At 39.8% G+C, this 144,179-nt stretch overlaps 2 protein-coding genes across 2 annotated transcripts in view; both read left to right on the forward strand.

Annotated features, from left to right (window-relative positions):
- Window positions 1-25,163: 25,163 nt before the first annotated feature.
- SLC27A6 (solute carrier family 27 member 6) lies at window positions 25,164-93,415 on the forward strand. Its single transcript, XM_021701931.1, has 10 exons — window positions 25,164-25,843; window positions 37,180-37,383; window positions 50,761-50,919; window positions 52,218-52,342; window positions 70,465-70,659; window positions 80,805-80,895; window positions 84,926-85,124; window positions 86,383-86,480; window positions 87,773-87,903; window positions 92,839-93,415. The coding sequence occupies exons 1-10, from the start codon at window positions 25,363-25,365 to the stop codon at window positions 93,013-93,015; spliced, it is 1,860 nt and encodes a 619-aa protein (XP_021557606.1). The 5' UTR covers window positions 25,164-25,362; the 3' UTR covers window positions 93,016-93,415.
- A 35,004-nt stretch (window positions 93,416-128,419) lies between these two features.
- ISOC1 (isochorismatase domain containing 1) overlaps window positions 128,420-144,179 on the forward strand; it is a 16,622-nt gene continuing 862 nt past the window's right edge. The window contains exons 1-4 of the mRNA XM_021701925.1: window positions 128,420-128,761; window positions 138,334-138,453; window positions 138,559-138,762; window positions 140,389-140,505. Of these exons, the coding sequence (XP_021557600.1) occupies window positions 128,459-128,761; window positions 138,334-138,453; window positions 138,559-138,762; window positions 140,389-140,505 (744 nt within the window). The 5' untranslated portion in view covers window positions 128,420-128,458. The remainder of the gene's footprint in view (window positions 128,762-138,333; window positions 138,454-138,558; window positions 138,763-140,388; window positions 140,506-144,179) is intronic.

Raw genomic sequence — 144,179 nt, forward strand, 5'->3', positions numbered from 1 at the left:
ATTCCATGCATCCATTTTGTAAAAGCTTGTATTCAGAATAATTGTGCAAACACCTAGTTGATTGGTAAAAATGGGAATACAGTACAATTCTAACTTTATGATCTGCCATTCTAACAGCACACTAGTTGTATAGATGTAAGACTGCTGTGTTCCTGGGGAAGGAGCCCTTCATTCTCAATGCCTCAGAACATTTCCATTTCCATTTCTTTCTCCAGGTTGGTTTTCACACTGAAGCTCTCCTTTTAACAAACAGCTAGAAATGTTCTCATATTTTGCTTGTCCTTCTCTTGCTTTTACCTTTTGCCCTGCTTGTGATGGTTATTTGTTTCCCCATAGTTGACTAGATTTTGGTTCATGGTATAAAGGAAAGTATGAGTTTTTTAAAACAAAAATGTCAATTTTAGAGTTTTCATATACAAAAATTTCTTGTGAGAAATGGCACTGAATGGATGATACAAAATAGGTGATTTTTGTGTATTTGCTTGTAGGTATAATTAGAAATGTTTGGAGTATGTAGAAATAAGCACTTAGCAGAAAGAAAGGCAATTGGCAGCTAGGAGAAATATCTATATCCAACCTAGACCAGAAAGCACTAAATGTCATTCATAAGATAAATTTGAAATATCTTTGCTCACAGGAATAGGTTCATATTTTTTAATTTAAAAACTATATAAATGCCTAGCCAGTAATTAAATAAAAATAGGAGGTGTCTCCTAAATCTTGGGCTAAATTTCTATTTGCCTTATAGCACATAGTTTGATGGAGTAAATTGAAAGGTGCTCTTGACATAGTGATAGTGGGGAGGGCTTGAAAACATAATTAATGACAAAGATGTCTGATTGTTTTCATGACAACTGTTTTATTCTACATTACTCAATTCCCTAGGCTATTTTGATAAGCTTTTTCTGTTACTCCTATTAATTTTGCATATTCTTACAGAAGAAGACAATCATTAGAATGATGTCTTCTGAAATATCTATAGATCAGTTGAAAGTCCCCAATGACGAGCTTCCCTCTAATGTTGGTAGGTTGAAGAGAAGGAATTACTTGAAATGCAGTTTAGTTGAAAATGTACAAGTGGAGTGTGAAAAGAATGGTGTATTTTTTCTTACCCTAACATTTTAAGATAAAAACTTACCTTTAGTATTTAGGTGGTGTTCCATAAAAACAGGGACTAGGGCGGCTTGGTTTTATTTGAACCATGTTTCAATCATCATGCATATCTGAGTTCTTAATGAATGGGAATCATAGGTTAACAGTATATTCTGGTCACCATACTACCTTGCATAGAAAATGTAAGAGCGAGCTAAGGTAATATATATAGGGTCAGAAGAGAAACTGACACAGCGTCGAAGCCCTAGCATGCTGCCTGGAATTCAGTTGATAATGACCGATATCAGTAAGAAGCAGAATATGTGGATAGAGCCATATCTTTTCTGTCGGCTTCAAAGTGTCTCAACTGGGGCCCTATTGACATTTGGGGCCAGATAATTGTTTGTTATAGGAGACTGTCCTGCGCATTGCAGCATGCTCAGCAACGTGCCTGAACTTAACCCATTAGATGCTAGTAGTCCATCTGCCCCTCAACCGGCCCCCACATCAGGGCAAAAATCTCCCTAGTTGAGAACCACTGTCTGTGAAGAGCAGAGTCCTATTGCCCGGTACCCTGTCCCCAGCTCTGGGGCCCTGTCCTTCAAGTTCACGTTTGGTTTGTTTACACCATTAATGGCAGAACTCCCCCAATATGTAGGGGCACAGTCACTGTATTTTCGGTAGTCATCCCAGAATTTACTGGAGGAAATTTCTTAATCACACATGTTGTTCCTAAATTAGAATAAAGTGTCAGAAACAGAGGGATGCCGTGAGATATGGTATTTAATTATATAGTGCTCAGTAAATTCCATGTGAATTTGAAAAGAAATGACCACTTCCAGCAAACAGTTCATACTTAACAATTACCCATGTTTAACGCAGAATGTCTCAAGATACTTGTTCAACTTCTAAAAATCGAGGATTATCAAAATAAAGTAAAATATGTACTTGAGGTAGAAAAATAGTCTCCTTTTGCATTAATAATTCTATTTCCTTAATTGATCTTTAATATACACTATGTGAAAGGATTAAAAACACCTGTTGTTCGGTAATATACTTGTTTTCACAGACAAGTGACTATTTTTATTTTATTATCTTTATTTTTGAAGTAATAAAACTTTTAAGAATTGTTCTAACCAAATGGCTAACAGAGTTAAGCTATAAAAGCTATTAACCTATTGCTGTGAGCCATAAAATAAAAATAAGTTTTTAAAACGTGCCCCTTAGTAGTTTAGTATATGTTGGATGCATGCGTTGGAGCAGATTATGTTTACAATTACTCTGTCTTCATGTAAATGTTAAAGTGACTTAAATGTGGGGAGGGAAACAGAATTTGTGATGTGATGGAAACCACTTAAAAGCATGAAGTTGAACAAAAATGAGAAAGGCTGCTTTCACACTTTAGTGAGGCTCGATTTTAACCTAAGTAACCTTTTCCCTCTCTTCCACATAGCCTTAGCTTTTTGTTTCAGGAACTCGGTTCCACCCAGAAAACATGAGGAAGGAGGCTGGCGGCATGAGCCCAATTCCTGTAGAATCCAGCTAGATCCTCTATTTCCCTAGAAGACCCATCAGGCCCTTCCTCTGGCAGTTTTGAAGGCCTTGGCCTGTTGCAGCCTCCTTTCCCCAGCAAAGCAATAGAGATTTTGTTCCTCTTTATGCCCAAACTCTGTCTTCGCATTACATATTTGGTCTCTGGAGCACAGAGGTCAGTTTTTGATGTGATCACAAGATACTCTCAGCTCTTTGTAAACAGCTTGTAAACTAGGCCAATGCAGTACCTGGATTAATTATTTATTTGTGCTCAGCCTTGACTCCAATTACATTAAGCTATTGTACATAAAATGCAGCAAGTACTCAAATGCTCAAAGTAAACAGAAAGAAAAAAACTAAAACAGAATCCTAAGAACATAAAAATAAGTCAGTAAAAACCTAGTTAAAAGGAGTTATAAAATTAAGTTGGTTGTAGTAATCATTTCACTACATATACATATTTCAAATCATCACTTTGTGTACCTCAAATATATACAGTTTTATCAATTATACCCTATTAAAACTGGAAAAATAAATTTTAAAAGCTGAAATAAATTTTTTGTATATACAAAAACAAAGTGCAAAAGATCCAAGTAGACAATTCTTCAAAGAAGATACACACATGCTCAACATACTTACTCATCATGAACATGCAAATCAAAACTCCAGTGAGACCCCACTTCACACCCACAAGGATGGCTATAATCAGAGAAAAGTAACAATTGTTAGTGAGGATGTGGAGAAATTGGAACCCTTACATTCCCACCAATGGGAATGTAAATTTGGAAAATATTTTGAAAAAAGTCTGGCATTTCCTCAGAATGTTAAACAGAGTTCATGTAGGATGCAGCAGTTCTGAGAAGAGGTTTGGTGAGGGAGGTGAATATTATGATTCATTTGCTCTTTTTTGCAGAAATGATTGGGCCAGGCCGCCACAAAGTATTTGTTTTTACTTCTCTTCCCACAGCCTAAGAATCTTCCCTGATTCCTAGAAATATTTTAGATAGCTCTATAGGATCTATTCAATAATTCCGTTACAGTTTTATTTTTTCTCTCTCAAGATTCAGAAACATAAGTACACTTAATATAAAGTAGTAAAACTTTACAGATTTTCTTAAAAGGTACGTCACATAAACCACCGTTTGGCTCCCATTGCTATTGAAAATGAATTGCTAAGTGCAGAGAAAAAAGTTTAGGCTAAGTAAGGGACTGTTAATATACTTTCTACTTTGTTTTAAGAGACAAAATTCTGAGCATGTTTACAGACATAAGAGAATAAGAATAACTGCCTCAGAATTCAAGCCAAGAGAGAAAAATAAAAAGAAAATCCAATGATTTACCATCTCTTTAAGAGCTGAACTGAATTCTCTTGCTGAGTTTGGGACTTGCAGCATTTTGGGCATTTTATGTTAATTTTTCATTTACGATATGGTCTTTATATAAGTCAGTCTATGGATGGCTTGTTTTCATTATTAAAGAAAGATACTGTCGATGACCTCTGTTTCCGCCTATTAAGGTAAGCTCTGCCAATTTTGAAGAGGGATACTTGAGTACTCGGTCTGACAGAATGACATACTGATATCGTTCATGTATGTGTAGGATATTCCTAAATATCCAGGCCCAAGATAAACCATTTGGGGTCTCGGACTTCCTTCTCCAGCAAACCAATTGACAAGCTTTATATACATGTTTTATCAGTTCCGTCTCCCCTGCTATCCAATGTTGGCATAAATATTGGCATAAAAACAGACACATAGGGGTGCCTGGCTGGCTCAGTTGGAGGAGCATGTGACTCTTGATCCCAGGATTGGGAGTTCCAGCCCCACGTTGGGTATAGAGATTGCTTAAATAAATAAATAAACTAAAAAACAAAAAACAAAAAACAGATGCATAAATCAGTGGAACAGAAAAGACAGTCCAGAAATAAACCCATACATATACAGGCATTATGCTAAGTGAAATAAGTCAGACAGAGAAAAAGAAATCCTGTGTAATCGCCCTTAAATGTGGAATCAAAAACAAAAACAAAAACTGAGCTCACAGATCCAGAGAACATATTGGTGGTTGTCAAAGGTGGGGTGTAGGTGGTAGGTAAAATGGGTGAATTTGGTTAAAAGGTATAAACTTCCAGTTATAAAATAAATATGTCCTGGTGATGTAATGTATGGCATGATGACTATAGGTAATAATACTGTATTGTACATGTGAAAGTTGCTAAGAGGATATCTTAAAAGTTCTCATCACGGTGGCGCCTGGGTAGCTCAGTCGTTAAGCGTCTGCCTTCGGCTCAGGTCATGATCCCAGGGTCCTGGGATTGAGCCCCGCATCGGGCTCCCTGCTCCGCGGGAAGCCTGCTTCTCCCTCTCCCACTCCCCCTGCTTGTGTTCTCTCTCTCTCGCTGTGTATCTCTCTCTGTCAAATAAATAAACAAAATCTTTAAAAAAAGAAAAAGTTCTCATCACAAGAAAAAATTTTGTAACTACATGTGATGGTGAATGTTAACTAGACTTACTGCGGTGATCACTTTGTTACATATACATGCATTGAATCATTATGTAGTACACATGAAACTAATGTAATGTTTTACCACAATTATATCTCAAAAAAATTTTTTTTTAAAGAGAACTCCTGGGGCGCCTGGGTGGCTCAGTCAGTTGGGTGACTAACTCTTGATTTGGGCTCAGGTCTTGATCTCGGGATCATGGGATAGAGCCCTGCATGGACTCCAATGCACTCAGCAAGGAGTTTATTTGTCCCTCTTCCTCCTCCTCTGCGCCTCCCCCCACTCGTGGTGGGTGCTCTCTCTTTCTAAAATAAATAAAATCTTTGAGAGAGAGAGAGAGAGAGAAATCCCCTATTTTCAGCTTTTTAAAAATCACTTTCTGAGGAAAGCTTCTCCTTCATTTTTATGGTATTTTCTCTTTTTAAAGCGTTTTCTATTTCAGATAATACTGGGGATTTGTTCACATGGCATCGATATACTAGTTAACCTTCTTGTTTGTATAGAATCTCCCTGAAGGTAATGATAATTAGATGATAATATGAAGGAATAATGACAATGATTATAAGCTTATGATTTGCATTCACACATGTCTGCATAATGCAGTAAAATTACCTCTATTATTTAGCCCTGTACTTAGGTCAAAATAGATCCTCGAATAATTCTATTTGCTGGAAAACGTACAGTCTTACTGATTTATTGCAAATCATCTGCATGTTGTGCATTAACATTAGCATCATGCATGACTATTCTTTTGTTTCCCAGCAACACAAAGAAGATTCCATTTGCTCTTGCACCGAACATCCACTCAATGCAAGACTGTATTCTTGCTGCTGCATGGAATGCATGAAGGGCCAAGGCAGTGTCTGACTTCAAGAATCTGACTATCAAATTGTAAGGATAAAGCAAGAACACAGTATAGATCAGATAAAAAAAAAAAAACTAATTAGAAGCATGCACAATATGCTCTGGAATTTGAAGTGAGGACTGATCACATCGGAATAGAAGTTAAAGGAAAGATTTCTTGGAATAGGTGACCTGTCAGTTACAGACTATGGCAGAAACTATTAGTTGTCTACCTAGATATCCGTGGTCCCCCTTCCTTCTTAGTCCACAATCCTGACTTTTAGCTGAGTCCACTGATGTATGGAAAGAAAGACCTCTCTTTCCCAGCCACTCTTAAAGCTGTCATGTGACTAAGCCCTGGCCTGTGAGATTTTAGCAGAAGTGTTATGTGTGATTTCTGTGAATGTTGCTTAAAGGTAGCTGACTTGCCGGAAGGTGTTTCTTTCTTTTTTTTTTAAATTCGATTAACATGTAGTGTATTATTACTTTCAGAGGTAGAGTTTGGTGATTCATCAGTTGCATATAACACCCAGTGCTCATTACATCACGTGCCCTCCTTAATGTCCATCACCCAGTTACCCCATCCCCCCACCCACCTCCCTTCCAGCAACCCTCAGTTTGTTTCCTAGAGTTCAGAGTCTCTTACGGCTTGTCTCTTTTCTGATTTTGTCTTATTTTATTTCTCCCTCCCTTCCCCTGTGATCCTGTTTTGTTTCTTAAATTCCACATGAGTGAGATCATATGATAATTGTTGCTCTCTGACTGACTTATTTCGCTTAGCATAATACCCTCTAGTTCCATCCACGTCATTGCAAATGGCAAGATTTCATTTTTTGATGGCTGAGTAATATTCCATTGTATATGTATACCACATCTTCTTTATCCATTCATCTGTCAATGGGTTCTTCATCTGGGTTCTTCAGGAAGGAGTTTCTTTTTATCCTTCTGCCTTTTGTCATCTGGCCCACAGCTCAGATATAATGGCTAAAGTTCCACAGACTGTTTTGGGTCACAAGGTATCCTGAGGATGGCAACCTTGTGCTAACCTGGTAGCAGAGAACAACAGGAGTTGAGGTTTCTGATGAAAACATAAGATGGACTTCCTCCCTCCAGATTTATTTTACATGAGAATAAAATAAACTTTATATAATCCCTACCATTAAGGTATATTCTGGTCTATACAGATCCTAACACTCAGCTGTAGAGAGTTTCACCAAAGGGAGGCAGAGAGGAAAGTTGTTTTAGCAAAGAAAATAGCACTCTATTGGGGGTTTGTATAATTTTACCTTTATTCTCATTTTGATAATTTTACCTTTATTCTCTGGTTGTATTTCTTGTGGTCCTCTTTCCTTCCAACAATACTTCAACATCAAGAGAGGCAGTTTCACTCATTGATTGAAGTTTGGATTCTTGAATCAAAACTGCCTGGTTAAAATCCCCGCTTGGCCTCCCATGAGCTGTGTGACTTGGAGTAATTATTTAACCTTCCCCAGTGTTCTCATTTGTATAATGTAAAAGGTGCTAAAACCTAGTCTGTAGTGTTTTTGTAAAGATTAATTAGTAAAGCGAGTATTAGGAAATGTCAGAGTGAAATGTGGCCATCATGTTCCAGAATGACATGTTGAGTTTTAGTTGGATTTCAAGCTCTAGACCCAACCTGGGAACACAGAGTTAAAGAAATCACATTCCTTACTCTGTGGAAGTTTACAGTCTAGTCATCTGAGAGAGAAAATGTGTTTGCATCTCAGGGATGCTTCTCTTTGTAGTTCCGTATCCTGTGAACTGTACCACACCACACAATTCTGAGTTACAGAGCAGTGTTTATTCAGCAGATAAACTATGAAGTTCACTGCACGCTCCAGCGCCAAGAAGAGATATTCTGGCCTGGTACATGTGAAGATCAACATGATAATTGACGAGATTATCTCCCTACAAAAAGGAGGGATAGACTGTCAGTGTGTTCCAGTTAATAATTCAGTTCGGGGGAGACCTAAAAGTGAGTAATGTCAGAGTATGACAACATTAAAGATGTCTAATATTACTACAATTCCTGCAAATGCCAAACTACAAAGCAATATTTACATGGCTTTTGCCGCCTGTTCATATGTTTATAGCAAGAGACACTTCCTCTTTCGTGGACATGACTTTTCATCAACCCCCACTTCTACTTGGAAGTATTGGAGGAAGTTACCAAATCAGTACAAAGTGTGTCAGTTCTTTGGAAATTGGACATATTTCCTATAAAAATAATAATGTACATGTAGCCTACAGAACTCATGATGGTCCTCATGATAGCAGTAATAGTCCTGTAGACACCAGCCTTATGCTCTCAGCTCTCCCAGGGGAAATTCATCACGTATTCTAACTTGGGATGATGGGACCCATGCCCTACTGCCATCACCCTTTCCTACACTGTCTCCCCAATCACTGGGGATGATTATTGAGACCTGGATGAAGAAGTCCAGCCCTTTGGGGCTGGGTCAAGGACAATTGGAAGAGAGCAAGGAGATCTCAGAGGTCCTTCGTTCTGCATCAGCTCCCAATTACATTACTTACAGGCCTTGACAGTGGCCCACGTGTTTCCAGTTCTGCTGCCCTGACCTGTCCCTTATGCCCACAGTTTGTCTCCCCTCCCAGGTCATTGTCATGAAAAAATTGATGTTATTCTCTGGTCTCCAAGTGCCTGAATCCAAGTATACAGTCCTTTGCAGGAGTGCTTTTCAGACTTTTATTTACTAGGACCCACTCTCATAAAGGCATTTTACATCATAATTAAGTAAATATGTACCTATATATTTACATAATTGAAACAGGAGTTTCAGGGGGAAAAAAAAAAACTCATCCTACTATGCGATAGGCACATTGATAATTTGTATTCCCTTCTAGTGTGTTGAAAAAAATTAGCTCACCAAATTGATTTAATGACACATTTAGAGGTCACATCTCACTGTTTGAAGAACCTTTCTTTGAGGTTTTAAAAGCATTTCATTCAGGGGCGCCTGGGTGGCTCAGATGGTTAAGCGTCTGCCTTCGGCTCAGGTCATGATCCCAGCATCCTGGGATTGAGTCCCGCATCGGGCTCCCTGCTCCTTGGGAGCCTGCTTCTCCCTCTGCCTCTCTCTCTCTCTCTCTGTCTCTCATGAATAAATAAATAAAATCTTTAAAAAAAAAAAAGCATTTCATTCAATAATAAAACTAAAAAAAAATTAGCTTAAAACTAACATATGGGGAAATTCACAAAATTCAAGTCATCTAAAAAATGTCACTCTAGTGAGCCTTTTGGTTCACTTCGGCTGTTTAGGTGTTGAAGCTCTTCTCTATGTTTGGGAAATCCTCTTCTCTATTCTTCTCTATTTGGGAAATTCTCTACCTCATGATGCTTGGGGAGGCAGGGCCTATCTCCTAGTACAAAATCTCCACTGTCCAAACACCTTCTTTCTCCAGGTGCTAGAAGCGAGGGATGAGAACAACCTTACAGGCCCTCAGTGTAGAGCAAGAATTCATCCACAGCATGAATTACTTTTGGCCTCAGTCACCGTGGTGCCACAGTGTATATACCGTCTGGTGCCAGATGGAACTGTGTGCCAGATGGCGCACGTCCATCATGGACAGCTGGAGAGATAGCAGCATCTGCCTCCACATGGTGCTCGGAGGTGTGGTTTCAGCTGCACCCACTGGGTCTAGCCTCCTCTGGTTTTTGCCCTGGCTTTGTCCAGTTCTCCAGCCTTTCTGGCAATGCCTTTTCTGTTTAAATCTGCTTAGTGTTAGTTGGTTCCTCTTGTTTGCAATCAGTTGCAATCAGTTTCTCTAAGGTTTAATTAAACATTAGGGAATTTAGCTCTGCTCTATGCAAAAAGATGACTATCTTGGCAGTTCCTTGCAAAATCAGCATTAGAAGTCCAGCGAAGAGAATGAGGGGGAGCTCCAAGAGGTGAAAGCCTGATTGGGAGATTGACAATGTGGCTTACTGGTGAGAAAGGAAGTAGGGAGAGAACCCACCTTGGAGATTTTCTACCTTCCTTTCTCAACCAGCCTCTTTGTCATTTCTCTTCTTACCATCAAAAACTTGGAGGAGGGGGTAAGTGGGGGTACCACCAGAAGACCAACATTCTGTGTAAAGAAAAGGGAAGGCAGTCATAGGCAGTGAAAGGGAAGGGAAGCTGCAGCCTTGGGGAATAAAAGCAAACTATTACGGTCCTTCTCTGGGATAGCTTTTCATATGTCAGAGGCCATTTCTGGGTGTACATGAGTATACCTCCCTGCTGTCTAGAAAACTAAAATACATCTACCATCCATGAGCAGTCCTTGCAATTTAAATATCTGAACTTGCTTGTTTCCTTCCTTCCTTCCTTCCTTCCTTCCTTCCTCTCTGTCTTTCTCTCTTTCTTTCTTCCTGTCACCAAACTGTGAGATCCAACTTAATTCTTTCCAGTCAAGGAAGTCACTGGCTATACTTCCTAGATGGCCAGTATAAATTCTCTAGGTTGATTCATCAAGATGTCCCTCAATTTCTGTACAGTTTTTAGTCAATAGGATCGTAATAAGGAGTACCAAGTACAGAGATACCTGCTTGTTGGGGCAAACACTCATTAAATTCCATTGCTGCTTTCCTTTTCAGAACATTATGTTTTGACATTTCAACCATCTTCATTGCACAGGGGATTTCAGACAAAATATTTTGTGTATAAATCCAGTCAGTGCAGATGTGTTGAAAATTTTAATTTACAACCCAAATGTCACCAGCCTACAGAGTCTATACTGGACTAACTCAGTGTATAAATGTGATGATTCCTTGTGCCTGCTTCTAAGCCAAGTGAACAAAAATGTGTTCTTTTAGCAAATAAGCACTTGTGAAATAGCTAATGAAACAAACATGAAATACCAATAAATTAACAGAAAAAAAAACAAAAAAAGATGTAGCAAATCATTTCATTTGAACTTTGACTAATTTAGGCAGTGGATATGTAGGTACAGTTAATATAAATGTTGTTTTAGTATCAAAATATCCATTCTAACGTTCAAAACATTTGGAAAGCTGATATTTACTGGTATTAATCTCATGAATTTTCATTACAAAATAAAAAAGAGTTCTTAGAAATTTTTCTTTTCTTAGAACTCTTCTTCATCTGCATAATGATAATGAGATATAGATGTAGGGCACAGATATTGTTCAAATGAATTATTGTGCAGTAGGATATTGAACAGTAGGAATACAGGATTAAAAAGGTATCACCTGTGGTTTCAGGCTTGAGTGTGATTAAGGCTGAGTTGCCTGTATCTGCTGTAGTTCTGAGGTGTGAAGGCAGGGGATCTTTGGGGGCATCATCTAGTTTATTCAATAAAGTATTAAAATGTTGGAAAGACTGACTCTTCCTCAGAAACCAAATATTAACGTCAGCTTCTAGAATCTGACATCTAGAATCTAGAATCTAAACTATCTTCACAAATAGCCACATAATCAAGAATGTGAAGGAAAATACTTCAAGTTTTAGACAGCAAATACTTTGAAGTTTTGATCCAATTGATAAAAAAAAAACGTAATTGAAGTCTTGACAATGTGAAGATTTTAAAATCTCATTCATTTTATCATAAATTTCTGAATGCTACTTTATTTAGGAATGGTAAGCTCAGAATCCAAGTATATTTCGAGTCAAAAGAATAAAAATGAAGCAAGTTCTACTTCCAGAGGGGTCACAGGTTAATTTTACAAATTATTTCAGAAGATCAGTGACCTGGGTGGCTGGGGCCAACCAGCATCTCTGGATCTGCTTTTCCTTATCTGTGAGACCCGAACCAGATGCTCTCATCCTAATGCTCTATGAGACTACACATTTGGTCATGGAAAGAAAGCAGGAATGGGTCATATTTACTAGAAATTTACTGCACAATGTTGTTCTTTATGCGTGTTACCTCACCGTGTGTCTGCAGTAGTGCTTGGTGGTGGGTGGGGGAAGTAATATGCAGACACCAAGTAACTTCACATATCACAGGAAGCCCAGGTGAAACCCAAGTAGTCTGATTCCTGGGCCTGGGCCTGGGGCATCTCTATTCTTTGATATGATACATTTCAGAAAAGTGCATTTCAAATTACCTCCTTTAGAAAGATGTATCTGATTCTCCCAAGTTACCTGAGGATTCTTTCATTTTGTCCCTTCAATACACTCTGTTCATTCATCCATTATACAAACCATCCTACTGGTTGCCGCCATGCCCACCTCCCTTTCCTGAGAGAGGGGACTGTGATATTTCATGTTGTATCCCCAGCATCTATCAATATCTGCTTCCTAATAGATACTGAATACATATCCATTAAATAGATGGTTTAACACTTCACATGTTTCTGTAGAAATAAAAGCCAGTAGGTTGACTATCAATATAAATAATATAAGACTTACCATCACTCGGGACGCCTGGGTGGCTCAGTTGGTTAAGCGATTGCCTTCAGCTCAGGTCATGACCCTGGAGTCCCAGGATCGAGTCCCGCATCGGGCTCCTTGCTCGGCAGGGAGTCTGCTTCTCCCTCTGCCCCTCCCCTCTCTCATGTGCGCTCGCTCTCACTCATTCTCTCTCTCTCAAATAAATAAATAAATAAAATCTTAAAAAAAAAAAAAAAGACTTACCATCACTCAGTACCAATAACATGGCTCTGCTTTGGTGAGGACAGTGCAGACAGGAATTGGATTGAGCCTTGGTATGAGGAGTATTGCTATATGGTCCAACTTGACCACCATAAACCATACATGAATGAAGTCTGGCATATTGCTTAGTAGCAGAGCAATGGGTCTCTCTTCTTTTTTTTTTTTTTTTAAGATTTTTTATTTATTTAAGAGAGAGAGAATGAGAGAGAGAGAGAGAGCATGACAGGAGGAAGGGTCAGAGGGAGAAGCAGACTCCCTGCCGAGCAGGGAGCCCGATGCGGGACTCGATCCTGGGACTCCAGGATCATGACCTGAGCCGAAGGCAGTCGCTTAACAAACTGAGCCATGCAGGCGCCCTGTGTCTCTCTTCTTAAGAGCTGCCTGGTCCATCAAGACATGGCTAACCTGATTGCTCCTGTGTCCTCATCCTGATAGGTATGGACTTCTTTCTAACACAGGATAAAAGATTTATTTCAAAATGTCTCCACTTGCTGAACAAAATGGTACATGAATGTCAAGGGGGCCTTATTAATTACCTTAGAGTTAATCCTGTCTTGTACATGTATCTTAATCAAGAATAGATCTTACCTCAATAATAGTTATGTGCATATGAGTGAAGCATGCAGTTTTGCTGCTCCAGCTGGAGTTGCTGGTGCTCCCAGAATTACCATTAGAGTGGATAAAATAATAATGTTTAATTAAATTATTTCATAATAATATGTTCACAAATGTAAATACTAAGAACAATCATATTCAGGAGAGAAGTTAAACAATACATAACAAACAATTATTTAATAACGTGGTAATTTATGTTGCTTATTAATACCTTTGAAACTGTATAGGAAAGTAAAAAAAAAAAGGCAACATAATGACAAACCAAAGGCCTTCACTGATTTAAGATTCTTATATGTAAAAAATGCATTTAAAAAATATGAAAAAGCTAATGAACTTTTAGGTTCATTAAGAATATTTCTTTTTGCTTTTTTAAGCCATAGTTATATTAGGGTTTTTTTTTTAAGGTATAATTGACATATGAGATTATAATAGTTTCAGGTGTACAACATAATGACTCACTATTTGTATACATTTTGGAGTAAGTCTAGTTAACATCGTCACCATGTCACCATACATAGTTACAGAATTGTTTTCTCTTATGATGAGACCTTTTAAGATCTAATCTCTTAAATGGGAAGAAGACATGAACGGACATTTCTCCAAAGAAGACATACAAATGGACAACAGACACATGAAAAAAATGCTCCACATCACTTGGCATCAGGGAAATACAAATCAAAAACCACAATGAGATACTATCTCACACCAGTCAGAATGGCTAAAATTAATAAGTCAGGAAACAACAGATGTTGGTGGGGATGTGGAGAAAGGGGAACCCTCCTACACTGTTGGTGGGAATGCAAGCTGGCGCAGCCACTCTGGAAGACAGTATGGAGGTTCCTCGGAAAGTTAAAAATAGAGCTACCCTGTGACTCAGCAATTGCACTGCTAGGTATTTACCCCAAACTTACAAATGTAGTGATCTGAAGGGGCACCTGCCCCCTAGTGTTCATAGCAGCAATGTCCACAATAGCCACACTGTGGAAAGAGTCCAGATGTCCATCGATAGACGAATGAATAAAGAAGATGTGGTCCATATATACAATGGAATATTACTCAGCCATCAGAAAGGATAATACTTACCATTTACATTGATATGGATGGAAATGGAGGGCATTATGCTGAGCAAAGTAAGTCAATCAGAGAAAGACAGTTATATGGCTTCACTCATATGTGGAATGTAAGAAACAGCACAGAGGATCATAGTGAAAAGGAGGGAAAACTGAATGGGAAGTCCTCAGAAGGGAGAAAAACCATGAGAGACTCTTAACTCTGGAAAACAAATTGAGGAATGTGGAAGGGGAGGTTGGGGGGGGGTAACTGGGTGATGGGCATTAAGGAGGGCACATGATATGATTAGCACTGGGTGTTATACACAACTGATAAAGTATTGAACACTACATCTGAAACTAATGATGTACCATATGTTGGCTAATTGAATTTAAATTAAAAAATATTCAAGGATTAAAAAAAGATCTAGTCTCTTAGCAACTTTCAAATATGTAATACAACATATTAACTATGGTCACCATGCTGTACATTACATCCCCATGACTGATTTACTTTATAACTGGTATTTTGTACCCTTTGACCTCTTACACCCATTTCCCCCACCTCCCACTCCCTACCTCTGGTAACCACCAGTCTGTTCTCTAAATCTATGAGCTTGTTTTCATTTTTGGTTTTTGTAGATTCTACATATAAGTGAGATCATATGGTACTTGTCTTTGCCTGAATTATTTCATTTAGCATAATGCCCTCAAAGTCTATCCATGTTGTTGCAAATGGTAGGATTTCATTCTTTTCTATGGCTTAATAATATTCTATGGGTGTGTGTGTGTGTGTGTGTGTGTGTGTGTGTGTGACTACTTTATTCATTCATCTGCCAGTGGACACTTCAGTTGTTTCCATATCTTGACTATTGTAAATAATGCTGCCGTGAACATTTTTGTTTTCATTTTCTTTGGATAAATACCATGAAGTGGAATTGCTGGATATGGTATTTCTATTTTTAATTACTTGAGGAACCACCATACTGGTTTCCATAATGGCTGCACTAATTCACATTCCCACCCTCAGGGCACAAGTGTTCCCTTTTCTCCACATCCTCCCCAACATTTGTTATCTCTTGTTTTTTTGTCAATTGCTATTTTAACAGGGGTGAGGTGATACCTTACTGTGGTTTTGATTTGTATTTCCCTAATGATTCCTGATGTTGAGCATCTTTTCCTGTACCTACTTGTTAGCTCTCTGTAAGTTTTATTTGGAAAAATGGCTAGTCAGATCCTCTGAACCACCCGTATGATTCATTTGCATGGAATTCTAGAAAATGCAAACTAATCTATAGAAAGCACCGTCAGTATTTGCTTGGAGATGGGGTGGGGCAGGTGTGGTGGGGAGTGACTGAAAAGAGGGATTTCAAAGTGAGGACACTTTGGATATTGATGGGTATGTGTTCATTATCTTGATTGTGGTGGTGATTTCATGCACATATACATATATATCAAGACTTACTAAATTACACACTTTATGTACAGTTTTAAAATTATTCTATATATTATATTATACCTCAGTAAGGTATTGTTTTAAAAAAAAGACATTCTCAAGAAACTCAGTTACCCAAAGAACACTTACATTTGATTAATAATAATATTTCTTCTTCTTAGATATTACACAGGAAAGAATATACATATATGCATACATCCATATATGTGTAAACTAATTCTGAGTTATTTGCTTTGCCATGAAGTTAAAACAAAAGAACCCACACAATGCTGTGAACGCCTCAGTAGTAGATGCTTCTGTGTATGTGTGCTGGTGAGTCTCTATTTTTAGTCCAGTGAACAAGTCTGCTTTTTTTTTTTTTTTTTTCCCAAAAGCTGCTCAGAAGCCAAACAGTTCCTCAGAGCACATCAGCAAACAATGTACAGGCCTTACTAAAGACAGAAGAGGAGCTGCTGTAGTAAGTGGGAGGGTAAATGGGTGGGTTAGCTTTAGCCTCGTGCTTTGAGTACATCATAATTCCTAAGCCGTAAAACATAAGGAAGTAATTTGTGTGTTCACATCCTTTTATTCTATCTTCTAAAACTTGCCAAACCAGCCTTTCCGCCCTCAAATACATTTTCAAATTAATTAAGTAAGAGGCTTTAAGAAAAAATCCTCATAAGATGTGTCAACCTCTTCCTCATTCTAACTCCATAATGAATGGATGAATGAATCCAGTAGTCTGTAGGTTTACTCCACCTACAGACTTACTGGATTACTTCCTAATCCAGTATGAGGAACTATACCAAGCATTGTGGCTGGAAAGAAAAAATGTCACACTATTCGGAAAGCTTCAGTTTTGCTACATGAGGTGGCTGCCTCCCCCTGCAACTTCTCCTTCACCATCTACACTTGACCTTCTGCTGACCCTCCTTTTTTATATTCAAAAGATAGATTGACACTTAAACTCTCTGTTTGCAGCTCAGTGTCACCCTGCTCCTACAGTTGGGTCTGCCCCCTTCCTGCCTCTGGTGGCAACAAGGCTGGACTAATTGCCTTACACACATTCCAGGATTGGTCTGACAACCTCTGGAAGGTACAAGGTCAAGACTAAGGCATTGGTAGCAATAGAGGGTAATGGTAAAGTAAACAAACAAACAAAAAAATGAATACTAAAACATTAAAGAAGTGATCAATAGTTGAGCAAATTATCTTTCACTGAATTAAATTTTGGTGAATTTGCCACTCATCAAATTGATCTTTGGCACGTTGATAATTTAAGGATCAACCATTCATGAGAGCCAGTGGGGAATGGCCGGCTGCCTAAGTTGAAAGACCAACTGGCCAACCTGCCGACGCTAGGGGCTGCAGCACATCTAGTGAAGAAGCCATGGCTCGTCTAGTGGAGAAGGGATATTTCTCTCACATGTAGTCTGAATGTCCTTCAGACTACATGTGAGGCAACAGTATTTACAAGTCTTCCAGTAGGTGCTCTCTGCCAAAGGAAGGCAAGCTGGTGGGCTAGTGATAGTCTTGGGAGAAGGGAATGTTCACATCTTGGGAGAAGGGAAAAGAAGCATCAGGCAGAAACTTCTGGGCTATTGGCTTGGTGCCTGAGCATCAGACAAGTAACCTCTTCTTTATTTAATGCTTAGGGAGCAATGAGAACTACAGACCTCACCTATCTGGGCTCCCTACTACGTATAGACCTGGAGAACGTAGACTTTGTTGGGTATGGTTTTCTATCTCTGATTTACCTACTTCGAGCCCTTTTATTTGTCCTGCAGCTTCTCTAAATCCTGGCCTGCTATCGGAATAGCCACAATGACAGTGAAAGTTGTTCTAATGAAGAATATGTGCTGATTAAATGCCTGGAGAGAATTAGAGTATGTCTATTTTGCCCTGCAGAAATGAGAGATACACTAGGTGATACTGCTTTCGAGGTACCCCTCAGCTTACAGTTCTCTCTGCATCTGTTATTGGCATGGGAGTGGGTACTAAATAGAACTCTTAAGAGAGGAATATGAATTAGAATTCTTTAGTCTTATATCATGTGACCTTGGAAGCCAGGGGACATAAAGACTTAAGTGGAGAGCTCTGAGGATGACTCATATCAGGGGTTGAATTGGGCAACCTAAGCTAATATGGATGTGAAGACCAATATGCGGGTCCACTGACCAGACCCCAGGGTTCTTGGGGGTCAAGGGTAGGTACAGAAAATGCCTCAGGCCATCTGGTCTACCAGATTATTATATTCTGTCCAATGTGGGTCATTATCTCAGCCGGGCATCACTACATGACCCTGAAGCCCAGATGCTGCATGCTTAACATTGCTGGTGATCCACCAGTATTATGCTAGGGCTCAGACAGAGTGCCAGAGACATAAGCCTCCCTGGTGAGATGGCCTAATTAATTAACATTTCCTCTAGAGCCTTGTCAAAGATGGTCCTGAGCTGCATGAAGGCACTGGCCTGAGTTTTGATAAATTATGTGGCCAGATGACAGCAGCCAGGTCTAACTGTGCTTCCTACCCTCTCCTTGGTAAATCATTGAGCACCAGGTAAATCATTTATCTGCAGGTTCTATCAGCATGTTACTGCTGGAAGTTATATCCCAGGTACTCTGATCTTTAAAGAAGGGCATCAGTTACCGAGTTTGTACTGTTCTCAGGTTGTTGGAACAGGGCCACAGAACCTGATATTGACTTTGTTGAAAACCCTTCTCTTTGAGAGAGTACCAGGCTTTCTCCATTAGTTTTGGGGTGTCTTTCCCTGGCAAAAGAATGCATTATCAAACTTGTAGTTTTATTCTTGAAATTTCAACACAGAGAAAAATGGATACGAGGGCTTTTGGAACCTTCTCTGGGTTCAAAATCCAATTTTAAAGAGTGGACAAGTTTTCCTGTTGGCATGCATCAGAAATTCTTTGTAACCTTTAAGTTTTCATCTGATACTATATTATGCTGCCTATGACTATAATTAATTAAATGAGCCAAAACTTGTATGTGCCTTCTGTAACAAATCAGAACACATATTCTTGTAATGATTTGGAAAAGTCTATCTCTTTGAAGTGTGTGGTCTGGATGTTGAGGCCACATTTCTGTTTTCTTTCTCATCTTTGAAAAGGTCTGCTACTTTAGTTTAGCTTTTGTTTTAAATATGTTTTTGTAATTTACTGTCTAAAAAGGCTGGAAATTTAGTGTTGCCCAAATCATACCACAGATGTGGATTTTGAATTACATAGTTTCATGTAAAATAAAGTTTAAAAAGTATATTCAATACAAATGAAACACTTTGGGGCACCTGGGTGGCTCAGTAGGGTAAGCGTCTGCCTTTGGCTCAGGTCATGATCCCGGGGTCCTGGGATCGAGCCCCACATCGGGCTCCCTGCTTCTCCCTCTCCCTCTGCTGCTCCCCCTGCTTGTGTGTGTGCGCGCTCTCTCTCTCTCTCTCTGTCAAATAAATAAATAAAATCTTAAAAAGGAAAATGAAACACTTCAATAACGGTGTCAGAACACAGAACCAAATGCTTTACAATACTGAACATGAATTAACTTGTACATATTTGTGGGAACATTGTATGTAGTCCCCGGTATTGCCAGTTTAATCAAAGTAGTCATTAGAGACTTCATTGCTCTTCCCAAATACTCTCATACATTGATGGTGGGCACTTGATATGGAGGGGAAAATGGCAATATTCAGAAAAATTACACATGTTTTCTCTTTGTCTCAGCAATCCCATTTCTAGAAAGCTATCCCAAAGTTACACTGAAAATAAATTTACACCATGTGCATAGACTCATTAACTTTAACACTATTTGTAATGGCAAAAGACTGAAAACAAGCCCACCAGTGGAGAGCAAGTTGAGTAAGTTATGTTATTCACCACGTGATGGAGTATATACAACCATGAAAGAAAATGAGGAGGATCACTGCGTAATGATAGATTGTGGTCACCAGAGTGCATTAGGGACACAAAACAAGATAGATATCAGCGTATACAGTAAGGTACGTTTCTTTATCAGTGATGGACTGATTCACAACTAGATAGCATGTTTATCTCGATGTGATACAACATAAAGTACATAGATTGTCCTGTGAAGTATTCTTGCCCAAAAATGTTTAACCTGAGTCTCACCAAGTCTTTAGGTCTAATTACTGGTTTGCCTGGGTGGACAGAGGAACATTTTAAAGGAGACATGGGGAAGCAATGAGATCAAAGCAGAAGGTGGGACACTCTATAACACTACTGGGCTGTTGTCTTTAGGAAATGCCTGGGGAAAAGATAAAGAGGTTGTGATAAGGACTCTTCTAGATTAAAAGAGAACTTAGACTTTAGAGCTTGAACTGATTCTGGTTTTAGATCAACCAATTCCCCAAGACATTTTGGAAGCAAATACGGACTAAGTATTAGATGGTCTTAAAGAATTAGCATTGATCTCATCGCATGTGATCGTGGTATGGTGATTAGGGAGTGAAATCTCCTTTTTTTTTTTTCAGAAAAGCACCTAGAGATATTCAGGGTGGGAATGCTATGTTGTCTGAAATTAAGATACTTCAGAAAAAAAAGAGTTGAAACAAATTGGGCAGAAGGTTAACAATCACAAACTCCAGGTGATGACAATATGGTAGGGGGGGGTCATTATTGTATTGTTTCTGTCTTTATGTGTGTTTGTAAATTTTATTTAATAAAAAGCTGAAAAATAAAACTGAAGCAACGACTCATCAGTTAAGGTGACTCCTTCAGTCCCCCCCACCTATCCCCCTCTTGACGACTGGGAGTGGCTGCCTTGACCCCCTGAGTCGTAAGGCACGAGTCAAAGTTGGCAGAGTGCTGCCAGGTCTGGAGCACCTGCTTACCCAGGGAGAAATAATTACTATAATTAAGCCGTTGGAAAAAATTTAATTTTATGTGTTGTAAATTTGCTTGATGTGTCAGGATTGATATCCACACTCTGAACCTCAGAATTCGCACTCTCCCCTCCCACACCTTTGAGACTAAATCTTAGACCCTATGAGACTTACAAAACTAAGGGCCCAGGGAACAACTCACTGTGATATTTGGAAGATTGTTAATTCCTAATAAAAGTTGCCAAAGAGTTTCTTTGATTTTATCTCACTGATGATCATATGACCTGCCTCCATGTAGGTGGCTTATAAAATAGAAATGAAGCTACCCTGAGGACTCAGAATCAGTATGTAAAACTTCATATAAATATCCCTTCCAAATAGTACACCAACATCGAGGAAGGGGAAGTTATCACAGACAGAAGTACCTGGATATCAGAAAGCTATTTCTAAAATTCATGGATAAAATACGTATCTTCTTGGCAGGATCCTGATGGGCAAAAGTTTCTAGGCATGGTTTCTGGTCTGTGGCAAAAATAATAGTTAAAGATTTAATTTGTTTGAGAATTGTTTCCCAGACTATTATTATAGGATCACTTACATGGTGCTATAAAAATTTTATATTTCAAGAAGTGTTTGATGTGTCAGAGACATGTAGTAATGTTAATACTGTCCAACCCTCTAACCCACTTCTCATCTTTAATGTTGAGTTGGCTTCATGAGTCCTTGTGGGGAATAAACTTGTAGGCAATGATGGTTCATTAATACAACCAAACCAGTTGTAGGAAGAGTTAGGCTTCCCATCAAAAACCAAGCTATGATCAGAGACTAAAACAGTGATTAAAACCTGAGCAAGACCCCATTCCTAGACAGAAGTGTTAAGTGGATAAGTCTCACATTCACCCCTTCCCAGCCTCAACTCACCATGCATCTCCCTCACACGGTCCACCCCACTCTTACCACCTTCCCCAAACACTGCTACAGTCTAGGAACTCAGCTTCCTGGCCCATGGCACATACCTGTTGTGGTATTTTGGTACCAACATAGCATCATTTGGGATTTTCTAAACCTGTGCCTTCTCCCCCAAAACTTCCTATAATCCAAAATATAACTGCTGTTGAATTTCCTCAGAATACTCAGAATACTTAATGGACGCAAGTAATTTGTCTACACGAAGTCAAAATTCTTAAGTTACGGTGGTAAAATCTTATGGGCATAAGATGACTCGGGGTCTACCATATGATGCTTTTTGTTCAGTTTTACTTCTATCTACTCACAGAACGGGGGGTGTAGAGGGGATTGGGAGCAGGTTAGAGGGGAAAGTCGAGTCAGAAATGGGGAAGGGGGAGAGGAGAGCAGATTTACATTGAAAATAAAGGAAGAGTTGTTTTTCTTTTTTGCATTGATTTGAATTTAGTCACAATATTTATTTTCAAATAACATTAAAGAAAAAAATTAAATTTCTGTATTTCATAAAAGGAAACCTGAGAAATACTGCATTGTCCCTGATCAAAAGTAATGTTAACAGAAATGTCTAGACTATTTGCATGTCTTTGTTTCTATTTTATTTTATTTTTATTTATTTATTTATTTTAAAGATTTTATTTATTTGACAGAGAGAGAGCGAGAGAGGGAACACAAGCAGGGGGAGAGGGAGAGGGAGAGGGAGAAGCAGGCCTCCTGCCGAGCAGAGAGCTCGACGCGGGGCTCGATCCCAGGACCCTGAGATCATGACCTGAGCCGAAGGCAGTCACTTAACTGACTGACCCATCCAGGCGCTCCTCTATTTTAATTAAATGATAAATTTACTCACTTTCAATTATTCTTACTGTCTGACCCCCATTTTACAATAATTAACAACTGTAACAAATAATTATATCTATTTTACTTAGCTGTCTTTGGTTCTTTTTGAAAGTGAATATCAAATTTATAGAAAAAAAGCAGGGATATATGAGCCAATGTAATAGTACATATAATACTGTTAGCTGTCCCAAGATTTTCATTGATTCCTTCTTTTGTGGTGAGAGTTCAGGCAAGGAATTGGTCTTGGCTAATATAGATTTTGGCAACATAGGCTTGTAGCTCTCCTAATGAATCAAAGTATGTCACATGGTGCCAAATATTTTCTCAACCCACTTGTAGCTGTAGTTGCTAAAAATTTAGCTCCATGCCCTGGGATGATGTTACGAGGCCCATGATGAGAAAAATAAGTGTAACACAATGAATTTTTCATGAAGCTAATTTTATTTTAAAAGACTGTGTTTTATTATAATAGTATTCCTTGTTTTTAATGTTGAAATAAATCCTTCCCTTTATAAAACAATGGTGACAGTAGATGGTAATTGTTTTAATGTGTGCTTATGTTTTTAATTTAACAAATTAAAAGATGGCAACCTATGTTTCTTTAGTCGTTTTTTTTCTGCTAGAGGAGGACAGATTTTACTGGTGCTGGAAATCCAAAAGCCTAAGACCCATTGCTCCATAGTCTTTGTCTGCTTCAAATGTTGTTTTCCAGGAGGTAACTAAAGCAGACTACAGCTAGGAGAGAAAAGAATCGAATTTCAAAGATGCTTTTCAAGTTGAAAACTACTTGATACTAATGCTTTTTTTTAACTGAGAAGATGTTTTTGGATTGAAAAGACCAGAGCTTCTGAGTAAATTTAGGAAACATTTTCTTCATCTGCAAGTAAAGAGCCTTTCTTCTGGGCTCTTCACTGTAATTTCAAAATAATCATTTTCAGATTAATAAACCAGAGGATGCCTTGGAGTTATCAGGTTTTCTTAATTAGGAAATCTGAAATTAGCTAGAACCCAGCTGCAGAACATAAGACAAAAGGAGGGAAATGTGAGGCAATGCTTAATCATTTCATTATGTGCAATTAACCATGTATTCACACTTCTTAAAAGCAGAGGCCTGGGATGCTGGTGTCTGCAAGAAAAAAAAATGTGCAATTAAATGCCCCTCAGTTTCTTACCTTCAGTAAAATTTCATCAGTGCGTAAAATTTTATTGTTATTCTTTACAATTACTTGTTTCCTCTCCATTTCCCCTCCCACCTTGGGAATCTTTAGTTTGAAGTCCTGGTAAATGGTTTAAAAGATCACATGAAAATTTAAAAAGTTATTTTTAAGGACAGAAAATAGTATCTGTTTCTCTCTCTTTTTTTCTTTTCTTTTCTTTTTTTAAGACAGAGTGAGAGAGTGAGAGCCGGGGTGGGCAGAAAGAGAGAGGGAGAGAGAGAATCCCAAGCAGACTCCATGCCCAGCACCGGTCCCACCCCGGGCTCATCCCAAGAACCTGAGATCATGACTTGAGCCAAAATCAAGAGTAGGACCCTTAACCGACTGAGCCACCCAGGCGCCCAAGAATAGTATCTTATACTTTAAAAAAAAAAAGGGGAGGTGTGTGTGGATATGGACTTAAGCTCCCACATCAATCAATATTTTTGTAAAATTCTGTAAAAAGCGCTTCTAGGCATTTTAAGGATAAAATTTCAATATAAATGTCAATTCCGACCTTTAAGTTTTTAAAAGTACTTTTTGTAGAACAACCCAATTTTGTGTTTTATGAATCAAAGAGTTCAAATATTCCTTGACCTGACCAATTCATAGGTATCTTTTTTGTTGTTTTCTCTCTCTTTCCATCGGGATATATATACATACGTACATATACATATAAATACATATATTTTAACTCTTCCAGTCGCCTCTCCAGCGTCTAGTTTAGTTTAGTTCCCTTTATTGTTTAGTGAATGAACTCTCTCGCCCCAATTCCAGCAGCCTGGTTGCCCTCGACTCTTGCCACGACTTCCGGGATCCCCAGCTTTCCCTCCGGGACCGTCCTTTCGCGGCCAGAGGCCCCAGTCACGGCACCCTCGCCGGACCCAGCTGGGGAGGCGGCCAGGGGGCCCGAGCTGTCCCGGCGGCGGCGCTTCGGGCGGGGGTTGGCCGGGAGCCTGGAGGCGGGCGGTAGGCGGACGACACCTCCGCGGTGGCTCGGAGGAGAGATCCACCAGCCCAAGAACAGTCGGAGGGTATCTGCGGCCCGGGCCGGAGGCAGCCACTCCGGGCGGGCGCGGGGGTCACCGGGGTGCAGTCCGCCGGGACGCGGTGCGTGGTGCGTCCGAGGGGAGCTGCGGGGCGCCGGGCCGTGGCGCGGGGCGGAGCCGGGGCGGGGCTCGGACCCGGATCTCACTAGACGTGGGGCATCCCCGACCCAGACGTGGCCCAGACACCCCGCGCGGTTTCTGGTGGGTTAAGAGGGGAAGTCGCTGCCTTTCTCAGCCGTCGCCACCCCAGCGTCTCCAGGCTCGAGTTCAGCCTCCAAGTTGCAGCCGCCGGAAAGCCTGTCCCCAGAAGAAAAGCATCTGCCCCTGGACGTAGTTCTCCGGAGGGTGGTGGGATTTGTTGCGGGCCGCAGAGGCTCCGGGGACTGACCCAGCCTGCGGGGAGAGGGCTGGAGAGGGCCGGAGGACCCATCAGGGCGCGGGCCGCAGTTGGGGCTTTTGCCAGGCAGGGGCGCTGAGCCGGGCTCCTAGATTCCGAGGACCCTGCGAGTGCCCGCGTTGATATCGCGCGCTCTCCCCTCATCCGCCTGGTGACCCAAGCCTTATCCCCAGCATCCGTTGGAGCGACTTCTTCTGTGCACTCTTCTGATTCTGTTTCTCAAGATTACCCTCTCCCTCCCGGAAACGGTGGCGCGAACTGCAGGTGCCAGCCTGAAGCCCCGAGGACCTGCGGTCTCTGCGGATAGCTGCACCTGGGGAGAAGGGCTGGGATCCCAGCTGCCTTCTGTGCCGGTGGCCCCCATGCTCCTGTCATGGTTAGCAGGACTAGCGGCTGGACTAGTCTTCCTGCATTTCTTGCAGAAACTCGCGTTCCCTTACTTCTGGGACGATTTCTGGTACCTGCTGAAGGTGGTACGTTATGGAATTCGGTTGGAGATGTACGTACTGAAAGGGGAGCTGTTCACTGTCCTGGATAAATTCCTGAGTCTTGCCAAGAAGCAGCCCCAGAAACCTTTCATCATCTATGAGGGAGACATCCACACCTATCAGGATGTGGACAAAAGGAGTAGCAGAGTGGCCCACGTCTTCCTAAACCATTCCACGCTGAAAAGGGGGGACACCGTGGCTCTGCTGATGAGCAACGAGCCTGACTTCGTCCACGTGTGGTTCGGCTTGGCCAAGCTGGGCTGCGTGGTGGCCTTCCTCAATTCCAACATTCGCTCCAACTCCCTTCTGCACTGTATCCGCAGCTGTGAGCCCAGGGCCCTCGTGGTAGGCGCAGGTAAAGTACCGGGTGAGGGTCACCCGACCCCCCCCCCCCGCCGCCGCCCTTTTTTGTTAGAACAGTTCACAATTAATACTTTGGGTATGTGATGAAGTGTGCATAGTAAGGATACAAAACAGTTTTACAGTTCTGTGACTCGTGGTTTAATTCTCCCTCTCCCATTTCCACCACTTTCTCTGTTGTAGATGAGTGAATACCAAGACAAGTTTAAAAACTTTTCTGAATCCTCTGCTTCTTACTGTTTTGGGGAGAGGGGGCAGTTTTATGGTTATTGATGTCTTCAGTGAATGTAAGAACACAGAGAGATAGAACTTGGTATGTTTTAAAATTTTGTCCCATCTGACAAAATTATGTGATGAGTAGGAAAGGTATCTTGATTTCATGGCAGAATACCTACCTACCCCTTATAGTAACACTGTCAAGGTTGACTACATTTGAAGAACAAATATGTTTAATCTGAATTGCATGAATTCTTATCTTCATGTCTGCTTTTATTTTGCACTGCTTGCAAGCTAGGATTTGCCTAGCAAGTTTGGGTTCCCATCTCCCAGCCAGTGGGCGGGCTCTTGGCAGACTTGGCAGACTCTCTCTCTTACCCCAGCCCTGTCTGTCATCTTTTTTTTTTTTTCCCCCTGTCAGTAGGTTCTAGTCTTCTCCCTCCTCCCTTGAAGTTAGGCTTTGGATGCACATGTTGACACAGAACTACAAGGGAAAGGTTTTGGTTGATACTAATTAACAAAGAACCTAGGAAGGTGGGTGGCACAACCAAGTGGAATTGAAGTATGACCAGTGATACTTATTTGGTGTAATCTAATGGATTTGTGCATATCTTTTTTTGCACGAGGAGAGGCAGGTGGAGGATGAGGAGGATCCACAGCAAGGGCCTTAGTGAAAGTACTTAAGTAGTTTAGACTAAGAGATACACACTGACACCTCATATAGAGTTTTTAGATTTATAGAGCAATTATGAAAAATTATCTACGTTTATACATTAGTGATCTCAGAAGTGTAGAACTTTACAAGTAACCTTTATCCTATAACACTTGCATATCACACAATAATGGGTTAGGGATATATAGTACAAAAGTTAGTTTTTCAAGACTTTCATTTCTGCTCATTCCCCTTGTCCTTCCAGCCCAACTTGTGACCTGAGAAAGTAGCAAAATGTTTACTCTCAAGCACTGATTTTATCTTGTTTAATCTAAAGGAGTGGAGAAGCTGAATAGTCTCTCTTGTCTATTTTTTGTTCCTTTTTTTTTTCATTCAGTAGTCATATCCTCCAAGACTGAAATTCAGTCCCTTATCTTGGAACGAGGTTAACTAGTGTGATGAACTTCCTCTGAACTGTAACAATAAGTAGGATAAGTGAGTCATAGAGAATTTTGACATGATGGTGAACAGGGGCAAGTGATAAATGTGAATGCAGCAGAAAAAAATACCATTCATCTCTGGATATATTCCAACATTTTATTGCTCAATCTAATTCAGATAGCCGTTTCTAGAGCAAATCGAAATTTGGTTGTGCTAAAAATTGATAAAGCCATAAATTCCTTTTACAAGAGCAAACTAAGAGGGCCAGGGTATCCCTAAAAAGATTTCAGTGGCCATGTTATTGAAGCCAACCTGAGAAACATCCTATAGCCAGTCTCTGGAGGGATTCCTCTGAGAGTGTATAGGGCTGGTTACCTCTCAGCAAAGAACAGTCAAACTTGGCTCTTGACTGAGTGGTTGCCTAATTAGGAACAATTAATTTTGCAGTTCTACTTGTGCCAAAGTCTTGCTTTGCTTGCCAATCACTAAATTGCATTGTTTCCTTGTTTTTGACTTTTACACCAACAGTGAATTTTTATATATAAAAGCCGATTTGGGATGCTGGAGTTTTAAGCCAAAACCATTTAGTCAATATGCTTGGTAATAGATAGGTGGAGAAACCAACCTTAAATCTTATTAACAGTTCTTTTTAGCATATCTTTAGAATATATAAATTACATATGTTTTTCAAAGATGGGACAATTGTATTTTATGTAATTACTGGGTTGTGTATTTTTTGTTTGTTTTGTTTGTTTTGTTATTGTTTGTTTTTTGGTAGGATGTGGCTTATCACAGGGACTTTTCTGTATTTGAAGCTCTTAGCCTGAAATACTGTATTCTTGGCATCTTGAGTCAAATTAGTGAACAATATATACATGCAGTTTTTAGAGCTTTAAATTTTAGAGGTCTTAGAGTCTCATGGGGTGTTTCTAATGGAGATGTAACATCATTAAACCATTATATCCCCGGGGAAAGTGTACTGAGAAAGAAATGAGTCAGAGGGTTTAGATGGAGATAACCCAGACAGATTTGGATTTCAATTATGGTCTACCACTTCTTAGCTCTGTCATTGAGGAAAAGGTCATCAGTTGCCCTGGGTCTCATTTTACTTAGTTGTAAAATGGTGACAAAACCAATCTACTTCACAATGTAATTCTGAGATTAAATGAGGTAGCTTTTGTAAAGTGACTAGCTGAGTGCCTGGTATGTACTAACTGGAGCTGTAGTGAATTGAAATAATTGCTATTATTATTATTATAAAGTCATCTGAGGCTTTTAATAAGGAAACTTGCTTGGATTTTGCTGCTACAATCTAATTTGGTGTTAGCTATAAGAAAGGCTGGTAAGTAGTTTGGTATAGGACCTCCAGCACCTTACTTTGGTATGTTTTAACAACATTTTATTTTCCAGAAGTTATATAGAACCAATTTCAAACAGGTTTTATAGGCAGGCCAGATAATGCCTTTTTTTTTTTTTTAAGATTTTATTTATTTATTTATTTATTTATTTATTTATTTATTTATTTAGAGGGAAAGAGTGAGCAGGGGGAGGGGGCAGAGAGAGAATCTCAAGCAGACTCCCTGCTGAGCCTGGGACCCAAAGCTGGTCTCCATGTCAGGACCCTGAGATCATGAGCTGGGCTGAAATCAAGTGGATTTCAAGCTAAGCCACCCAGGAGGCCCCAGATAATGTCTTATAATTCTGTCTTCAGGAATAAGTCAAAGGAAAAGATGTCAACTAATCTCCTGGGCAAATTGTTACTCTCATTAACAAAAATATTAACAGTTGCCCTTTACTCAAGGCTGATTATGTAAAAGATACTCTCAGTGATTCCAAGAGGCAGGTACAGAGCTATATATTGGCAGCAGAGGGAAAGACATTCACTGAGAACAACTTAGTTTGCAGAGCAAAGGTTCAAAAGCTCATCTCTGATACAAGACTGTGTTGTACTATATAGCCCAGTTGTTTCTGAGGCTGGTCAGTCCCCTTTTGATATAACTAGGAAAAGATATGCATTCCAGTTTTATAAAAATACTAAAATAAAGGTTGCTAATATTAGGATACCAGGTTTTTCATATACAGATAACTAGAAAAAAATTAAATGTTTTAAAAACTCTTACTCCTTTCTCTCACAGTCTGAAGATTCAAAAATACTTGCCAGGAAGTTTCCTATCTGTATAATGTGGTTTTGAAGATGTATTAAATGGCATTTCAGATTTCCCTGGAAATTTCAATGCTTATTGAAAATTAAATAGTCTTAGGTTAAACCTAGTCCTTTCCTCCCAATATTTCAACTTCGATTATTACTAATGGTGCCTGTGACCAAGATTATCATCTACCTCTATATGCTATTCTCTTTACTTAGAATAAACAGGAAAATGTTGGGGTGCTTGGATATCACTTTAAAAAGTCTATGTAACTGGGGCGCCTGGGTGGCTCAGATGGTTAAGCGTCTGCCTTCAGCTCAGGTCATAATCCCAGGGTCCTGGGATCGAGGCCCACATTGGGCTCCTGGCTCAGCGAGGAGCCTGCTTCTCCCTCTCCCTCTGCCTCTCTCCCTGCTCATGCTCTCTCTCTCTGTATCTCTGTGTCTCAAATGAATAAATAAAATCTTTAAAAAAAAAAGTCTATGTAATTATATTCTTTGACCCATTTAGCAATAATAATAATAATGTTAACAATAAATAATAATAACCTCTTCCATTTCTAAAGTACTTTATGAATTACAAATTATTTGTATGTATATTATCTTATGTGACTCTCATTACAGCCATAGCCTTGTTTTAAAGGGAGGGAAAGCATGGTTTAGAGCGGGCAAACCATCTCCTCAAGCTTACACATGTAGAAGAAGCAATGTACAGTTTGGAGCTGGGATTTTCTTTTCTTTTCTTTTTTTTTTTTAAAGATTTATTTATTTATTTATTTGAGACAGAGAGAATGAGAGACAGAGAGCATGAGAGGGAGGAGGGTCAGAGGGAGAAGCAGACTCCCCTGCTGAGCAGGGAGCCCGATGTGGGACTCGATCCCAGGACCCCAGGATCATGACCTGAGCCGAAGGCAGTCGCTTAACCGACTGAGCCACCCAGGCTCCCTGGAGCTGGGATTTTCTGATGTGAAAGCCTGCTGGGTACACCTTTGTCTTTGTCCTTTGTTCCTGTTCTTTCCCCCATCGCCATCTTTTCCTTTCCTTTCCCCATCCCTTCCTGCTCCCCACCCCCTTTCCTTCCCTGTCTCTCACCTTCCATCTATCCACCTACTTCCTTTCAGTACCTTTTCCACTAACCGCTCCTGCCTCAGATGTGGTATGACTATTCACAGCGACCCAGTAGAATGGTCAAGTTCTAGTCATTATTTGTGCGGACTCAGGACCAGGCCCAGAACAAGGATGTAAGCTCTTTGAGTGGAGGAAGTTTGTTTTGTTCACTGCTAAATTCTCAGAACTTAGCACAAAGGAGATGCTCAACAAATATTTATTGCCAGTATGAATGAATGACCTCATGAAAAAGTACGAGGTACATATGGACACTCCGTAACTTCTTATTTACTTGCATATTTTTGCTAATAAATTGTCCCTCTGCTGTCCATTTGGTAACTGATTTTGATAGTAGATGTATCAGTGGAATTTCTTTGTTGTGTTATTTTATATTAATGTTGCTAATTGTTAGAATCATGACTCCCCAAAAGTACGAAGCGCTTTAGATACAGTAAGCATCTCCAGAGTTTCGGATTTATTTGCATGTATGTATTTTGTACTTTCTCCTTTCTTAATATACAAAAATTACTCTCAGTGTATAACTAAAAAATATATATTAATATTACCCTGAACTCTTACTTTGGATTCAATGGTATCAACATGTTTGGAAGGGTTTTGTGTTCCTGTTCATAAGAAACGGCTCTAATAATTTATAGTAAGGCATGCAGATTTGCCCTGTTAGTTTTCCTGAACTGTTGCATTCAGACTGTGCAGGGCAAATGTGCCATTATAATTCTCCAAATGACTTTCAGCCATAAAGGCATCTGCTTTTTAAAGACCAAGAGGAAGGGTTAGAGGAAAAATAAAGAACCTTTAAGTTTTATAGAAAGGAATATGTATTCAGATAGATAAGAAACATGGCTCATGTAAACTTTTATTATTTAACCCAGGTATTGTGATAACCTCACATCTATTTTCATTCTTAGGACATTTTTGTATTTTTACTTATATTTAGTAGAATGAATGGCTGTTTTGCATTTTTATTTTCCATTTTAGACTCAGCTCAGTCAAAGATGACCTCCATCCCAAAAGAAAATTGCTCATTTCAATAGGAAAGTTAAGTGGCTTCATGATTCCCTAGCTGGAAAAGACAGTGTTCTAAGCACTGATACACTTGTGGTTTTTTTCTTTTCTGATCATGGGGACACTGACTGGCGTTCTTATTTACATTATCTGCTGAACATGTGTTCACTGTAAGGGAATGATGTTTGAATGCTGGCAGGAGCAAAAACTATTTAAAAGGAGATTGTGCCTACTCAGAGATGTGGCAGGGCTAAGTGGGAGAAATACACGTCTTGGAGTCAGGCAAACATGGGCTTAAACCCTAACTCTGACGTTAACTGACTGCTAACACATAGCAGATGATCGATGAGTATCAGTGGGTCTTGTGCAAATTAAATGTAAAGAACACGACAGGGTGCCTGGACCATAGTATATATTCAATAAATGGTTGCCATAATTATTTTTAATTGCATAGAGGCAGAGACATATATGCAAAGTAAAAGTGTCTGCCTTTGCTATGGGCAGATGGCCATCAGGAGGCAGATCCAGGCACATGGCCCGGGACCCAAGCGAACTGGTTTTAAGCAGCTGTTCTGTCCTCCCCCGTAGCATTGTGGCCATATCTACTTCCCAACCCTCAGGAGCTAGAGCTGGAATGGTGTCAGAGAAGTTAGGAGCCAGATGGTTAGCTCTTCTCTGGCCGAGAAAAGGAGGATTCTTCCACTTATAACCAGAAAGGAATGTGGAAAATAACTCTGATGGCGTATGAATCTTGTAGATATACTACCTTGGAATTGCCTTTTTGCCAATTTATAGTTTACTTACTGATTAGTCTGTGTCTAGAGAGCTCTTCCGTGCATTTACTAGTTTTTACTACTTTGTCATTGAAAAATAGCAAGCCAAATACATCATGGCGTTGTGGTCCCATTTGGGTAATAATTATTCATTGGCAATGGGAGATGTGCTGGAAATAAAATCAAATGAAGTGTTCTACTTTTTACTTTCTTGAACAATTTTACCCATAATAAATATGCTCTCTGTCCCTCAAAACGTGGGGACAGCTGAGCGTGAAAACACGTAAGCCCACTTACAAACTTGTTTGCATATATTCAGGGCAGCTAATAAAATCATTTCAGGGAAGAATATGTTATCACAATCGAAAAGACTTGTGCTTCTGTGCACTTCCTAGGATTATTATGATTATTAATAAACTAATATTTGTTAGACTAGCTGGCACATTATTCATGGTGAGATGAGTTTCTGGCCTGATATGAATTGCCTTAGGATATTGCTTACTTAAGCATCAATTTTGTTAGAGCCTGCCCATGCTTTCTATGGAAAACCTGTTGAGTGGCTCTAAGTAGTAGGAGGGTATTTATAAGCATGAAGTGAGACCTATAATTTCACTTTGGATTCTGTGTGAATATTGCTTTGGAATGTGGAAAGCTCAAGGTAACCATTTGTCCCGGAATTCCATATAAGTTGTCTTGATGCCTAAAAGTTTCAGTGTTTGCCAGTGTTTTAAGAACTATAAGCTATTCCTTTGAAGCGTTAGCTTGTTTTATGTAAAATAAGATAACTTTAAGAGCTTTTAATGCAGGATGAATAACATAATTCATACTAATGGCATAGTAGAGGGATATGTTAAATTTTACTCCTTGCACTTATAGTGTCAGTAATGTGAATAAGAGACAAGATGATGTAGAAACAAATTAATTGGTACAAAAAGAGCTGAAGGATCATGAGCAGAGATCATAATTTACCTGTTTTTCTAAAGATTTCATTTATCTATTTGAGAGAGAGAAAGCGGGGGAGGGGCAGAGGGAATGGGGGAGGGAGAAGCACACTCCCTGCACAGCAGGGAGCCCAACTCCCAACTTGAGGCTTGATTCCAGGGCTCCATCCCAGGACCCCGAGATGATGACCTGAGCTGAAGTCAGATGCTTAACTGACTGAGCCACCCAGGCAGCCCTCTAATGTACCCATTTTAATGCTTGCAGCACTACTTAATGAAGTGCCTTGCATATTTGAGAAATAGTATGAGTTTCTTAAAAGGACCCTATTGCTATGAAAGCCTTCTACATCATACAGCCTTGTCCTGTGAGGTAGACTTTGCTCAAGGTCATAAAATATTCGGGTGTCACATTTTCTTTTTTTTTTTTTTAAGATTTTATTTATTTATTTTTTAGAGAGCGAGCGAGAGAGAAACAGCATGAGAGGGGAGAGGGTCAGAGGGAGAAGCAGGCTCCCCGCAGATCAGGGAGCCCGATGCGGGACTCGATCCCAGGACCCTGGGATCATGACCTGAGCCGAAGGCAGACGCTTAACCATCTGAGCCACCCAGGCGCCCTCAGGTGTTGCATTTTCTTACAGCAGTTTTCTGTCAAGACCTGCATCTCCAGGGGATCCCATGGGCAGAGCTCAATTCCATACCCAGATCTCCCTCCAGCACCCACAGTGTGTGTGCGCCAGGGGCAGTGAGCGGAGGTATGGATTAGGACACACGTCATTCATTTGAGGTCTTATAGTTCAACAGGTTTCGATGGTAGTACCCTTCACTGAAGAGTAAATCTTCATGAAACATAGCCAGGTGTCCTCGAGGTATATAAAAACGTGCTATTTTGCGTCAGGACTTACTATTCAGAGTTTACTTGCAAAATGACACTGAACCTTTTCATTTTGTTAAGGAATACTGACAGTGATAAATAAATCGTCATTTTTTTATCCTCTACAAGACTTTTCAGATTTTTATTTCAATTTTCGTTATCCTCAACCACATTACCTACGACTGTTGAAGAAATAATTTAATAAAATTCTGTAGAATTCTGAATGTCTCAGCTAAGTCAATTTAATTTTAACCTTTGAAGGGAACTAAATTTTATTTCCTCTAATTCTTAGGAACCTGCTCACTTCCTTTTTCTTCTAAAACTCATCCCACTCTTTGTAAACGTTGAGTGTTTCTTTAGACTCTACAATTCCAAAAAAGATATGGAGCCACAATTACTCATATGGTAACTTCCTTTGCACTTATTTTGCCTACTTAGACTTACAGATCATTACAAACATTTTATAAGTTTATGCTGTTAATTTACAATTCCAGACGAGAGATTTGAAATTAAGATAATGAAATGAGTCAACGCAGAGACTTGTACTTATACATTCAAATTGCCAGAAAGAGTCATTAAAACAAGATTGGGGCACCTGGGCGGCTCAGTGGGTTAAGCATCTGACTTTTGATTTCAGCTCAGGTCCTGATCTCAGAGTTGTGAGGTTGGGTCCTGCCTCGGGCTCTGAGCTGGGCATGGAGCCTGCTTAAGATTCTTTCTCCCTCTCCCTCTGCCCCTCCCCCCGCACCATTCCCCACCCCACCCCCACTCTCTCTCTCTCTCAAAAACAACAACAACACGAAATTAAAAGAAAATAGAAAGTCTCGATCATTTGTTTGTCCTGGTTTTTTTCATATATTTGTGGCTTATTCTTCCCCCAGCATTCCCTGTGATTTTTCACTTCTTCCCGAAGCAATCTGTAGCTAGCAGCATGCTGTGTATGCTCAGTGAAACTCTGGACTCTTACAGTTTATTTTATGTGGATTTGTGACAGAAATAAAAATTAATTCAAAAAAGTTCAAGTCCCAGTCGGCCTCCCTACCCCCTGCATATGAACTCCTTATCATTTTGTGGGTTTCCTTAGTTGTATTACAGGTTTCATTTGTGAACTACTTGGTCTAATTTGACATGTTTCTCTTGCTGTTTCTTTGTGATCAGTCTGGATTATAGATTTTGAGGAACTAAATCATGAGTTTTTCTCAAATGTATTATATTATAGTAGAACTAAATAGTGGCTGACAGATGGCTTTTTGAGGTTACCAGATACTGATTTCCATTTCCAAAAAAAATGTTTAATGCAGAACACCGAGTTCAGCTTCAAAGCAGAATATATCTTGTAATTATTTTTGAAGTTGTGTTAAAAAATTTAGAAAAAAATATAATTGTTTGGATGGAAAGGTTCATATTTACATGTACTTGAGCTTTTTACCAGGGTATATTTTACATTTAATAACATTATTTTTTATAATTGATTTCTTTTATGAGGTAATGTATAGATTTTAGGGATAATTAGCCACAGGTTAGAATAACAGTTCTGTCCACCAACTTGTGACTTGGTGTATTCTTTTTCCAGGGCTGCTATAATAAACTCTCGCAAACTGGGTTGCTTAAAACAAAAGAAATTTATTCCCTCGCCGTTCTGGGAGCTAGAAGTCCAAAATAAAAGTGTCTGCTGGGCCATGCTCCCGCTAAAAGATTTAGGAAAAAGTCTTCCTTTGCCTCTTCCTAGCTTCTGGCAGTTGCTGGTACTCTTTGACATGCCTCACATTAACTCCAAAGGCCAGTGGGATATTACTGCTTAATATCTCTAAGGACATTAAGGTAGAGTTTAAGATAAATAACGTAGCACTCAGAAATCCCTATATCTTAAACAAGTATGACGTTTTATAGGAATACCAAACTAAAATTGGAGCACCTTTGTGGAATATAAGTGTCAAACTTCCGTGTTAGAGATCCATATTAAAGTAGGGAAGTGTTAAATTTTAAAGGTATTTAAAGACTATAAATAACTGTGTCTTTACTCTAGAAAAAAATATGAGGCCTCACTGGCTTATACAAAAGACTCTCTGGGAATGTTGATGCTCTGCTTCCTTTATGTCCTACGGAGTGCTGGGTACCTTAATAAATATTTCCTCCTCAGGGACTCACGCCCACCTTCTGCCTCTCTTCTCTACCCCAGCTCCTCCTGAGCAAATGACGTTTTCTTCTACATTAATGACCAAATTAAGAAGGTTGGGTGTAGTCTCCTAAATTAATGCAACATAGCCTCTCCTCTCTAGGTGTTCTTTTGTTTTCTGTACAGTAGAGGCTTCCTGGGAGTTGTATCCTTTTTTCCTTTCTGAAACCTGAATTGCAGCCCAGACCCTTGGTCTTGTGAGACTCTCAAGTTCTTCAGGCCTGAAGACACCAGTGTTTCAGGCTTTTCTACTTCTTGCTTTCTTGTTGCTTGGCATTGGTTCTAGGTGGGCCTTGGGTCCCACTGCTGCCGATGGAGATTGTGCTGTCTTCAGCCTGCTCCCACCTGCCGTTGTTGAACCTTGCTGGGCACTGGGACCTTCCTGCCTGTTGAGGAAGGCATTCATTCCTCCTTTTGCTTTCAAAGACTTTCACCTTTGGTTATCCTGATCCAGAGAAAAGGGCATCTCTAAATTTCCTCACTTAACTTTTGGCTCTGAAACGGTCCCTAAACCATAATGATCTCATGACTCTGGAGGGGTCAGTAGAGTTTACCGAACATATTGCATTATAGTAGAATTAAACAGTGACACACAGATGGCTTTGTGGAATAATGAGCTACCGAGGTATATTTCAATGAAAATGTTTACTGTGGTATCCTGAGCGCAGATTTAAAGTAGAATATAAAAATAGAATTTCATTAAAACATTGGGGAGAAAAAAGCCATAATCTGAATCATGGTGTCTCCAGAATTCAATTTGAATCAGCCTATTTGCATTTATTAAATCAGGTGGTAACCAGATTTCCCTTCCAGTTGGTCACGTTGAATCGGAATGGTAAAATGGCTATGATATTAATCATCCCAATGAAGAGGAAGTCAGCATCGTAGTGACATTTTATCCCTGTTCCAACAGAGAAAAGAAAACACAAGTTAATGGTTTGAGATTCCTGTTTTATTTATCTCTTCCTAAACCTCTGGTTTTTAGATCTGCTTGGAACTGTAGAAGAAATCCTTCCGAGCCTCCCAGAAGGTATCACTGTTTGGGGGATGAACGATTCTGTTCCACAAGGCGTAACCTCACTCAAAGAAAAACTGGGCACAGCGTCTGACAAGCCCATGCCTCACAGCCTCCATGGGGCTTCAAGCCTCAAGTCTCCTCATCTTTATATTTTTACCTCTGGAACAACAGGTAGGATCCATTTCTTGTCGAGAATTGAAAAGAATGCAGCATATTTCCAAGCAACAACAGTCACCATGGGTCTCACCAAACATCTGAGCAAGCACGCATCCAAGAAGTCCCAAGGTTCTTAGATCTTAGAACTCTCAAACTTGGATGACTTTGCTCTCACCGCAACTTGGCAAGTTCCCATGTTCACTTGGCCATTGTCTCATTTAGAAAGATTTTCTTCAAGTGTCGTTGAAGACCTTGGACTGAGTGCAGACCTTGATTCGGCCCAGTTGCTCAGAGTGTGAAATTTGGCCAACTTCTTTGGCAAGATAGCTGCTGACTTCTCTGTTCCTTAAGATTCCTGATATATAAAATGAAGAGATTAGTTTAAGTAGCTTCTAATTATCTTCCTGGATCAAAAAATCCATTGGTCTACTTTAAGACAGTCTTCTGTGTTCTTGTGTACCCTCTTAAATCCTAAACACAATCCAGCTATAGCTGTAGTTTAAGCACAGGTAGTAGGCTCTTGGGCTTTTCCTTAGGGAGATTGGAATGTGTGACAAACAGGAAGTCTTGAAAGCAGTGGGGGGGTTGGGAGAAGATGCAAAATAGAATCAAGTAACTAAACATCCCCCCTCCCTTTTTGTAGGTAAAAAAAATCGTAACACCCCAAAATAAAAAGAATAATTAAACTGCCTAAGAATTCAAAAGAAATGTTAAACCTGACTGACTCTTAGGAAAAGGTGAATGGTATTTATGGTAGGCTAAATAAGCTTTTGTCACTAATGTGAAGATGACTGGGGGTTTGAATTAGAGAAATGAAAAATACTCTGTTAACTAATTTCCTATGCACAGGTGGTATTGTAAGCAAACTACTATTGCATCAGTAAAGTTTTCTTACTTTTCTCGTGTTCTCTTATCTTTCTGTGTGTGTGTCTCTTTTTTATTTACTATTTAGAGTCTAACAATGATCTCTTTTAGATTGGAGAGTAGACTATACTTTTGACGTTGTCTAGAACAGCTTTGTTAAATGAACTGGAAAGTGCTAATGTGTCTCAAGTTGTCAGCATACATTCAGTCTGACTTTGGACTTTGAAAGAGACAATGAAATTTCAGAAATGATATGCTTTGAAAACTTTCAACAGAAGGTATTTAACCAATTTATCCGTATGGCTGTTTTCTTGTGAAAAATAGAAAGTGATTGGTCTTCCAAACATTCTTCACCACTCCCCACCCTCGGCCCAAAGAGAACAGGCAGCGGGGGGGCCTGGATGGCTGTTAGTGGAGTGTCCAACTCTTGATTTTGGCTCAGGCCATGATCTCAGGGTCATGACGTTGAGCCCCTCGTCAGGCTCTGCACTGAACATGGAACCTGCTTAAGATTTTCTCTCCCTCTCCTTCTGCCCCTCCTGCTCGCTTGCACATACTCTCTCTCTCAAAAAATAAAAAAATAAAAAATAAAAAATAACAAGCCAGAGCTACTAGCTTTTTTTTTTTTTTTTTTAAGATTTTATTTATTTATTTGACAGAGAGAGACACAGTGAGAGAAGGAACACAAGCAGGGGGAGTGGGAGAGGGAGAAACAGGCTTCCCGCTGAGCAGGGAGCCCCATGCGGGGCTTGATCCCAGGACCCTGGGATCATGACCTGAGCTGAAGGCAGCTGCTTAACCAAGTGAGCCACCCAGGCATCCCGAAACTCAAACTTTATTTAAAGATTGGCCCTCCTGGACTGAGTTATTAATTTTCCAATCTTTTCTATCCCATTTTCCTTCTCTTATTTTTCATCCACTTTTTGAGAGATTTATCTTCTAAACCTCTGTTCTCTGAAGATGCCCCCTTTTTTTTATAGCACGCTATTTTTGTATTATTGATTATTTATTATCTTGTATCTCTCAGAGTAGTAGTGATAATTTTTTGAAAATTTCTCCTCTCCACCTTGTCTCTCTTTTTGCCAGCACCCTCTTATCTTTTGGTTTATTTTGGTCTCTATCTTTTATCCTAGAGGATTTCCTTAAATAGCTGGTGACCTTTGGCTGTCAGTTCATATTTAAAGTGCAGATACCGAAACATACACAGAAACCCCCAAAACAGATCCTAGCTCGAAGCTGTGTGTGCTGAGTGGAATTTGTGGACTGATTGATCTCATCATGCAGGACATTTTGTTGAGGGATTCGTGACTGTCAGCATCTTCCAGTTTTGACTGGTAGATTCAGATTCCTCAGATAAGCACCTCGAAGGGTAAAACAAGTAAAATGTAGAAGGGAGCTAGAGGAATAAGCAAACTTTCTCTCATTCCCCTTGTTTGCTCAACATTTCTTCTTCCTCATGTTTCTGGAGGCTCATCATTTCCAGAGAATAAATCTCATAACTTCTACCAGTATGGTGGAAGCCATCTGGCTATAATTTGTTTTATTTTCTGAATTTTAGAACAAATACCAAAAGCATTTATTGACATTCTTCCAAAATTAGTTTGTGAATGATCTTACACAGGGAAAGTGAGCATAATAATTTAAAAAAAGGAAAAAAAGAAAAAAAAGTACAGGCCATCCAAAAAAAAAAAAGGAACGTGATACAAATGTCATCTTCTTTTAGCTTAAATCCTAAGCAACCTGGGGTCCTCTTATGGAGATGAGAGAAGAGCCATGTACAGAATTGGTCATACAGTAGATGTCATGATTTATGAAGATAACACTATCAAAGAGTGTAGCAAACCATGATGCATGCAGCCTCATTAAAGATTTAATTGACATTTTTTATGAAAAGCATCTCTCTCTAATACGAACTGGTGTTTTACAACTGAAAACCTTGAGCTGAATTGATTGTAATGGTAATAAATATGATCATTTCTATTGGTATGCCATTTAATGTTAGAAAAGTCACTTGATTCTCATACAGCAAAGCCTTCTGATGTTGATAATGAGGAAGGTGTTGGTGCATGTTAGGACGTGATGTAGAAAGTGAGGCTTTGAAAAAGTGAGCGATGGATAGAGAGTCTGCTCGTGAGCCCTTTTGGCGGGCTGTAATGAAGCCCTCGGGCTGATATTGAACATTTCCAAGCTATTCTTACTACTGCCAAGCCCTGTTTGCCCAAGGTCACCAAAATGGTATATTCCCACATCTGAAAAAATGCAGTGTCTCTGTGTAAAAAAAAAGAGTGAGATCAGTTTTGATGACATTCTTGTCTCTTTGACCTAGGAGGTTATGTGATATTTTGATGAACAAGGGGTGAGCGTTATATAGATTCCCTTTTCTATGACCTTGACCTCATTGTTTCTTAAATAGAACTTCCATAAAGCTCCTTGTTTATAGTTCCATATTTATCTTCCATTCTGTAGGGCACCTGCTCATCAAATTTCTAAGCCTTTCGGGGATTCTGTGGGGGCAAATCATCTTTCTTCAAGGCTCGTCTCAGGTGTCAGCTTCTTGGGTCCATGGTGTCAGTTACCACAGCCATCCATCTGCTTTTCTAGAATCTTGTTGATTTCATCTATAAATCCATTCTTGTTGCCTTGAGGGTCTGTGTATGTGTCTATCTGCCAACTTCTAATTCTGTTATTACTCACTGGGCTTGGCTAAGTAGCCTCAAGAATCTCTAGGAATGCTGTTTAAGCCTGGACAGAGCAGCCATGGGTTCCACTATTCCTAGAAGGAGAGGGAAGAGGAAAATCAGGTCACTGCCCACTGAGATTTGCCTGGAAGCCAGGTACTGTCATCATCTCAATATCTCTCTTTCCTTCATCTCTCCTTTTTCTTAACCTTATGGAATTTTTCATTTTTCCAAAACTATCTCAGAATTCCCCAAATTATTTATTCCTGCCTCTGGATTGGATTTCTCTTACATCATCTCTCCCTCCTTCGCCCTTCTAATCCCCAACTCACGGGGCACAGCCTCCCTCCCACCTTTATGCCTGGACCTCCTCCTGGACCTGTGAGGAGCTCCAATGCCAGGGATTCATAGAAGGTTAGAAGAGCAGAAGACTTCGGAGCATTTCTCAAAGTGTGTTTCTATGACGTGTCCCTTCTCATCTTTAAAGAGATGAAATAAAAATTAAAAAGGGGTGGGATGCCTGGGTCGCTTAGTCGGTGGAGCATCTGACTCTTGATATCCCATCTTGATCTCAGTGTTGTGAGTTAAAGCCCCGCATTGGGTGTGGAGTCTACCTAAATATGTGTGTGTGTGTGTGTGTGTGTGTGTGTGTGTGTGTGTGTGTAGAAAAGAGGCTTTATGACCACGGACGTTTGAGAAACACCATTAACAAAAATACCAAAGCTTCCATACTGCTGGGCTCCACAAGAGCTCTAAAATGTTAATGTGCTTTCTAACTCTTTAAAGGGGGATGCTAAAATGTACTTTTAACAAACTTTATTCCCCTTTTTCTTCATTCCTTCTTTCAAACTTTAACCTCCATCAACCTTTGATCCCTTTCATTTCTTGGACAATCTCATATCTGTTGTCTCTTTTATCAAAAAAATCTAGGGGATGGGGCACCTGAGTGGCTCAGTTGGTCAAGCAACCAACTCTTGATTTCGACTCAGGCAGATCACGATCTCAGGGTCATGAGCTCAAGCCCTGGGTCGGGCTCTATGCTGGCGTGAAGCCTGCTTAAGATTCTCTCTCTCCCTCTCCCTCTGCACCCCCCCCCCCAAAATCTGAGTACTTTGGATGATTTATAATAAATTAATGAGTTCATTATCACTTAAAGCTAACCAAATTAGGAAAGGAAACATGGCTAATTAGTTTACTAAAGTGCTTTGAAGGAGTGAAATAAGCATACAGATGGAAAACAACTAGATAAAGCATCCTTTTCTTTGGTCACACCCCATTTGAAAAATTATTTTAAAGCTGGGTTTCCATGGGATCAGGAACAGTGTGGGAAGTAGGGAATATAGTGACTGAAGAACCATGGGTGGGAAGCAGAAAGTTCTGCTTCCAACTTTCTTGGAAGCAGAAAACACATAAATGCTTGATCCTCTGGATGAAGACAAGAAAGACATTGAATTATCAAGACCAAGGATGGAGCTAGTCTCACCCAAAATCTTTATATGTGGCTTTGATGAGAAAATTTGGACAGATTCCCTGTGCATGTGGATGATGAGAAACTTCCATGTTGTGAGATGCCAAGCTGTCAGGAAGAGCCAGAGAGACTTCTTTTGAAAAAAATTAATAAATTTTAGCTAGGATAAAGGCAAGATAATGCCAACTTTGCATATGAGATCAGTTGTCTTCCAGTTTAATAGAAATGCAGCACAAAGCTTATCAGAAAATGTCACAGCAGGTACAGCAACAAGGTGGATTTGAGGTTCACCTGGATTAAAGTGTCTAGGAAGCACTAAAGCCTATGGTTCATAGCTCTGGGTGCTGCTGTGACCAAAAACCCCATAAAAATTTTGGCTTTTATCAGTGAATATGTTGAATCAGAGAAGGAATGATGTCCTACTATTAGTAAGAGGGAGCCCCGGTTGACTGAGTGATGTGTAAGTTGGTTACTAAAAACTGCTGAATAGAGGATGAAACCAGAGCAAAATTGGAGTTTAGTTTGTATGGAGCTCGTTGTCTGAGTGAGATATATGTTGGGAGATAAAAAGACCAGTGTGAGTCAAATGTCAGTTGGAAAATCAAGCATCATTTCTTTTTCTTTTCTTTTTTTTAAGATTTTTATTTATTTATTTGACAGAGAGAGACACAGCGAGAGAGGGAACACAAGTGGGGGAATGGGAGAGGGAGAAGCAGGCTTCCCGCCAAGAGGGAACCCAATGCGGGACTCGATCCCAGGACCCCGGGATCATGACCTGAGCTGAAGGCAGACGCTTAATGACTGAGCCACCCAGGTGCCCCTCAAGCATCATTCACAGTCCATCCATGTTGTCACAAATGGAAGGATATCTAAAAAACAAAAACAAATGACAAGATAGCTTCCTTTTGAATGGCTGAATAATATTCCACTGTGTATATGTACCACATCTTTTTTATCCATTGATGGGCATTTGGGTTGTTTCCATATCTTGGCTATTGTGAATAATGCTGTGATAAACATGGAAGTGCAGATGTCTTGTTGAAATCTCATTTTCATTTCCTTTAGGTATATATCCAGATGTAAAATTGGATCATAGGGTAAATGTATTTTTAATTTTTTGAAGAACCTCCATACTGTTTTCCACAGTGGTTAAACCAATTTACATTCCCCCCAGCAATGTATAAAAATTCTCTTTTGACTGCATCCTTGCCAGCACCTTTTGTCTCTGATCTTCTTGATGGTAACCATTCTAATAGGTGTGAGGTGTTATCTCACTGTGGTTTCAATTTGCATTTCCCTGGTGGTTAGTGATGTTGAACATCTTTTCGTGGGTCTGTTGGCCATTTTGATGTACAGTTTGGAGAAATGTCTATTTAATTCTTCTGCCCCATTTTTAATTGGATTTTTTTTCTGTTATTGAGTTACTTACTTATTTATAGGTTTTGAATGTTAACCTCTTATCTGATATATGGTTTGCAGAAATTTTCTCCCATTCTATAGGTTGTCTTTTTATTTGGCCATTTCTTTTGCTGTGCAGAAGCTTTTGAGTTTGATGTAATCCCATTTGTTAAATTTTCTTTTATCATTTATGCTTTTCATATCATGTTCAAAAATCATTGCCAAGACCGATATCAATGACCTTCTTCCATACATTTTCTTTTAGGAGTTTAATTGGATTAGGTCTTATGTTTAAGTCTTTGATCTCTGTCAAGTTAATTTTTTTGTGGTGTGAGATAGAGGTCCAGTTTCATTGTTCTGTGTATGTTTCTCTAACATTCCCAGCACCATTTGTTGAAGAGATTATCTTTCCTGCAGTGAGTATTCTTGGCTCCCTCGTCAAATATTAGTTGACCATATATGCCAGGGTTTAATTCTGGGCTCTCCATTCTGTTCTATTAGTAGATGTGTCTATTTTTATTGTGCCAGTATCATACTGATTTTATTACTATGGCTTTGTTTGAAATTCAGAAACCTGATACCTCTGGCTTTGTTCTTTTTTCCTCAGGATTACTTTGGCTCTTTGGGGTCTTTTGTGGTTCCACACAAATTTTTTGGATTGTTTCTTATATTTCTGTGAAGAATGCCTTTGGTATTTTGATGGTGATTGCATTGAATCTGTAGATAGCTTTGGGTGCTATGGTCACTCTAATAATACTAATTCTTCCAGTACATGAACATGGGATGTCTTTCTGTTTGTGTCTTCTTCAGTTTCTTTTTTTTTTTTTTTTTTTTAAAGATTTTATTTATTTATTTGAGAGAGAGAGAAAGCATGAGGTGGGGAGGGTCAGAGGGAGAAGCAGACTCCCCGCCGAGCAGGGAGCCCGATGCGGGACTCGATCCCGGGACTCCAGGATCATGACCTGAGCCAAAGGCAGTCGCTTAACCGACTGAGCCACCCAGGCGCCCTTCTTCAGTTTCTTTTAGCAAAGTTTTGTAGTTTTCATTGTATATTCTTTAATTTCCTTGAATAAATTTATTCCTAAGTATTTTATTGTTTTTGATGCTATTGTTAATTCCCATAGTCTTTTGATTAATTATTTGGGATTTTCTATATATATCGAATCGTATCATCAGCAAATAATGACAATTTTACTTCTTTCTTTCCTATTTGAATAACTTTCATTTCTTTGTCTTGCCCAAGTGCTCTAGCCAGGACTTCCAGTAATGTATTGAATAGGAGTGGTGAGAGTGAACATCCTGGCCTTGTTCCTAATCTTAGAAGAAATGTTTTCAATTTCTCTCTGTTGAATATAATGTTAACTGTGGGTCTGTCATATATGATCTTTATTATGTTGAGGTATATTCCTTTAGTACACAGTCTGTTAAAGGTTTTTATCATAAGACAATGTTGTATAGTCAGATGCTTCTTTTCTATGTCTATTGAAATGATCATGTGAGTTTTATCTTTCCTTTTATTGATGTGATATATTACATTTATTGATTTGCATATGTTGAACCATCCTTGCATCCGAGGGATAAATCCCACTTGGTCATGGTGTATCATGCTTTTAATATGTTCTAGAATTTGGTTTGCTAATATGTCATTGAGAATTTTTGCATCTATTTTCATTAAGGATATATTGGTTTATATTTTCTTCTTGTATTTTTATCTGGTTTTAGTATCAAAGTAATGCTGACATTGTAGAATGAGTTTGGAAGTGTTTCTTCCTCGTCAGTTTTTTGGAAGAGCTTGAGGAAGACTGGTGTTAATTCTTCAATTGTTTGAAGAATTCTCCAGTGAACTATCTGGTCCTGGAGATTTCAGTTTTGGGAGTTGGTGCTTTTTTGTTTTGTTTTGGTTTTTGGTTTTTTTTTTTCATTCAGTCTTTTTACTCATTACTGGTCTGTTCAGATCTTCTATTTCTTCCTGAGTCTTGGTACATTGTGTGCTTCTAGCAACGTGTCCATTTCTTCTAGGTTGTGTAATTTGTTGCCACATAATTCTTCCCCTTAGTCTCTCATGATCCTTTTTATTTTTATAGTGTCAGTTATAATGTCTTCTCTTTCATTTCTGATTTTGAGTCTTCTCTCTTCAGTTAGTTTAGCTAAAGGTCTGCCAATTTTGTTTATCTTTTTAGAGAACCAATTTTTAGTTTTGTTGATCCTTTCTATTGTTTTTCTGGTCTGTATTTCATTTATTTCTGCTCTGATCCTTATTATTTCCTTCCTTCTGCTAACTTTGAGCTTATTTTTTTCTTCTTTTCTATTTCCTTGAGGTGTAAAGTTAGGTTTTTTGTTTGAGATCTTTCTAATTTCTTAATGTAGGCATTTGTAGCTATAAACTTTCCTCTCAGAACTGCTATTGCTCTATTCCACAATATTTGGTATGTTGTGTTTTCAGTTTCTTTTGTTTTGAGATAATTTTTTATTTCCCCTTTGATTTCTTCTTTGACCAAATTGCTGTTTAGAAGTGTGTTATTTAGCTTCCACAATTTGTAGATCTCACTTTCCTCTTGTTGCTGATTTCCAGTTTCATACCGTTGTGTTCAGAGAAGATAGTTGGTATGATTTCAGTCTTCCTAAATTTGCTAAGATCTGTTTTGTGACTTATGGCATGATCTACCCTGGAGATTTTTCCATGCGCATTTGAGAAGAACGCGTATCCTGCTGCTGTTGGATGAAATGTCCTGTACATGTCTGTTAGGTCCATTTTTTCTAAATGTTGTTCAATTCCAGTGTTTCCTTGTTGATTTTCTGACTGAATGCTCTACCCATTGTTGATGGTGGGGTACTGAGGTTTCCTACAATCGCTTGTCAACTTTTTGGCTAAGATCAAGTGTGAGGTACCCTATAATTCTTGTACTGTCATGTATTTCTTCCTTAAGATCTGTTATTAATTGCTTAATACATTTTGGTGCTCAGGTGTTAAGAGCATTATATATTTACGATCATTGTATTTTCTTGATGTATTGACCCCTTACCATTTTATAATGACCTTTCCCTTATTACCCATTTGGCTTAAAGTCTGTTTTGTGAAATAAATATAGCTCTGCCTGCCTTCTTTTCATTTCCATTTGCTTGGAATATCAACTTCTGTCCTTTCATTATGAACCTATGTGTGTCTTCAGAGCTGAAATGATTCTCCTGTAAGCAGCATATAGTTGGGTCTTTTTTTTTTTTTTTAAATCCATGCAGCCACTCTGTGCTTTTTGACTGGTGAGTACAAACCATTTACATTTAGGGTGATTATTGATATTCACGGATTTACTAGTGTCATTTATCTTTTGCCTTCTGGTTATTTTGTGTCTCTATTGTTTCTTTTTCCTTCCGTTTATGTTTATGTCTACCTTTGTAAGTTGGTGGTTTTCCATGCTGATTTGCTCAGTCTTGCCCTCTGTTACGTATAACGTCTCTGCTCTAGATTTTTGCTTTGTGGTTACCAAGCATTTACATAAAACATCTCATAGATAAAATAATTCTTTTTTCTGCTGAAAGCAGTTTATCTTCATTCACCTATAAAGGTTCCATCTTTTTACTCAAACTCTTATGTTTTTGATGTCATGAATTATCTCTTTATATGTTGTGATTTCATTACCAAGTTGTAGTAGATATAGTTATTTTTAATGCAATTTTCCTTTATCCTTTATGTTATAGTTAAGAGTTTATTATACTATTCTAAAAAGAGTTACAGTATTCTAATTCTGTTTATCAACTTAATCAGAATTCTGTGTACTTTTGCCTTTTTGTTTCAGCAGAGCTCTTGTCAACATTTTATGTAAGCCAGATCTCGTGATGGTGAACTCCCTCAACTTTGGTTTGCTTGGGAAAGCCTTTATTTCTGCTTCATATCTGAAGGATAACTTTGCCAGGTGGATTATTCATGGCTGGCAGTTTTTATCTTCCAATATTTTGAATATGTCATTCCATTCTCTCCTGGCCTGTAGAGTTTCTGCTAGAAATTTGCTGATAGCATAATGGGGGTACCATTGCTGGCTACTGTCTTTTTCTCCTTGGCTGACTTTAAAATTCTTTCATTATCATTGACTTTTGTCAGTTTTAATATAATGTGTCTTGGAAAAGATCTTTGTGCATTGAAATAGTAAGGTGTTCTGTTAGCTTCATGGACTTCTATACCCAGTTCCTTCCCGAGGTATGGGAAGTTCTCAGCTATTATTTCTTTAAATATTCCCTCTGCCCCCTTCTCCCTCTCATCTCCTTCTGGGCTACCCATTATTCTTGTGTTGGCTTTTCTAATGGAATCAGATGGTTCTCATAGGTTTTCTTCACTTTTTAAAAATCTTAGTTTTTTCTCCCCTTACACCTGAATCATTTCTATACTTCTATCTTCCATCATACTCATTCTCTCTTCCATATGATCCAGGTCTATTTCCACTGCATTCCTAAAGCATTTTTCATCTCATTTCTTGAGTTCTTCAGTTCCAGAATTTGCTTGGTTCTTTTTCACAATTTCAGTCTCTTTGGTTAAAGTACTCCTGTTCATGAATAGTATCTCTGAGATCATCATATTGTCTTGCTGAGTTTTCTTGTAGCTCATTGAATATCTTCATAATAACTATTTTAAATTCTGTATCAGTTAGATTGCAGTATCCATACCTTTGGGTTTGGTTCATGGAAAATTGTCGTTTTCTGTTATACTCTATTACCATGATTTTTCGTGATGTTTGATGAAAAGTGCCTCTGCCACCATATTTGAGGCAGCAAATACCTTTCTTATTTAGGCAATGTTTTTTGTTTTTGTTTTTAAGATTTTATTTATTTATTTGTCAGAGAGAGAGAGAGAGCACAAGCAGGGGGAACAGCAGGCAGAGGGAGAAGCAGGCTTCCCACCAAGGAAGGAGCCCGATGCGGGACTAGATCTCAGACCCTGGGATCATGACTAGAGCCCCAGGCAGATGCTTAACCAACTGAACCAACCAGACATCATGGGGTTTTTTTGTTTGTTTTTTAAGATTTTTTTTTAAGTAATCTCTACACCCAACCTGGGGCTCTCGGTCACAACCTGTAGACTGAGTCACATGCCCCACCAACTAAGCCAGCCAGGTGCCCCTAGGCAAGGTTTTGTTTACTTTGGTACTAACAGTTGAACACATTGGTAGTTAGGAGCCTTCCTTCTGTTTTCCAGAAGGTGGCGCTATAGCACCAATTCTTGGTTTCTCTACTGAAGCTGGGAACACAAAAAAAGGCAGAGTGGTGGTTGAGGTGGGAGGGGGTAGGTGTGTACTTAGCCCCCGGGGCTTTGGGCGTGCCTCTGCCCTGGTAGGGGAATCATCAAGTGCAAGGGGAGAAGGGGGGTCCTAGAGGTCTATGGGTGGTCCTCTTGAGTCCTGGGGTAGATAGTAGGAGTCACTTTCCCTCACCTCTCTTTGTCTGCCTATTTCACTTCCCTTTCCCTCCCCTCTGTCACTGTGGGCTCTCAGAGAGAACAACTTGGTCCTTCCAGCTGCAGCCTATGGGGCCAGGCAGATTCACCACTCACTGCCGTCACCCTTGACCTCTTCTGCCGGAAAGGTCATGCCTCCAGCACCACGTCCCTCACTCTGCCACCTCCTCTGGGCTCCAGTTCGCTCACATTCACGTCCGCAGATGGGTGGATCTTTGGGATGTGCTTGCATGTTGTGCAGAGGCACTTCTGGAGGGGAGGTAGTTTACCTGTCCCATTAGTTGTGTATCAGAGGGGAGAGAAAAGAAGAAATGACGCACACAGCCTTGCAGCCGACATCACTGTGGGAGTATATTTTGCTGTAGGACTCTAAGGCAAGCTGAAAATGACAAGGAAGTACTTCAATTTGGGAAACACATTGTGAAATTTAGGTCTCGATTTCTAGAATTGAGAAATAAAGTCCAATCAGGTGCAGCAACAGGTTTGTAGAGCCACTGATGTTAGTAACCCACCCTTGGCAAATGGTAAGTGGGACCGTATCAGTATGTGGGGTAGAGAGAAAGGCCACACTTTATGGCCGCTGGTCTTTGCTTTTGATCCTGCCATATGCTTATTCCTGTGGCTTCTCTGACGTTGGTCTCTGCTTGCCTCTCTGGAACAATGGATGATACTCCTTGTCACCGTTGCGTGTTGTGAAGCAAAGTAACTTTACTGGTGAGGTAGATTTGGGATGGGGCCTTCTGCATGAGGACGTTCCAGAAATACTAGAACTCTTTGAACTGACAGAATAGGGCTAAAATACCATTTAATCTAACAAATGAATTCAAGAGAGGATACTTATCATTATGAAAACAAGTTATGTGTTGTGTGTACAAGGAGATGTATGTTGAAACACGAAATTGCTGATATTCAATCACAGATAAGGCAACTTCATAATATAGCATGTATTAACTGGATGAATTTATTATGCTGACATTATACCGCAAAAGACTATAACAACATGGAAAATTAAAAACAGTGCGCAAAATGTTTTATACATTATTTATAACTACAAATTTTTACAAGAAACCCTTGAGACACAGAAGAAGACTAGAAAGAAAAAAACAAATGATTTATGTTTGAATCATGAATGTATAGAACTATTTCAGCATCATGTAGTATGGCATCCTATTCTATAATGATCTTATACCAGGATGTAGGAAACATGACAAAATTACTGGTTCTTGAGATAGAATCTTACTTGGAATTTTTCACTAGAAAATTTCTACTTTAAGGAAAATTTAGATTAATGTTGTGATTTAACCTCATTTTGGGTGTACATTTCCAGATTTGGGGCATTTTTGTCATTCTTGTAGTAGATATGGCTCTTGGAAGCTAATGGTATCTCAAACTCTATATAATCTTAGTTTTGATCCTTTTGGGTAGATCCAAGATTCTAGAAATTAATTAGAGCAGTAGCTCACATTGGCATGGTCCCTACAAAGCACATGTAATACATAAACTTGCTTTCTATTACATATATCTCTTTTCTTTTCTTCCAGGTCTACCAAAAGCAGCTGTAATCAGTCAGCTGCAGGCTTTAAAGGGTTCTGCTGGCTTGTGGGCTTTCGGTTGTACTGCTAATGACATCATTTATATAACTCTTCCTCTGTATCATAGTTCAGGAGCTCTTCTGGGAATTGGTGGATGTATTGAGTTGGGTAAGTTTTCATTTTTTGTTTGATGAGTTTTCAGAATGCTTACTAACCATAACTTGTGTTCATTAAAGTTTGAAGCTCTATCAGTAGAATTCAGAGTGATTGTGGGCTTATTATATAATTAGAACATAATTTTTATTAAAAGGACACAATTTCGTGACATACTCAGTCTATTCCTGAAGTGAAAAGAGCAGTGCCTTGGACATTAGGTCATGTGGTTGGAGCCGGCTGTTAACTGGGCTTCCTTCTTCATGTGGTCACTCATCCTTTGATGGTCTACTCCTGCCTCCTTAAATGGTGATAGGAGCCTTCCAAGAGTGTGAATGTAGAAACTGCGTAGCTCTTAAGGCTTGACCTCAGAAATCGCATTGATCACCTGCATTTTGTTGATCAAAGCAAGTCACAAATCAGTATAGATTCAAGATTTGAGGGGTGAGGAAACAGACCCTACCCCTTGAAAGGGAGAGGTGGCAAATTCACATTGTAAAGGTAAGTGCATAGAAGGAGTTGTTGAGGTTATCTTTGCAAACAAGGTACCCCAGGCACCCAGTTAAGTTTGTTGGTAGCTTGTGACTGAGTGGATTCCATTCATAAACATGCTGAGATTATTTATCTGGCCCCTAAATAATATATAACAGAGACCATTCACTACTATCTGTATCTGTCTGAAAAATAAAAAAGTGATTTTATGGAATAGCATATTTAGAATATGATCAGTGTCCAAAATAAACAAAGGCAAGGGTCAAGACATTAGCATTTTCCTTGGAACATATTCATATGACTTACATTGTTGTGAAAATTAGGTTGTTACATTTGGGGTCTGTAGTCATCAATGAACTTGGCTGGTGCTATCTTACCAATTCTGCCTTACCAACTCTCAGCATCAAGAAATATTGAGGCAGCTTTAAGGTTTTGAAAATAAATAAAATGTACATATTCAAGAACAAAAGTAAGTGAATATTCTTGGTCTCTGTGAAAAGGCTGACCCTTATCTATAGTCATGCTCTAATACTTGCAACTCCCCTACTTATTTTGACCTCTTCTTTCATCCCCTGTATTTCAAAAAGAAAAGAAATATATTTGCAGTCAAAATATAGAATTACAACATAAATTTTTTTTAAACTTTATTGAATTGTAAGATAATGGTTTCAAATGAGCTTGAAATAAATGTCCACTGATGGATTAGAAAAGCCTTGAAATGGAGTGAAAGTGTTCTAGACAGGGCAACATCATTTGTGTTTTATGTCATTTCTGCCCTTGAATATTTTTCCCCAGTGCCTGTTCTTTGCCTTTTCTCATAGGAGCTACTTGTGTGTTAAAGAAGAAATTCTCAGCAAGTCAATTTTGGAATGACTGCAGGAAGTATAATGTGACTGTGTTTCAGTATATTGGAGAACTTTGTCGCTATCTTTGCAAACAACCGAAGGTAAGAGGAATCATTTTCAGAAAGGAAAAGTAATTTCAGAAAGAAAAAAGTATGGAGAGAAAAATAATTTTTGTCTGTGTGTCCTCTACCTTCTTTCAGAACATAGTTTGACTGATATACGGAGATGTAGGCAGTACCCCTAGAAAAAAATGAGTATAAAACAAGTCAGAGGAAATAAAAGGAGAGCTATGCAGGATTGTACTAAAGTGCTTTACATTGTGGCAGGATAGAAGAGACTTGCGATCCCGTCCACCTTATGTTTAGACTGATTAAAATTTCACAAATGTAGCACACATCCAATTATGAAATTAGACGCGTGCTCTGTACACAGAAAGTGGTTACTGCAAGGTTGAATTAGATAGTCTTTCAAAATGCTGTTCTTTAAAAAACAAAACAAAACTAATGATGTTGATTATACTTCTTTGTTATTTCTTTCCTTTTGATTAAGTGATTACATTAGTCTGTCTGTTTGGTTTTGACTTAAAGTTAAAAAGAAATTTTGCTTTCATGTGTTCCTGTCTCCCCACCTAAAACCATCATTCCCACAAACAACTGACAAATTGTCCCTTTCTGAAAATAGACAAGCAGAGAGAATTGCAAGAGCCTGAAGTCTGTCTTTATTCATTTGTTTGCGTTTTTGCTGTCAGACATTCTTTTCCTGGTCTCATTTGTATTTTGAGATGCTTATTTTTTAACTGATTTTTTTAAACATTCTTGAGGCTATGAAGAAGTGACCTTCTGTCATCAAATCCACACCACCCCATGAATAATGGTGATTGGGAATGCCTCCCTGTGCGGGGCAGGCAGCAGAAGCTGATGGCCTGCCCTTGGACTTCGATAAACCCCTTTCCTCATTCCTCGCTCATCACCTTTGCCATCATCATGCCAGCTTGAGGCATGGGTGGTGGGCTGGGATATCTTCTCTGGCTGGCTAAAATATGGACACGATATCCTTCCTTTGCCCACAGCACAGCTGAGACTAGGCTGGAAGCATTTAAATTAGACTTTGTTGAAGATAATGGGATTACACAGGGAAGAAAAACACAAGAACAGTGTGAAACTGGATGATCTTATTTACAGAATGCTTTTATTCACTTTAAGCTTGACGTTTACCCTGTAGAGACCTCCTGCCTAGCTCCTGACCCACCCCTTTTGTGGCCAGAAGCCATCCTTGTTCTTTTCTTGGTCAGGGTTGATATAGATCTAGCTATAGATTCCCTAGATCCATCGCTAAGACAGGGAGTCCCAGAGTAATGTTTTAGACTTTTTACCTTTATTTTCTTCAGGGAGACTTTGTCAATGTTAAAGTTGTGACTCTTCTTGTCTGAAGAGTCCTAGTAGAACGATTAATGATAATGCCACAACTTGCCATATTTTCTAGTTTTCATTGTGTTCTTTGGTAATGTGATATCTGGACGAGGATAATTTGGGGAATTAATGTCCTCCAGGAAGATAGAAACCTCCTTCAGTAAAGGACAGATTACGCACTACATAATGAACCTCTTCACAGACTTTCTAAACTGCACCTCTAGCCATTCCTTCTTCTCCTCGTCCTTCAGTAGCAACATTAGCTTTTGCGAGGCCATTTGCTCAGTCAGTATGTACTGAACAGCTGAACACATGCATTTTTTTCCCTAATGTTTTACTATGTTAAATGATGCGGCAATTAATATCTTTATGCAATGTAGCCAGTAGGGGGGCTCAGAAGTGAAGGCAGTCAAAGGACGTGAATATCTTGGTGATTTTTATGGCATATTTCCAAATTGCTGTTAAAAATGGTTGATGTGATTTAGAATCTCATTGATGTTGTGAGAGTATACCTATTGTGTGTATGGTCTCTTATCAGACTGCATTATATTAAAAAGAGTGGTTTTCTAGTTATGCTTCATGAAGAAGTAGAACCTCCTTCAAAGTTCCTCGAAAGTCCCTGAAGCGTAGTGAACAGGGAAAATAGGACAGTCTTCATGGTCCACCCTTTCAAATATGATGGATGAAACCCAATTTGCTAGGGCTTTTTAATAATATTTTGTTCGAACAGGGATGTCTTGGGGGTTTTTTTCTTTTTTTTTTTAATGGGGAAACATTTAATTTTATTTATAATTTTATAGACTAGAAACAAACATATTTTTAAATTATTTGTTCAGATTATTAGCAAGGTCGGATAATTAGAAAATTATCTATATTTCTCTTTAAAATGTCTTTTCTGAGTCTTTTACTCATTTATGTCGTTAGCACATAATGTTTTATCTGTTTGAGCGACCATTTCCTCTAATAAAGGTATTTATTAAGAGTTTATGATGTTCACTACAAATCTTTTTTCAGTGTTTTCGTCTGAATTTTTTTATAAAAAGAAATATCCTTTTCACCTCTCTGAATTTGGAATGCACTAATTTGGGAAAAATGCTATAGCCACAGAGAATTTGAGAGAACTGAGAATTGAAAGTAGAATACCTGATTTTTCTTTTAGTTAATTAAATATTTTAATTCTTAACTAAAGTTGTTTGAAGAAAAGATAGTGTTTGTGAAATAATCTCTAGGCATTTACCTGAAGGCAAGTGGAGGAGGAGAGAGGGGAAATAGCTCTGCTCAAAGGAAAAAGTGGTCTTTTTTTTTTTTTTTTTTTGCAGAGATGCATTGTATTACTTAATCCCTTTTGTTGATTTCACACAGAACAAGAACAAGCAGTTCTTGGCATTAAAGATTACGGAAAGAAGAAAGTCATTCTGTTAAGACATCTGACCCCTTCAAGGAGGTCTTGCTTTTTTTTCGGTCCAATATTTATTGCTTTTAGTGAACTGCTCCTGCAGGCAGGGGGCTACCTCTGTTCTGTGGCACGTCAGTGGCTTCAGGCTCAGCCGAGAGTGAACAGGTAACCGGGTCCACGCCCTCAGAGTTAAAAGTGGATGTGTCCCACACCGTGGTTTGAAGCCCCATAGACATTTGTTTAATATAAACCCTTAACTAAAAAAAAAAAAAGAGCAAAACCACTTATTCTCTAAATACATCCAGATTTGTTCTGCATCCAAGGGTAAGTAATATATTCCAAAGGAGATTTACCTGCTGGCAGAATTCAAAGTCTGCGTTGAGTGCTTAAAAACAGAATTCCTGTTTGCTTTTAGTTAGTGACATCATATTTTAATTCTTAACTGAAGTTCTTGGAAGAAGAGATAATGTTTGTGAAATAATCTTTAAGCAATGACCTGAAGGCAAATTGAGGAGGAGAAGAGAGGGAAATAAATAGAGCTTTGCCCCCAAGCTGTATGTGGTTGTTCGTAGTTGCATAAAAACACCCTAGGGTTGGCCTTCCCTGGCTGCAAGCATTTATCCATCCCCCGCCCAACCCTGTCTTGTTTCTCTTTTTCAAAAGTCCAGTTACCAAAGTTCCTTTGGCATAAACATCGGATGTGCCTCAAACTTCTGGCAGTAGCATTACCCTTTAAAAATAAGCCAGGGTCCTGGCTCTTCTTCGTCACGGAGCGATGGAGTAATGATTCTCTTCCCTGGAGATTAGGAAAGCAGCTCTGCCCACGTTCCAATCATCCACGTTTTCTGCATTATTGAAGCATCAGCATCATACACTCTCTGATTGGATCGAGTTCTTTGTTTTCTTAGCATTAGTGCTGCATTTCCTATCGGTTGGTGAGGAATATGTTGGCGTGCTATACATCAGTGATCCTCTGGGGGATTCCTGCACAGTTCATCGTACTTAAATAAACTCTGCCCAAAATTGCCAACAGCAATATTTAGGGATAGGATCTTATCTGTCACTCATTCAAATAGTTTCGCAGGATTTGGTATATGGGGGCACATAAGACAAACAAGCCCCCTTTTCTCATGGAACTCACCCTCGAGTTTGGGGAGGGAGAACATAACACCAGCCAACAAATGCAGGAAAGTGGTTATGAAGAAACAAAGAGAGTGAGGAAGAGGAAGAGGAGGGTGGTGGGTGGTGAGGGTGGGGCATTGCTAATTAGGTTGAGGGGTCAGGGAAGGCTTCTCTGAAATGGTGACCTATGAGCTGAGGAATTGGTATGGCAAGTGGGATCCAGCCATGCGGGGGGGGCTTTGCACCGATGGGGGATTGCAGTCACAACAGAACAAAGTGACAAATGAAGAAGCCCACCGGGGACACGCATGAATATTTAGAGAAGGAAAGGGTGGATGGGCCTCTCGCGGACCAGATCTTGTGGGGCTCAATATACCATGGCGGAGAAATTTGGATTTCATTCCCATCAGAGCATTTGGGAAAAGATGAAGGCAAACTGAAAAAAAAAAAAAACTATACTGATGTGGAATCTATTTGAAGGAAAGATAACAAGACTTGTTAATTCAGGGTTAGGCAGTGAAGTAATAGAATCAATGATGAGTCTCAGGCTTTTGGTTGAAACAGGTAAACTGTGAGCCATTGGCAGAGGTGAAGAAAACTGAGATTTAAAGAATGAAAATTAAATTTCTTTTGGACCTGTTAATTTTGGTGTGTTCATTAGGCATCCAGGTAAAGAAGTGGAATTGGTAGTTGGATATAGGAATATGGAGCCCAAAGCCTACAGAGGGCAGGATATAATTAACCAAGCAAAGATCTATGTGTGTAATGCTTGTTTTTCAAGTTAATATTATAGTTTATCATTTAGGCAGTATAGTTTGTCTCAATGTAAAAACACCCATGTTTTGACATTCTGAAGGCATAGCCTATATTTTCTAGTATATGTATTTTGGTATGTGTATTTTGGTGACTATATCTTCTGTAAGTTACATCCCTTTTCTCTCTTCTGTTTTCTTAAAAGCCAGGACATTCACTGGCAGCTAGAAAGTATCCTTAGGATTCTGGATACTTTCATTAAAGTGTATTAAAACTTGGACAAAATGGATTACACTCAATTCCCATTATGAAAAGAGAGACATTTTGCAGGACCCGGATAGCTGATAAATATTTATTAAATATTGTTCATTAAAAGCCATACTAATTTTTTCACCAGCAATGTTTAGGCAGTTGTGCAGGGCACCCTTAAGTGTTTGCTGGGCTTTCTTTAGGGTAGCAAGATGAAGTTGTTAAATGACAAGAATCAAGTATCAGCACTGCAAGATTTTTAAGACTTCAATTTGAAAAGACCACCTACTCTATTTTCTCCAAAGAAAGCCCATCATTTCTTCCAAACTTTAAGAGTTTTCCTTGTCATAATTAGGGAGGTGGGGATGAGGAAGATGGAGATGTGGCAAAGAATAAAATTCCAATAGAAGGGACTAAATTATACTGAGTTGACGTAGATGAATACATGCACCTTAATGGATATATTAAAAACATTCATTCTTTTATAGTGTTTTCATTTTCTTAGTTTCTACCTAACTTCAAATGTTTTATCATCACATTTTCCTCATTCCACATCTTGTAAAAGATGTAGTTTATCAAAGCATTGAGTTCTGGAAACTTTTCTCATCACACTTAATAACCTCTAAAGAATGACATTTTTAAATTAATATGAGCATTAGCTCTTATTAAGATGTTCTGCGTTAGTTTCATTATCATTTTCTACTCTGGAACACTCAAAACAATTGATTTTACCTCCAAGACCTAGTTGTTTTAAGATACTTATACGTTTTTTGTTATTTCTTTCCCCCAAATATTTGAAGCATTTTGTTATATGGTTGAGTAAATCATCTCTCTTTTAAAACTCAGTTTTCCTTAAGTAAATCAAAGATGTATTTAATATTCTCATACTAGATATGAAAGCATTTAGAAAAGTTGGCAAGTTTCCAGAACCTTCTTTTCTGCTTAGGAACTACAAATATAGAAATATAGTCCTTAGAAGGACTCAGATAAGAAATAACTATGAGCAACCTGAATGCTAGTAGAATTAGCAGGGAATTAATGAATATTCTGAGATGTTTTAGACTGTGTATATTATTAAACAGTTTTAATAAGTGCTGATTTTAATATTTAATGATTCATATTTCATGGGTAGTGATGCATATAAAATATACATATCTTTTTCTATCTGCTTGTACCATTCATGCTATGGTTTCCATTAAGAATACACATATCTCTTATTTATTAAATTTCCCAACAAATAGGGGCCCTTGGGTGACTCAGTTAAGCACTGGACTCTTGATTTTGGCTCAGGTCATGATTTCAGGGTCCTGGGATCAAGCCCTACGTTTGGCTCCAGTATCAGCGGGGAGTCTGCTTGAGGCTTCTCTCCCTCTCCTCCTCTCTGTCCCCTCGTGCATGTATGTGCACATTCTCTCTCTCTCTCTCTCAAATAAATAAATGAATCTTCAAAAAAAATTTCCCAACAAATTTACTTTATGCAGAAAGTCATCAGGTAGTGCATTGACTATGAATCAAAAGACCCAGGTTCAATTTCAGACTCTTGTTGTATGACTTCCTGCTGCTCACTTCTCTTTGAGCCATGGTTCCCATCGTTACATAAAACAGGTGACAACACCCACTTGTCCTCATTTGCCCCTTGCTTCTCATAATCTGGCTATGAGAGATACATGAAAAAATCTAAACTGGGAAGCCCAATACAAATGGAAGGAATTTATTTTTAAACAGAATGTGGTATTGTTTTCTGCAAATGTTATTGTAAAATTAGAGTGATTTTTGTGTGTTGAAAATAATTGGTCTTTGACTAATAAAAATCATACTTGAGTTATAATAGCCAGTTTAGGGGCACCTGGGTGGCTCAGTTGGGTAAAGCGTCTGACTCTTGATTTGGGCTCAGGTCATGATCTCAGGGTCGTGAGATGGAGCCCCGCCACCAGCTCCGCACTGAGCTTGGAGCCTGCTTAGGATTCTCTCTCTCCCTCCCCCTCTGCCCCACCTCACCACCCCCACCCCCACCTCCTGCGCAGGTACTTTCTCTCTCTCAAATAAACAAATAAATAAATAAAATAATTATAAAAGCCAGTTTAAATACGGCATGATAATTTCAAAGTAAAACTTTAAAATATTAAAATAGTAATAATTTTATAACATGAAACTTTTCACAAATAAAAATACCAAAAACAAAATGTAAGATTAAAAATCCTGAAGATATGGTGCCTGTTTCCTCTTGGCTTATATACTACTCTTACTGTAAATGTGGCATGTGGGTGAGGTTTTCCTACAGTCCAAATTGATTTAACATTTTAAAGTTTACCTCCAAGATTGTTTGTTTTATTATTTATTTGCAAATTTTCACATTGCCTATTCCTTTAATAGTGTTCTTGACGTCCTTGCTATGGACATATAAAATAAGGTAAGAAGTGGCCAATCTTTGCCCTTGGTGTGCAAGCACAAGAATCTTCAGCCAATGATAAATGGCCAGAATTTTCCAAGTGATCATGTTATTCCAAGTGGAGAAAAATAAGAATATATTAAACATATCAGGGATCTATTTCCAGCCTTACCATTAATTCTCTGTGTCACATCAGGCAAGTCATTTCATTTCTTTGCCCCTTGGAGTTAGGGAGCTTGAAATTCAAGCCTAACTTCCCTGTCTCAAAAGCTCTGTCATCTTGAGCAAATTATCTTGCTTTTCTGAGCAGCCCACACCTCAGTTTTGTCATTAATAAAATGAGTGTAGTGATAGTTATGTCCAGGGTTGATGGAAGGGTTAAGTTGTTAAGCACCGAAATTCACATGGAAAGAGATTGACATGATGGCGAGAGGCTAGAAGAGACCTCACAAGATGGTTTTTGTTATCACAGCAAATAATGCCAAAGTTGAAGATCTAGTCACCAGCCTGACAGGTTCAGATTTCCCTTTATCAGTATAGGTCTTTAGATTAGACTCCTAGAGACCAAGCCCAAGAGTGCCAGTTGATAGCTTTAAATCATCTCCATTGCTGGGTCTTCCTTAATCTTCCTGACCTGTAAATGTTATAGTGCCCACCACTCACAATCAAACCTTTATCCTCTCTACTCTCACTCCCGGGATATGTTTCTGGCTACAAATACCATCCACAGCTTAACTCGTAAGTGTGTTATCTCCCGCTGTGTCTTCTCCCTTGATTTCAGGTTTTACCTATCTACATTCCTACTGGACATCTCCACTTAGAAATCTAACTGGCATCTGATCTCAAAAATGGCCAAAGCTCAACTTTTTCATCACCTCTTCCATCAACATGCCCTTCTTGCCCGTCCAGGTGCTCAGCCACAAAGATCCTGGGATCTCCCTTGGAGCTTCTCTTCCCCTACCGCCCCCTCCCCCCCGCATCTAATCCATGAGCAACCCCTGCAGATTCGACCTTCAGATGCATCCCGAACCATAACCTCAGCTTACCGCATCCCTACTGCTCTCATCTCAGCCAGCTCTTGATCCCCCTGATAGTTTAGCTCTGGCTTCTTCTTCACCCCACTTTTGTCTCCTTCTATTCTATTCTTTCATAGCAGTTGGAACAATTCCGTTAAAATGGAATTCAAGTTGTGTTACTTTGCTATTAAAATCCCTCTGATGGTTCACTTGGAAGAAAATCCAAATTCCCTTAGGATGGACCACACAGCTCTGTGTGGTCTGCTTCCCCTGCTAGCATCTCCCCTCATCCCCCACCTCCATGCCACACCTGCTTGCCCTCCTTGTTTATTCCACCACAGCTGTGCTGGCCTCTTTGCTTTTCCTTCCTTATACCAGGGCTCTCCGTTCTCTCCCCTTGAATGTTCCCTTGGATATTTGCATGGCTCAGTCCCCAGTCCATCCACATCCCACCTCCCCAGAGAGGTTTTCTCCGACCACAGGTCCTACTGATGTGTGGTGCGGTCACCTTAGCACCTCAGATGGTCCCATACCCAAATTTGGTACAGATGTTGAGACTTATAATACCATACCTGCACCAACAGAATGTGAACAAGTTTATTACTCACATAATGGGGCTTTCTGGGAAGAGCAGGGTAGGGTCCCAAGCATATCCAAAAATGACTTCAAAAAGCCAGGGAAAGAGATGGGTTCGGCTGTTACTGTGACAAGAAAGAGGCACCGGGACAAGAGGTCTTGTGCACGTGGGGCTGCTTGTGGACTTTGAACTTCCTGTTGCTGCCGAAGGAAGGAGCACTGGATGTTCTCATCAGCTTGCCCAGATGTGAGTCAGGGAAAGAAAGGGGAGTGCTAGAGCTGAAAGCTATCAGCAATCAGACATCAAGAATGAAGTCAGATTCTATTACAATGCTTATCTCATAGTCTTCTTTCACTGCTTTATTTTTCTTCACAGAACTTATTACCCTATTACAGATTTTATATATAATTGTTCCTTATTGTCTGTTAATCTCCCCCTTCCACTATTATTTCCTGCTTCCAGGAAAGTAGGGGGTTTATCTTCCTCATCTATAGTTATACCCTCAGTACTCACTATGGTACCTGACACATAACAGGTGCTTGATAAAAATTTGTTATTTTTTAAAAATAAAGTAACAAATATAATGAGCCTCATTGCTGGGATACCTGTGTGCTCTGAATCAGCACAATTTTCACTGGTCCCAGACCTGCATGGTAAGCTCAGTTATAATCAGCAAGTCATGTTCCTGGGGAGGACAGAGCTCACTGAAGGAGTTTGGATAAATCAAAAGTTTGCATCCTTGCATGGAGGGAGTCAGACCATTGCTGCATCCAGCTCACAGCAGAAATTATCTTGGTCATGGGCCCCTACACTTTTCAGAACATTTCATTAATAAGTCATGTTAGTTGTGGCTCAGGTGACCCTTTCTTTGGGTTTCCAGATCAACCTCCCTTTATGTCCATACAGCCCCCCCTCCTTTATTTTAGCTGAATTAGCACTTTCATTCAGGTTTAAGGCAAGTCTTGCATAGACTCTTGGAGCCAGTCTTTCTCAAACAAGGCAATTTGGAAATGTCTCTGGTCTGCAACATGGCTTTCCCTGCACTCTGAGTTCCCCGGAGTGCTGCCAGGATAGAAAACACCTGTTCAGAAGAAGTGGTCTGTAAATGGCAGTCCCTCTTACTCTTATATCTAGAAGATGAGTTTGAAATAAGCCCACAGTGTGGTTGCTTTCTGCTGTAATACTTGAGATCACAGAGCTCTTTTCAAGCTATTATTTATGCCTTAAAATGGTTTGTTGAACTGAGGGCTGGCATCTCTGAAACCATGGCCTGCCCAAACTTGGGCTGGAGAGGCAACGCGGCAAAGACTTTTAGGGTCAGCTGGAGACCGTGCCAAGTTAACAGGGCAGGTCTCTCCTTCCAAATACTCTCCAGTCCTTTCTCAAAAGAGGCCTCCACCCTGTCTCCCCACCATGCCTTTCCTGCTTCAGTAGAAGAAAGTCTGCTATTTTATGCCAGTTTTTGTTTTTGTTGTTGTTGCTGTTGTTTTGGGGTTTTTTGTTTTTGCCCCGGGATTCTCTGACAGTCTGTTTGCACTCAGTGCCACTTTGTACCCATCTGTAATACCCATTTGGCTTGCTGCCTTTATTTTTTCAATGTATAATACTGGAGTGTCTGTGAAGGCAGCAAACTGTTGGAATATAGTTATTCTTATTCCATGGAGTGTGTTGGTCTGACACATGAGCATGTGCAATTACAGTGGGTTTTAGAAAAAAGTGGTCTTAGGTTAAATGGAATCAAGATGGAAGAATCATAAGCCCAAACATGTGTTGTCATAAATATCAGATGATCCTTTAGGAATTAGACCATACTTTTGTTTTGCACATTAAGCAGCTAGTTACCCGAGGCTGAAGGCAGAAATGATTTGCCCCTTTGTTTTCACTGTTAATTTGTATTTCTTTTCTGTGTCTCCATCTATCAACAAACAGGCTTTGTTTCTGAGAAAGCAAGGTCGATATAAAATTACCTGTATTTAAGCAGAACCTTCAGACTTTCACTTTTCATAGACTTACAAAGAGGCATTTAGCTTGGTGTTTTAGATTTTCTGGGTAGGATTAAGCCCATGTTCTGGAAGAAAAAGACTTTGTTGTTAGAGGCCTGTCCATTTCAGCAAATGAATAAGTGAACATACGGCTGGGTAGGAGGTAGTTATAGTTTATGCACTGCCCGGCATCTAGTAAGCTCAACAGACAGTGCCAGAAACCAGCGGGGTGTGACTCCTGTCCTGCTATGGACATGGTCTGTCCACGTTGGTATGGGTGCATGGTACTGAAAGGCAGAGGGAAACTGCTCTACTGAAACCCAAGACCGTGGGATCTCTGTATTAAGAGGTCTGACTCATCCAGCAGATTCTCTTTTAAATTTCAAATGGGATTTTAAATGGCTGGAGATAAAAATGAGTACTTTCTGTATATTGTAAAATGGCTTACCCTGTGTGTGTGTATGTGCAAGTCCATAAATATTTAAGCACTAACTATTGAATTAGAAACTCATGTTTTGATTGCTTCCTATTCCTGAAATCATGGGGAAATACTTGGAAAATAGAACATGGGCTTTGCAGGGTTTTGAGCTGGTTTTTTTCTGTCTTCCCTTTCTTTCCTTCCTTCCCTTTCTCCCTCTCTGTCTCCCTTTCTTTCCTTGATTTGCCTTCCCTCTGTTTCTTTCTTCCTTCCACAAATATGTTGTGAACATCTCTTATGCACCAGGCACTGTACTAGGCAATGGGGTACAGCAGAGGAGAGAACAGGCAACAGACCCTGCCCACATAGCACCTTCATTTTAATGAGTTCAAATTCTGTCTCTTGTTTATTTCGTGTCTGTGACCTTGGACCTGAACTTCATTATCCCAATGTGCAAAATGGGGAAAATGCGTCTTATTTTGTAGGGTTGTCATGGTGGTTAAAATGAGAAAGTACAGTAACCTGAACATGGGGGCTCAAACATACCCACTCCTTTTGCTCCTGCTGATTGGGCTGCAAACATGTCTTTTGTTCCTGTCCCGAACCCTGTGGATTTCTGTGTTTGCTCCCTTTGTCTGTTTCTACCTCACTTGTTTTTGCTTGTTTGCTTCTCTGTTTGCTTGTATCTCTGTCTGGGTCTCAATACCTGTGTCTCTGTGTACAACTGTGTGTCTCTGTGTGTGTGCCTTTCTTTCCTCAAGTATGTCTCTCTGTGTCTAGTTTATCTTTTTTTTTTTTACTTTCTCTCTGTCTGTGTTGGGGGGGAGAGTGAGAGAGAGGAAGAGACTGAGAGCTATCGAGAGCAAGCGTCCCTCCTTGTGCATGTGCCTTTGTCTCTTTATCTCACTCAGTGTGTGGGTTTCTCTGTGTCTCTGAATGTCTCTCGCGTTGCATCCCTTTATAAGTGGGTGTGAGCGTCTCCCTGCATCACTTGGAGTTTCTCAGTACTTCCCTCACAATGTGGGTCTCTCTCCGCCTCTGAATATGTCAGTCTCTGTCTTTGTTATTATGGATCTCTATTTCACTCTTTGTCCCTTTCTCTGTTTTGTTTAGACTCCCCCCGCCCTTGCTCTGTGGGTCTCTCTCACTTTCTTCACTTTCACTGTTTTTCCTGCTTTCCGTGTGTCTCTGCGGGTCTCTCATGTATTCTCTCTCTCCTCATCTCTCTTTATCTCTCTCTTCTCTTGTTCTTTGCCGGTCTCTGTCTTCTTTCTCTTCTGCATTTATTTATGTAGGTGTTATGTATTCATCTAATTGTACCTATGTATTTATGCATGTTCTCCTCATTCCATTCCCAATACAGCTTAGATATCTAGTGATATTTAGGCAGTATGTTCATGCCTCAGGGAGAATTAGAAGCAATAGGAATTTGTTCTAAGAAGGTTTGGAGGAATTTTTGGACAGCTAAGGGTATTTTTCTTTTCTTTTGTCTTTCTTTCTTTCTTTTTTTTTTTTTCTTAAGTAGGCTTCACACCCAGCATGGTGCCCAACCAGGGGCTTGAACTCACGACCATGAGATCAAGACCTGAGCCAAGATCAAGAGTCAGATGCTCAGGTGGAACCTCAGGACCCTGAGGGGGATTTTTTTTTTAATTGTAGGTGGGAGTTATGAAAATTTGGTTGTATTTTAGATGATGTACCGCTAGTTTCTGAACAATTTCAAAATGGACACATATCAAGCCAAATATAATTAGCAACCCTCAGACCCACCTCCCAATTTCCATATATTCCAGGGTCACTTTTTGAAGCTCCCTTTGCCAATCCTGATTATGTTTTCTTTTTTAAATTTGCCATTCTGCTGACCTTCCTTTTCTACTTCCTTTCCTCTGCCAACCCCCCCAGTGCATCATGTCAGTTAGTACCAGGTTAATGTAGTTATTATATCAGGCTCTGCTTGATGCCGTCCTCTGGCTTTGAGTCATCTCCCTCAACTTCACAACATCACTAGCTGGGTAGTCTTTAAAAAGATTCATCTGACCAATATTTTGCCCATCAACCAATATGCTCAATGTGCATGAGATGCTACTCACCCACTTTACAAATAAAACCAGTTCCCAGTTATTTCCGGTAAGATAAAGCCCATCTTAAGAAAGAAACATAAAAAGGGTGCCTGGGTGGCTCAGTTGGTTAAGCGACTGCCTTCGGCTCAGGTCATGATCCTGGAGTCCTGGGATCGAGTCCCGCATCGGGCTCCCTGCTCGGCAGGGAGTCTGCTTCTCCCTCTGACCCTCCTCCCTCTCATGCTCTCTGTCTCTCATTCTCTCTCTCAAATAAATAAATAAAATCTTAAAAAAAAAAAAAAGAAACATAAAAAGAAAAGAAAAGAAATGAGAAGGGAAGAAAAAAGAAAAGAAAAGAAAGAAACATAAAATGAGCGTACGTGGGAATCTGGACGAAGAATTTTAATGAACCAATATATGTAACACCAGTGTATCATCCACTTAACCAGATGGTGTTTGACTTGTCTTCATATAAGAAGTTGTTGCTTTTTTAATTTTCTTTACAATTTAGGACAAAGGTCAGCAAAAAAAAAGCACCAATTAGTAAATTATTTTAGACTTTGTGGATCATACTTTCTCTGTCACAGGTATTTAATTCTGCCTCTATATTACAAAAAACAGCAATAGACAGTCCATATAAATAGGCGCGATGGTGTTCTAATAAAACTTTATTCACAAAAACAGGAGGTAGGTTGAATTTGGCCCCTATAGGCTGTAGTTTGCTGATAACCCTTGATTTAGACCTTATGATAACATCTTATTGTAACGTTTTAGGTAAAATTTCCATTCCTGTGCAAACTATTTTTTTTAAACTTTTGTTTATTTCTCTCTCTCTCGCTCTTTCCCTCTTTTCATATATGTATATACATATAAGTGTGTGTATGCCAAAAATAACTATCTTTTGGACTTGCTGCAGGTTTTATATAATTTTTACATTATAATTATAAACAAAGGAATCATATTATCTTCATTTATACATACTTCCTGGCTCATAATTTGAATCAAGGGAACAAAAATCTAAATGATGCTATTGACAACTTTGGATAATTATTTCAGTAAACTGTAAAACAATTATAATTTACATCACTTACATCAGTTATGTCATTTATATTTCATTCTTTCAGAAGTGCTTAGGTTTTGATTCTCAGTTATGTTTTAAAGGAAGATTTTAGAGAATGGTTTAAAAGTATTTTGTGTGCATGTACTTACTGAATCAGTTTAAAGATGTTTGTAAAATTTTAGACTTTTATTGAGAAGCTTCTATTTGCAAGTCTTTGGATCACTAGAGCTGAATAAATTGTAAACTAAATTTTCATGAAATCTGAATTGGCCTTAAATGAGACAAATCATTACATGAAATTTTAAAAGTTACACTTTTCTCATAAAATTAATTCTAGATGAATATAATTGTTAAATGTAAAGAAGAAGATAGTCTATTGATTTTTTTTTTTTGATGTTGGATGGGAAAGGAGATTTTTAATTACAAATTAAGTAGAAAATATTACCAAAGAAGAGAATAATATATTTAATTATAAAAATAAACACATTGAATGCAAATATTGAAAATAAAATTAAATAAAAGGAAATAAATTCCATTAACTATTAAAACAAAGTGCTAATCTTATTAATATTTTATTATGCGACAAGAATTCAGCTTGCCTAAAATCAAAGAAAATAACTTAAATCCAAAAAAAGATTATTCCACATTTTCTTATCAAATTAGTATTTTAAATTAAATGAATTCTTAGTTCTAGTACACTGAAAAGGTTTGATGTAAATAGGATGTCCTTTTTATACAACAATTTTGGTAACAAAGTCATAAAAATTGATAACTATTAGGTTCTTCAGGAATCTATCCGAATGAGCTGCAAAGATTTATAGACCGGATATTCACTCAGTTTTATTTAGATGGGTGAATATTTGAAAACAAGCTGGTTATCCAAAAATAGGTGATAGTAGATAAATTGTGATATAATGATATGATAGTCATATAAACATGAAAAATTATGTTTTTGAAGCATAAGAGCTAGTACCTTAGGATAGTGTTCAGAATATAGTATTAATAAAGTAAAATATATAGCTCTAATACAGTGTGATTGTGACTTTTCATGTATATACATGGTTATATAAAAATAATGTTGGTGTAGTAGGATTACAGATTTTTTAATTCCTTTTTAAACTTTCCTATGCTTTCCAAATTTTCTATGATGTGCATGCATTTCAAAATCAGCAGAAATACACCTTCTCTTTTTTTCCCGTAACAGTAAATAATGAATCAGTTCATCTTTTCTCATACCCCTCAAAGCATGATCTTCTGGGTTTGTTTTAAAAGGGAAGACCAGTGGTGCCTGGGTGGCTCAGTCAGTTAAGCGTCTGACTCTGGATTTAGGCTCAATTCATGATCTCAGGGTCCTGGGATGGATCCCCACAGTGGAATCCCTGCTCAGCAGGGATTCTGCTTGAGGATTCTCTCCCTCCCCACCCCTCTGTGTGCACTCCCTCTCCCTCTCTCTCTCTAAAATAAATAACTAAATTTAAAAAGTAAAATAAAAGAGAAGACCACAGAATAAAGATATCTTGAGAGTTAAATAAGTGGTTTTGATATTTTTAGACAAAAGCCTTACCCTAGTATGGATAATTTAATTTTCTCTATCAATTGAATCATTTTTGGATAATTATTTATCCTTATTTAGTAGGCTTATGTAGCTGTAGCACACACAGGTTAAAGTCTGTGGAATTTGGTTTATAAACCACCTTCTTACTGTTTTCTGGAGTGTGCAACACATTTTATAAATAATTATACTTGCTGAGACTCATCTCTGACCTGGAAAGCATCCAAGAGTTATACTATAGAAAAGATTGTTCTCTGTTCAAGCAGAATAAATCCTAAGATTTGCAGCACTACTGTTTTGTACAGAAAAATGGCAGCAGAAAATCCAAGAACGAGTTCCATGGCAGGTCGGCCATATCCAACATGGCCCTGGGAGGTAGGAACCAGACACAACTGCTCCTCTGTCTTGGAAGGAGCTGCTCTTCTCTGAGTGAGTTTTTTTCTCTGTCTGCAGAATGTTTACCTTCAACCCTATTGATGTGGGGCTAAAGAAATCAGCAAGTTGGAGTCTTATTTTCGATATATCCACACTCTTGCTTGCCTCCTATTTTATTTTTTTAATTTAATTTTTGTTTTATCAAATAAGGCCTTCTATAGTTTAAAAAAAATCAAATAGTACTCTCAAGATAAATGGTAACCCCCTGCTATCAATACCTGATCTGTAGAGGTAAACACCCTTCATTATGTTAAGGTATTTTTGATTGTTATTTCTCAATAAACTATGTATATTACTATTTCTTGATTTTTCAGTTTTAATTGTCATCTACCTGGCTTCCTACCCACATATTCATATAGATATATTTCTTCTCCCTCTTTGGCACCAATATAATTATGGTCATCTAAAAATATGTTGATACTCAGTTTTTTAGTTATTATAAAGAAATTAAAATATGTACATTTTATTCACAGTGGAGGCACATCATGTAATTAAAATATCATTACAATTTGATTTTTTCAACTTTTCATTTCTAATAATTGCCTTTTTAAAAATTTAGCTTTCTAAATACCTATTTTTTTGGGTTCCGTTTTTGCTTTTGTTTTTAGATTTCACATATAAATGAGATCACATGGTCTTTGTCTTTCCCTGTCTGACTTATTTCACTAAGCATAACGCCCTCAAGGTCCATCTATGTTGTTGCAGATGGCAATATTTCCCTTTTCTTGGCTGAATAATATCCCTGTGTGTGTGTGTGTGTGTATACTACAATTTTTTTATCCATTCATCTGTTAGTGGGCACTTAGATTGTTTCTGTGTCTTGGCTATTGTAAATCATGCTGCAGTGAACATGGGGGTGCAGATATCTTTTTCATTTATCCTTCACATAAGTGCCCAGAAGTGGAATTGCTGGATCATATGGGAGTTTTATTTTTAATTTTTGGAGGAACCTCTGTTCTGTTTTTCATAGTGGCTCCACCAATTCACATTCCCACCCACAGTGCACAAGGGTTACCTTTCCTCCACATCCTTGCCAACACTTGTTATTTCTCATTTTTTTTAAAATAGCCATTCTAACAGGTGTGAGGTTCTCATATTTGATCAGTGGATATAATTCACATTACTTAACATAGTGCCTATGGAATGTAAAGTATAGTTCTAGTTTTTCTTTCAATTCTAAAGTATGAATCAGAAGAAAAAATGTGAGAATATTGCACATTCAAAAATAATATTTACAAACAGTTGCCGTAATATTTTTAAGTCAAATATTTCAGGGATTAGATGACCTCAGTGTATTGTTTACCCTATGCTAGGCCCTGGGTTTACCTATATACTGCAGTACTTAGGTGAGAGATGTATTCTCAGTTTTACAGGTGAATAAACTGAGAATCAGAATGGTAGTCAACCTTTTGTTCAAAGTTATATAGATAATGAGTAGTAGAGCTGAGAGTACAAACTCAAGTATATTTTATAAATTTTTTAAAGTAATGCTTTTTTTCCTGAAATATGCTTTTTTCCTTACCTGATCTCTACCGAAATAAGGCTTTCGTAGTCTGGAATGTAGGAAGATCTTTTACCAGATATGGTTATAATAAAAGCTATATTACTCTAGGCCAGTGTTAGTTTCATGAGCTGTTGGACATCGTTCTGCAACAGAGTGAAATATGATTTTTTTTAACTTCCCTTCCATTATTGCATATGTGCGACTTACTTCTGAATATTTGCCATTAAAGTTACAGTAATGAAAGAAAGAATGGAGAACTGGGGAATTAATAAATTACAAGTAAAATCTTTTCTTCTAACAGAGAGAAGGAGAAAAGGATCATCAAGTGCGTTTGGCAGTTGGAAATGGTGTACGGAGTGATGTATGGAAGGAATTTTTAGACAGATTTGGAAATATTAAAATGTGTGAGCTTTATGGAGCTACTGAAGGAAACATTTGCTTCATGAATCACACTGGGAAAATAGGATCCGTTGGGAGAACAAATTTCTTTTACAAAGTAAGTACAGTATTTTCTTTACATAAGAAATATATTGAGGTCAGTTTACCTCTCTTCTAGACTTCCTGTTTGTAAATTATGGTAAATATGATCACCTTTCTTTTTTCTTTTTTTAGTTGAGAAATTATATAGTCATGGCCTCTAGGTGAACCATAGTTTATAAAAACCTTAACTATCTCCCATGTTTTCCTCTATAATGTGGGGATAATGATACCTAAGTCTTTGGTTCTGTTTTCAAATTTAATGATATAATGTATAAAAAACAAGCAAAGTTTCTGATACATGTTAATTTGACTCTTTCCATTTTTCCTGAGTCTTTTTAACTTCATTTTTATATCACTCAAAAATTATGTATAGATTTTTGATAAACCAAGATACCACTAAAATCTGCCCAAAAAATCACTTGCCTAGGAGTAAAAGACTTTCAGCTGGTTTCTCAGTAGGAACCATGGAAGCCAAAAGATTGAACAATGTCTTGAACTGCTTTGAAGAAAATAATTGTCAAAATAAAGTTTATCCTCAGCAATATTATTTAAAGAATAAAAGTGAAAGTAAAGAAAATAGTCTCTGAATTTATATAGCACAATGTATACAATCTCAAGTGGAAATAAACAACTCCAGAATCGTAGTAGGATGTTAATTATAGCTCTTTCAGTATTTGATAGAAGAAACAAAAGAAAGCCTTCAATGTTACAGAATATGCAATAAACAAATTACTTGAGCTAACGGTCAGATATAGGATACTACATCTAAAAACTGCAGACTATCCATTCTTTTCAAGCACTTATGAAACATCCACAAAGACTACTGGGCCACTTAGGGAATTCCAGCAAACTTCAGAGGATTGAATATGGATTATGTTCTCTGACAGCAGTTTAATTAAGGTAGAAATAAATTTTGTAAATGACAGGTAGGTCATCTCCTGTATACTGGGATATAAAACATCTGTAAATGTCCATGAGTCGACAAAAAAATCATGATTGAAATTAAAAAATAGGGCGCCTGGGTGGCTCAGTTGGTTAAGCGACTGCCTTCGGCTCAGGTCATGATCCTGGAGTCCCTGGATCGAGTCCCGCATCGGGCTCCCTGCTCGGCAGGGAGTCTGCTTCATCCTCTGACCCTATCCCCTCTCATGTGCTCTCTCTCTCTCATTCTCTCTGTCTCAAATAAATAAATAAAAATATTAGAAATTAAAAAATAATTTGAGATGGGGTACCTTGGGTGGCGCAATCAGTTTATTCTTGATTTCGGCTTTGGTCGTGATCTCGGGTTGTGGGAAGGAGCCCACCCTTAGCGGAAAGTCTGCTTGTGCTTGTCTCTCTCTCTCCCCTTCTGCTCCTCCCCCTGCTCATGCTCATGCTCTCTCTCTAAAATGAATAAATAAAAATAACAAATCTAAAAACAAATTATTGGAGCTGAATTAAAATGAAAGTGTTATATTTCAAAACTTTTGGACCTACATAAGAATGGTTGAAAATTTGTGAGCTAAATATCCATTTCTGGGGGTTAATTAATATTTTTTTTTTTTTTAAAGATTTTATTTATTTATTTGAGACAGAGAGAATGAGAGACAGAGAGCATGAGAGGGAGGAGGGTCAGAGGGAGAAGCAGACTCCCTGCCGAGCAGGGAGCCCGATGCGGGACTCGATCCCGGGACTCCAGGATCATGACCTGAGCCGAAGGCAGTCGCTTAACCAACTGAGCCACCCAGGCGCCCTCTGGGGGTTAATTAAAAAGCAACTGAAATAAACCCAAAGAAAATAAAAATAAAGAAGTAATTAAGAACATAAGTAAAAAAAATACAAGATAAACTTCTGACACTTCTCATTAAATGTTTATCTTGTATTTCAGAAGTTTTCCAAATAAACTGGAGACAATCATGACTTCTTACTTTATTGACAGTATTACAGTCTGACAGGAAATTTAAGATATTATAAAATTATAATGAAGTCAAGCCAGTAATGTAAAATACAAATCTTCTTCATTGTGCTCCTGTTGGATGATTACTTAGAAATAACTCAGCTTCACTAAGGAGCTTTAATATGAATACCAAATTTTTCGGAACCAGTGCAACAAGTTGAGAAAATTAACTGTAAGGAATGAAAAACTCAGTAATATCAGCACTTACATTCCCAAAAATTACTTTTCAGAATGTAGCTGCATTTCTGAGATGCCAATAAGACCCTCAAAATTCCAGAGAGTGTATCATAAAAACAGTTTCAACCATTCTTATTTTTTTTTTTCAGTTTGGAAATGAAAAAAATTGTACCTATTATCATATGAATTCTACTCTATCTTTTCTCATTTCATGCATGTATTATGGTTTTGTTACGTAGGTCATCAGAAAAATTTGGACCAATAACTGTTTCATAATCATGTGGGGAGATTTGATAAGTCTGTCTCCCAAAAATTTAAACCTAATGGAAGCTTCCACTTACTGGCTTAGAGACAAATCAGCATCTAAACAGAGATAGGAAAGTAATAGAGAAGGAAAAAGATGAGGCTTCAGCACAGAGTTCCCGCGTCCCAAATGTCTTTCTTGTGTTCTGTCCTTACTGTTTAAATGCGTGCATCCAAAGGGATATGTGAGTCATATACACCCCCAGAGCAAACGGTATAAAAAAATTGGTGACTGCATTTGAGAGACAATCCCAAGTCACAGTTAGAGACTGCCTTCTCCTTTTCTACACCCAAGGGTAATATAATTAGGAGGGAACAAACATGAAATCCCTAGAGGAAATAAAACTTGAAAAAAAAAAAGAGAGAGAGAGAAAATAAGTCTTAATTAAAGATAGCTGAAGAAGGGGCCCCTGGGTGGCTCAGTCGGTTAAGCGTCTGCCTTTGGCTCAGTTCATGATCCCAGATCCTGGGATCGAGCCCCACATCGGGCTCCCCGCTCGGCGGGAAGTCTGCTTCTCCCTCTGCCTGACACTTCCCCTGCTTGTGCTCTCTCCCTCTCTGTCAAATAAATAAATAAAATATTTTTTAAAAAAATAAATAAAGATAGCTGAAGAAAAATACGGATACATAGGAAAATAATAAGCTCTGTAAAATGACCAGGGGATTTTAGAAAAAACAATTTCCCATAGGTTCAAAAATTGCAATAATATTCTCTTTAAAAATAAGAGCTCAATGGGATGTCTGGGTGGCTCAGTCAGTTAAGCGTCCTGGGATCGAGTCCCACATTGGGCTCCCTGCTCAGCGGGGAGCCTGCTTCTCCCTCTGCCTGCCATTCCCCCTGCTTGTGTTCCCTCTCTCTCTGTTTCTCTGTCAAATAAATAAAATCTTAAAAAAAAAAAAATAAGAGCTTAAAAGAGAGGAAAGTGCAAGGGAAATATAAATCAACAAAAGGAGTTGGAAAGTAGACAGACTCAGTTCAAAGGAAAAAAATAAAAGGGAAGAATGAAAGTATTGCAGAGGTGAACACCACAAGCTGTAAACATTGTTAGGGAACAAGATGAATGGGATTAAGGAGTCACACAAACACAATAAAAAGAATAAACAAATAAGAATATAAAATAAATGAGAAAGATAGATTTTGAAAACATAGACAATCATCTGACATCTGCTAATTGGTGTTCCTGCAGGAAAAAAAAAAATAGATCAAAAAGGAAAAAAAAATGATTTGAAACCTAATAGAGGAAAACTTCCTTAAATTAAAGACTTCAATCTTTTTTTAAATTATATTTTATTATGTTAGTCACCATACAATACATCATTAGTTTTTGATGCAGTGATCCACGATTCATTGTTTTCGTGTAACATGCAGTGCTCCATGCAATACGTGCCCTCCTTAAGACCCATCACCGGGCTAACCCATCCCCTCACCCCCCTTCCCCTCTAGAACCCTCAGTTTGTTTCTCGGAGTCCATAGTCTTTCATGGTTCATAAAGACTTCAATCTTTAGCAAAAGAGCACACTGTGTTCCAGGAAAAAAAATATTAGTACAGGATGACCATCAGAAAAATACATGCTGGTGAAATTACTGAACATAGATTAAAGAACTGTAAGGAGAAAACAAAGGTTGTACAAAGTATAGGGTGAAGATGGGAATCATCTCCAGCATCTCTCAAAACAAGAACAAAACACTCAATGCCAGAAAAAAAAAAAAAAGGAAGGAAGGTATTCACCTCAGAATTTTACTTCTGACTGAGTTGTTCCTTGAGTATAAAGGCAACAAAACTGTGTTCTCAAAATTTTAAGAACCCAGAGAATATAATACCCATGTATCTATAGGAATGTCATACTTCTTTATAAAATTCACTCCGTGGAAATGTCCAGTCAACCTGAAGAGAAAGCAGAATTTAGAAATGAAGGAATCGCCTTCAGTTAAAAGCTTTGATTGAATCCATCTAAAGACAGAAGATGGAACAGCTCCAACTTATGTTTATAAATAGGACACCACATAAGGAGGAAATATAGGTGCTAATTTTCTCATCTTTTTTTTTTTAAGATTTTATTTATTTATTTGAGAGTGAGAGAATGAGAGAGAGAGAGCACATGAGAGGGGGGAGGGTCAGAGGGAGAAGCAGACTCCCCGCCGAGCAGGGAGCCCGATGCGGGACTCGATCCCGGGACTCCGGGATCATGACCTGAGCCGAAGGCAGTCGCTTAACCAACTGAGCCACCCAGGCATCCCTATTTTTTTTTTAAAGATTTTATTTATTTATTTGAGAGAGAGAGAATGAGAGACAGAGAGCACGAGAGGGGGGAGGGTCAGAGGGAGGAGCAGACCCCCTGCCGAGCAGGGAGCCCGATGCGGGACTCGATCCCGGGACTCCGGGATCATGACCTGAGCCGAAGGCAGTCGCCCAAGTGACTGAGCCACCCAGGCATCCCTATTTTTTTTTTTTTAAGATTTTATTTATTTATTTGAGAGAGAGAGAATGAGAGACAGAGAGCACGAGAGGGAAGAGGGCAGAGGGAGAAGCAGACCCCCCACTGAGCAGGGAGCCCGATGCGGGACTCGATCCCGGGACTCCAGGATCATGACTTGAGCCGAGGCAGTCGCCCAACCAACTGAGCCACCCAGGCGCCCCTATTTTTTTTTTTTAAAGATTTTATTTATTTATTTGAGAGAGAGAGAATGAGAGACAGAGAGCACGAGAGGGGGGAGGGTCAGAGGGAGGAGCAGACTCCCTGCCGAGCAGGGAGCCCGATGCGGGACTCGATCCCGGGACTCCGGGATCCTGACCCGAGCCGAAGGCAGTCGCCCAACCAACTGAGCCACCCAGGCGCCCCTAATTTTCTCATCTTTTATAGTAAGTCCATAAATACAGTGTAAAGAAACGGATTTAATAAAAAGCCTCCTTCACATTTTGGTAAGCTTTTTTATTACCTTAAAAGTAAGCATTTCTTACCGACCAGGAAATTTAGCTGGTTGTGCAGTTAGGCAGGAACCCACATGAGACCACCCTCACTTCTCACAGCACTTGCTGGGTTTGAAGTCCCGACAACCCATTCTGGGTTCGATGATTCGCTAAGGACTCACAAAACTCACCAAAAGCTGTTACGCTCATAATTACTGTTACTACATCTAAAGGATACAGATTAAAATCAGATGGAGGGAGAAGGAATAGGGCAGAATCAGGAGGGCACCAAATGCAAGGTTTCTAGGGGTCCTTTCTTGTGGAGTCAGGTTGGCGTTACTCTCCTGGAACTGACATGTGACCATGTACATGGAGTATTCCTGGCTAGGGACACTCACCAGCCTTGGTGTCCACAGTCTTCTTTGCAGCTCCATCATTTAAATACACTTGGCTGCTTGTGCGGCTGACCTCCATCTCGAATCCCTCAAGAGGTCAAGCTGGAAGACCCAAAGTCCCCCACCCTACATCAATCACATTATTCATGTGGCTCAGAGACACTAAATCTAAATCATATGGTCACTCTCTGGATGCCAGAAGCCCTTAGGGTAACACATATACTCCTTTTGGCCATGACATTGCAGGGACATAGAGATTATCTCCCAGCAGATGAGAGTGAAAGCCAGACCTCTGGTTAAACTGGGGTTAAGGTTAAATTCTTGACGCTGCAGGGACTGATTTCTCCTATGCTAAAGGAACACATCATTTAACTTCAGTTCCATTTTCTTTTGTTAAATTCAAAGAAATTTAAATTGATTGCATTTCTTAAAATGGTGTGGTTTCATCTTTCATAGATTATTTTATTAATCAGTTTCCTACCTTTCTCTCTGTTTAAACACATTTGTAATGATGCTCGTCAAATGCATTCCTTTATATAGTCTACTAAAAGTTTTCAGTATACCTGACACTGTGAACAGAGTGAGCACAACAGAGATAAATTCCTGCTCATGTGCAGGTTATATTCTCTTGGGGAAGACAGAAAACAAGATAAATAAATATAACGTAATTTAATATACATTACATACTCTTAAATGCTGAGAAGAAAAAGTAAACAGGAAAAGAAGATTGTGTGTGTGTGTGTGTGTGTTGGTAGGGATTTTGCCATTTTAGAGAGGGTAGTCAGAAAGGCCATACTGAGAAAGTGATATTTAGGGAAAGATTTGAAGGCAATAAAGGAATGAGTCATGAGGCTATCTGGTGTTCCAAGTGGATTGAGTAGGGGCACCTGGGTGGTTCAGTTGGTTGTTTGTCCAGCTCTTGATTTTGGCTTAGGTCATGATCTCAGGGCTGTGGGACTGAGCCCAGAGTTGGGTTCCACGCTCAGCAGGGAGTCTGCTTGAGATCCTCTATCTCCCTCTCCCTCTGAAATAAATAAATAAATAAATCCTTAAAAAAAAAAGTGGAATGAAGAGCCAGTACAAAGGCCCTTAGGTGGTTACATGCCTGCCATGTTTGAGGGACAGCAAGGAGACCACAGTGGTCATAGTGAGGTGAGCAAAGATTTTGAACAGAAGACCAAGTGTTTCTATTTCAGCTTTAATGGGATCACTTTGGCTCTGCTGAGAATATATTACACCATGTTAATGCCAGTTTACTTTTGGTTGAATTTGGAGAAATTATAAATTTTCTTCATATTTTTCTATCTTGCTTGTTTTTTTTAACACAACTTTGTGAACCATTCAGAACTATGCTGTTGCATAAATATGCATTCTAGGGACGCCTGGGTGGCTCAGTGGCATCTGCCTTCGGCTCGGGTCATGGTCCCGGGGTCCTGGGATGGGGCCCCGCATCAGGCTCCCTGCTCAGTGGGGAACCTGCTTCTCCCTCTCCCACTCCCCCTGCTTCTGTTCCCTCTCTCGCTGTGTCTCTGTCAATAAATAAAGTCTTTTTTAAAAAATGCACTCTAAGACTAAGTATTCATAATAACCCAACTATGTGAAATATTAGATATAATATATATGTATTTACATAGATACATGTATGTATTATAGATATACATGCATAATATATATTATGTATATATAATAGATTTATGATTTATGTGTGTGTGTTTGTGTTTTTTTAGGGTCTCCTGTTAAAGAAAACAGAGAAACTAACCTTTCCCTATGGTGCCAGAGAAATGAGCCTCTATCTTGTAGGCAATGTAGTATAATGTTGAGGGGAAAACTGTGAACTGCAATCACTGTACCAAGGCCTGTAGTCTAAGCTCTGCCTCTCCTTAAGTTTTTAACTTTGACAAGTCACTTCCCTCTGAATTCAGAGTCTCCGCACGTATTCACAGAGGGAATGATTTTTGTGTTCTCCTTCCAACTTCTACATTTACAGTTGTGAATATGCAGAAGTATGCAGTTGTGTGTGGGAACTCCAAGGGCAGTGTGCGTAGCCACATAGGGGTGGAGCGCACAGCGCTGGGGATCCATTTACCCAGTCTGTGATGAATGGGACCCCTGTGGCTCTGCTCTGGACACAGACACGTACATTTAGGGGTATTAAAGTGGGGGTCTGTCTTTTTTTAATCTGCGTTGTGATAACACAGTCATTTTTGTAATCTCGTGGGATCTCTTTTTTTTTTTTTTTAAAGATTTTTATTTATTTATTTGACAGAGAGAGAGATAGTGAGAGCAGGAACACAAGCTGGGGGAGTGGGAGAGGGAGAAGCAGGCTTCCTGCCAAGCAGGGAGCCCGATGCAGGGCTCGATCCCAGGACCCTGGGATCATGACCTGAGCCGAAGGCAGACGTTTAACGACTGAGCCACCCAGGCGCCCTCGTGGGATCTCTTGAAGGCAAGGAAGAAGTAGAAATCCCTCTAACTGAAACTTAATACTCAGACCCAGACTAGCTCTAGAAGATGCTGTGATATATTTAAATGCCAGTGGTATCATAATATTACCCGATTTGTGATAACAGGCACACTGAATGGTGATTTGGTGTAGAACGAATCTCACCCATGAATGCAGTTGACAAATTAATATAAAAGAAATAACACTAAAGCTGATATCATCAGTTGCTGAGCAAATTTTTCAAAATATAAAACACGTTACAACAGGAGATGGGTAATGAACGGGGCTCTCTTCTTGTTTGACCAAAATGATAAATGTGGTTCTGGGGATTCTGAAATCTTTCTTTTTACCAGCCATTGGGCAAGTGGCCAGAAAGCTGTTATCCCAATTACAGACAAAGACCAATAAGATGCAAGCTTGCATTTTAATAAAGAATCTTTATGTCTAGAATCACCATACATTCTGCTTTGCTGCCTCTCTCATTGGCCACGTCTTAAGATGGGACAATATTTTATTTTTAAAGATTTTATTTATTCATTTGAGACACAGACATAGAGAGAGAGAGAGAGAGAGAGCATGAGCAGGGAAAGAGGCAGAAGGAGAAGGAGAAGCAGGCTCCCCACTGAGCCAGGAGCCCGACGCGGGGCTCCATCCCAGGGTCCTGAGATCGAATTCTGCATTGGGCTCCCTGCTCAGTGGGGAGTCTGCTTCTCCCTCTGCCTGCCCCTCCCCCTGCTTGTGCTCTCTCTCTCTCTCTCTGTCAAATAAATAAATAAAATCTTTAAAAAAAACAGGGATGTTTGTGTCTAGTCCTTGAGGATAAATCATAGTACATTTATCTCACTAATTTTATTCATCTTTTACCACTTCTTTGTTCTATATTTATTCACTTTGTTCCTCCTTCTCTTTGTCTTTCTCTCTTCTATGCATCCTTCCTTATTATTTTTTCTGTATTTTAGATTACTATTTTCTAGTTCACCTTAACCAGATAGCTTGTTTAATTGATCAGCAAAACCTCGGTTTTCTTATATATAAAATGCAGGTTGGGTTGAAACAATCTGCAGTTTTTCCTCCCAGAGTCACATCTTCAGGGATAGGTGAATCTGCATGACAACATGGACATGACAGGAGCAGGGTAGCTGGAAATATTTGGGGACAAGGAGAGGTATCCAACTAGCTTGTTTTCCAATGTGATGAGCATGTTCTAACAAATTTGCCATCTCGCAGCACAGAAGTACTGAGTGTTAGTTAAAGGACATTAGGGTGAAAGGCCTGGGGAAAAGTTCAAAGTCAAGTAGGCATCTGATCCCTTTTCAAGGGATTGTAAATTAAAAATAGACAACAAAATCCTTGCCTTCACATAGATGAAATTTTAGTTCTATTAAACCTTTCATTTCAAAGGATTTTTTTTTAATTTTATTTATTTATTTGAGAGAGAAAGACAGAGATAGAGCATGAGTGGAAGGACAGAGGAAGAGGAGAGAGAGAATCCCAAGCAGGCTCCATGCTCAGCATGGAGCCCGATGTGCGGCTGGATCTCAAGACCCTGAGATCATGACCTGAGCAGAAACCAAAAGTCAGACGCTTAAGCAACTGAGCCACCCAGGTGCCCCCCCCAAGGGATGCTTTTGAATGATTGCAAAAAGGAGAAAGCAAGAAGTGTTCCTCTTAGCTAGAGTTAGTAGAGTATGTAATTGAGGGCAAGGATGTTTGATACCACTCATTCAAGAATAAAATTAATGTTTTGCTAAGGTAATGTGCAACATAAAATGAAATGAAAGTAAATGCCAGTATACAAATGCTGTTTACTAATGCCTTCAGTTTTGATTTTCAAATATATATTTAATTTTTTATCAGTAAAGTTTACTTGTTTTCCTAAATCTACATTCTAATTCTTTATTTCAATTGCCTAAACATAAGCTCTACCACCAGTAGATATAACTGCACAAATAAATATTTTGTTGTTGTTGTTTTTGTTGTTTAATTTTGTTTTTGCAGCTTCTTTTCACTTTTGACTTGGTAAAGTATGATTTTCAGAAAGATGAACCCATTAGAAACAAACAGGGCTGGTGTCTTCGTGTGAAAAAAGGTAAGATTCTTGTGTTTGACCATGTCTCTTCAGGCAAAAGTTTCTGAATTTCTGTTTAATTACTACTGAATTTAGAAAAGAAAGAATGGCTATTATTGATATGTGATGAGATTTATTTGGAGTTTCAGTGCAGGTAGAATAGTTTCATTATTAGATGTTAGGGATCCCAAGTGGGTCACTCGGATTGTCAGTGACTGAAGTTTAAAATGGATTACTACTGGGCTCCTGTTTTTCCTAATCCACTCTTCTAGTTGTAACAGTGGCGCTAATGTCCTCTATCACCAAGATATAATGTAAAAAAGAATGCCTTAGTTATCTTTCTAGGTATAGTGGAAAGTCAGGTAGGCTGACATTTGTATCTGGGCTCTCACCCTTAGAAACTGTACAACTTTGGGCAGGCCACACGAGCTGAGTCTCATTTTCTTCATATGTAGAGATGACATTATTTATTTTGTGAATTTCTTGTTGACCATTAAATGAGGTGATGTATGCAGAGCCCTACGGAGAGCCTCGCATATGGCCTGCTACCTACCCCCTTCTCTTCTCCCTCTCATTCCCCTCCTCCACCAAGGTGGTTTCTGATCAGGTTTGGTTAGACAATTAACTTGCTGCTGCATATAATCAGTCTAGAAATTTAAATGTAGATATGTGCATTTGGAATTGTTTAGAGATTCAGTCTGAATAAATCAGACCAAAATTACTTTTTGCTGTCTTCAGAATATGCTTAGACTACATTTCAAAGATGAATTCATTTAAATCTTTACTTCAAATGTGGAGATAGAGGTTGCAAACCTGGCTGGTTTGCATGTTCTGGTAGCTGGAAGCTTGGAAAGAATATAAGCCTTATCTATTAAAAAACAAATTACCCTGCCCTCTAAATTTCAAACCTAAGAGCATTTATCAAATATCTTCCCCTAATGCAAGTCTATAAGCTGTGTCCAAGAGAAAAGCCATTTCTAAAAAGATTGTAAAGAGCTTTATTTATATGCACTTTAGTGTATTTTATTTTATTTTAAGATTTTAATTTTTTAGGTAAAACTTTTTAGGTAAAAAGCACCCAACATGGGGCTCGAACTCACAACCCCAAGATCAAGAGTTGCATGCTCTACTGACTGAGCCGGGCACGCACCCCTAATGTGTTTTATTTATTGCATTTAGGATAGAATCTGACATTGGAACTTGAGTCTCAGTACTGTTTGTACAAACTCAGGGTTTCTTAAAAAGCAGATAGTCCCACAGTGCGTGGGTGGCTCAGTTGGTTAAGCAGCCGACTCTTGATTTTGGCTCAGGTGGTGTTCTCAGGATCCTGGGATCGAGCCCCGCGTGAGGCTCATCACTCAGTGGGGAGTCTGCTTGAGGAATCTTTCTCCCTCTCCTTCTCCCTTTACTCCTCCCCTGACTTGTGCCTGCGCTCTCTCTCTTTCTCTCTCTCAAATAAATAAATCTATAAATCTTTTTTTTTTAAGATTTTATTTATTTATTTGAGAGAGAGAATGAGAGAGAGAGCACATGAGAGGGGGGAGGGTCAGAGGGAGAAGCAGACTCCCCGCTGAGCAGGGAGCCCGATGCGGGACTCGATCCCGGGACTCCGGGATCACGACCCGAGCCGAAGGCAGTCGCTTAACCGACTGAGCCACTAGGCTCCCTGGAGCTGGGATTTTCTTTTCTTTTTTTTTTTTTTTAAAGATTTTTTATTTATTTATTTGAGACAGAGGGAATGAGATAGAGAGCATGAGAGGGGGGAGGGTCAGAGGGAGAAGCAGACTCCCCGCCGAGCAGGCAGCCCGATGCGGGACTCGATCCCGGGACTCCGGGATCATGACCCGAGCCGAAGGCAGTCGCTTAACCGACTGAGCCACCCAGGCGCCCCTAAAACATATCCTTCTTTTTTTTTTTTTAAGATTTATTTATTCATTTGAGAGAGCGAGAATGAGAGAGAGTACATGAGCAGGGGGAGGGTCAGAGGGAGAAGCAGACTCCCCCGCTGAGCAGGGAGCCCGATGCGGGACTCGATCCCGGGACCCCAGGATCATGACCCGAGCCGAAGGCAGTCGCTTAACCGACTGAGCCACTAGGCTCCCTGGAGCTGGGATTTTCTTTTCTTTTTTTTTTTTTTTAAAGATTTTTTATTTATTTATTTGAGACAGAGAGAATGAGATAGAGAGCATGAGAGGGAGGAGGGTCAGAGGGAGAAGCAGACTCCCCGCCGAGCAGGGAGCCCGATGCGGGACTCGATCCCGGGACTCCGGGATCACGACCCGAGCCGAAGGCAGTCGCTCAACTGACTGAGCCACCCAGGCGCCCCTAAATCTATAAATCTTAAAGCAGATTGTCCCCGAACATTTGCTTTAGTGTTTTGTGATTCTCATTATGAATTACTCAATATTTTTCCCATTCATGATATTGTGTCTTGCATACATTTGCCTAGAACAGATAGATAAGGAATACTACGATCTTTTTAAGCATTTGTGATAGTGCATTTGTCAGGGAAGAAACTGCCCACCTGTGTCTTGAAGAAGAAAAACAAAGAACATAAATTTTAAGGGAAACATGAGAGGCTTGGAAATTTCTGCAAAGGGAGGGAATGTAGACTGAAGGAATATGTGTTGGAGGACAGGCTTTGGAGTCAGATGAACTTGGCTTATAAAAAGCCATCTTGGGGGCACCCAGGTGGCTCAGTCAGTAAAGCATCTGAGTCTTGATTTCAGCGTGGAGCCTGAGCCTTTAAAACAACAACAACAAAACCCATCTCTCATATTTGGCAACTGAACGACATTGGGCAAATGACTGTCTCTTTCTTGGCTTCTTTACCTGTAAAATGAAGATAATATGAGGGCCTGTGTTACAGGTTTGTGATGAGGATCAGATAAATAAAGTGCTCAGAATAGTGACTGGTCCCCGGAAAGTGCTCAGGAAGTGTAACAAAGGCAATGATGATGATGATGATGATGATGAAGGTGTCAGTGATGACTGTGACAACAAGGGGCCTCTGCAGTAGCCGAGCAGACTTGGCTTGGCCGATGGTACGTGTGCCTGTGGAAGCCAGGATGTCCAGCAGGAGTGGGAGCCAAGAACGTTGAATAATGTTACAATGACATAAATTGGTTTACAATGTGCTGGAATTAACCCCACCTCATTAATCACGTGGACGTTGCCGCTCTTCACAGGGGGCAAAGCAGGTCAACGATGTCCTTGGGATGTTCTGGGGCCATGTTTGCTGCTCCCCTTTGTCTTCCACCCTTCTCTTAGAAGTAGATTTTTACCTTGCAGCTTGCTGAGCAAAATCCTGATTAATTTGAGTAAATCTGATTGAAAATTTTGTTCAGCTACTGTGTCTACATATAAGGAATACGAATAACTTTCATGCCTCATCTCTTGCCCGTTGAGGATTTCCACACAACATCCCATAAGAATAAAACACTTTCTTAAGCTTCTCATAACTTCTAGATCAGAGATAGTATGGAACAGAAACCTTGTTGCAAAATCATAGACTTGAATTTGAGTTCTAGGTCCATTCCTTTCAACCTGTTGGTCTTCAGTAACTTACTTCACCCTTCTGGGCCCTGGCTCCTTCCCCATGAAATAAGGATTTTAATGATCATTTGCGAAGGATTTCTGTGAAGAATAAATAGGATGACAGTTGCAAGGGGCTTGTGGGGCTTGCTACATAGTAAATGCCCAATAAATATTGTTACTATCGTAATCTTATTAAAATTATTACTATGGTTATTTATGTAGTTGTCATTATTATCAGCATTGAAATCTATGGAACTTGAAAGAAAAGTAGCCTTTGGTCTATCCACCCGAGATAGGTTGTAAAATAAGTTTAATATGCCTTTGTTTGCATTCGCTTTGCTTTTTTCTGGTTTTTCCAAAGTGGTTTGTGTTGGTGGCAGTCTGTGGAAAGGTGTGCTGGATGCAGGCACCCAAAGCAACACTGGTTGTGTTGGTCAGATATAATCTGAGTACATGCATGATATGTGTACTAACAGTTTTATTCAAATCACTGAAAAATGCCTTTGTCCCCCAGGAGAACCTGGGCTGCTCATTTCTCGAGTGAATGAGAAGAATCCCTTCTTTGGTTACGCCGGGAGTAAGAAGCACACAGAAAAGAAACTGCTTTGTGATGTTTTTAAGAAGGGAGATGTTTACTTTAACACAGGAGACTTAATGGTGCAAGATCAGGACAACTTCCTCTATTTTTGGGACCGTATTGGCGACACTTTCAGGTATGAAATAGCATCGGTCGTACTGCTTCTTCTGTGATTGTGAACTATGATCCAACCAAGGCTCTGTGGAAACATTATAGACCACGTGGTCTTCACCCTTGGGACAGACAGAGCGCTTTTATCTCAGTAATGTCTCCCCATTTAAAAATTCATTGGCCATCTGTTTCTAGATTGTAACCTAAGTTAAATGTTGAGGTCAATTTTTATCATTATTTAAGTGAATCACTTTGGTCCAAATCAGGGAGATCCATTTTTTTAGACTATAAAAACAGATGTGATGTCTAAATGGCAGAGTTGAAACAGAAACCAATGTGGTCAAGTCTGGTCTAATTTTTGACCAAATGATAAAAACAATGAAACAGCAAAATTTTTCTTTTTTGCATTTTCCTTCTTAATTCCTTAAGATTATTTTAGGCTTATGCAATGATTTTGCTTTACTACTCAATGACTATGGAAGAGTGAAGGACGTACAGGAGACATTACAAAAATGTTTGAATAAATAAATGAATCATACTTCCTCACCTTCTTTTTTTAGACTTTTTTTTTTTATATTTTTATTTATTTATTTGAGAGAGAGAATGAGAGAGAGAGAGCATGAGAGGGGGGAGGGTCAGAGGGAGAAGCAGACTCCCCGCCGAGCAGGGAGCCTGACGTGGGACTCGATCCCGGGGCTCTAGGATCATGACCCGAGCCGAAGGCAGTTGCTTAACTAACTGAGCCACCCAGGCGTCCCCACTTCCTCCCCTTCTTGTACCAACTTATGTGCTCACTTTGTATAAAATTATTTTAATTGAAGTAACATATTCAATACATAATTCATATGCATTAAAGGAGCCAAAGGGGTTAACCCCTAGAAATTAAAGAAGGTCATTACACTGAGACACAACTATAGCTTTCCTTTCATTTTTTTCTAACTCTATCATTAGAGATAGGCAATGTTTTGTACTTAAGCGTTACTACAGTTCAAAATAAAGAGGGAGTTATCATTACTTTATTTTGATGACATACTATAGAAAAACATTTTGGAGTTACCAGTTTGTACCAATGAAACACAGATAAAGTAATTCTACTTAAAACAGTGATTCTGATTTTGTTGACTTCTCAACGAAGTGCTTCCTTGGAAATGCCTTTCATTTCAAAAACGGCCATTGTGTTTGGTTACATGTACTTGCGCAGAACCGAATGCAAGGCACTGAAACTAAAACGGAGTGCCTACTTGAAATATGGGCGCATTCCCTGGAACTTGTTTTTCATTTAGGTGGAAAGGAGAAAATGTTGCTACCACAGAGGTTGCTGACGTTATTGGAATGTTGGATTTCATACAGGAGACCAACGCCTACGGGGTGACGGTGCCAGGTATGAATATACTTCAGTTTTGGGAAGAATTCTCAGACTAGAATGTGTCTCTTTTCTTTACTTCTGCAATGATCTTACTAATTCAACATTTCATTTTTTATATATTAAAATAAATATCTGAGTCTTGTCTTGGCAAGTAATGCCCTAGACCAGGCTTACAAAGACCGTGGTCCCATCAGATACCAACTTAATTTTAATGGATGTGTGTATTTTTAAGTAAAGCTTGAAAATTCTGGTCAGTGACTCACTGCTTGAAAATAGTTCCAACTTTTCAATAGTCTTATCATTGTTCTCTTTGTGACTAGAGTTTATGCATGCCACCAAACAGGAACATGTGCTAGTTTAAATGCTTAATAACACTGACTTGTGGTTACGTCGAATCTTTTTCTTTTTAAGATTTTATTTATTTGAGAGAGAGAGAGAGTACGAGTGGAGGGGAAGGGGCAGAGGGAGAGAGAGAAGCAGACTTCCCGCTGAGCAGGGAGCCAGATGCGGGGCTCCATCCCAGGACCCCCGGGATCATGACCTGAGCTGAAGGCAGATGCCACCCAGGTGCCCCTGGTTAAGTTGAATCTTTTTCAAAAATAATTTTAAAACCTGTTTGGCTTCATTTATCTTTGTAAATATGCATATGAGGGTTGTCTCATGATGGTGAAAATGGCAGTTACCAAATTGAAATTATAGGATAGCTGTTCTCCTTTGCTGTTGTTTTGTTTTGTTTTGGTAAATGACAGTATTTTCCAACTAATGTTTGTAGGTGCCGGGGACACATGGGGTGGGAATGTTTAAATGGGGAGCAGAGGAAGGGGGTGTTTATTCTAATAGACCTCTGGTGCTGCCTATTCTGATTCCCTGGAAAAATCCATAGGCGGCATGATAAGTCTGGTTTTTAAATTTAAAAACAATGTTGCCTTTTATTTTTTGCGTTGACTCTTAACATGGGTATTTGTCTGGAATATATTCACCGTTAAATAAATGTTTCCTCCCAATATTTTATGTTAATGGTGGTAGGATGCAAACTAGGGGTTATTTATGGTGTTTTCTATTCCATCTATTTCATTTGTGTAATGTCAACAATTAAGAATAGGCTCTACCTTTTCCTGTTCCTAACTTATTTCTGGGAAGTCGATCATATGCTCCGGGAAGGACCCACTCATTTATGCTACTGTTGGATTGTTGCTGCTGTGATAGAATTGTCTCCATTTGCAACAATTAGTATATAATTAAGAGGATCATTTTAAAAATCACCTAGTACTTGTAAAATTAATGCTATTGCAAACTTTTTTTTCCAGATTATGAAGGAAAAGCAGGAATGGCTTCTATTATTTTAAAACCAAATAAGTCTTTGGACTTGGAGAAAGTTTACGAACAGGTTGCCACATTTCTACCAGCTTATGCCTGCCCACGATTTTTAAGAATTCAGGTAATTCTACTGTTTGAATTTTAAGAATTCAGGTAATTTTACTTAACTAAAGATTCAGCTTAACTACAAGACCAGGAATCCAGAAGATGGTTTAATTACAAAATAGTATTTTATCTTTTAGATAATATGTGCATTTTATCTCTATTAGAAAAATCTCAAGAACAATGAAAAGCATTGGGATGCTAATTTATGCCACATTTGAAGCCTAATTATAGAAGGGAACTTGATGAAATGCTAGGGTGTCTTTGTCTTGGTCCTAATTATAGAATTGCTTTCTTCCTCTTCACTCAACCTCAGCAATGGTGCAAGCCAAAACTCCATTCTACACAAGCCTTATGAAGACATTTGTTGCTCTGTGCCTAAAATTATGTTCCACCAAGCTGACATCAAGGTATCTGCAGGATGTGTGCAGAGCCTAAAGGCAATTGGCTTTAAGCCATTCTGCTTTTCATTTTTATCCTTGTTCTATCCAGCCTCGCTCTGGGACTTTATACTTTTAGGGAATTCTGAATTTACTTGTTTTGAGAGGTGGGTACTCTCTTGTTAGGTTACTAGAATAAAATACAGTTAAAAAGGAAAGTTTGCTCAGCTACTGGATAAATTTGCTTGCTCATTTATTCAGCCATTCATGTATTTAATACTGTGTACCCAAAGCTAGTACTTATCCAATCACATAGAACTTTTCTGGGTACATTCATCAGATCACTATTAGATCCCTAGCAGAGCCATCGAATGCATCATATTCATCTTTAAAGCATTCACAGCAATCTTCATGGCCCTGTCACGGCTTGGCCAATGGGACACATCATCTGGACTGTCATAAATACATATTTCGTCTACATAATTGTTTTAAGAGCTTTTGTACACATTGTCTCAGATTATTTTCATAACAATCCTCTGAAATATTAAAGGTAAACAGAAGTAGGAAGGAGAATTAATACATTTTCAGTTGAAATTTTTATTGAGATCATTGTAGTCATGCTATTGTAAGAAATAATACAGAGAGAATTGTTTTGTGTAGCCGTTACTCGATTTCCTCCAGTGGTGACATTTTTCAAAACTATTATAACCAGGACATTGACGTTGATAACAATCTACCCATCTTATTAAATTTCCTGCTTTACTTGTGTGTGTGCATTAAGGTCTACACTTTTATCATCTGTGTTGCTTTATTCATCAATGACTGCAGTCAAGATATGAATAGTTCTGACACCACAAGGATTTCTCATGTTTCCCTTTTATAACCACATCCAGTTCCCTCTTGCCCTTCCCCATACCACCCTAGAAATAATGTATTTTATTTTATTTTATTTTATTTATTTTATTTTTTAAAGATTTATTTATTTATTTGAGAGAGCGAGAATGAGAGAGAGTACATGAGAGGGGGGAGGCTCAGAGGGAGAAGCAGGCTCCTCGCCGAGCAGGGAGCCCGATGCGGGACTCGATCCAGGGACTCCAGGATCATGACCTGAGCCGAAGGCAGTCGCTTAACCAACTGAGCCACCCAGGCGCCCAGAAATAATGTATTTTAATGGAGTAGACAGTTGGTAGTTTAAATAAAGTCTTAAATGTGTTTCCCTTAGGGCACCTTAAAATTCACTTTCATTAAGCCAAAGAAATTTTTTTTTTTTTAAAGATTTTATTTATTTATTTGACAGAGAGAGACACAGCGAGAGAGGGAACACAGGCAGGGGGAGTGGGAGAGGGAGAAGCAGGCTTCCCGCCGAGCAGGGAGCCCGATGCGGGACTCGATCCCAGGACCCTGGGATCATGACCTGAGCCGAAGGCAGACGCTTAACGACTGAGCCACCCAGGTGCCCCAAGCCGAAGAAATATTTTGGCATAGAACTACTTTAGAAATCCAAGTCAGTCTTGCACAAACTTAGAAAATACTTTAGCATCATTAAACACCTAAAGAAATAGAGGGATGTCTGGGTGGCTCAATCGGTTAAAGTGTCTGCCTTCGGCTCAGGTCATGATCTCAGGGCCCTGGGATCGAGCCCCGCATAAGGCTCCCTGCTCAGCGGGGGGCCTGCTTCTCCCTCTCCCTCTGCCTCTCCCCCACCTTGTGCCCACTTTCTCTCTCTCTCTCTCTCTCAAATAAATAAAATCTTTAAAAAAATTTTTAAAAATTAACACCTAAAGAACTAGAGCTGTGACTGTTATATTTTAGTATTTGCTACAGTTAGCACAATGCACTTAGTTGGCAGTCACAATATTTATTTAATAAATCTGGTATAAGCAGTACAAAAGTTTAAGTCACTTCTGGCAAAATGAATAAAACAACTATCTTATCAAAATCTTATCAAAATCCATTTAGCACAAATTAAAAAAAGATACTTTTTTGGTACTAAATTTACCAAAAAAAAGTTTTTTAAACGATTGATTTATTTATTCTGGGTTGGGGGAAGAGGCAAAGGGAGAGGGAGGGAGAGAATCCTCAGGCAGTCTCCCCACTGGGCACAGAGCCCAGCATGGGGCTCCATCCCAGGACTCTGAGATCATGACCTGAGCCAAAATCAAGAGTCAGACACTTAGTTGCCTGAGCCACCCAGGCACCCTAAATTTACAAAAAAAATATTTAATGTGATATTACTCAGTATGGGTGGGATGAAATTAAATTGATCCTTTCATTCTGCTTGCGGAAACACAAACTGTTATAATGTCTCTAGAAAACAATTTGGTAAATATATAGTTAGGCTCTTAGAATTTACATATATTTTGACTGAGTAATTTCATTTCCAGAAATGTATCCTTAGAAAGTAATCAAAGGGGCGCCTGGGTGGCTCAGTCGTTAGGCGTCTGCCTTCAGCTCAGGTCATGATCCCAGAGTCCTGGGATCGAGCCCCACATCGGGCTCCCTGCTCTGCGGGGAGCCTGCTTCTCCCTCTCCCGCTCCCCCTGCTTGTGTTCCCTCTCTCGCTGTGTCTTTCTCTGTCAAATAAATAAAATCTTTAAAAAAATAAAAGAGGGCGCCTGGGTGGCTCAGTTGGTTAGGCGACTGCCTTCAGCTCAGGTCGTGGTCCCAGGGTCCTGGAATCGAGCCCCACATCGGGCTCCCTGCTCTGCGGGGAGCCTGCTTCTCCCTCTGCCACTCCCCCTGCTTGTGTTCCCTCTCTCGCTGTGTCTCTCTCTGTCAAATATATAAATAAAAATCTTAAAAAAAAAAGTAATCAAAGCTGAACAAATGTTATATATACAGGTGTTCTCCAAAGTATTATTTATAGCAGTAAAAAATTTTGATATTCTTTATTAGAATAAGAGTAATGTTAATTAAAACATTATAATTAGGTGAGAACTTCTTAAACCATTACCTAATGGTTTTTATTACCTAATAAAAAATTACCTATGGAAAAATATACCTGGCATATTATAGAGCTGGGTTTCTTTGGTTTTTAGATTTTATTTATTTATATATTAGAGAGAGAGAGAGAGGGAGAGAGAGCACAAGCAAAGCAGGGAGAAGGGCAGAGGGAGAGAGAAAATCCCAAGCTGACTCCGCACTGATCGCGGAGGCTTGGGGCCTGGATCCCATGACCTTGAGCCGAAATTAAGAGTTCAAAGCTCAACCAGCTGAGCTGCCCAGGCGCCCCTATAGCTGTTTAGTTGAAGGCAGGACATCAATTGTATAAATACAGTGAGCTTCAAATTTTCTATGAATGAGAAAAAGAGTATGTGTTTCTACACAGTCAGATCTAGTTCTGTGATGACAGTGTTGGGAGGGGGGGAGGGGGGGAGGGTTGAAAGGATGAGATAGGGAAGGAGGTGCGGAGAGAACTTGAGTCTTGAGTGAGTCCAGAAGGATGAATAAAAATGGCCAAGTTATTCATAGGGCCTTATAAGGACCTCTACATGTCATCTGATTTAAAGCAGGTTACTTCATGCCTAAAACTGTCACAGATACACTTTATCTCTTAAACCCCTTAAAGCAGAGAGCTTCTTCAATTTTCCAGATTCATGGCATCTCTAGTGTCTCGGTAAGTATTTCCTGGCATTCTTGGGCCAACCAGATACCTAAATTTTCATTTATCCAGTATTTAAGTCAAAACAAATTCGTTAAGTATTTGGGTCTAACAAATTAGTTGCTGTGTGAAAAAATAATGCATATAAATTAAAAGAAAAAATACTTTTATTGTTAGACAACCACAAGTACCAGAGAGAGAGAAATTGGTCGTTGTACGACTCCTCAAACCTTGAAATTAGATTGGGCGGCCCAGGGACAGCCTAATTCCTTGTCCCACATTGATTTGGGGATATACTTGCCTTTTATTCCAGCAACCACTGAAAACCCTGTTTCACAAAGATATGGCATCGTTGAAAAGAATGTGTCGCAAATTACTATTAGAACTGCAAACTACCTTGAGCTAGTAGTTAGCAAGTGGTGACCAGCAGATATCACTGGCCTTACCTGGAAAATTTAAAATATACCTTTGGAGACACTGGAAATTCACGGAGGTACCACAAAGCACCTCAGTGCACAGTTTGGGAACCCAAAATTTAGGTCATCCTTTACTCCTTCTGGTGTCTATGGTATTTTGCCTTATAGAATAGAATGCTCTCCTTCATAGGTTTTATCTTCTTGGTGTCTAATAGCATTCTCTGCACATGATGTTGTGTTGGCAGTGAATTAAAGAGATAAGCCTGTGTGTTTTAGACAGGTCTATCTATAGTCAGTTGTAATTAGTTTTTGACAATTTTCATAATTCTTCTACATTGAATAAAGTTCAGAGGTAAATCACGCTAAAGATTCCAGTGTTCTAGGGGGCATGTTTTAAATTTCTAATATTAAATTATTAGTAGTAAATAGAGAGATGGTCACTGGATATAAGAGTATTATAATTAAATATTACAGTCTATCTTATTGAATATTCTGTTTATAGACTTTAGATAATATTAAATGATTCTACTAATCCTGACAATTAAATTACTTTGTAGGAGAAGATGGAAACAACAGAGACATTCAAACTACAGAAGTTTCAATTGGTGGAAGAAGGATTTAGCCCCTTGAAAATTTCTGACCCACTTTATTTCATGGATAACTTGAAAAAATCTTATGTTCCACTGACCAAAGAACTTTATAATCAAATAATATTAGGGAAGGTCAAACTTTAAGATTTTGTACACGTGGGATTTTCATGTGTTTTCTTAGGAGAGGTGAGAGGAGAGTGTGTGATTCTTTAACATGATATGTGGGGAGGGAACGGACATTAACTAACATACGCTGTGTTTTCTTAATATGCAACAGCTTTTCTCTAACTAGGAACTTTCATTTGTTTTAGTCCATAACAAACTCTAGTTGATTATTTGTTTTACCTATCTGGGGGTTCAGTGCATAACTAAATATTTGCTTCAATCGTAAAGATTCTAAATAGTAAGTGGTTAACAATTTAGAAACTTACTACAAATGTACTTTTTCCTATTTAAAGTCTCTAGTTTTGAATAAATGGTTAAATTTTGCTCAAATGTTTTATTTTTATGCACCCTGTGCTATAACTCAATAAAATCATCTTCATATTAATATGTGTTTTGAGATTTTGTTCTGATGTTTTAACTGTAAACTTCCAGTCCAAGGAAGCTGACTGACCTCATGCATGCATTCCTATCTCCCTTACTGAACTCACATTCTGATGATAGAAGAAATACAGAAGCGTGATGCAGCAAAGCAAGAGAACTGGTAAGCCCAAAACATTTAGGAATTTTGGGAAGATACATAAATGGGATCAAATTAATGATAAAATCCAACAGAGCTGTAGAAACCACTAACGATACAGAGAAAAAAATGGACTAGAATAGAAGGTAGGTATTGACACCAAGATCAGAGGCAGAAAAGACTTTGAGTGTGAGCAGGTTTCTTGTTGTTAACAGAAATGTATTGCAAGGACAATGTAATACACACAATTATACTTCTTTCAGCCTGGAAGCAACAGGCTCCAAGGTTTGCTTCAAGCTGGAACCACATGAACGACTCTCTCAGCAAAGTGAGCTGGCTTCCACAGGAGGGGGTTGTGGAGCTAGTCTTAACTGAAACGGAGCCCAGCAGGAAGCTCCTTTGCCCATAAACCTTGCTCCCTGTACGAAGAGAAGGAAAGTTAGCTTTGCCTCTTGTTAAAAAGCTTATTTTGGGGGCGCCTGGGTGACTCAGTGGGTTAGGCATCTGCCTTCGGCTCAGGTTGATCCCAGGGTGTTGGGATTGAGCCCTCATCTGGTTCCCTGCTCACTGAGGAGTCTGTTTCTTCCTCTCCCTCTGCTCATTCTCTCTCTCTCTCTCTCCCTCTATCTCACTCTATCTCAAATAAATAAAATCTTAAAAAAAAAAAACTAATTTTGGTTGGAAGAGAAGTTGCAGATACTGTAGTTCTTTTTTGTCATTATTAGGAGAAGAAGTGTTACAAAGTTAAAATATTTTTTAAATGTAAAGGTTAAGCAATCGTAGCATAGGGGTGCCTGGGTGGCTCAGTCGTTAGGTGTCTGCCTTTGGCTCAGGTCATGATCCCGGGGTCCTGAGATCAAGCCCAGTAAGCCCAGCATCGGGCTCCCTGCTCAGCGGGAAGCCTGCTTCTCCCTCTCCCACTCCCGCTGCTTGTGTTCCCTCTCTCGCTGTCATTCTCTCTGTCAAATAAATACAATCTTTAAAAAAAGAAATATAAAGCATACGTAGCATAGAAATAAAACATCAAACTTTAGGATTAAAAAAAACGACAAAAGGTAATCAATTTTTCAAAAATAAAAAATTTTAAAAGAGAAAAAAGTTCTTTGGTAAGAATGAATTAAATAAGTCTAAGCATATCCATTCTCCCGTAATATATATGCGAATGGATGAATGATCTTTATTAAAAACCATTAAGTGAATGAATAAATTGGCACTTAATTTTTATATTGGTGATTTGGTATTCTTTACCTTTCCCATTAAAAATCTGTTTTGCCTTTATGTACATATTTTTAATTTATGGGTGCTCTTTACTGCAATAAATCTGAATGAACATTTTACTACTAACTCATAATTTTTAAAAATCGTTAGAGATGAGATGATGGTGAATTTAGCATACATATCTCACTCCCTTACCCCAACCTTTCCTGTCAAATCCATTACAGTTAAAGACAAAATATCATTGAAGACAATAATCCACTAAAAGATGGGGTGGGAAACAAGAGAGTCTGTCTTCAGTGGATAAAACATTGTCAGAAATTACTGGAAAATAGGAAACACACGGGACCAGGTTATCAAAGAAACAACTGATGGATGGGGGAAACAAAGCCTCACACTTATACCACTGAAAACTGCTTCAAAGGCAAAAGAAACTCCAGCCACATTAAAAACACATCTGAAGACCAAGACTGGCCCTCTGTGTAATTAATTAGGGTAATTAATTGTAGAAAATTGGGATAATAAGTTTCTCTGCCTTTCCCTTGATTATAGAAAGTTTCCATCAGTGCACAAAATAACTCATGATATAAAAGAAAGAAATAGAAAGTAAGACCCCATGACATTCAAAACTCCTTTAAGACAAAAGACACTAAGGATTAAAGTTTTTAAAGAGATAGAAACTAAGACAAAATGTCTAGAAACCTGGGGAAGGGAGTTGCTCACATGTATTATATATTAAGAACATTTGCAAAAAAAAAGGGGAAGACAAAAGGAAGAGAATATGATTTCTCTTTCAAAAGGAAAAATAATATGAAAAATGGAATCCCTACCAAGATCCAACTTTACTAGGACAAAAGCAGGGGGCAAGGAGGTTTTCTGATTTTAATTTCTAAAAAATGAAATCCTTAAGAAAATGTAGAAAAGAGAGGTTCTAGAAGAATAGGCTTCCACCTAGATTAGGAAGTCTCGGTCTTAGAGTTAGGCAAGCCAAACTACATGTTTAAAAAGAAAGTCTGGGGGCGCCTGGGTGGCTCAGTTGGTTAAGCGACTGCCTTCGGCTCAGGTCATGATCCCGGAGTCCTGGGATCGAGTCCCACATTGGGCTCCCGGCTCGGCAGGGAGCCTGCTTCTCCCTCTGACACTATCCCCTCTCATGCTGTTTCTCTCTCTCTCTCAAATAAATAAATAAATAAATAAAATCTTTTAAAAAAATAAAATAAAATAAAATAAAAAATAAAAAGGAAGTCTGTGAGGGGTCAATTGTTTTTGATCCGCATCAAAATACCTGATTTTGCTATTTAATTACCTTCATACACTATTTAAACCAAGAAGAGAACATTGTTTGAAGCTATTAGGATCTGTGTGGTATGAAAACATGAAAAGACATTTATATCAAATGGGGTTTTGTAGTAAAAGGAATTAATTTTTTTCTGGGAAATGGGGGAAGTTCTGCATATAAGAAGAACAAAGCATTAATACAGATTTCTCACATGTTTTTCTTAGACCAGTCATTCACACTAGACTAAAAAAAGACTGTGGGCAATAACCCATAGATAACCCCAGCCTTATCATAGGAAAAAGCATCAGACAAATGCCAATTGAGAACATTCTATGGAACAGCTGACTAGCGTTCTTCAAACTATCAAGGTCAGTAAAAACCTTGCATCTATGGTTGGAATCTAAAATATTGGGCAATTTTAAGAAAATGATTGTTTTTGTGTAGGAGAGATAGCAGACTAACATATTCTATAAACTCTGTAGAATAGTGAGTAATAATCTCTCTTATTATTAGTGTTTAGTGATTTTTATTTCTTAAAAAATTTTCTGGTCAAACAGTGGCTTCTGTCTACTGGCCCACACTGCAGATGAATACGTTTAACGTGTAGCAAAATATTCTTTTAATATATGATTCCTGGAAATTAAATTCACTGCCACCTTGACATTGCCCTGTCCAGTTTAATTCCTATTTAAACTCATGAGTAAAGTGAAACTGGAGTCAGGATTTACTGTGTTCTCTTCTCTCCCAGCCTCGACATTTAACTAGCTGTGTCACCTTATGCAAGTCACCTCTCTAAGCCTTATTTTGCTCACCTGTAAAATAGAAGTTATAAATCTACCTTACAAAAATGTTGTGAAGATGAAATGAACAACAAATATGAAGGCCCTGGGTACACTCAATAAAAAAATAAAACACTTGTTGCATCTATCTACTAAATATGCACCATTGTGTTTAACCTTAATCTTGCAAAAATAGAGATGGCCATTTCCTATCTACAGGATTAGACTGTGCAATATCATTTCTAGTGAATGAATGAATGAACACATTAATTTAGGAAAACTGGTATTTAAATTTAGAGTCATATGCTAATTCAAATAATAAGTGAATTCATGGCAATGGAAATGATAAAAGACAAATTCATTTTCCCATGGAAACAGGATTTTAATAGAGGGTTACATTCCTGAAAAGATAGATTCCCGAGGCTTACTAATCCAAGCGTGACAACAATTACCGTAATTAACAACTAATATTCCTTCCTATTATTCATCACAAAGCTATCTCAGTGTCAATCAATCAGCAAGTTAATACAGTATTGAATAGCCTACAGGATATTAATTTACCTTTATTTAGCAGAACCCGAGGAGGGAGAGTGTGCTTGACTGGGAAGCCTTGCAAGAGGAGCATAGAAAGGAAAGAACTGGATAGAAGGTTAGAAAAAGGCTACTTGAAGCTCCATGCTATGAAATAGGTCACTGGCGAGATGCATTGGTGGGGTTCTCTAATAGAAAAAAAAAAAAATGTCCGTAAATGAAGGCCAATATGTTTAATTTCCTTAACCTCTCTGAAATGGTGATGCGTCATGGATGGTCAGAATGATGATGAGGATGATGATTTCCTTCTTCTACCATTCCTAAGGTTTGTGTAATTGACCTCAGCTTACGGGGTAGAACTGGTTGGTCTTGGTTTTCCCTTTAACAGTGGCTTGTTAAGAATGGAGATCAGCCTCATAGCCTCTTTAATGAGGCACCAGGGCAAGTTTTCTGGGGGGTTCCTGGGAAAGTGCTTCCTTAACTTCTGACAGAGAACAATGGAGATCCAGACTCTCCAGCCAGATGTGAATGAGGAAGCAGGTTGCCCTAATTGTTGACAGTAGCTGTATTATAATTACATGGAGATTGAGCTAAGGCGGGGGGGGGGGGGGGGGGGGGGGGGGACGAACACATACAGAAACATGGAGTTAAGCATTGCAGAGAAATGGAGCAAAATCCCAAATTGGACTACTCAAGCAATTTGTTCTTCATCTGGACTTTTAGTTATGAGAGGCAATGAAATCCCTTTAGTTTGAGTGGGGTTCCCGTTACCTGTCATTGAAAGTATCCTGATGTGCTGTGTACTAGGAAACACATTAAGGACTTTCAGAAAAACCACTAAATCAGGTTCAAAGGTAAGTCAAGGACAAATTCTGACATTATTAACAGTAGTAATATGCCATAACCAGAAGGGGGAAAGGATAATAAAATTACAAGTGGCTATTATTATGAAGAAATAATTTATAAGAACAAATCTTGTCATGTTACCTTATGTAAAAGATACTTTATTATTTTTTATTGAGAAAGAGCATGTGCGCTCTCACACGAGTTGGGGGAAGGGCAGAGGGAGTGGGAGAGAGAGAATCTTAGGCTCCATGCCCGGTGTGGAGCCCGACTCAGGGCTCGATCTCACAACCCTGAGATCATGACCTGAGCCAAAATCAAGAGTGGGACGCTTAACTGAATGAGCCACCCAGACACCCCTGAAAAAGATATTTTAAAAGATGGGTTAAATAAGCTTTCAAATGCCAAAATAGATGGCATGCGTAAGGCTATCTCTATGTTGGTTTGCTGCTCTCTGGATATCAGTAGCTGGCAGCCTATTTCCTGAGTGCCAGGATCGTCTGGGGTCAGCCTGTGGCCCGGGGGACACATGCTCATGTTGCCCATTTCATATCGCTCCTCTTACGGAATCATAGCATTTCATTCTCCATAGAACTAAATGGATTATTTTCTTACACCAGGAGATTATAATGTGCTTATGGGCAGGTGCCTGGATCCTTTCCTTGTTACTGTGTAGAATAAAATTTGCATTGTGGGGCGCCTGGGTGGCTCAGTCGGTTAAGCGACTGCCTTCGGCTCAGGTCATGATCCTGGAGTCCCGGTCTCGAGTCCCGCATCGGGCTCCCTGCTCGGCAGGGAGTCTGCTTCTCCCTCTGACCCTCCTCCCTCTCATGCTCTCTGTCTCTCATTGTCTCTCTCGCAAATAAATAAAGTCTTAAAAAAAAAAAATTAAAAAAAAAATTTGCATTGTGCTTTGAAAAATGCAATTGTCTAGCAAAACACAAGCATTACTTCAGTAACAATACAAAAATATAAATTTGAGTAAAACAGAAAGACAACTGCCTTTCATATTTGGCAGCATTTGAGGTTTAGGATTGAAAGTCTTCAATAAGAAGGGGAGAAGATGATGAGGACAAATTCTCTTGTTTTGTTTTGTTTTGTTTTTCACTTTTTCCTGAGGTAAAAAAAAAAAAATTAACACTTTATTTTTTTTTTAAGTAATCTCTACACCCAACATGGGACCTGAGCCTACAACCCTGAGATCAAAAGTCACATGCTCTGCTGACTGAGCCAGCCAGAAGCCCTTCCTAAATGTAAAAATTTTGCAACTACCATGTGACCTGAAGAGACATTGTAACAATGTGAGTGAATTCTTTTCTGCCCAGCACATTTCATTCCTCATTGCATTTTAAAAATCTAAAATTTAACTTATATCAGGAAAAATTACAATAAGTAAAGCTACACAAATATTAAAAAGCTGGTTAATTAACTAGCACTTTTCTCCCTCTCCCCTGAGTAGGTAAACTCCTATTCTAGCCTGGGTTTAGCTTTCTGGTCCTACTCCCTCTCAAGTAGAGCTCTTTTCACTTCAGAACTCCTGTAATTTCAAGAATAATTTAAGCGCTTCCCCTCCAGATATTCACTCTGACATTTGTCCTTTTTCTTGTCTTTATAAGTTTGAGACTAAGATTCTGCACATGTATCCACCTCCTAGCCATCCCAGGAACGAGCCTTCCCCAGCCCTCCTGCCCAGTCCCTCCTCACCACCCTCCTACCCAGCTAGAGCAAGGCAAAGCCTTTACTCAAAATTGGCCCGTTACGACAGCACACCACAGAACAAACAAGTCAATATTTAGCTCCTGAGCTTCAGAAGTGTAAGCTGCAAGGTCAGTCAGAACCACCGTTTCCTGTCTCTGGAGATAGTATTCGAGTTTGCCAGACTAGAAGGGTAGGGAGTGGGGGGCAGGAGGCAGAGGGGAGTTGGAGGGGAAAACAGAAGTTTTCGATATTGGTGTGATTCCCAGGGAATGGGCTTTGTGCCCTGGATGATGTCTGAGGCCAAATACCGGGAAAGAGAAGAAGAGTAGAAACCCTAATTAGAGCTGTGGTTAGAGGGGCGGGGGTATTCTGAACCCCAGTTCAAGTCAAGTCCTGGGAGTCAGCACCACGTCAAGGGCCCCTTTATCCAACATGGCGCAGTGTGGGTAGCGATGGTCTGTGGCATGTCTAGGCAAGCGTGATCTGAGAGAGCCTGACCACAAGAAGAGAGCCCAGCCAAGTATTTTTCCAAGCCTTTTAGAGGGTCATTGTTGTAATGAAAGAGTTGGAACAAAAAGCTTCAAAGTTGGGGAGGAGGCTCATGAGCCACACGTGTCACTGGCCTGACCTGCAGACTGGATGAGAAATGGCATGAAGGACAGGTCAGCTGATGCCAGCCTCATGTGAACGAAGGGACCAAGGCTTGGTTTCCCTTCTGGTGCACCTGGGTCTGCGGCCTGATACACCCATCAGTCACCTCTCATGTTTTTCTGTTTTATTCCCACGTTTACTTCATTCAAGAAGAAGAACTGATTACTTCTTCGTCATAAAACTTGTAACACAAATAGCATCTGCCTACTTATGCATCACTTCAGGATTTTAAAAATATGTGTCTATCCCAAAAACAATAATGAAACAGGGATATGAGTCTGTGGAAAAGGTTGAGACATCATGGCTATGATTACTTGTTTACAAGATTTTTATAATACCGCCTTTGCTACTCTTGTTGCAGCTTAAAATTGCAATGTATTAGGGCACCTGGGTGGCTCAGTTGGTTAAGCGACTGCCTTCGGCTCAGGTCATGATCCCAGGGTCCTGGGATCGAGTCCCACATCGGGCTCCCGGCTCGGCGGGGAGCCTGCTTCTCCCTCTGACCCTCTCCTCTCTCATGCTGTTTCTCTCTTGCTCGCTCTCTAATAAATAAATAAATAAAATCTTAAAAAAAAATTGCAATGTATTAAACATTTAGCTAAACATAATGATAGGATGTAAATTCTGCCAATGATTATACTGTAGTTCGTACTGAGAGATGTTCATGAGAAATAGGAGCAAAATTAAAAGGAAAACAATTTTCAAATGTTGCAGACAGTGATGTTTCTTATTTTTCCTTTTGTAACTGGTTCGTTTCACCTAGCATAATGTCTTCAAAGTTCATCCATGTTGTAGTATGTGTCAGAATTTCCTTCGTTTTTTAAATTTGATTTTAATTCCAGTATAGTTAACAGAAAGTGTTAAATTAGTTTCAGGTGTACAATATAGTGATTCAACAATTCCATATATTACTCAGCACTCATCAAGGTGCGTTCTTAATCCCCTTCAGCAGATGGTGATGTTGAACTGAACATTTTGGAAAGCAGATGGTTTAAAACTTTAATGTGCATGATGCAACTGATAATTTAAAAAAAAACAGTTTTAAATACATTTTTGCTAATCAAACTGCATGAACAGATACAATAATTCAGAAAAAAATTTGTTATGCCAAGATTTTATTGAATTTGAAGTTTAGGCCTTTTCCTGTAACTGTATTGTGATTTTTTTTATCCAAGTGTTCTGAACCTAAAATTTTTAAAAATGAGGACATAGTAACAGTACAAAGTGGAGATTATGTGCATTGTCTAGAACAGTCCTTGCCACATAGATGCTTTAAAAGCAAACTTTTTTGAATGAATGAATATTATCTCCTTCTCTAAAGATTATACTACTGTTAATTCAGCTTAAAATCACATTATCTTGAAAACCCAAATTGAACATGGAGTCAACTAAAACACTTTATTTTTGACAATATTTTGGTGAAATCATGTCTTTCTTACTTCATTCCATGGTTTTCTATACTTGAGCACAGGAATTTTTGATTGATTACATCGTGTACTTTAAGATAAACTAATTTTTTCTTTTTCTGTTTTTTTCAGTTGGTCTCAAAATACAGACTCTGTTGACCATGTTTCCACAATGAGTAAGTTTTAAAGAACTAGAAGCAACATTAATTTGTGTGTATAAATATCTAAGTTTAGAAGTTTTCTACAATTCATGGAGTGGCTACTGGAGTCCTACCAACTTCCTTACTAGTAGTAAGTTCAAAATGCTTAACTGAAATCCACAGTTACTATTAATTTTATTTGACTGATGTTGAAAATAATGATAATCAACCAAGCGCTAGAGTATATTAGAAGGATAATAATAAAATGCATGCTCTGCTAGACAGAATAGTGTCTCCCACACACGTACCCTAGGATCCATGTTTTAACTCCCAGAACATATGAATGTGTTTCCTTAAATACAAAAGGGACTTTACAGAAATCAAATTAAAGATATTGAGATGGGATGGGGTCACCTGGGTGGCTCAGTCTGTTGAGCATCAGGCTTCGGCTTGGGTCGTGATCCCAGGGTCCTGGGATCAAGCCCCACATCGGGCCCCCTGCTCAGCAGAGAGCCTGCTTCTCCCTCTCTGCTGCTCCCCCTGCTTATGCTCTCTCTCTCTCTCTGTCAGATAAATACATAAAATCTTAAAAAAAAAAAAAAGATGGGCCCAGTGTAATCACAGAGGCCTTACAAAGGGAAAGAGGAAAGCAGAGACCTTAGAATGATGGCCGGAGATATGAAGATGAAAACAGAGAGATTTGAGGAAGCTAGGCTCCTGGCTTTGAGGACAGAGGCAGGTGCCACCGGCCAAAGAATCCAAGTGGCCTCTTGAAGCTGACAAAGGCAAGAAAACAAATTCTCTCTCCCAGATCCTCCAGAAGGAATGCAGCCTTGCTGATTTTAGACGTTCTGACCTACAGAGCTATAAGATAGTACGTTTGTGTTGTTTTAAAGCTGCAAAGTTTGTGGTAAATTTTTCACAACAGCTAAAATGAATACAGTTCTAGGACAAAGGAAGACTGAAGTAAAGACACAGACTGTGTCACGTCAAGGGGGGCATATCTCCTCCTGACTCTGAAATCTCCCCGCAAGTGGCCTTTCATATCTTAGGATTGTGAGACTGCTCACTCAGCAGGAGGGCATCAACCTGAAACCTCAGAGCAGGAGGTTCTGAATCTGGAGAATATAGATCTCTCAGGAGGTATTGAACTGTACCCCCCCCCCCAACAAATTGGATGTATTTACTTGGGGAAAATATCCATAGCTTTCCTCAGTTTCTCCAAGTAACTTCAGGACCTAAAAAACTTTAAGAAGCACTACAGTGGTTCACTGTTGTCTAATTTTATTTATTTTTATTTTTTTTAAGATTTTATTTATTTATTTGACAGAGAGAGAACACAAGCAGGGGGAGCAGCAAGCAGAGGGAGAGGGAGAAGCAGGCTCCCCACTGAGCAGAGAGCCCGACACGGGGTCTTGATCCCAGGACCCTGGGACCATGACCCGAGTCGAAGGCAGACGCTTAATCGACTGAGCCACCCAGACGCCACTGTTTGTCTAATTTTATTAAGTAATCTGCAAAATCACCCACTGTCATTAAGATTGCAGTCATATGAAGATATGAAAGAAATTGATTAGTGACTACAAAGGAGCGATTTCCAGCCTGATCAGGCATCCATGTTGAGCACTCTCTACAAATGGGGCATGTGTTCATTTAAGCTGGTCCTCTGCTTCCCATAGGCTTTGTGTTGGTAACCAGTGGACTTTTGGATTTGTGAGCAGGCCTTTCACTTTGGTAGCGACTTAATATGTTCTCAGTTAATTCTCATGTGAGCCCCTGAAGGTCAGAAAGAGCCTCTTGAGGCATCTGACGAATCAGGAGTGACCTGGGATTTTGGTGCAGGCCTGAATTCTCACTGAATCTGCGTAGCAGTATGATGGAGGAAGAATGAGTCAGGGTTTCTTAAGTACCACACAAAGAAGAGGCTCTTTTGAGCAGCAGCCTACAGTTAGGCAGTGGTTCTCAGGTGTGGTTTGGGACCAGCAACATTCGCATCAGCTGGGGACTTGTTAGAGCTACGGTCCCCTAGGTCCACTCCATTCTCCCCCTCAAATACCAAACTTACTGAAACTCTGGGGGCAGGGCCCAGCAACCTGTGTTTTAACAAGCCTTCTAGGCATTTTTAACACCCAAATTAGAAAATCCTGCCCTGAAGTATAAAATCCCTTATCTGTCTATAGAGTGGCTTGCACTGATTTTGTATTCAAGAAACAATATTTATTTATTTATTTAAAGATTTTATTTATTTATCTGACAGAGAGAGACACAGCGAGAGAGGGAACACAAGCAGGGGGAGAGGGAGAGGGAGAAGCAGGCTTCCCACAGGCAAGGAGCCCAATGCGGGGCTCGATCCCAGGACCCTGGGATCATGACCTGAGCCGAAGGCAGACGCTTAATGATTGAGCCACCCAGGCACCCCGAGAAACATTATTTAAATTATAAGTTAGTTTACCTGGATGGGGAGGGAAAAGAGGAAAGGCAAAGCAAGTTAACAGGAAAAGTAGTTATTACTTTAATTTTTTTCTTTCCCCTTTTCTCTCCTTAAAAGATAATACTAACACAATCCTTTACTTACCACTTGTGGCCACAAATAACTATTCTTTTCAGGTAGCTAGCTCTTAACCTAAAAAGCCCTGGGATTCAGTGAGAAAGCTTTGAGGGGTTTATGAGCCTCTTGGGCATTTTTCCTGTGATTAGATCTTTATCATCAGGTCAGTAGTTCAGCCTTAGCTAATCTCCTGCAGTTTGAACAGCTAAGCTTAGAAAATCAAGCATATCAAGGTCAAATTAGATTAAAGCAAAATGCGTTGGCTGGGAGTGGCTTTGGACAAACACCAATGGACACAGCAATCTAATTTAAAAATTTCTTACCCCTCCTAACTTGACCTATTCACTTCACTGTGTGAACATGACCCTTCTTAGTTTTAATGTTCAACCAGGTGTGCCTACACCTAGGTTCCCCCCATGATAAACGTTACATAGGAAACGATGCTGTGACAACAGATGTAAACCAGGCAAACAGGGATGTATGAGCTCTAGCTAAATCCCAGAGGCCAGTAGAAATAGAAGATAACCAGGTGCAATGAATTGTGGTGAATGCTTCAAAAACTCTTTCCTCAGCTCTTATTTTCCATCAGATTTTTAGGCATGTCCTCCCCCTTGACTTCTGCCATCTCAAATACTCACCCCGTCCTGACCACTGGCATTTTCTTCGGTTGATGGACTGGATGTCCTTGAACCCTAAGGGCAGCCTTACTGCTGAGAACGTAGCCTTCATGGACATCAGTGATGCCCTTCCATCCCATAACTGTCATTCAAGCTCAGTCCTGAATGCAAGAGTTTTAATTAAAATATTCTTGTTGGATTTGTTCACAGTATCATTTATCTTACTTAGAGTCTTTATTACGTGGATGACTATTACACATTGTCTTATTTCTCTTAATTACATCCTTTGTATTAAAAATCAACTTCACCTGAGTTTTCAGAGTGGAGCTTAATGTATCTTGCATAGTTTAAGGTCTGATCATGCATCATCTACACAGCTACTCCTCTCCAGACACATTCAGATCTATATCTTCATTAAGCAACTTTTGCCTGCCCTCAGTTGTTCAAAATGTCCTTCCATTTTGTGACCAACCACTTACCACTCCTTTCCAGCAAGACCTCCCTTTCTCACTTGGTGTATTCTCCATCATTTGTGTACTTTTTCTCCTCTATTTATCCTACTAGTCTCCTGGGTCTTTCTGATCTCTCCATTTACTCTTGCTGGGGAAAAAAAAAAAAAAAGACAGAGCCCTCCCCTCAAACTTGCCTCCCTTTATAGATACCATTCCATCTCACTATAGACAAGGTTCTTGAAAGTCTACTATGCCCTAGTTATTTCTACTTCCTTACTTCCTTTGCATCTTAACGCATTGAAATCTTATTTATTTAAAGATTTATTTATTTTATTTTATTTTATTTTATTTTTATTTTTTTAAAGATTTTATTTATTTATTTGACAGAGAGAGAGAGAGCGAGAGCAGGAACAGAAGCAGGGGGAGTGGGAGAGGGAGAAGCAGGCTTCCCGCCGAGCAGGGAGCCCGATGTGGGACTCAATCCCAGGACCCTGGGACCATGACCTGAGCCGAAGGCAGTCGCTTAACCAACTGAGTCACCCAGGCGCCCTAAAGATTTATTTATTTTAGAGAGAGACAGAGAGAATGTGTGTAAGTGAGCATGAGTGGGGGAGAGGCAGAGGGAGAGGAAAAGAATCTCGAGCAGACTCCCACTGAGCAGGGGGCAGGGGCAGTGGTATGGGGCTGGATCTCAGACCTTGAGATCTTAACCTGAGCTGAAACCAAGAATCTGATGCTTAACCGACTGAGCCACCCAGGCGCCCTCTGCAATCTTATTTTTGATGCCATAATGATGTCAAAATTGCTCTCTAAACATCCTTAATAATCAACATATTGTTAAATCCGATGGCTTTTTGCTATTTTTTGTTTAGACTTATGGGCTTCATTTGATATCTTTGGGTGCTTATTTCTTTTTGAAACTCTTGAATCTCTTGACTTCTAGGATATTGTTTTCTCTGGGTTCTCTTCCATTTCATCTCAAAGTCCTTTGCCCCTTTTTAATCCAATTTCTTAAATTTAATACATCTTAGGATTTCAACCTGCTGTATTCCTGATCACAGTAAACTGCACCATTATCCATTCATGCAGTGAGTCAGATCAGAAACTTTTGTCTGATTAGAGGCAAAAATTACTCCTTTGCTTCTCCCATGATAAGATTTTAAAATACATCTCTTCAATATATCCCTGTGCTGGTTACCCTTCCCCCATACCCTTCTCAAACTTGGTAATTCATAGTCACTATTCAACAGTCATCAGAGACTTTGTCTTTATCCAGAAATCTTCCCTACTCCATAAGCAGTTTCTGAACAGAATTGCATTAAACAAAGCTTGAAGTATTTAAGTAATTCAGTCTATCTCTGGCCAATTGACTGCACATTTCCCATTCACGGTAAGAAAAGCAACTGAATTGAGTTATTTAAGACTAACTCCCATTTAAGTTCTGGAGGCTGTCTGCTAAAGCCTGTTAACTGGCCATACCATCTGACATTGTTTTCATTATGAAGCATAAGCAAGCATAAAGCTATGAAAATGAGATGGAAGAAATACTCACATGAACCCCCCATTCAACGTTATTTGCATACTAGATAAACTACCAGTTCTTCTAGATCAGTTCCAGAGAGCCATAGTAGTAGATTCTAGAAAAAAATGGAATTTGTCTTCTGCACATATTCCCCTTTATTTCTGTCCTTCCTTTTAGTTCCTGGTGCCCCTGTCTCTCGAGTGTCTTCCAGATTATAAATGTTTGACGATCACTTGCCCCATATCTCTAATATTATATTTATTATTACTATGTTTTTCCCTAGAATTAGCTAAGCTGAAGAAAGTTGATGTTAAATATGCTTGCATAAAACTTAGACCCATTTGAATCTTGATGGAATTGGGTACTAGGGCAATGCATGCAATAAATCTGTTAAACCCTTGGCCTATAAATATGAAATATAAGATTAATGATTAAACTCAGAGATTTCCTGACTTTTAATGAGATTTTATGCTGTTTATATTAAAACCCTTATTTTTCATAAGTTTAAGAAATGAAGAGGGGTGTCTGGGTGGCTCAGTCGGTTAAGCGTCTGCCTTCAGCTCAGGTTGTGATCCCGGGGTCCTGGGATGGAGCCCCGTATCAGGCTCCCTGCTCAGTGGGTAGTCTACTCCTTCTTCTTCGCCCCACTCGTGCTTTCTCACTCACTCTCTCTCTCTCACTCTAATAAATACATAAAATTTTAAAAAAAGAAATGAAGAGACCATTTGAACTAGATTAGAAAGGTGGAATGCTAGCCCCTCTGCATGTAAAAAATCATAATAAGAGTGGAATTATCTTTACTGGTAGTGACAAACTAGGTAATTAAGACCACTTTTCCCACTGAAAAGTAGAAAACCTGCCTCAAATATGTTGCAAAAAAATTTACTTGAGGGCGCCTGGGTGGCTCAGATGGTTAAGCATCTGCCTTCGGCTCAGGTCATGCTCCCAGGGTCCTGGGATCGAGTCCTGCATCGGGTTCCCTGCTCCTTGGGGGCCTGCTTCTCCCTCTGCCTCTCTCTCTCTCTGTCTCTCATGAATAAATAAAATCTTAAAAAAAAAATTTCCTTGAAGTTATCAGGATCCTAACAAGGTAGTAAAACATCACTGGATGACAAGACAGAAATGCAGATAATTGAGTCTTGATCGAAATGCAGAGAAATGCCAAATCCCTTCAGGGCTGCTTCGGCCCAGGGGTCTTCGGTTAACCTAGCAGTGGTGGCCAGGAAGCTCATCCTCACTATTGAAGGAATCTGGGGGATACGGGACAAAAGCACTCCAGAAGACAGCAATGGTGGGGACCCTTCTAAACCTATGGTGCTTTAGATTAGGGCTCAAAAGATGGCATTGTAGGGGTAGACAGGGAATGAGTCAGCTCCTGCAGAGATTGCACAACAGCTTGAAGGCATCTGAGAGGTCCTGAAACAGCCGGATCCTAGCACTTCTATATTTACATGCAGTGTAACTGGTATTTGAATTTGTAACTAATATCCACAGTATGTGAGTTAAAGCCTTTTTATGTAATTTGCTTCTTTGTTGTTCCTTTTTCTACTTTTGTGACTTCTTTAACGATTTTCTCACTTATTTGCCTCTAACTTAAATTTTATCTAGATCTAAATTTGGTCTTCTCGAATCTATGAATTGAAGCCTTTAATCAGTTTTGGGAAATTCTTAATTGTTATCACTTCAAATATGCCTTTTGTCTCATTCTTTGTTTCTCTTTTTTCCTTCTGGGACTTAAGTTAAATGTATTTTAGGCCTTCTAGGAAAATACAACTTAATAAAACTGATAGAAAAGGAGATTGTAAATCTGAATATTCTTCTATTAAGTAAATAAAATCTGTAATTAAAGATTTATTATACAGCTAAAATAATTAAGATATTATCATGGTATCACAAAGGTAGAGAAATAAAACAAGGACCAGAATAGGGAATCAGAAAACATACCAGTGTGCATATGGACTTTTGACTTGTGTGGAAAAGTAGCCCTGGAGAGTGGTGGGGAAATGACAATGATTTCCAAACACCATGTTGTGAAAATTGGATATCCATGTGAAAAAGTAATGAAACTTCTTTCAACATCCTGCCACAAACAAAAATCAGTTACAAATCAATTGCAAATTTAAATGTGAAAGTAAAAACTATGATGTTTTCAGAAGATGAGAGAATATGAACTTGTGATATGTAAAAATTTAAACAAAACCAAACACTAACTATAAAGACTGATGTCTCTAATTCAATGAAATTAAGACCTATGTTTCTCTGCATCGATCATTAAGAAGATAAAAATTTAAGCCACAGTATGAGAAAACATTTGTTTTCTCATTTGAGAAACATGTACACACAGAGCACTCAGTTTTTATTGAAAATAATATATTATGTAAATGTCTAGAGTAGCAAAAATCTATAACCTTATATTAGAAAATGAACTTATTTTTGCATTTCACTGTCTATATGCATGAATATTTTTATATTGTAATCATGGTGTACATGCAATTTTGGATTATTGTAACATAAATGTTTTGATTTTCTACATTCCTTATTTTAAAGTATAGATATAAAGTATTGTTTATATATAATAAAAGTTGGAACTAATAGATATCAATATTTTAAAGAGAAGGAAGTTTTATTGGCACAAAAATATGGCATAAGTGAATGACACATGGAAAATACCCAATAAATTAGTCTTTATTACTTAATATGTTTTATGGTTTCCATTATAAAAATTGAATAGATTAAAATGGATCAAGTATTAGAAAAGCTTTCATATTTAAAACTGTGGTAGCCTTTAGTGAAATTAAAATTTCTGAGTTAAAGACTTAATGTTTAAATTAAATTTAGCCCATCTTATTTAGAAAGTAGAAAAGTCCATAGTAATAAGATAACATAAACATTTAAAAATGAAATTATAATATACGAAAAATATTTTTAACTGTGAGACAGACATTTCATTTATTTAAAATTCCAGAAAAACATGAACATAAAATCCATACCATTCAAGCTGTAGTTTGATTCTTGCTTGAAACTCATCATGAAATAACTACTGTAATTAATCCTAATAAATGTTTTTAAACATCAGAGTTATTAGTTACAATGTAATATGTTCAGGAGAACTAGATTCTATTCCATATTCTGCCACTTAAAAATTTTGTGACATTGGATACATTTAACTTCTCTCTGTCTAGGTATCCTTTATTATATAAAGACACTTACATGACAATGTGTACACTTTTAATTTATTTTACATTTTATATATTTGTATACATGACTTCTACATGTGTACATATACAGGAATATGTAAATACATAAATGATAAGGCATTCCTCCACTTCAAGTTGTTCTTTCACATTTTATATTTATTGCTTTGTCATCCACATAAAGTTTATCTTAGCAACATCAGTCAACACAGCAGAAGAAATGTTTTCACTACAAAAGAGGTGATTTTATTTTTAAGTTTTTATTTATTGATTTAAATAATGTCTACACCCAACATAGGGTTCAAATTCACAACCCCTGGATGGATCAAAAGTCGAATGCCCTGACTGAGCCAGCCAGGTGCCCCATGACTTATAGTTACCAATAACAAATAACCATCTAGTTAGGTTGTGTTAGCTTTGGTAACTGTGTTAGGTCCTGCTTTCTGAATGCAAGAATATGTGAGCAATTATACCTTACTATTTAAAAAGAACTCTTAATAATTAAAATCTTGACGCGTACCAACATTAACACAGATAGGAATCACCAGATGATATAGTTAAGTTGCAGGTTCTGATACTGTAAGGTTCAGGACCCAAGATTCTGCCTTTCTAACAACCTCCCAGATGATATCCATGCTTATAGTGCTTAGGTCATGCTTGGACACAAAGGGTGAGCTTCCTCGACTGACTTCTGTTTAAAAGTTCCCCAGGCTGCTTATTCCCTTTGGTGTTGGCATTCTGTACTTCTCCCCAGGTTATTATCCCAGGGTGTTATCCCTCTTGAAGTATCCTCTACATATTAAAAAATACCCACCCCCTCCCCCAAAAAATACCCCCATACTCTCTCATTTCAAATTTATTTTTCAACCAATTGTCCTGTCAGTTACTGAAAACATCTGTAATACGAAAATTTTCCATCCTTATTAAAAATACCCTTTTTCTTTTTATAGATCTATCTTCGGAAGGGTAAGACTCAGTTGGGACCAAACAGACCAGATGCCAGGAGGACGGATATTAGACTCCAGTCTAAATGAGCTCAGGGCCTACAGACTACATGGGCTGGAAGAAAGTGAGGTGGAAATAGAAGAGAAATGCATTTGCTAAAGGAGTCCTGGAGTTTAAATTTAGTCACCCCACAAGGGAATTTAATTTTGCACATCCAGAAACTGACAGACAAGCCTGGGGTAAAAGTAAACTGTGTCCTATCGTGGTGTCTACCCATCTTTGTACATGCTGCAGATGGTTTTATTTTAGCGTATTAATTTGGCAAAGTACTGAGTAGTGGAAGCTCCTTGTGTCTGTCTTTTCTGGGTATCACCATAAACCTAGCTTGGTGAAAGAAATGCCAGACAGCCTCCTGATTCTGCTCGTTGGTAAGATTCACAGAAACCACACTAAACTAGCAATTTTCCACAGTTCTGCACTATTTGAACTGGACTTTTATTGCTTCCGGCCTTAGCATGATTACCTGTTTCTGTTACACTAATGTATGAGGCATGTGTGTATGTCTGTGTGTTGGAAGGTGTTTACTTGTCTTTTTCGTTAATAGTTCTCCATTTCAGGAGTAGCTGAATCCAAACTTAAGGTAGATATGGAAGAATATAATGCAAAGGTCCAAGTTGTTGAGCTTTTTTAAAAAAAAAATATTTAAATTCAATTTAATTAACATACAGTGTGTTATTAGTTCCAGAGGTAGAATTTAGTGATTAATCAGTTGCATGTAACACCCAGTGCTCATTCCATCAACTGCCCTCCTTAATGCCCATCACCCAGTTACCCCATCTCCCCACCCCCCTCCCCTCCAGCAACCCTCAGTTTGTTTCCTATAGTTAAGGGCTCTTATGGTTTGTCTCTCTCTCTGATTTCGTCTTATTTTATTTTTCCTTCTCTTCCCCTATGTTCGTTCACCTGTTTTGTTTCTTAAATTCCACGTATGAGTGAAATCATGTGGTGTTTGTCTTCCTCTGACTGATTCATTTTGCTTAGCATATACTCTCTCTAGTTCCATCCACATCACAAATGACAAGATTTCATCTTTTCTGATGGCTGAGTAATACTCCATATATACACCACATCTTTTTTATCCATTCATCTGTCTATGGACATCTGGGCTCTTTCCATAGTTCAGTTATTGTGGACATTGCTGCTATAAACATTGGGGTGCAGGTGCCCCTTCGAATCACCATGTTTGTATCCTTTGGGTAAATACCTAGCAGTGCAATTGCTGGGTCATAGGGTAGCTCTATTTTTAACTTTCTGAGGAACCTCCATACTGTCTTCCAGAGTGGCTGCACCAGCTTGCATTCCTAACAACAGTGTAAGAGGGTTCCCCTTCCAAGATGTTGAGCTTAATGCCATTATAACGCACTCGAACCGGTCTGCAGGGTTAACTTGCTTCAAGTTGACACAGTCCTTACTTGCTGACCCAAGTCCCTTGATCAGTAGCAGACAGGCCACTGGCCTTGAGGAGTGAGGACCAAAACCTTCCCAGGCTACAGAGGCCAACAAGTCTCTTTGAAGCTGCCTCAGCTTTTTGATTAGCCTAGCATTTTTTTTTTAGCAAAATGTTTTTCTTTTTTCAGGTCATGCAAATGATTTTACTAACCTCCCTTTGTGTGTCTGTAGACCTTGCCCTCCTGAAAGAACAGAGTATTCCTACACATCATCAAAGAAGAACTGGACCTGCTCTCACAACCCCTGGGGCACTGAGATAACATCTGTAGCTGGCACCATCGAGTCTGCACGTAATCCGGAAATGTTGTGGACCACTGCACTCCCTTCACTGATTAACTGCCCTAAACCCCTTTCAAAACCCCTGGACCAGGCACAAACCTCAGAGTTGGCTCTTGGACAAGAGTCTGCCTTCTCCCCAGGTGGCTGGCCTCCTAAATAAAGCTCAAATTCCTTTCCAATCAAAACTTTTTCTTGAGTATTGGCCTTTCGAGTGACAGGCAGCCAAATTTGGGGTTTGGTAATACCACGACTGAGTGGGATTTGGGGTTTGTCTTTCTTGGAGTAGGGGTAGAGGTGTTCTCTTTTTGGGACTAGAGATTGAACTAATTGAACTAACATTTTTTTTTTTTTGAACTAACATTTTTTTAGAAGATTTTATTTATCTGAGAGAGAGAGCACAAGCAGGGGGTAGGGGGGAGAGGGAGAGGGAAAAGCAGGCTCCCCACAGGGAACCTGATGCAGGGCTTGATCCCAGGACTCTGGGATCATGACCCAAGCCGAAGGCAGATGCTTAACCGACTGAGCCACCCAGGCACCCCTGAACCAACATTTGATAACCAAAATGGTGGTCTTTAGTAGTCACTATGCTGTTTACCAAATGTTTCCCATTCCTTACTTCCAGGCTAGCATGGAAGATATATCAGTTCCTGTTGAAGTTACAGGTGGCCATGGGATCTGCTGTGGACAGTCAAGTGTGATCAGAAATGGTATATATCAATTTTGGGAGGAAGTTCTGATGATCACAGAAGCTTCTACCTCTTGAGGAGTATTGGGCAGAGCCCTCTCTGACCGACAGTGAACATGAATGTAAGCAAGAAAAAATTTTATTGGGTTAAGCCATCATTATTAGAGACAGTTTGTTACTACAGCATAATCTAGCACCTATTCTGTCTAATGTAGACTTCAGCTTGCTCAGTCTCTGTCCTACTCTTTTCTGATTCTTTCTTTCCTCTTTCTTTCATCTCTCCTCCACCTCCCTTAACTTTTAGTGCTTTTTCAGTCTGTATTCCTTAAATTGTGATGGACAGGTAGTCTTTTTCAGAGTCCCTCAAGAGTTAACACACGAAGTAGCCACCAGTGTCTATTCTTGAAGGGTCAACTCTGGTAAATGCCATACCACTCAAATAGAATTCATACTGACAGTATAAATTATCTCTATATCATCTGGAAATGACTCATATTAGCTAATGACTGGCCTTCTAAGTACTGGCCATATCTTTTTGTTGTAAATACTATTATGAGAGGGGCTGTAGCCATTACCTAAATTAGCAGATATTTAAGCCTGGATGAGCAGTATGAAAATCCCTGACAGTTGGCAGCATGTTTAGACTCTGTTGTCTTTAGCTACAGGGAAGGTGAACTCGGCAAGAGATCCAGTGGCTTGCCTTTCTTTGATCTGTATGGAATATACATTTGTCCCCAGAAATCCCTTTAGTGAACCACATCTATTATTCACAATAAAAACACCTGGAGAAGAAATTTAATTTTCCACCAGAGTTACCAAATACTAGCTTGATTTTTAAGTTTGTGAAGCAATACATCTAGCCACAATATAGGCAATGACATTTGGGGTGCTTGTATTGTAAAATGTGTTTAGTTTTGGGAATATATATACAGAGAAAGAACCGTACAGATGAGTAAGTAAAAGATTATCGCAAATAGCAAAAAACTAAAGGTATAAGTTGAAATCTAAATGCCTAAGAAAAATATGAAAAATGTGTAGCCTCATAAATTATCAGTGAAAGGAAAAGTAGAGCCACAGAAACATATTATTAAATACTGTCATACTGGGAAAAAAGAAGTCAGAAAGAATTGAGAAAAAGGTATGGAAAATTGGTATATTCATAATAGAATATAAAATAGATATGATCCAATTTGGCAATATTTAATAAATCTCAGTATGATCGTACCCTTTGACCTATAAATTTCACTTCTGATTGTATACCATAGGGAATCTATCACACACATTCACGGGGAGCATAGAAATATTTCTTAGAGATAGCACAAAACTGGAAATCTTTAATTATTCCTCCATGGTGAATGAATGAATGGACTGTACTATACTCATCCAATTAAAGACCATGGAACTTTAAATGAACTGGATCTATAGGCTAAATGTGGAAAAAAATTGGACACATAATATTACATGAAAAGATAAATCAAAGATGGATTCCATTCATGTAATTTAAAAAATTCCAAATTATGATACATTTTTATGTAAGCACATCCATGGCCAGAGTCAAATACTTGATCAGGAAGGACATACACCAACTCAAGAAAAAGTTTTCTCTCAGACGGAAAGAGGCATATCAGGAGGGATTGTAAAAGGGATTTCAAATATATCTATAGCATTTTATTACTTTGAAGAAGTTTTAACATAAGAAACAGCAAAAACAAGAAAAAGACAGTAAAAGTCACTAAAAATTCAAAAACAAAGTCAAAACAAAGAAAAATGAAAAATTATAGATAACATTGGTTAAAATTTTATTGCATTTTGTATTTTTTACATAGCTAAGAATATTTTAACCTAATTAAATTCATACTCCTTAAAAATGTCTCCTGCTTTAAAATTTTTACATTTTATATCCATTTTGTATTGTACTTTGCAGACTTTGCATCACTTTCAAAGAACTGTTTTCTATTCTATTGAATGCATGTGCTGTGGTTAACTCACTGATACATTTAGATTATTTTGGCTCAACAGGAATAACTGTCATAATAGCAATTATAATTATAGTAGCCACTTATTAAATGATTACTGTGTAACAAATACTTGACTAAGTGCTTTGAATACAATATCCCATTTAATCTTCACCAAATCCCTTTGTGAAAGAATTATGCAAACTATAAAATGAGATAACTTTTAAATTCCATAAGGGCCCCATCTTCTGAGGGCCAGAGTGAGCATTCTAACTTGAATTCACCTATCTGTCCATGATGCTTGTATATGCTCTGTATTGGGGGTTATATCCCCACTACACTCTGCTTTTGGCATTATATTGAGGCTGGCTTCTTTGGAAAGCTTGATGTAGCAGACGCTGTTGTTCCTCAACAACAACAAAAAAATCAATTCCTTTTGTTTCTGAGCATGTAGGCTAGACTGTGCTCTCTTCTCTCAAAGTTGACTGATGGGTTTTCATCACTGGATGTGAGGAGACGTGATGTCTGTCACTTTTGCATTAAAACTTGAAGTGAATGTATCTTCCCCTTGCTCTCTCTTTCCCTTAGGTCTTGCTCTCTCTTCCCTTAGGATGCAGATGACGAAGACCAAGGGGATGGCAATGCCTTAGAAGGAAGGAGCTTGGTGTCTGAATCACTATATTGAAGAAAGTCACTCAACTAGGGCTATCACGTGAGTGAGAAATCACCCTCTATTGTCTTTAAACCAATTTACATGCTTGAATCTCTCAGTTATAGCATCTTAACCTATACCAACTTATACAGTAGAATTCAGAGATCAAAGATAATGAATATTTTCAAGGTTCTCCGTAGATGATGGCAATTTGGCTTTTTGAAAACTTGTATTAATTTACATGAGCACCAGAAATGTATGAGGGACTCTTAATTCATCTGCCAATATATAATATTTTTAAAAACATTTTTATTATTTGATGTGGTATTATTTTTTGAATACATCTTTCCAGTATTCTGTAGAATAGTAATACCTGTGTGTCCCAGCACTGGTGGGATAGCTTAAGGCTGTAAATTGAGGAGCATGTTGGTTGTGCTAGTTTGGTCAAGGGAGAATGAGATTCACGTGGAAGGAAATAGATTCACGTGGAAGGAAATAGACTTCCGGACCAGTGACCTGACCCTAAGAGTATAGTGATATGAAGAACTATGAAAATTGTTTTGGTGAGGGCGCCTGGGTGGCTCAGTTGGTTAAGCGACTGCCTTCGGCTCAGGTCATGATCCTGGAGTCCCAGGATCGAGTCCCGCATCGGGCTCCCTGCTCGGCAGGGAGTCTGCTTCTCCCTCTGACCCTCCCCCCTCTCATGCTCTCTCTCGCTGTCTCATTCTCTCTCTCAAATAAATAAATAAAAATCTTAAAAAAAAAAAAGAAAATTGTTTTGGTGAAACTCTCAGTGGATGGGGGAGAAAAATAAAAATGAACTGGTTAAAAGGGTACTATAAAGAATGTAGACTTGGGAAAGGATATAAATACAGAGCTTTCTGGAAGAGTCTCCAGAACAGGCATATAGAAATGGGCTACTTGATTAAAACAGCCTGACCTGAGCAAGAATCAGAGATGGATAGGTTTAAGATTTCAAAGGGCAGGGGTGCCTGAGTGGCTCAGTCGGATAGGCGTCTGCCTTTGGTTCAGGTCATGATCTCAGGGGTCCTGGAATCGAGCCCCACTTCAAGCTCCCTGCTCAGCGGGGAGTCTACTTCTCCCTCTGCCCCTCCCCCTGCGCCTCTCTCAAATAAATAAATAAAATCTTTTAAAAAAATTAAAAATGACGAGATGGATTGCTTACTGCTTGCTGCCAATTCAAACCTGGTGTTTCTTTGATGGATCGGTTAAAAGTCCATTCATTCAGCAAATACCTCCACTGCCTACAGTTTATCCAGCACACTTTTCTCACGTTACTCTAAGAGCCCCGCACATAGAGAGACTGTGTATGTATGAGATGATAAAGTACATGACAGAACAAGGAGTCCTGCCAAAGAGGAGAAAGTGGGGAAATTCCATAAGCTAGGAGGACTGCCTTTAAAGCAGAAACCTCTTTACATTTGACTTCGATCTTGGCACACTCGGCCTAGGGAATTCTTCTATAGGAATTATTTTTCCATTTAATTACAGTGGCAGCTAGTTTTTCAGGTCCCAAACCTGGTTCAAATCCACACACTGCCACTTAATAGCTATTTGATCTTGGATAAGTTGTATGACCCCTCTGTGCCTCACTTTCATCAATAAATGGGGATAATCACAATACTTACCTCATGGCTATGGGATTAAGTGAGTTTTATGTATAAAATATTGCAGTAGGCTGAGTCATGGCTCCATTATCTGGTCCTAATCCCTGGAACCTGTCCGTGTCTACTTGCATAGTAAAAAGGGTCTTTGCAAATGTGATTAAGTTAAGGACCTTGAGATGGGGAGATTATCCAGATGTACCCTAAATGCAATTATATGTATCCATATAAGAAGAAGGCAGAGGGAAATGTGACCACATGCAGACACAGAAGAAGGTGATACGTTGATGTAGGCAGGGATTGAAGTGATGTGACCAAAAGCCAAGGAATGCCAACAGCCACCAAAAGCTGGACAGAGCAAGGAACAGATTCTTCTCTATAGTCTCCAGAGGTAGCCCAGGCCCATTGACATCCTAACTTCAGCCCAGTGATACTGAGCTCGGATTCCTGGCCTCTTGAATTGTGAGCGAATAAACTTGTGTTGTTTGAAGTAAGCTAGTTTGTGATAATTTTGTTAGAGCAGTCACAGAAAACAAAAACAAATAGACCCATGCTTATAACATAGCAAGCATTATAGTTCGCTATTAGTATTCCAAGAAGATAGCCACAACCTTACACGCTGGAGTCCTCAGCATTGGATAGCTCAAGGGCTACTATATATTTTCAAGGAATTTGCATTTACGTGAGTACTGAAGGGGTTTCCAGATAGAAGCTTATTCTGAAGAAGTGAAAAGAACATGCCATGTGGCAGCCCCCCTCCCACCAGCAGACATTTTGATCAGGTGCAAAAAGGGTAAGGGACTTTGGTAGCCTTAGAGGGAAGCAGCGGCTACATTCCCAAGCCTTCCCCTTCTGCTTAATTAAGAAGAGGTTCTACTTATATTCCAGGCAGTAAAATCATGACCTCCTACAGGGTCCCTGCTCTGTAGTTACAAGTTATAGGATTCCAAGCAGCCACTTCACCTCTCTGGTCCTTAGTTTGCTTTGTAAGCTGAGAAGTCCGGAGGAGAGCGGATGGTGAAGACATGTTGTCTCAATGGATTATTGTAATGAATCAAATTAAATAAATACATGGAAAGTGCTTCGTCTTGGACCTAGTGAGCCGTAAAGAGTCAATAAATGCTATCCAAAAAAAGATAAGACCAAGGCCCTAATTCACTCAGAAACATAGAGGTTTGAGTAGATAATGGATTTAGATGGGGCTAAGGAAAAATGCAAAAAATATGTGCACAAAAGATCCCATCAGGTTTTTTGTTTTAGCCCAAGATATTCTCTTCCTTACTCTCTAGGCTTAGAGAAAGCCCCGTAGCACAATTTTTGGGGGTAGCCTATTAGGATTGGAGAGGTTATTCCTGAAAAGAAAGTAATAGGAGATAGTCCAATTTTTTAATAAACTAAAATTGGGGAAAAAGCCAGCCAGTGAAAGTAAGTGCCAGCATAAAGCAGTAATAATTACAGAAATCCTATTTTTGCCAAGTTTTAGCTCCAGAAAGGAGGTTATGAGAAATCACTTAACTTCATTGCAGCTAGACTTTAAATTTTAATGGAGGTGATAGAATCAACAATGTAAAGTGGCCGCAGAGGCCATGTAGGAAAGCCAGACATGCATTACCTGAGTGGAAAAAGCCTGAAGCGTCCTTGTCGGCTTCGCCTGCAACACTCATGTGTTGAAAAGCATCCCAAGATTGCGAGCTGCATAATGAAGTATAAACTGAAGCAGCTGCCATCGCTGCCTTCATGAAGCAAGGCCCTGCAGGGGGGAAATCTTGGGAAAAAATCCTACAGGCAGAATAAGTGCAAGGCTTTGAAGCTGGAAAGTTCTGGTAAAGTTCGATGTCGCTGGAGCAGTGGGAATTAAGGATAGGAAGACAGGAGATGAGAGCAGAGAGTTAGAACAGAAGTCAGACTTTGTAAGGCCTAGCAGACCGTGCTAAGGAAATGGACTTCCTTCTGTTTTAAGTCTAGTTGGGAGCTAATGAGGGGTTGTAAGCAGAGAAGTGAGATGTTCTCATTTACTTTGTCAACAGTTCACTCTGCTGTGCGGAGCATGGCCTGAGGGGCAAGAGCTGAATCAGAGAAACTACTGGCAGCCATCCAGGAGAGAGCTGATGTGCTTCGACAAGGATGGTGGCAACCTGAACAAAATTGGTTGGTAGAAGCCTCAGGCTCTGCTGGCAAAATAGATGTGGTGGTGCTGGAGGGGATCAGTTCAGAATGACTCACAGGTTTCTAGCTTGATCACTGGAAGGTGACTCTACTTTCTAAGATGAGGGAAGACTCTGAAGAAAGATATATATAGGCTGAAAGTTAAGAGTTCTGTGTTGATCATGGTGTATTTGAATTTTCTTTTCTTTCTTTCTTTTCATTTCTTTTTTTTTTTGATAGAGTGTACAAGCGGGGAGTGGCAGAGAGAATCTTAAGCAGGCTTCACACCCAGCATGGAGCCCGATGTGGGGCTTGATCTCACAACCCCAAGATCATGACCTGAGCTGAAATCAAGAGTCAGATGCTCAACTGACTGAGCCACCCAAGCACCCTGATCATAATCATGGTGTATGTGAGAAGTTCTGGAGACATCAAGTGGAGGGGCCACGTAGGCAGTTTGACATATAAGTCTGAATGTCAGGGAGGAATCAGCACTAGAGATAAAGATTTGATTGTTGTAACATATAGATGATGATTAGGAACGAGATGAGATCAATCAGGGAAAGTGTGCAGAGAGGGGAAAAAAAGAGGACTCAAGACTGATGTCTGGTGTGTGCTGACATTTAGAAGTCAGATAATGGGAGAACAAGAAGATTTTTAAAAAAGCCTGGTGAAGGCAGTCAGTGAGAAGGAAAACCAGGGGAATATAAAGTAATGGCAGTTACCACCTAAAAAGATTTCACAAAGCAGAGAGTGATGAGAGACGTGTTGCATATGCTTGAAAAGTCCAATAAGTTCAGAGTGCAGACATGGTCGTTAGTGGTAAGCATAGTCATGAGACTGGCAAGAAGCAGCTCATTGATGACCTTGACGAGCAGTTTGAGGGGACAGAGGAAGGTAGAAGCCATAGCGGGGTGAGTTAGGGAATAAATGGAAAGACAAGTGGAGTCACATTTTCCAAGAAGTGTTTCAACTGACACAAGAGAAATAGGACCCTATTTTTAGAAGAAGAGGAGCAGAAGAGTTCATTTATTATCTCCTCACTTAACTCATATCCAGTGAGAAAGATCCAGGAGAGAGGGAGGAATTTGTTCACATAGAACAGGGTCGGGGATAATTGCAGAACAGAAGTCTCTGAGGGACGGAGGATCCAGGGCCCAAGGGGAGCCTTTGGTAGGAGCAGGGATGCTTCCTTCAGCTTATCAGGAGGGAAGATGGGGGCTAAATGCTATGCCGACGTGAAAGGCTCTACGAACTTTTGTCCAAGAAGGGCAAATCACAGTACTCCATCTGTCCACAGGTAGCAGAGCAGTGTGAGGGGCAACAAGGTGATTAAGGATTCCAAAGGAGCCATAACTGAACTTTGGGAAACTAAAGCCATGCAGGTTGTGATTTCAGCCATGTGGCTCAACTGTCTTAGGTTGTCTGACTTCAAGACCTTAAGATAAATTTTGGAGACAATGGAAATTCTGGAAAATTTATGATTTCACTGTTACCTGTCCACTCCAGGAGCCCCTGTTTTGAGAAATGAACCAGATGCCGCATTGGACAGAAACTTCCTGAGGAGATACAGGGAAGTTCTGATATACAAAACAGAACAAATTATAAACAGCTCTCTATCTTCAAAAGATGGTCATGGTAAAAGGAATGTGTTGAAATAGATAGGTGACTCCCAAAGTATGTCCTTTGAAAAGAGAAGAAGTAAAGACAGAGTTAGGAATACCAGACCAGGCCAAAATTATGACTGGCTTTAATATAATAATCCCTATCTAAATTATACCAAGAAATAAGGATAATAGATATTTAAGGTCATATGCAATATTATATATCATGCAAAAGAAAATAGACTCCCTTATGTTCTTATTCCAGTTATTAACCTGCCTCTATGTTTACCCCAATTCTCTGCCTTTTATTCTCACTAGAACAAGGATCTCCATTCCCACAAGAAGCACAACCCCCATTCTGTGCTCTGGATTCTGTACTTTGCAAGGACTGTGCTCCTTCAATTATCTTCTCTCCTAGAGCATTATAAACCTCTCCCTTTCTTCTGCTTAATTCTCACCAGTGTAAAATGATAATCTAATGTCTCTAGCATTTCCTATCCTTAAAGAAATTCTCCTAAACTCCTGTCCCTCTTAATCTAACGAATTGATGGACTCATTTCTCACTACCAATTTTCTCTTCAAACTCAATAAAACCAGGCTCTTATTAACCCCATCTTCCCCTGGAACTGCCCTTGTCAAAGTCACCAAGAGACTTGATGTCCCCATGTTCTCTATGCGCATTCTCATTCTGCTTGATCTCTCGGGCAGTATTAGGCATAGTTGACTATTCTCTCCAGCTGTTTATGTCTCCAGGCACTACCAAATACACCCCGGGGCAGAATCGCCCCTCTGGCTGAGAACCACTGCTGCAGAACAATCAGCCATTCCCTCTTGCCTGCAGGACTCCGACAGCCAACCACGCAGGTCTCCTTGTCTCTGCTTCCGACCCTCTACATTCAGTTTCCCACATAGTACTAAGATGAGGTTTTATTAAATCATAAATCAGTTCATGTCATTTCCCTGATTAAAACACCTTACTCAAAATAAACCCGAATTCTTTATGTGCTTATAGCCATTGATCAGGTTATCTTGTCTCATGTAATTCACTGTGTTCCAACCACAGCCTTCCTCAAACATAGGAGGCTGGTTACACTTTCAGAGCCTGTGCACATGTTCTTCCCCCTGGGGTACTTTCTCCTACCGCTCAGATCTCAGCTTAGATGCTGCTTTCCAAGAAAGGAGATCGCAGACAAGTTATTTAGAGTATCCTGCATCCTACTGCTCCCAGCTATAGTCTATGATACTTTCTTCATAGACTTTTTCCTACCCAGGGTTATTTAGGTCATTTATTTGTTTATGTGTTTATTGTCTACCTATCCCAGTAGACAGACTGTCAGCTCTAGAACAGCAAGGAGCTCTGTAAGAATATTTACTATCTTTCTTGTTCACCACAGAATCCTAAGTGTATAGTATTCATTGATTGAATAGATGAGAATTCAAGCAATTGAATTTTATATTAATATGAGTTTGACTAACATTATGGGAGATAGTCACAGCTGGATGTGCCAGCAATCAACTGTAAGATTTTTGGTGATGTTATAATGAAATAATAATAAATCCTAGCAATAAGTTTCTGCTAGAGTGTCTCTAGTAGATGATCTTAAGGTCTCCTCCGGTTCTTAAATTTATTGGGTAGATCTTCACATCATTTCGCTGTACCACATCACATCTATGTATGAAATGACATCTTGACACTCTTCCTTTCCTTTGCAGAAAATTGTCAGAACTCCCCATGAAGAAGGGTGTAAAAGCTGTGTGATACTTGACTTTCTTTGCTTTTCTTATCACAAAGTTTTCAGAAAATGAGAATGGAGTCAGATAATCTTGTTTAGAGCCTTCTTAGAAATCCGGTAATCCTCTAATCATAGCTGTCCCAGGATTAATTTACAATGTAGACAAAGCATTCACCTAAATAATGCCTTTGACTGAGCATACCTTGGATTTTCCAGTACAGTTAGCTTAAAGATATATTCACTGTGACAGTCCTTCACCCTATTTGTGGAGAGCCTACTATGTGCCAGGCAGTGATCTAGGGGTTGTGATACAGCAGGAAATAATGGAAACAAGTTTCTGCTGTCACTATATATACAAATGGGGATAAGTGTTACGAAAGACAAGACAAGTGAAGCAGGAAATGGATATATAGATTGTGATCACAGTAAGTGATCTATTTTATGTAAGAAAATAAGGGTGGACCTCTTTGATTTGAGGTTCATATTTGAACATAGACCTACATTCAATGAGGCAGCAGGAACTCATAGACTCGTTTAAAACTCAGATAGCGTGGCTATCTGGGAGCAGAATAGTTCTCAGGCAGAAAGAATAGCAAGTACAAAGGATGAGGAATGACAAGAGGTCAGTGGGGCTGGAGCAGAGGGTTGAGTGGCAGAAATTAGGATCAGAGAAATAATTAATATAAGACATTGAATTGTACTTTTTATTTTAGGGTAAAAATTTACATATGGTAAAATGCACAGGTGGATTCTAATTAAATAAATGCAAATGAAATGCAGAATATTTCCAACAACGCAGAAAATTCTGTGATTCTTTCTAATCCTTACAATCCTCCCATAGGCTACCATTGTTCTGATTTCTATCACAGAGATTAGTTTTATCTCTTTTTGAACTTCGTTTGAATGGAATCATACAATATACACTCTTTTGTGTCTGGCTTCATGTTTGTTTTTGTTTTTTCAGATTCATCTGTATTGTTCTGTGTATGAGATATTCTTTGTTTTTTGTTTCCTGTAGCATTCCACTGTGTGAATATATCACCAACAGTTTATCAAACCTCACTGAAATTTGGGTTATTTCCAGTTTTGGGATATCATAAATGGAGCTTCCATGAATATTTGTGTATAAGTCTTTGTGGTTGTAGGTTTTCATGTCTCTTGCATAAAAACTACCAACTGAGATTTTGTGGGTAAAGAACAGATGCATGTTTAACTATGTAATATTTGCCATGTCAATTTTTCTAAAACGGTTGTGCCATTTTACACACCCGCTACAATGTATAAAAACTCTAGTTCCATATTGTTGTTATTGTCTTTTTAATTTTAACTATTTAGGTGGGTTTGAAATAGAATTTTTATGTTGATTTAATTTGTGTTTTTCTGACAACTAGTGATGTTAAGCACTTTCTCATGTACTTCTTGGACATTTGTTCATCTTTTTCTATGAAGTGCTTGTTCAAGTCTTTTCTCCCCTTTTAATTGGCTTGTCTTTTTATCATGGAGTAGAAGGAGTCCTTTTTATATTCTGGTTATATTCCTGCTGGTACAGTGTCTCTTCTATAGTGGATCCTCTTGAGTGGGCATTACCATGCAGTATGAAAATTGTCACACTTGGTGCTCCTTCCCATATGAACATTTTCATGTCACTATCCCAGATCTCCTTGGTCCTGATCTTCCAATTGTTCTTTTTCCAGGTTCCTGACTGGTTTGCTAAGCCATTTAACTTTGTCCGTGATTCTGTGTATTTTTTAGGCCCAGCTCAGGTAACCTCTCTTTCCATGAAAAGTAGATAACCAAATCACTGTCCAAACTTTGCCCCTGGGGAGAATTTCTCCTCATTCCTGTCTTCCAAGGCTTGCACCAAGATATTAAGCCAATGCGTTTGTGAACCAAGCTCAAATTTTTTAGCTTCTGTCAACTAGTGATAATGGATCCCCCATGTGACCTGAAGGAGAGGTAGTGGATAATGTGGGTGTCTAAGCTAGCTGATACATTTAATCATTTGATCTGTCCAGTCTTGCTTGTTCTGGATCCTGTAGGTACCACTTCCAACTTTCTGTGGATTTCTTCTGGGCCTTTTTAACCCCAAGTCTTGGTGGATCTGAAAGAAATCAGCTCAGGGTTGGCTTTTCCATATGCATGATTCCTTGATGTCCTCTCGGAACAGTGGAAATTTCTGCTGCACATAGCATGACTGTGTTCCAAAACTGATGGTGTCTGGATTGTGGTTCTTGCATTAGGGCTTGCCGTCAACCTAATGGCATCCTTTTTACTACTGGTATTTCCAATACTATAGGATCTATCGGGTTATATGGCCTGGGAGGTAGGGCTGTCCACACTGCTATCTGGATCTACTGCAAAACCACTTCTACTGCTGGGCCCCACTCAAAGCTGGCCACATTTCATGTTAGACAGAATGAGTCATATTATTCTCAGTTGTGGAATATGCTGTCTCTGTGATCTGAAGAGGCCTTCTAGGCACTGTGCTTCCTTCTTCATGGTGGGAAGTGCAAGTGCAAGAAGCAGTAATTTGTCCTGTACTTGGAAGGGGATGTCTTGCCATGCCCTAGGGCACTGGACCCTAAAATTTTGCTAATGTTGTGGGTCCTTAAAACTTCTTAGAGGTTCTCCCTCTCTTCTGGAGTTCTTGTTTTACCAAGGCCTTCCACAAATTGTTACTTTTTGTTCATCTTGTCCAATTAGCATGATGTTATCAATATAGTGGACAAATGTGATATTCTGCAGGGTGTCCAGCCCGTTTATGTCTCTCCAGAGTACGACAGAGGGAAAAACAGTTAACATAGCTTTGGGGTGAGAATGTAAATGTATGGCCCGTGCAGGAGCTACCCTAGACACACCGTGTTCGGTCTATCACTCCGAAGCTTTATCAGCGTGTTAAAACCTGTATGTTGGTAGAGTGTTTCTTAACTGGTAAACTTTTGCTCCACATCTTTGATCATGCACCCTCATAATCCAGTGACACACATAATCTCTCAGCTCTTCCTTTGGATTCTACTATTGCTTTGGGATATAGTCCCTTTCCTTCCTTATGAGCCCCAGCACATCTGTGGTCTAGTTTCGGTGTTACCTAAGGCTATGTTAGGGGGCCTAAGTACCAGGAGAAAAAAGTGGGGGGGAAATCCTGGGGGAATTCATGTCTTGCTGAGGAAAAGCCTCTGCATTGTCTTAAAAAAAAATGGAGGAATGTGTCATTAAGGAATCTGAGGACTCATGATTTTGGGCATCATCAACCCCATCTCTGGTGTCATGGTCCCATTTCCAACCAGGGCTCTGGCCTTGGCATAGAAAATATGCATTGTTTAAGAGTTTAACCCTCTTTGGAGCTCTGCTACTCTTAATATTTGGTCCTCAGCATTCCCTGTCTTCCTACTGCAGGAATTGAAAACCTTTTTCAATGCTACTGAAAAGGCCTCTGGTTTTCATACTTAGCTTTTAATTGTCAATTATCTTTTCCCTATTTTTTTTTTCTAGAGCATCAGTGGAGCTTTGCGATTGTCACTCTTATTAGCACAGATTTTTATATCTGCATAGGGAAGAACTTGCAATGGAGTGATAGCTGCAAAAATATCATTTGGGGTCTGATGGGTTCAGACAGTAAGAGTTTTTAATGGAATCTCTCAGAGTTTGAAAAGAAACCAGAAAACAGACTATTTTTAGTAATTTGGGTACAAGTGAGCAATAAAGGCCAAATGGAGGTCTTAGCATTACTTGAAAGCAGTAGTTCTCAACTGGGAGCAAATTTGCCCCCCGGGGGGATGTTTGGCAATGTCTGGAAACATTTTTGATTGTGAAGACTAGGGAGGAGCCTGGACTATTGGTATCTACCGGGTAGAAGCCAGAGATGCTGCTAAACATCCTACAAATACACAAGATGCACCCCCCCCCACCCCATGAAAAAGTAGTCTGCTTTCCAAATGTCAACAATGCCAGCGGAGAAACCCTGACTTAACAGTTATTACATTCCAAGAAGAGGAAACGTTCAATACCTAAAATGTGTTTAGACTCGTGAGCCTATCTTGACCCACAACCTGATGTAAAGGAAACTTTGTTCATAGTGTATGCTTCTCTAATTCCAGTTAATTGTAGCTAGTGCTTTATGGTGTTCATAAGGCAGGGGATTACTTTATTTGACCTTTTACTCACTTAAAAACAGAAAAACTCAGTTTGAATATAAAGTCTCGATTTTTACTCATAAACCTCTTTATATTTTGCAATTCCCAATCCAAGTTCTCCGTGAAATTGGGTTGAGATAAAGGGAGGCCAAGATCTCAAATTCACTCCTAGAGATACTGTATTCCATGGGACTGAAAAAATAGGAAATTCGGGGCCTCGGATGACCCTCCCAAGGAAACATTAGATTCTGCTGCTCTTCTTAGGGTCTCTATCAGTCCGACCTATCGGTTTTGACATTACTGCTGCCACCCCCGAAGAGGACTGCCCGCCTGTCTCCGCACAAGGCCAACAGGTAACCCATCCCGGCAGATTCAACCAGGCAGCTCTGGGTCCCCAAGCACTACGTAAACTCCCCGCGAAGAGCGCTCTTTCGAAGGGGGGCGGAGCGCGGGCGAAGGGGCGGGGGCACACACCTCTCCCGCGCACTAGGAGCGCCCCGGGGCCGCCCAGACAGGTCCAGGTTGGAGGGGGCGGTCCCGGCGGCGGACGCAGGCGCTGGCTCGCGCGCACCCCGGCCCCACCGCCCAGCCCTCCGCGGCTGTCCGCCCTCTGCGGGGCGGGGAAGGGCGCGCGAGCGGCAGCCGCCAGGGCCCGCCCCTTCGCCTTCCCGAGCGGGCGGGCGGGCGGCGCGGGGAGGCGGGGCCGCGGCGGCCGGCCCTGTCTGCGCCTCGCTGGCCTCGGAGCTGGCAGACGCTCGGGGGAACATGGCGGCGGCGGAGCTGGCTGTCCCGGCGCTCCCCAATAGCGGCGGCGCGGGGGCGCCGTCGGGCACGGTCCCCGTGCTCTTCTGCTTCTCGGTCTTCGCGCGGCCCTCGTCCGTGCCGCACGGCGCGGGCTACGAGCTGCTCATCCAGAAGTTCCTCAGCCTGTACGGCGACCAGATCGACATGCACCGCAAATTCGTGGTGCAGCTCTTCGCCGAGGAGTGGGGCCAGTACGTGGACCTGCCCAAGGGCTTCGCGGTGAGCGAGCGCTGCAAGGTCCGCCTCGTGCCGCTTCAGATCCAGGTGGGTCCCGCGGGAGGGCCGCGCGCCCCGCCACTGTTCCCGGTACCCGCGCGTCCCTGTCTCCGCCCCCGCCGCGCTCCTCAGGTGCCCCGCGCCGCCCTGGCGCCGGGCCCTGCGCGCCTCTTCGGCTTGGAAGGGCTGCGCCGCGATTGCAGTCCTTGGGGACGGCCCAGAGAATGGGCCAGTCCGAAGGTGACGGTCACCAGCTGTCCTCGTCCGAAGCGGGGGCGTGGGCCTCCCAGCGCGTCCGGGCAGGCGCGAACGCCCCCACGTGTGTGGTCCTCGACCGCCCGCATCCGCTTTGTGTGCCAGGCGCAAGTCCAGCCGCCTGCGTAACCCAAGGGCTGTGCGGTACTAACTGTGATTTTCTGTGGGAGTGCTGCCGAATGGGGTAAAGAGTTGACGCGGAGTGTTGGCCTAAGGGTTTGTTACCCTGAGTTGTGTTTACCACTTGCGGAAACACAAACTTCAGGAGTCAGACCTTTCCCGGCTCCTCTCCCCAGCTTACAGTTCCTGGAGCTTAAGCCTCCCCTAACCTTAAGTGCGTTTTCTCGTCCTGGTAACTGGTTACTGAATCTGTTGATGATATATGCGTCGCCTTCGTTGAAAAAGTCATTTGACTCCAGGACTGTAATACCTTGTTAATTACCCAACTTTCGCTCCACCAGGATTTTCCGATGGTGCTGGCTGAGAAAGTTGTTGCACCTGAGGATTATTTTATAGCTTTTAGATATTTTTTTTTTTTGAAGTCATGCACTAATAACTATGCGAGCCTGTCTCTTGTCCTTTTTACGCTCAGAGGCTTCACTGGAGGATTTTTATTTTTGAAAAGCGAGGACATAAGGTATATTTTAGGTACTACACTATCAGTTTTTCTTCCGTTGAGAAACTGATAAGCCATTTTTTCGGAAGACCAAACTGAAATTTGGGAATCAGGCTTAGAAGGCATTTTAATATTCAAGTGTCATATTTATCTTTTTTTGTTTTTGCGTGTCATATTCTTAAGATTATTCTCTAGTTTTTTTTTTTTTTCTCCTAGCTGTAGTCAGCTAGCTGCAGAATTGGTTTTGTTTCTTATCACCCCAGCACCCATGCCAGAAGCTTCCAAAACAGATACTTTTACCTGGATAAATTTCCTGTGTTCAGAGGACAAAGGTTATGAGATTCCACTGTTTATCCCTGTGGGGATCCTAGAGGGATGATCTAATACCCCAGATTTGCCCTGTTTTCCAGACAGAGAATTGTGAGAATTGTGGTGGGTAGGTGTTTACTAGCCCCGCATTTTTAAGTCTTCAAGAGTTTTCATGGCTGACATCTCTCTGCAGCCTTCCTTGTCAGTGTATTTAGGTTATTGTTGCCAAAATACCCAAGAAGTTGGATGCACCTTTGACAAATCCATTAATAAAGGCCAGAATCCAAATTCTAACTGAGGAGGTCTGGAGCTGAACTGAAGATGCAGACTTCTTTGTGATGCATTTCCTGTAGTGGTTGGGAGGGAGGGTGGGCTATACCTAGTAAGATGTTGTCAAACTAGCTACCCCCCCGCACCCCACATTTCTAAGTCTGTTTTAACCCCCCCCAAAGTTCAGATTTATTTATTTTGAAACATTCAAGGCCTAGGTCTGCCAACTCTTTTTAATGAAACATTCTGGAAATTAATGATGTATTTGTGTATACCTGAAATGTCCTGTACATTCTTAAAAACCATTTTATAATTCAGGTGACTTGTGGCTTTTGCTTGGTATAGGAGATAACATTTTTTTTGGTGCTGATGTTTAAAATAATTATAATAATAGCACAACTCTGTTCCATCTTTTTAAAAATGTTATTTATAGCCCACTAAATAGCCCAAGAGTTCTTAAGAGTCTGTTATATAATACTTTAAATATTTTAAAGTTTTTAACAATATTTTTCTTTATATTATCTCCTTTTAGTAATCATAATACTATGACTTCTTCGGCCCGCTGCCTCCTCCAGCCATAAAATAAATGTGGAAGGCTACACATACTCCATATATATCCGTAAAGCTATGCTGATACCTATTTGTATATATATGTGTGTCTATATATATATAGACACATGTATCCTTATGTGTGTGTATATACTCAGAAGTGAAAGGGAAGATAGTTCTTTTCATGAATGTTTTATTGCACGTTTTTGGAACCTAGCTGTATGATCCTAGAGACATGGACATTTTATAGCTAAATGAGACCATAGAGTTCATCACAAGAACATTTGAGTGGCAGCTTTAAGTGCCTGGCACGATGAATCCAAACATGGATAAGACTCCATTCTTGTTCCTTACCTGATAACCTAACTCTCATTTTGCAAAAGAGCGGAACATAGAGGAAATTTGTCCAAGGTTCTCTGGTAATGGTGGGGCATCAAGTCCTCCCTCGTAGCTGACTATAGCATTCATCTTCTCTCTTCGTGCTTAATGAAAATATCAAGCAGAATAGAGGACAGGCCACAAACTTGAGCTTGTAATATTATTTGTTTGGCTGGTGTTCACTGTCCTTTGGAATCAGTGCCTGTCACTTAGGAAGGCTCAAGATGGCCCATCAATGAGGCCGTGCTCCTGGGGCACGATAGGCCCTTTCTCCCAGAGGCAGGGACAGAGAGCATAAGTTTGACCCCATGTAGTCCACTGCTTAAATGATATCACTTGTTATTTCCTTGACCATAGAGCTTAGACCCTCTAGGGCCCTGGTTCACATACCGTATATTCTAGAGTATATTCTTTTTTTTTTTTTTTTTTTAAAGATTTTATTTATTTATTTGAGAGAGAATGAGAGACAGAGAGCAGGAGAGGGAGGAGGGTCAGAGGGAGAAGCAGACTCCCCGCCGAGCAGGGAGTCTGATGCGGGACTCGATCCCGGGACTCCAGGATCATGACCTGAGCCGAAGGCAGTCGCTTAACCAACTGAGCCACCCAGGCGCCCTCTAGAGTATATTCTTAATTTACATAGGGGAGTGACTTTCTTTTCATGTTTGTTCTGTTACTGCTATGACCTTGACCTTGTAAAATGCGGTGGTTTCCTCTGCCATACTTGTGCACCTGTGGTGGGTTAGCGGTTCTGTGGGGACCGATCGTTGAGACCCTCGGTGTCCGTATGGGACTTTGGAGTGTCGCCTTCTCTGAAGTCATCTGTCACAGTGACCGAGCGTCTGCTGACAGCTCAGGTAGCTGAAGACAGCTCATGTTTTGTTTGTCTTCGGCTTTGTCGGAATGCTTGAAGTCTGAGGTGTTTTGAGACGCGGAGGAAGAAAAGGTAAATGAGAGGATTAAACGGTGGGCATTTGGGTCATTTTTATAACTTACAAGTTTTAATTTTTCCAAAGGCATTTCCCAAGTTTTTACTAACGGAAGCATTCAACCCTGGGAACTCCTGTACATTTGATATCCTACCACCACCAGTGTATTTTCCAGCCGGTCACCATGGAAGGCAGAGCCTGAAGAGAAGAGAGGAAGAGGTGGACATGAGGAGGAGGATGCCAGTGAGGCCATTTTGCCTCCGTACGGAGGAGGGAAGGCTCTGGCAGCTTCGTGTGGGGCGGGAGATAAGGACTTCCCTGGGAACGTTATTTTGACCTTTCCTGAGATGGTTAATTGGGGAGGGATTTGGCTCCAGCACCTTCACTTTCTCAGAGGCTTATTACTACTGTTATTATTTTTAACAGAGGGCATGACATTTACTAGCCAGAAGAGACCCCAGAGTTCATGGTGGGAAGGGAGAGAAGACAGGGTTTGGGAAGAAGAAGGAAAGGAATCTGTCCCCCCTTGGGCTCGCTGGTTTGAAGGTGGTGATTTCTGATTATGAAACCTTTACTGTGGGAGCACGTAGGAGGAGCAGATAGATAGTAATGTTCAGAAGCAGTAGAAGCAGGCGGGACAGGTCTCTGGGAGGTGAACAGTGTCAGGGCACTGAGAGGAAACATCTGGATCATGAGGGATGTGGTTGGTCTCTCCCCCATTGGTTTGATGGGATTTTGTGTGTGTATGTGTGTGTGTAACTTCCAAAAAATTTAACATTTTAGATTACTGCACTGTATGCTTTTTTCCCCTTGTGGAGGCTACCTGTAAATAAGCTGTGTTTGAGCGTGGGAACTATGAATTTATTGATTGATTACATGAAGCCCATTGAAACCTTGAAGTAGCCCTCTGAGGTGGATACTGTTTTGTTGCTTTGTTACAGATTGAGACACTGCTGTTTGAAAATGTAAGTGATTTGTCTGATTTCATGTAATTGAATTTAGGGAAATTGAGATTTGGTCTCAGAGTCTAACGCCCACAGCTCTGCTGTGTAGGGAGCCTTGTAACCCCAGGGGAATCACGTCATAAAACTCTGTTTTAAGGGAGTCCATGTTGGAGCAAGGCCTTGCTGTAGCTGTGGTAATCACATTTCCTTGCAAATACTTGTGAGTGAAATAATGATATCCGACCGCCCTTCTGGACTCTCTCCTGAGCACATCATGCCTATCTTGTGACTCTCATAGACTACCACAGTTTTGAACACATCCCACTTACGATTTGAAACTTTAATCATTCCTAAAGATACACAGTTTACTCACTGTAGTAGTTCGCGCTAGGAGGCTGTTATAACAAAGTACCACACACCGAGTGGCTTCTACAACAGCAGTCTATTTCCGCACAGTTCTGGAGGCTAGCAGTCAGGGTTGACTCCTTCTGAGGACCGTGAGGGAGAACCTCTTCCATGCTTCTTTCCTGGCTCCTGGTGGTTTGCTGGCGATCTTTGGCATTGCTTGGCGTATAAACCCATCACCTTCATCGCTGCCTTCATGTTCCCAAGGCCTTCTCTGTCCAAATTGCCTCTTTTTATAAGGATGCTAGTCATGTTGGTGTCGGCACTCAACCCTGCCCTAGTATGACCTCATCTTGACTAATTATTTTTCAATGATTCTGTTTCCAAATAAGGTCACTTTCTGAGGTCCGGGGGGTTAGGAATTCAACATACGGATTTTGGGGAACAGAATTCAACATGTAACACTCACCGTGAATTGCTTTTATGGAAGAACAGAACTGGGGCACGGAAAGAGCATCACTGAGCAAGGTCAGCCTCCCTGTATGTGCCCGTCCTGAATAACCAGGGACACTTAGAGGAGGGACACGTTCCTTGCAGATGGACAGCCACTGTTAGAAAATGGTCAGAACATAGGTGGTAGTGAAGAAAGGGGAATACTGTCATGATAACCATAATAATGGGACTTGGGGATGAAAAGTCTTTTGACTGTGAATTTAAGGTCAGATTCCAGCTATGACATTTCTTAAGAAAGTGGACAAAAATTTATACTTGAAATTGATCTCTGAAACTCTTGCTTGAGGAGGCTGTTGGCTCTGATCAGTTTTTTGTATTTAAATAGGTTTGTTGAAATATGTATTATCTATGTGTGTGTATGTATAGAGATGTTTGTAGATACATAGGTATATGAAAGTGTGTATGCACACACATTTTTATATGTGATTTTTTTCATGTTTCTTGAATATGCAATGATCTGTAATTGCTGTTTTTTACTTGTGACGGCATTTGGTCAAGTGTACTTTTAATTTGTTATCTTGCAGTTAGAGCGTGTGTCTGAGCAGCATTTTTAGTTATCTACAAGGTTTGGGTTTAAGAGAAATTCATGACTGAAATTAAGAAGTCTCCGGATTTGGGGCACCTGGGTGGTTCAGTCATTAAGCGTCTGCCTTTGGCTCAGGTCATGATCCCGGGGCCCTAGGATCGAGCCCTGCATCAGGCTCTCTGCTCAGTGGGAAGCCTGCTTCTCCCTTTCCCACTGTTCTCTCTTGCTCGCTGTATCTCTCTGTCAAATAAATAAATAAAATCTTTAAAAAAAAAGTCTCCGGATTTTAGACTCAGGGTGTAATTTAATAACTTACTTGAATTCATGTGGACTTGGGGGTGAGTTGGCGGGACATGGTGAGAGTTTTTCAGGGTTGTTTTTTTGTTTTGTTTTTTCTCCTTTTTATTGTAGCCTCAAAGCCTTCTTTTTGGCTTATCAATTATGCAGGTTATTCATAAAGTAGCATTTTCTTTCCCCAACTACCATAGCGTAGGGATACTTTTTTTGTTGTTTTCTTTAAAAAAAAAAAAAATAAGCTTTTAGTTTTAGCGTAGTGTTAGACTTACAGCAAAGTTGCAGAGATCCCTCAGAGAGATCCTGGATACTTGTACCTAGTTTCCCCCCCTGACTAACATCTTACATTACTGGGCACAATGCTGGTCACAGCCAAGGAACCAGCATTGGTAGGTATGATTCTCTGAGCTCTACACTGTATTCACATTACACCAGTTTTTCCTGAGTGCCATTTTTCTCTTCTACAATCCATTCTTGGATGCTAATTATGTCTAGTTGTCATGTCTTCCTAGGCTCCCCTGGGCAATGACAGTTTTTAAGATTTGTATTGTTTCTGATGACATGATGGTTTTGACGAGTATTGGTCAGATATTTTGGTAGAATGTACCTCGGTTTTGGTTTATCTGATGTTTTTCTCATGCTTCAGATGGGGTTGTGGGATTTTGAGAGGCAGATCGTGAAGGTCGTTCTCATCACATTTTTTCAAGACTGTACGCTATCAATGTGGCATCACCGATTATCTCGGTTTTGATCACCTGGCTGAGGCAGTGTCTGCCAGGTTTTTCCACTGTCAATAGTCACCTGACCCCCTCTATATTCTACTTTGAGGAAGCAAATTACTTCATGCCACATCCAAGGGGATGTCAGGAGTTGGACTCTGCCTTACAGAGAGGAGGATATCTGGGCATTTTTGATTCACTAAATTATAACCAGTCATCTCTGCACAAAAACATGCCTTGTCACATTATCTCTGTCGTTTCTGTTTGCTGAAGGTTAATAGATGAGTTCCTGTACTAAAAGCGTTTTGCAAGGTGCTGAGGATTTTATGGCAGCGTTTTCTGACGTCCTCAGTCTGTGTCTACTATGACATATATCTGATGTGGCCCCCTGCCCAGAACAGGAGACCTCACAGCTGAAAGGAGGTAGGAACAGAAACCCCAGGAGACCACAACTATGAATATTTAGGGTTTCTGGGTAGGTAAGGCTTTATTCCTTTAAGTATCCCAGTAGTAAATATTTTGGCCACTTCAATATCGTGGTCCTGAAGTATTATATAATTTAACATTTTCTTATTGAGTGTGCTAAAATGTCCCAATTTATAAGTTATATACATACTTCTCCACTAGAAGTCTAGATGTGGAACTAGTTGAGTTTTGATCTTTTAGTGTATTTTGAATCTTGTCTCTGTCATCTGTCATTTCTTGCCGATACCAGTTTGCCTATCTCCAGCAGCTTCCGTTCTGATTTGCTGTTTATAACCTTCTGTGAATTTTGGGTCAGGACGACTAAACTTGTTAGGAATGCATACTGAGTTCGTCCATTATCTGAGATGAGATCTGCAAGCTGGAGATAAAGCAGCTATGAGCCCTAAGTATGATAATGGTTGGCCATCAGGCACACTTACTTTGGTTTACTTGGCCTGCTTACTGCTCTCACTGCTGTGGAATGACGAGAATGGCTGAGTTGCATTGCTCTAATTTGAAACTGACCAGTTGCAGGTAAACCACATTCCATCATGTGCCCTAAACACATTGTAGGTGTCTGGGGACCCACTTAGACTTTGAGCCCTTTGATCCAAAATTTAATTTTTCCTGAGAATTTAAAATACCTTTTTATAAATAGTGATTGGTTTTAAAAATTGTGTCCTAGGTATTTATATATACATGCTCACTGTTTTGGAAAATGACACTTGCATTAAAAATTTAAGGGAGCAAACAGTTAAAGATAGAATATATAATTTAAGATGCTTGAATATTTATTTTAATCATACTTTATTGGCAAAGTAGGGAAACCCTATGCATAGTGTTAGAATTACAGATGGCACTCCCATTCTGCCATGAACTTGGTCTGTAGAGTTCACACCGAAGGGAGATGGGTACCAGAGCACCTAGATAAGAAAGTACAAACTCACTGGAAGGATAAAAGATTCCTTTTAATGATTCACTTAATTCCTGTGGTGACTGTTTCCTGAGAGTAGCCCTCAGTGGTAGGGTCTGTAGGGAGGGTCTAGGGCCAGGCTGGTGGGGAAGCCACCACCATGTAATTGGGACACAGGTTTCTCTAGAAAATTATTAACAGCTATTATCCATGGGTGGTTTTAGGGCAAAATGGGAAAGTTAGAGGGGAGATCTAAGGGCTCGCTAGTAAGAGGAGGGGCGTGGGTTCATTCAGGACTGGACTGCTTCCTCTACAGTGCTTTCTGAAATTTGAGAAGGTAAGAAGAAAAGCATCATGGACCTTTAAGAATCCATGAGTGACATGAAATTCTTAACATTCACCAGTGGTTTTCACTTCTTTTGTAGATTCATACTGGGCCCAAGTTGTTCCTGTAGAGCGACTCTGGCAATTAATTAAAGCTGGGTAATCTAATGCCTGTTTTTAACCTTAATTCATTAATTTCCTGATGGTGATGAATATGTTGAAGAATGCAGGTGTCCAGTTTATGTCTGTCCATTGAACAGTGGTGATGTGCCTGGCATCATTTCATTGCATTTCTTTTTTGAACTCTGAGAGAAGTTATTCCTGAGAACAGCATCTTAATATTTCTGTCTTGATTCTGGATTTGTTTCTGTTTTTTCAGTTTTATGTTCCATAGTCTCTGCTACAGATTATTTTCAGGATTACTTTTCATACTTGTAAGCAGTGCCATCATCAAACTTAGTTGTTTACTATTGTAACATTTTTTCCTAATTATAAAAGCAATGCATATTTTTAAATAACATTTGGGAGGGTTTTTAAGTAGCATTTGGAGAAGGTAAGAAACGTATAAAGAAAAAATATTACCAGCACCCATAACTGTGTAACTACTTGTTAATACTTTCATATATTTGCTTCTGCCTTCTGTTTATATTTTTACATGATTGAGATACTGTTGAACTGTGCTCTCTTTTTAAAATTAACATTATAGGGCACCTGGGTGGCTCAGTTGGTTGAGCGACTGCCTTTGGCTCAGGTCATGATCCTGGAGTCCCGGGGTCGAGTCCCGCATCGGGCTCCCTGCTCTGCAGGGAGTCTGCTCCTCCCTCTGACCCTCCCCCCTCTCATGTGCTCTCTGTCTCTCTCATTCTGTCTCAAATAAATAAATAAAATCTTAAAAAAAAAAAAATTAACATTATATCATGAGTATTTCTTCATAGGTGGTTCAAATATTTTGAACACTTATTTTCATATGTTATTTTAGTTCTCTAAAACAATGTTTTATCATGGGACTGTGTTAAAATTTGTGAAATCATTTCTGTATTGTTGGTCCTTGGTTTATTTCTCATTTTCACTATTAAAAGCAATTCAGTCAACATCTTTGTGGATAACTTTTTTTTTTTTTTCTGTAATTCAGATCTCTTCTTTTGGATAATAGTTGTAGAAATTGGCTTACTGGGTCAAACAGTAGGAACACTTTTCTCCTTTATTGACCTCCACTGAAAATAAATGTCGTTGTATAACGAGTGCTAAATCATTCTTTTTTCTTTTCTCCTCAGCTCACCACCCTGGGAAATCTTACACCTTCAAGCACTGTGTTTTTCTGCTGTGATATGCAGGAACGATTCAGACCAGCCATCAAATATTTCGGGGATATTATTAGTGTGGGACAAAGATTGGTATGTTTGCTTGTTTATTTTTTCCAATTTCCTGAAGCATGGTATACATGTATATATTTACAGATATGTATATTGCTAATTATCTTTGGTTTTTGTTTTTTCCAGTTACAAGGGGCCCGAATGTTAGGAATTCCAGTTATTGTAACAGAACAGTACCCTAAAGGTCTTGGAAGCACCGTTCAAGAAATTGATCTAACAGGTGTAAAACTCGTCCTTCCAAAGACCAAGTTTTCAATGGTAGTACCAGAAGTAGAAGCAGCGTTAGCCGAGATTCCTGGAGTCCGGAGTGTTGTATTATTTGGAGTAGAAGTAAGTGCCTATTGTTATGTTTGGGATACAATATCATTTGTAGAAGAACTTGGTTATTTCGACAGTGCAATTTTATATATAGACTAGGTGGTAGGTGATAGTAATGATGAAAAACATCCACCCTTTATTGAGTGGTGACTCTTTGCATGGCAGTGATCTGTATCTCTTCATTCATTTAACACTCCCAGTGACTTTCTGAGCCAATTAAGTACTTTTGGTCTCCCCCTGTTACAGATGAGGAAACTAAAACACACATGCTGTACAATTTGCTTGAGGCATGTAGCTGGTTAAGGGATGGAGTTGGATTTGAATCTAGGCTGATCAATTCTTGGGCCTTTGCTTTTAACTACTACTTTTGGGGCACATTTTCATCAGAGGCGTTATTTTTATTTATGTGTTGTAGGATTTCACCTTGGTCATATTTTTGCTGTAATAAAACCTTAGAAGTCATGTAGTTCATTGTCCTTTATGCTTAAATCACTGACATATCTTTTTAAAAAATACTCATGGATTCCTCATGCTGATTAAAATGATTTTTGTTGATCTCTTTTTGCATATATATAAACAAGATATATGTATTTATTCATAGCATTTAAACAGCTATTGAATTACATTTAAGAATTATGGAAAAAATCATAAATACAATGAAATCCAAATAGTATTAATTTAATATACCTATGATGGTAGGTTTTATACAGTAGGTTTTAAGAGTAGAAAGATGCAGCCTTAGGTTTAGGTGTGCATTAAATATTTTTGTATCTTGACTTCAATAATGATAATATAGAGGAAGCCTGTTTATGTAAGTATGTCATACCAAATATTGTCGCTGACTTGGGCACTTTTTTTGCTCATTCATCATTGTTAGACCTCACGCCTAATCAAAATCATCTTTGAACACTCCTCCAGTGCCAATTTTAATGGCATGTCAGTTGATAATTCTCCAAAGCTCACTCGTCACATGCACATAAGGTTGGCATCCTGGTATTATTGAAATGTGCTTTCATTGCTTATATAACGGAGCTCTTGTCGGGTGTGGTTTTGCTCTGTATTCTCTGCTAATGAATTGTTACAAGTTAGTACCTACAAAGATGGAATCTCTATAATACATCTGCCTGTGCTGTATACTGGATACTTTTTGCCTTTGTCACTTGTTATTTTTAACTTGGCCCACCTTTACTACTGGATACCTTGTACCAACTTAGTTTTTCTACTCGTTTCTCCGTCTACAGTACTGCTGGCTCATTCTTTGTGTTAGGCACTCAGAGTGAGTTCAGAAATAAACCAACCATGAGTGGCATCAAAATGGAGTGGTAGTAGCCAGCCCTAGGAAGGTCATCCAGATGACAGATGAAAATCTTTTTAAAAAAATTCTCATGGAGCTCCAAGAATATGTTCGAGGATCCTAGTGTGAGGAAGCGTGAGGTAATGCAATTTCTGACTTTACAGTGAGGAAACCAAAGCCTGAGGTGCTGTTTATTTTCAAGATCACCTAGCAAGTTAGAGGCAAAACCAGATGTAGGACAAGGTCATGAGAACTGTAGTGCTTTTTCCTGCTTTATCGTGTTGTCGCACGCTTGTGAAATGTGTGACTGCATTATTACGTAGGATTTTTAATTTTCCTCCTAGACTCATGTGTGCATCCAGCAAACAGCTCTGGAGCTCGTTGGCCGAGGTATTGAGGTTCATATTGTTGCTGATGCCACCTCATCGAGAAGCATGATGGATCGGATGTTTGCTCTTGAGGTAATTGTCCTGCTTGAAAATAAATAATTTATCAACGTTTCCCAATTAATTCGAAGAATCATGAATACTTCATAGCAATGAAAGAGTGACATCTTCAATTTTAGTTTCTTCTAACAACATCAGACTCATCGACTTCCAGAGTCTTGATGGTGCGCTGACCGCCCTTTGAGGTCTTGCCACTAAATCTTGTTTCATATCCTCTGTCTCCTCAGATCTAGATTTCTGGTGACACCAAAAGCTCTTGTACATCTTTCCTCATAACTTTGCTATAGTTTGATGCATGAACTTGTAAGAGGCATTCTGGTAAGCTTAATCTGCCTCATTGAGAGATTTGCAAATCAGAAACAGCCCACCGAGGTTGAACTCAGCCCAGCCCTAGGGCATGGTGGGCCTAAGCCTGGTTCAGCCTCTGTTGGGTTTCCTCGGACTTGAATTTCTGGGTATGGGAGGTGTGTCGCTGCCCGTGGACGCCACTCACACACAGTGTTTCTTGGCTGTCTGCCCCAGAGGGTCAGGGTGGACCACGGTCAGGGAATCAGAGATGTTTTGTCAGTGTTGCTTAACAGTACTCTTTCATAAGCGTTTTCTCTTCCAAGACTGTTGAAAAGCAAACTACCACGTAATCCTTTGAAACAGGTCACTCCATATTGTGGATTGTTGTCTCTCTCACATTTAATTCTAGTTCTGTAATAATTTTAGAGTCATGTCCATGTGGATTGAGTTGGCATGTTCTTTAACTGATGATTTTTACTGAGAATGGGAGATACAGATATTTTTGTCGTTGTTGTTGAGATCCTCCGGTGTTCTGGCCCAAGCTGGCCTATGAACCACTTTCTCTGTTGGACTGCAAAGTCATCGCGTTAGCCGAGAGCGTTCCCAGGGGCGTTAAGGTAGAGCACATGAGAGCGTCAGAGGCCAGGAAGGAGCAAAGTCAGTGCAGAGGGCCGATGCGGAAGCAAGTTGGGGCTTGGCAGCAGCAGTTTCTTTAAGGCCCTGGTTGGCCGTCCCTTCTCTAGGAAGGCTGAGCTCCAGAACTTAAAGTGTTTCCACGGAAGTGGAAAACTAAAAACATCCAAAAATAACAATAATCTTGCTTATAAAGAAATTGCAAGGACTTTTTGTCCTCCGATCAAATCAGTTTTTGAGACATGTCTTTATTATGGCATTTATTACAGAAAATTATGATGGTTGGCACTTCTGTCTTCTCCTAAGACTGGGAATAAAAACATGGTGAACCTCTTCACCGTCTGACACTCTTTGAGAAGTAGTCTGACCTCAGTGATTAGGAGTCCAGACCCTGGAGGGATAACACGGGTTTGAACGCAGGTCTTAATTTTAGATGGAGGTGTTATAGTCTGTACCTGAGTTATTGGGAGAAGGGTTAGTTTTTTTTTTCTCTTACTGTAGGACTTTGAAAGTTAAAGAGCAATCCAGCCAGCTCGCCTTCCCTGTTCCTGTATTCTAAAGGAACAGGGACTACTTTAGAACATAGCTACTCACGGAATTCCTGAGACTACCAGTATTGCCTGTTGAGATTATTATACTAATAAGATTTATAGTTACTATTACTGAAACTTCAGTGCTGGCGTTTGTGGCATGTGCTTTCTTCAACAGAATATTTTGAGCACCGACCATTTGTCAGGCATTGTTTTTTCCAACTAGTAATTGTAGAGTAAATGTAGAATAAAATAGAATGAAACCCTCTCTGGAGCTTGATACCCTTGGACTTGTGGGGGCGCGGGGGGTGTTCATGTTGATTGGAAATTTACTGGGTTTAGGTTTTTTTTCCCCCTTTGCCCTCTCTGAAAGCCTCGTGGCTTTGTGCCCTTGCATTTTGAGGTTTGTGGGTCAGAGTAACTTTGCCTTTGGCCTTGCTGGACTGGTTTTGTGAGTGTAGGGGATGGACTTGGGAAGCCGACGAAGCCGTATGCCTGTGTGCATTAAAGAGCCGCTGTTTGAAGTTTTCACCTCATTTTCAGCCAGGAGAGAAACAGAGTTTGGGAGCAGGGCTGTAGGTGTCCTAATAGCGCACATGAGTGTGCACAGACCTGCCCGTGTCTACAGAAGCTGTTGCTTTTCTCTTTCTGCCCGGTCACCTTTCAGTTTGGGGTTGGCAGGCACCGTGGGAAGGTCCGGGAGGCTGTTTGGAAAACTTTGCATGTTGCTGAGCCACGCCTTCTGCTTACACAGGGTTTTGGCTTGATTTTTTTTTTTTTGAATCCAGTCAACCTTGGCCATATCTCCGTCTTGAAGCTACGGAATGCTGCCTTGGTGTCAGTTGACTAAGATGTGTCTCTGTGCCTCGAGCATCCCAGCCTCCCTCTGCCCCGGTGACCCAACTCTCAGCCTCACCGAGGAGTGTTGGCCTGGAGTCAACCAGACTGTGGTCAGCGGAGCACTGGGGAAAGCTGGTGTTTTGGGGGTCATCAGCTTTCTTCCTTAGACCTGGGAACAGTTCTCTGTCCTTCCTGCCTCACGAAGGACCTAGAAAGATGAGCGAGAACTGACCTCTGTTGGCACTTTTGCACATATCAGGCACTTTCACAGACACTGCAAGTGTGTGATTGAGAATCAGAGTGAATCATTGAGAGTCCCCCGATTGAACCGCGGGCAGGGAGGGAGGCTGGGCTGGGCCTCCAGCTGGTGAGCGTGGGAGCCGCGTTTGACACCTGACATGGCTGAGCTGCAGCTAGTCTTACATTTGCCCCCTGCTCTTCTCTGGGAGGGAAGCACACGGTCCTGGAGATTTCTAAAGGTTTTGATAGGATCGTCAGAAGTGGACTAAAAGGAGGACTTTAGTTTCCAGAAGTCTTTAGAAAACTCACTTTCGGGTATTTGTCCCCAACGTAAAGGGTACCAGCACGCTTGGGTTTTTTTCTCCCTCTTTCCTGCGTAATCCTGCTTGAGCGTTCTGGTCAGCTGCTCTGCATGCTCTTCTGCACGTTCTGCTGGGCTGAGGTCCACGCTGGCTTCCCAAGAAGTGGGCTCTGGCTTCTCCCTCCTGCGTGCTTGGGGACAAAAAGGGAGAGTTTGCTCTGCCAGTGGGAAGGTTGGGCCTGCGCATCCGCAAGTGTCTGAAGGCTTCACCTTCACTCTACGAGGATGTCCTGGCTCTTGTCCTGACTCCTTCATGAGGAATGACTGCTCCGGGTCTTTTCCTCTGACCTGCCTAGGAATTGTGTTTAACCACCTGTCTTCCATGGTTCTTAGAGCTGATGGTTCTTGGGACAGCAGTTGGCCAGGTTTTTCCCTATGGTTTCTGATAATAGAGACAGCCAGAGAAGACATCTCTGACTCCAGAATTCTCTCATTCCCTTCTCTACCCCTCTCCTGCTTGTTCTCGACTTTGTCTTCTTTGCCCTCCTCTCTCCATCCTTCCCTCCTTGAGACTTCTGTCCTTGTTTCTCTGTTACAGTTCCACTGGGGCGATTTGGCAAGGACCTTCTTTGACCTGTCAGCGAAACTTTAAATTTTATGCTCTTGTTTCGTGATTCTGAAGTTTATGGTGGTGGCAGTGCTGGTGGGTCTGTTATCAGCCCAGGGGCACATTCTCACACGTTGCCTGAGGCTCTCCTACCACCAGTCATTTCTTACTTATGAGAAGGACACACATCGCTGTATATCAGATGTATGTCAGATGTTTGGAGACAGAAAAAGGAAATCAAAGATCATTG

This window comes from Neomonachus schauinslandi, chromosome 7 (assembly GCF_002201575.2).
Source record: "Neomonachus schauinslandi chromosome 7, ASM220157v2, whole genome shotgun sequence".
NCBI lineage: Eukaryota > Metazoa > Chordata > Mammalia > Carnivora > Phocidae > Neomonachus > Neomonachus schauinslandi.

What these genes read in the sequence shown, in the direction of transcription:
- SLC27A6 (XM_021701931.1), top strand. Translation starts at nt 25,363, where the DNA reads ATGCTCCTGTCATGGTTAGCAGGACTAGCGGCTGGACTAGTCTTCCTG. An exon ending in TGGTGGATGTATTGAGTTGG is followed by an intron (nt 50,920 to 52,217) that starts GTAAGTTTTCAT and finishes CTTTTCTCATAG; the next exon opens with GAGCTACTTGTGTGTTAAAG. An exon ending in CTACGGGGTGACGGTGCCAG is followed by an intron (nt 86,481 to 87,772) that starts GTATGAATATAC and finishes TTTTTTTTCCAG; the next exon opens with ATTATGAAGGAAAAGCAGGA.